General features: G+C 44.0%; 1 protein-coding gene across 15 annotated transcripts; it reads right to left on the minus strand.

Annotated features, from left to right (window-relative positions):
- Positions 1 to 3,848: 3,848 nt before the first annotated feature.
- Positions 3,849 to 115,066, minus strand: FGFR3 (fibroblast growth factor receptor 3). Of its 15 annotated transcripts, none has more exons than XM_085642572.1 (18): positions 114,929 to 115,066; positions 111,151 to 111,349; positions 78,612 to 78,875; positions 74,978 to 75,031; positions 62,346 to 62,515; positions 53,606 to 53,729; positions 53,078 to 53,268; positions 51,839 to 51,989; positions 48,658 to 48,845; positions 45,819 to 45,964; positions 42,754 to 42,875; positions 35,820 to 35,930; positions 34,404 to 34,594; positions 29,408 to 29,530; positions 16,134 to 16,204; positions 14,054 to 14,191; positions 8,944 to 9,049; positions 3,849 to 8,502 (listed from the first exon to the last, which is right to left on the minus strand). In XM_085642572.1, exons 1-18 carry the CDS (start codon positions 114,974 to 114,976, stop codon positions 8,341 to 8,343), a joined length of 2,559 nt encoding a protein of 852 aa, XP_085498698.1. In that variant the 5' UTR covers positions 114,977 to 115,066; the 3' UTR covers positions 3,849 to 8,340. The 15 variants fall into 15 exon arrangements, with proteins under 15 accessions (XP_085498698.1, XP_085498696.1, XP_085498695.1 ...); XM_085642570.1 differs by having other exon boundaries at positions 45,819 to 45,967; positions 114,929 to 115,065; XM_085642569.1 differs by having other exon boundaries at positions 45,819 to 45,963; positions 48,651 to 48,845; positions 114,929 to 115,065.
- Between the last annotated feature and the right edge of the window lie 29,113 nt (positions 115,067 to 144,179).

Genomic DNA, 144,179 nt, shown 5'->3' on the forward strand with positions numbered 1-144,179 from the left:
AAACTAGAGAATTTGTTTTTTAACTACAAAACGTCCTTGCTGTTGGCTACAACTCCAACTGTTCGGTTGCAATTAAGGAGTGGATTACATTTAACACTTAATTAATAGCTAAAGAGTATACACAAGAGTTGCAACTTGTGGATGAATCTTTGGAAATCATAAGTGGTATAGGGGTCTGTGAATGTTGAGATAAATGGTTTAAATTGGTAACCTTTTGTGAAAGATGATCTTCCTGGACTAATTTCTTCCACATACTTTTTACATATGGTTCCACCATAAAAATGTTCTATGTTAGAGATGCAGTAGGAGAATAACTAGTGTATTCCTGGTAGGCCAGGATTAGCAATGAGCCATACATTTCCCAATATCACCTAATTTCTTTGTTGGTTTGGTATCTCTGGATGACCTCTATCCCTGGCACATGTTCACACAGGATACTTTTTAAATCGCTGTACAGATCAACTTCTGAGAGTTTTATATGTGTTTATTGACAGCGTGTGCAAGCAAACTCCTAACCTATCTGTGATGTCTGCTACAGTGGTTACCTGTGGTTGAGGATCTCCAATGTTTCAGCTCATCATAAAATTGTGCTTCTTCCACCACTGCAGTCTGTACTGAAACTTGTGAATTAACACAACCAGATTCTGCTATGACTTGGTTACTCAAAGGAATATTGCATGAGGAACTAGTGCAGAAGGCCCTCCTACAAAACAGCTACAGGATATCCAACAATGAAAGACTGTTATGTTTGGTGACCTATATTTAGAAATGCCATTACTAATTCCAGTAAGAAATAAGATTTTGCTTTTTGTCAATTCAGGTTTCCTCAATAAGAAAACCCAAGTCTGTATCTGTTGTGGAAAGGGATTAGATTGTGGCATGTTGATGCTGAACCCTAGACTGAGAAGCAAGCATACTGTTTGCCTCATTTGGGATTGACATTTATCAAGTCTTCCCCTTGTACCAGCCAATCAACCAGAAATGTCATCTGTATGACTTAATAGCGCACGTCTCGTGCCACTAAAACAATTTGTGAAGGCCCTTCTGTCATCTATATCATCTATTTTGTCCCAAAGAGGTGTTCCTTGCTGAAAGGTACACTGATAAATTGTGCTTATACCCTGTGAGAAACTCTGACACTCTCACAGACATGTCAGCACAACAGATGGCTAATATTCATCACTGACTGCAGTGTCTGCTGTGTCTAATAAGGTATGATTTCTAGCTTCCGCAATAGCTTTGCCGTTCTGCACATTATCTTCCTTTTACTCTTAAGCCCCTCAAAGATATTGAAGTCTTAACCTTTCCCCCCAAATCTATTGTATCCACTGAGGATCCCTCCGAGTTACTTAACCTTTACAATATGGCTGAACTTGTGACTACTCTGCACCCCATAGTGTAAATAAATACAAATTAAAATACAAGGTGTAGGCTGTGTGCTACCATAAATCAGGGTTCATGCGGCCACAAATGTAAGGTTGGTCTACTAAGGGCAGTTTTCCATGTTAGCAGACACTTTTCTATTCTATTCTGTTAAGGAGCTTCAATTAGAAGGCAAAAACCAAAGGGAATAGCCATGTCTGAACTGGGGTGGCAGAGTGGGCTAAAGAACGGTGATGGATTAAACCCAGATCAGTTGACTGGGGGTGAGTGCTTGCAATGTTCAACACTACGTCCATCGTTTCCTTTGGTTTTTGCTTTATTCGCCATAAGTTGGCAGGGTATGCTCAGACGTGAGTCCCTTGCTCACTTTGCCACTGGATTCAAGCAAGCCTGGCAGAAGACAGCTGAAATGCCAGAAGCCGGTCCTAGGAAGCTTGTTTCAGGTCCAGGGAAGACATGGCTTGGCAGTTCGGGCTGGACTGTTCCCATGAGGCACAGGGACTGATTTGCATTTGGCCATGTCTGAACTGGGGTGGCAGAGTGGGCTAAAGAACGGTGATGGATTAAACCCAGATCAGTTGACTGGGGGTGAGTGCTTGCAATGTTCAACACTCCGTCCATCATTTCCTTTGGTTTTTGGTTTCAATTAGAAAGCCATCATCCTCCCGCAACTGCATAGTTGATCCCGGTTGGGGAAGGGTACGTGGAATTACTGCATGATATCCAGATATTTCATCAGTTCCATTTATTATCCTCCTCCACCTCACTAGATACTCCTGCATCTTATGTTACTCATCCGATATTCCTTTTCTATGTTGATTGATATTAATTTAACATGCAGTGGCCAAATAACTGAGTGGAAATGTATCTCTCGATTCTCTCAGAGAAGGAGGTAAGTAGATTTATGAACATTATTTCTCTCCCTGTGATCCAGAAATATGTGCATTTCTACAGAAGCAGCTTTATTAAATGTTAAATATTGGAATATTTGGAGTAGTTTCTGTTAACCAGCATTAAATTGATTTGGTAATTGGATTGGCATGATAGGACTAATTTTTGTCTTAATATAAATAATTCCTGGGTGGATCTCTGTTCGAAATGGGTTAGCTTTTACTTGTGACAAGGGCTGGATTAGCTTTGAGGGTAGTATCTCAATAAAGGTCTCTTTCACGTTGATGATCATGCTCCTTTCTAAGCTGATCCTCTTTAGAAGGTGGATTCTTATTTTGAGATTAATTTGATTCTGAGTCAACTGTTGGGTCAAGTTTGGGTTTCTTCAACCACTTCCGCCTCTTCTTTGAACTCTTCTTCTAAGGACAATTTGGTACAGTCCTTTAAATGTCATCATGGCCGAATAAGTAGAGTGCTGTTTTCTTAATAGTTTTTTACCTTTTCCAAATTTTTTACACCAAACTGCCTGGCAAGGCTGATAATTTGTCCCTTATTTTGAGCTGGACAATACTGTGATCAGTAAAATCGCCAGGAGAAATAAACTTAAAGTTACCCCAGGACGATTTCACAGGACAATTTTAAGTTCTTCATGATGATATGGAAGGATAAGACGAGGTCTCACTCTTAATGACTGAAAAAACTGTCTTTCCTCTTCTCAAACATGATTCGTAAGCAACAACATTCTGCAGGTTAAACCTAGAGGAAATTATATGGGAAAAACACTGCCCCAATGTGCACTTTGCGCCCGATTTGACATTTAAATATTATTACAAACACAGTTTGCACCTGATTTGACAGGGAATTCAGCCTGCATCTGTTAAGAGTTCTTTTGACTGTTTAACTAGCTGCAGATCACATGTAAATCATAACCGGTATAGGTCTTACATGGCGGTCAAAATATAAAAAGCAAATTCTAAACAATGACCGTCTGTGGATTCATTCTATGATCTCATTCTGTTTTATCGACGTCTGCGTCGTCACAACCACAAGGTTGGAATACTGCTTTCATATTGTCTGTGCTGAAATGAACAGTTGCATGCCATATACTACTGGAGCAGAAACAATGGTGGAAAAAGAATAACACAAATTGGAGTCCGTGTCCAGGTCACACACAGTGGCAACTCATTGCAGTATGTATGAATTTGAACCGTAAATCTGAAAACAACCCTTTGCGCTATTCTGTACCCAACAGCAGGTGACAGGTGTATGCATATCATGTGAATCTCCAATAGACACATCATACAAAGTGCAACCTCAAATGTTTTAAAATCCAGTCAGCATTCCATCTTAAAGAAGTGCCACACACGAACACTTAAAACAAACCTTAAAAGTCAAGGCCATACCAATGTTAAAAGAGCAGTCTACAAGGACAATTGTCACTAAAACATAATGTGCAAGACTGCTCAAAAATATAAATAAAAAGACCAACCTACACAAAAATGGATTTGGTGTTTTGCCCTTAAGCACGAGTAACACCACAGTTGGTCACGAAATAAAAAAGCAGTACAGTCCCACAACTTAACTGTTGCCTTTATTGTTTGGTAATAGTAAGTTTGCAACGTTATCAAAATCAAAACAGATTTGCTCAATGTTCATTTCACACTTGTTCAAAAAAACAAAAAGGCATCATATTAAACTGAATAATTTTCTCAACAACATCGCATCTATTGGATGCAAATTTGGAATGCAACATCCATAGTGGAAAGTGTAACAAAGTCAGAGGTTTTTTCCTTTGAAGATAACAGTTGAGGCTACAAAACTATATCTGCATGAAATAAGAATTGTTAAGTTGACAAGTCTACAACAGGTACATTGTGTAAAAACTCAATAAATTATATATATAGATTTATAATATCTAATAACATTTGAAATCATGCGCACATTTGTACAATTTTTTCAGCATTGAAAAAAATAATGCCTTAGGTACTTGGAATGTACACAATTAGCAGATGCTTGTAAGAAAATAATCTTTTTTAGCTTCCAAAAAAGAACACTAGAAATCTACAGTCTAAAATCTTTCACTGTAATAACCTTAAACTATAAATTACTTCTTTTATTTTAGAATAAGAGCTTTGTGGTGCTGTTAGGACATAAAAGACATAAACCGTAAATAAGTCACTGCAGAGTAAATTTGAACCAGTACAATAGATTAATTTTTACACACACATATAGGAGCACCATGATCATTCTAGTGATAAGGCTGTGGGACTAACGTATTTTTGCACACTAGTCTGTATCTCCAGGTGCTGTAATCTGAAGTGAAACTCAAATTTCTCACAATCAATTCTCACATGTGCCCAGCTGCATAACTTCTTAGAATGAATGACATGGATGCAAACATTTCATGTCCGATTTGTTGTGCTAATGAAAGCGATATACAGACATTCTGTGTGACCATCCTGCCACTGACCCGCTCCTGCTAGTAAACTTTGACTGTGCTAACAGCTCCCTCTATGCACGTTTAAGGCATGCCTTTCAATATATTTTTTTGGTGCAAAGACACATTTAAGGCAATTTTATGAATCATGTAGTATCTCCATGCTTTAGAACAAACCCGTCTTCATTGCGCCCACTGCAGTGTTATTTATTTTCTTATCCTGTCTGCAAATTATAGTTCAAGTGGCTATTGGGGTTTCATAATAAAAGCTATCAGTGTACCCCTCTCAACAACCATGTTTAGCTTGGTTGTGCACTTGATACACTGACCAAAGAAAGTACATTCATTACAAAACAGGAAATAGATGATACTAATGCAATGAGGCTTCATTGGTTTTCATGCACTTAATGTGCAACTTAAAACTGTAAATCAATCTGTTACTTTAACCACTGATTATGTATTGAAAAAAACCAAAAGATTCTACACTGCAATCCAATATAAATGTTCTGCAGAAAAAGTGTAACAGAATTGAATGAAAGCTGTAGTATAAGTGAAATTGCAATGAGATAGGACACAAACAAACTGCTGTTTCAGGACAGTTGAGAGCTGTGCTGAAGGACATCATACATTCATGTGCGGTGCAGTCACACTGAAAACATTCACCAAGCTTCCAGACACCTCTCTGTATCCATAGATCAAGATAGTGTTGTTCTTGGATAAGGAAGCTGCATACACTCATTAGTTAACCCACTTTTTAGGTCTATTTGCCTAAAATCACACTTTTCAGAAAGTACTTTTTCTCCAATATGAATTCTTCCAATTTTCTTTATAGTGAAAATAAGTTGGTTTTCTGCATTGCAATATTTGTAGTGCAAAGTGGAGGCTTGCGTAAATATATCCCTTGTTCTGAATGGCAAGAAGTAGAGCACTGGCAAAAGACTAGTCAAAAATCCTCAGTAAAATGTTAATCTCCTAATCATGGATCCTGTTGCAGGTTGGCAGAAAAGGTGAGTGTGGGGAAAGAACACATAATGTAAGTTAAGTATTTTGTTACTTTATCATATTTGGAGGTTGAAGCAAGTGGCCTAGGCCAGTTATAGAGAGGAAGTATTACACATACATACATCCTTCTACTTAACCAATATCAATGCGCATAACCTTTGAAAAAACACGTTTTGCAATGGAAACAAACATTTATTTAACGTCCAGGTGTGAAAGGGACCAACTCCTAACATGCTCTCAATACTTCTGTAAACACAAGCGGATTAATATAGATTAACTCTCAAATGTTAATAACTTAAAACTTACAGTCTGTAACATTAATATGCTGTCTAGCCTAATGCAACAAACATAAATGTTGAAGTCTATAAATAACTTTACAAATATACAATAGTACCAAAATACAATTTTTAAAACAAAACTGTGAATATAAAAAACATTTCTTTTAAATGTTCTCGATCTGTATTATCCTAGACTGCAATGCTAGACTCGTGAGACTGCCCTCTTTCGGAGAACTGCTTTTAAGACATCCTGTAATATTTTACATATTTTATTTACATACATTATGTACATGCTTTTTCTGGGATAAACCTTTCTTTAAAATAAATTAAAGACTTTTTGCCTGCAGGTACCCGTACTTTCGGTCTTCAAATTACTGTCACTTCTTTAGGAAGAATGCTGAGGCAATAGAAGGGTTTATTTGATTTTTCACCACTTTTGCTGCATATCAATTAAGGACAGAATGAACCAGATATCACCCCAAACAAGGACGTTCTTTTCATTTGAAAAGTGGAGCAAATTTGTTGTTTCTTTCTTTCACAGTAAGCAGCAATAGTAACTAAAACAAATTTGTTGTACTTTGTTTCAGTACAAAACGTTATGGAATATGTCAAGTTACTCCTACCAAACCAAACTGCAATAGACTTTTGCAGAAGAAGACAAAGTCTATATCATGGGTACATACTGATGGATGCGGTCATGGTGCTGGTAGAGGTGGGACCTGGGTCAGATGAGGATTTTTAGTGCCCGATACTTCAACAGGGTTTTGTTGGGAGGATTTTATGCCTACAACTCTGAAGATGAACATTTTTCAATGGAATGTGGTTGCTTGTAAGTTCCAATAGCTTCAATAAGAGTATGACGATGCACACACACACACCATTTATATATACACATACATACACATAAATAAACAAACAACGACACGCTACATGAGCCCTCTTTTGTAAAACACTTAGTTAAAGGTTTCAGGGGCACATATGGATGCCTTACGTAAGCGAGACGACAGGAGGTGCATGGGGGCAGGGATTATATTTGTTCCTAGATCTAGCCATTTACAAAAACTAAGACTAATGGGGCAGTCGGTTTCCAAAACCAGAAGAGCACCAATTCAGTAAGTCTTGACTTGCTCCCATTATGCTAACATTCACATTGTTTATTAGGAAGTTGCACTATGTTATTTTGCCAGATGGGTAACTTCGGTTATATGGTATCTGCTAACATTTATTCCCCCAAACTGAGGCAACCCTGCCATAAAAAGTTAGAGAAGATAGATAGCTGGGATTAGAAAATAATTCCTATGTACTGAACAGGACCCCTCTCACAACTGCAGGACTAAGCAGGTGTGGCCAGTGTTTCTACTTTCCTGCATAATACTGTTGGGTAACCAAACATATTGCTGTATCTTTCATAGACAAGCAAATCATATTGAAGTTACAGGCCTTTTAGCAGCACACTCTTCAGCTCAGCCTACCTGCTTTTACTGTGTACGGTGTAAAAGTTGGACTCATGGGTCAATGTCATCGGCACAGTATAGTATATTTAAAGAATTTGATTTTGTGATCACTGTTGCGATAGCAACACGTTAACCACTAACTGCAAAACGTTAACAACTAACTTGTAAAATTGGAGGTCTTGGGTTTACAGAGGCTACTGAGAAAACATACAAATATCCAAACAGAGTCACTGTTATTCCTTATGTGAACCCTTGAAAATGTTGACTTTAACATGCCTAATAATCCACTGCAATCTTTCTCTCTCAAAAGACAAAATGATAGGGGGTTCTGAAATTTTCAGGTCCATGTTTTCCATAGAAAGAAACCTAACAATAATTCAAGGCAACAAAAGAACGACAATGTGCCAAACTACCTCAACTGGAAAAAGCATTATAACATCCGTAGGCCACTCCCCTCTTGGCTTCTCCAAAAAGGTTAATGCACAGATTGCATAAAGTTAACAGGTTTACATTCTTCACTATAGTTTCTTTTTTCCTTTATAATGTCTTCTTCTTTAAACTTTGCTTCTCTTGGCGTTCTCAGGCACAGATTGGCAACTCTGGCACACTATATTACATTACTAGAGGTCAAACAGTCCATACCTCTAGATGGAACATTCTGCTTCCAAAAAAATATATATATATATTTATATCTTGGCAAGAGATTAGGTCCTTCAGGCCAAACAGTGCTTCATGACTTCTTGTACAGCATGTAAAAAAACTACGGCTCAAAGAAAGAAAAAAAGGTTTCTTTCTCTCATGGGCTCCGTCCAGCGAAACCGCGCTTCGCGATGGTCTGTCCATGCGCCTCAAAGCCTACATGCTTGGGTTGGTTTGGATCTTTGTCCCTTAACACTCATGTTCGGATCCCTCCATTGTATTGCTGGTGCTTGGGAAGGCAGGGCTCCTCGGGCAGGTCGTGTGCAAAGACTGAATCGTCTCCTGAAGAACAGCTGCTGTGGCTGTCTGGGCAGGCTGGCGAATACTGCTCAAAGGGCACCGAGAGGTCGAGGTACTCCTGTAGGAAGCAGCAAAGCAAGAGAGGTTATAGTAACAGTTTATCAAGGAAGCACAGCAGCAAGTGGCAAGGGGAGACTGCCATTTAAGTGGTTATCCCCCCATAACAGTTTTTGAATTTACCTGCAAACCATAGACCAAATGAACAGCTGAACATTTTGAGAGCAGAAAGCAATAGCGCATCAACAAATTAAGAGACCCTGATCAGATTCACTTAATGCCTACGGTATACTCATTCTACCGTTGGCGGCACCGAATGTCCTTCAAACCCAAGAAAATACCCCTCTAATGAACGAATGATACTAAGCAATAGCGCATCAACAAATTAAGAGACCCTGATCAGATTCACTTAATGCCTACGGTATACTCATTCTACCGTTGGCGGCACCGAATGTCCTTTAAACCCAAGAAAATACCCCTCTAATGAACGAATGATACTTACATCAGTGGAAGTCACCGTGAGGACCCGGTCCAAGTCTTCTACTAGCTGTTTGAAGGTTGGCCGCTGGGATGGCACTGCATGCCAACACTCCCGCATGATCATATACCTGAAACAAGGACATGCCTTTAAGCATCTGGGCAGTTGGTGTTAAAGGTCAGACCACGTGGTTAAACAGTTTTTAACAGAGTACCTGAAAATGTCACATTACCAAATAAAATTCCGATTTAAAAACAAGTGTAAAATTCTGGTTTACACTAGATGGTTGCTAGTCTTAGAATCTCTTCACTTTATACAACAAGTTAAGCACTCTCTCCTGGTCCATAAATAGAGCATCAATAACTTAAGTAATTGAACACTTGTTACTTACAGAGCTTAAAAATAAATGCCAAAACTGAGAATCACAGTTATTATACTGAACTGTGATTTTGACAGTGGTGTAGGTTAACTTCCGGCCGGTATATTTATTCTTCGCTACTTTTTACCTACATTTAAGTAGTCCTGCTGATACAGGTTCACTGGGCTGGACTATTGAAAGCATGTTTATAGGCAGTTTAAAGCAAAATAAAGGTGCAATTTACATGGAAATATCTGAGAAATTAAAGCGAGCGAGGAAACATACTACAACGTAACCGGTTTGCTGAGGTTGAAAACGTCATCTTAGCCCTAAATGGACAAAAGATTTTAAAACTTGCCATTTTATTCGCCTCACCTACAGTCTAAAGGATGAAATTGCTTAAATCGTGTGGCATAGTTCAAAATGGTGCACATCCGTCTAGACCATGAATACCTATACTGAGCTTTCTTCCCATTATACAGCCAGAAGGAATATACTTAAGGACAGACAGCACTGTATTCATTGTATAACATGTCATTTCAATTAAATATAGACCCTCTTAGTGTCTGATGTCCGACTACTTCAATCAAAGATGAGAAGTAAAAGCTAGGTGAGATGTGGGGGTGTTCGCCAAGACAGCCAGTAACCAGTTTTAACCAGTGCATCAGCTATCTACTTCAACTATGAAGTGCTTCGTGTCAGTACGTGGGAGGGAGCACTGAGAATGAAGAGCGGAGATGACAGAGAATATAGATGCTGCCAGCAGATTTCACCTTCAAGTAATGTACATATTTTCTGAATTTTTATCGGTTTCTATCAGAGATCAGCAGGCAGCGACCTTTTCTAGTTATGCAGAGCAGAGATGGGTGTTGGTCGATTACAAATGGGATCAGTTAAAGGAATACCATCTTGTCTTTTCTTGCCTAGTGGTAGGAATCAGCACAGTGATTTCAATCTTCCTCTACGATGGTGGGCTCTAAGTCGCAGCCACAAAATTGCACCATTAGCTAAGAAACAATGAACAACATAGCACTGAAGAGGTGCACAGCCAAGGAATACGTTCTCTAGAGCCGTTTATGATGCAATTTATCAATCGAGGCGGGTGGTCTTTCATTATTACTTGTGAAACATTCTGCTCCCTGTTCTTTATTTTATTCCTCCAAAGCCTGCTGAGGCAGCTTTGTAGGTGCTCACAGATGCACAAGCCAGCTCCGAAGACATTGACGTGGATAAGGCAGATGGACGAGTTGGAGAGGAAGGAAGCATCTTGGTCAGAGATGAAGGCCTCATTGGTGTGCAAGTCTTCGATGGGGGTCTCTCAGCCATTAAGATTATTAACGGTGTAGTCATCGAAGTACCTGGGCTTAGGTTCTGTCAACGAGATGGCTATGAGGCACTGTTAATGTGGGGATAACTGACGAGGAAACAAGGAGATTTAAAAAATACAGGAGATTCTGGCACCATTTTAACAAGAGCCTTTCTGAAGGAGGAGGCATGAACGTCAATGAGGATATCCGAATCAGATAAGTACCTTACACCCAATTACCATTTGTTTGAGACTTTTTGACAGAAAAGCTGGAAGAGCACGTCTTAAGGGTTATTGCACAGAACAGAGGAACCCTTGTTTATGGGACCCAAGTACCATTACACCGTTTAATAACAGCACGTTGTTGAATGCACTCCTAAACAGCAGAACTGCGATTTAAAAATACATATTGTTGAAGAAAAAAAAGGTATTATGGGGCTGCTATTAGAGTAATCTAAAATCTGTCAGCAGCATTCATCAGTAAAAGTACTTGAATCGTGAAAAAAGCTTTTATTGCTGCCTGCAATGCAGCAACAGGGTACGTTTCACATACACAAATGTTTTTAATACTGCTTGTGTTGCATTTTACCAGGATTCCCAGTTAGATGGCGTGGGGTAATCTGAAGCATGTAAATCTATGAAAGATCCAGTGCTGCAGAAAACGAACACATTGGGGCCTATTCACAAACTGCATTTTTATATGCGGAGATCTCCACCCCAAATGGGAAGTCTCCTCACATGTAGGTATACGTTTTAGTAGTAAATCTAGGAAAGGAGCAGGGGTGTGGCTCGAAAATAGAGATTACTTACAAATAAATGGGAGGGTTACCAGAGGAGTAAGAAGGGGTTTAACCCCTTCAGCGCGGCGCGGATTTCCGCGCCACGCTGAAGGTTCCGTGCGCGGGCGGGGCCATGACGGAACGGTTCCGTCATGCGCACAGCGCAACCGACGTGCATGACGGAACCGTTCCGTCATGCGCGTCGAACGGGTTAAGGAGAGTCAGAGAGGGCTCTAGGGAGGAACACCACCGACCCACAAAAAGAGTAAGCCCATTGCTATTGCCAAACTGTACTTCTATAGTTACTACAGCCAAAAAGGGGCACAAAACATTAATAAAGTACTCCAGCTCACAGATGAATTCTAGCATCACACTTGGTCAACCATTGGTATTGCAAACCCCGCCCATTGAAAATAATGGTATTAGGGTTTTAAAATAAAACACCATAAGAAATAATGTTAAATTAAATTATTTAAAATAGTTAAAAATATAAATAAATACAATTTAATGGTAACAATTTGTATAACTAGTGCATATGTTTAATTTAATTAGAAAATATTTTAATAACCTTTTTTCCATTTAAAAAAGTAATGTAACTATACATTTTATTAAAATATAATTCCTTTAAAGTTTATTACATGCAAAAAATATTTAAAATATTTTTATGATAAATATTAACGTAATTTAAATACAGAACTAAATAAAAAACACTACAGCACTATTAACTTAATTTGAATTAAATATTTAAGAAATGTAAACATAATAAATTGAAATTCTTCTTCCAAATTTAATTTAAAAAATAAGTTTCCATCTAGAGTAAAAAAAGTCTGAACTAATAATTATTAAGTAATGTATGTATACGAGTAATTTAATTACATTTTAAATGTAATGTTACATTAACTTTAAAAAGCAAAAAAGTTATTGAAGTATTTTATAATTAAATGAACTATGTACTATTTTTCATAAATTACCTTTAACATTAAATTATAGTTGCCTATATATTTTCAAATATTTTAAATACTTTTATTTATTTTAACATAGTTTTCCATGGAGTTTAATTTTGAGTTCCTACCGCCATTATTTTCTATGAGAGGATGTTGCATTACCAGCGTTTGCCCATGTTGATGCTAGATTTGCTTGTGGTTTTTTTTTTTAGTAAGTCACACTTGTAAGTAAGGCTTCACCCCTTTTTCAAGAAATGGAGACATGTAAGTCTACACTTTTGAGTAACTATTTTGGAGTTTTGGGAATAGTCAAAAGTAGTTAAGTTAAGAGTAAATTTACATGTGTAAATTACTCACAAGTGCAACTTACCTTTGTGATTAGTTCCAAATGTATTTCAAAGAATGTACTTTATTGCCTGTATTGTACAGAATATTTTTCTTGAGAGTCAAAGCACTTCTCACCAGGCTAAATCGAGTCATTTTGTACCACCCTGCTTCTCTCCCTCCCAATCTGAATTTTGTATGGTTCAACGGACAGGAGACAGGAAGGATTAGGGTGGTTTGCTTCGTGTAATCCAACACATTCCAAAATTAGAAGGGACAGTGAACCAAAAACGCACTCCTTTGAAGTTTCTTTGCTCTCTGTTAGAGGACGAAGAGACAGACATTTAAGAGAAAGGTGAATGGGGAGATGTACGAATGACTCAGCGTTGTTCAAAGCAGATGGCAGATTCAGAAGAGCAGCAGCAATGTGATTTTGTGTGTTGCGACAGACAATCAAGGCCCTCATGGTGTGGGTTCATGGGAGACAGAGGATTCTTACGTCCTACAACACTGCAGGCCGATGTGTAAAGTGAACACCAGGGGTACATCGGATCCTGCATGGTGGGGTCATGCGTCTTGGCAGATTCTGCAGCACCAGAGAACTCTGGTTCATATGCTTTAGTAGATTCTCTCGACATGCATTTATGTTGGTTCCTGAATCCTGGAGGAGGTGCATCTGTGAGGTTAGTTTCTTGGCTCTTGCAGTGCAGCAGGGTGAATGTACAATGCAAACCCAAGGGTGCGTGCAATCTGAGGTGTTACAGCACTCAAGGTTCAGGTGAACACATTTTCTTAAAACCAGCCGCTTATGTCACAGCATATTCTGTAGCCCTGCATTACTGCAGGTTCTGTTAATGGCAGGTTCTTAAGACGTGTGCTACGGTAGCTCCACATGAAAACAGATTCCAAAGTTATGCAGAAGAGCAGCAGTTTATGCAGCTATGTAGCCCAACAGGTACATGCAATGGCAGATTCTGCAGCCTGTGAAGGGAGTCTGACCGGCATCATTGCAGGTTTATGCAGTGGTTCATACTGAAGCCCTACAACACTGCGGGTTCATGCGACAGCAGAATAAGAAGCCCACCAGGCTCACCACATGGCGGATTCTAAAGCACTTGGCCTCATATAAGAACAGAAGGGGAATTCCTGTGGCACTGCGGGTTCAGGTACAAACCGATCCATACGACAACTGATCCTGAAGCCCTGGACTGCTTCAGCTTCAGGTGACAACAGATCCTGAAAGCCCTCAGTTTCACTGCATTCAAAGGAAACTACAGCAGCCAAGCAAGGTCTGCACTCTCCCATCGGATCCCTGTAAGAAGCAAACACCTGAAGGATGGGGGCATTTGTTTGTTTTTTCTTGCAAGGAGCAAAACGAAAAAAGGCTAGTACATCTGTAAAAGAAAAGCAGAATCCCACTCACAGCTCATGCGTGCAGTTTGCCGGTTTGTCCATTCGATGGCCTTCTTTCAGCAACTTGAAGAGTTCCTCCACCGGGATCCCAGGGTACGGCGAGCCTCCCAGCGTGAAGATCTCCCACAGAAGCACCCCAAAGGACCAGCTGGAAATCACAGAAAGACTGTTAGGGCTCCTCGCTCATTCTCCGCGTGCGGAGGCGGCCAGGCAGAACTAACACAAGCATCATTAGCATGACTAATTGCCCAGGCAGTTTCTGGTCAGTACTCAGATCCCCCCGAAGCCCCCATGCCCGCTCTCAGAGCAGCGAAGACACACAGCCTCAGCGAATAATTGAAATGAGCATTGAATCACACAGATGGCAGCGCCTCTACGGCCCCTTTCATGGACTTTGCTAATATTCAACCATGTCTACTGCACAGAAAAAAAGACAATTATTCATGGACAGTTTCAGCTCAAACAAGTTAAAAACTAGAGAACTAAGCTGGAGATGTATTAAAACTCTGTACCTGTGCAAAGCAACACAAATCACACAAAAGGCGTATTACACTGTAAAAGTTAATTTTTATCAGTGCAAAAACCCCTATAAGCTGCTTTGCGTCAAAGCCGTCATTTATTGTGCTGGTAGACACAGGCGCCGCTTTATGGGACATGCAACCTTGCACAATGGCACAATGGTGCAGAGTGCGCAGTCTAACATGAGAATTATACTGGACTTGCACTCTTCCAGTACTAACTTCTATGTCTAGACAAACTATGGATTAGGTGTGTGCTGTGTACTGAAGGATATATGCAATGCATGGGGTTTTTTGAGAAAGAATTTTTTTTCCTTTGCTACCACTTGCCTAAATGAGGTGTCAGTTTTTGACGCAAAGTCCAGAGTGGCTCTCTAACTAGGATAGCCACACTGCACCCGACTTCACAAATACAGGAGCGGGAGGAAGTCTGCTGCCAGGGCATTGACCAAAGCTATACATTAGGGGAGTAAAGGGTGAATGCGGGCACCATTCTGGGTGTGCTGTCATGGAAGATTGGTGTAGGTTACGCTAGAAGTATTTATCAACTAAAAGGTTTCTTGGGGACATGCAAATTACAGACATGGGCAGCAGGCGTCATGCTACTGGCGCTACCATGAGAAGTCTAAAAGACACTTGCTTCAAGAAAAGCCATATCTTTGGGAGGGTGGGGAAGTTTGGATGGTCTATCTATACAAGGGTGATTTTGTGTGCATAGGAAGTCCACTTTACGGAGGTTTCAAGACAGGCATGTGGACCCTACGCACGCCTTAGAGTGACATGGACAGCACCATGTTATAGCATAGGCTGGAAAGGTGATTTTGGTAGTCACCACCCTCTGGTAGACAGAGTATCCTTCATCATGGGCACAGAAGTGGAGATGCGTCAATCCTTTTCAAAGATGAACCTGGGTGCCACTTGTGATGGGTAATCATTGGCACCGTTTGCTGTGGAACTCCTCGCTGGAGAATGGCTTATTTTGTCAGTGGCAGTCATGACAAGTTGTGGCATGTCAGCTCAAAGGGAGTACTGATGAAACGCGGAAACCTGCACTCCCACTTCACTACCAGTGGAGGAAGAACGGGCATCTCTTGAAGTGGATCCAATGTACCTTAAAGCAGAGCTCTTTTCAGACCTGTACCCTTGCTCTCTGGCAAGCGCCTGCGTATGCCGAGCTGGCTGGTTGCTAGCTACCCTGCTCATAGCACCTCACAAGCATTCACTTGTGAAGTGATGACGAGCTGGACTGAGTTGAGGCCCCAGCGACGAAGACCACATAATGCCTTTCTTAAGCCCACGGATCCTTCACTTCCTCACTTCAAGTGCCAACATATAACTTTCTTGAGTCTGTGTAGCCAGCTACACACAGAATATTTCAGCAAACTTGTTTATGTGAACATTTAACAAATGATCTGTTAGCAATACCCTTTTTCGCGAGTTCGTAGCCTGATGCGGTCTTCATTGGCGCTCACAAAAGCAGAAACATGTTGCAGCAACGACTGTGCTGAACACGACAGTGTGTTTTGTTAATCACAGTTGAACATTTGCTTTGAGTACAGAGGTTATGCTTACACATCGCTTTGGTGAGTGTAGACCCGGTCGAACAAAGCCTCTGGAGCCATCCACTTCACAGGCAGTCGACCCTGTAATGAGGGAGACAAAGGGGACCTTCCCGTCAGCACATTCACTCAGCCGCAAAGGCACCACATCAATCCTACACCTAATCCAGTCTGAAATATGTCCATGGGCACCCCCGCTTCGGAGCCCTGGCTCAGCGTGCATGGCAGCGGCAGGTCTCAAATGTGGGGCTGCCCAGGCGGGGACAGGCATAAAACTCAAACAATATCTACAAACACAGTCCTCTTGCTCCTCCAAATCCTCCACCCGCCTGGACAGCAGTAACAACAGGAAGCAGCCTAATGGCTTTACAGAAACAACAAAACGATTTAACAAAACCTCAGCGATTCATTTCATTATCAAAATGTAAAATCACCACATTGAATAAAGATGACCCAGCAGTAAAATGTTCCATCTGGATGCCCCAAGCTTGTCAGTTCTTTAGCAGGCACACAAAAAATAGCAGATAATTTCTTACGGGACACATCAACAAAAAAAGCACTACAGTTGTAAGCTTGTCACCGTCCAGTGTCCTCTCCTTCCATCATGCAGAAAAAAATCTGTAATCAAATAATCTTACTCTGTCCCCACCAATAACGTTTTTCACTTCAGATTCGATGGAGAAATGTGGGGGCCATTGGCGATTTCTGCAGCTACATAATGAGGACCAGGCCAGGAGACAACCAGATGTAACCCCTTCCTTTCCTGAACCCATCTGTGGCCATGCCTCAAAGCTGTCAACCTCTGCTTTCCCTAGCCAATCAATGGTCAACCTTCCCAGGTGTTTAGCCCCGCTACTCATGGCAGATCTGCTTAGTCCTGCTGACCATAGCTGATCTGCGGCTAAGCGTCCTAGATGTCTAGCCCCTCTGCCCACAGCAGATCTGCGGCCATGCGTTCCAGGTGTTTAACCCCGCTACCCATGGCAGATCTGCGGCCATGCATCCCAGGTGTCTAGCCCTGCTCCCCATGGCAAATCTGCGGCTATGCGTTCTAGATATCTATCCCCGCTGCTCACAGCAGATCTGCGCCATGCGTCCCAGGTGTTTAGCCCGCTACCCATGGCAGATGTGAAGCCATGTGTCCCAGGTGACTAGCCTAGCTGCCCATGGTAGATCTGTGGCCATGCATCCAAGGTGTCTAGCCCCGCTGGCCAATCTGCTGCAATGCATTCCAGGTGTCTAGCCCTGCTTCCCTTGGCCAATCTGCTGCCATGCGTTCCAAGTGTCTAGCCCTGCCTCCAATGGCCAATCTGCTGCCAGGCGTTCCAGGTGTCTAGCCTTGCTTCCCATGGCCAATCTGCTGCCATGCGTTCCAGGTGTCTAGCCCTGTTTCCCTCGGCCAATCTGCTGCCATGCATTCCAAGTGTCTAGCCCTGCCTCCAATTGTGGAAATGTGGATTTTCCTGGTCAGTTATGTCCCCTATCTTGGACCCCAACGGTTCTATATACATGTTACAAGTACATGTATGTTCCCTCCAGTTCCAGTTTCTAAAGACGCAAACATATGTGTGTCTATCGTCGACATGTTCTCTGTCAGATCCGCCATCAATGGGCTGGATATTCGATTCCTAGGTATGAAAGGCCACCGACTTTATATGGCTAAGTTACTACATTTTTACAGTTCAGGCAAGTAGGCCCGATTCTGTCCTCAAAGCCTTTCCCTGCTCTCTGTCTCTGACAGCTTCAGCTTGAGCTCGCATCTGTATCCATGAACTTTGTCCTACTCCCTGTGCAGCTAACGGTGCCTGCCTCGGCCAGTTTTCGCCTGTCTGCCAAGAAGCTGTATTTCACCTTCGAATTATCTATTTTGCTCTTCAGCCGATGCATTCCTGTCTAGTGATTTAGGTAAACATTTCCTTTAGCTCACAAGCAAAGGACTCAGCCTTTCCGTCCTCCTGCAAGTGATTCATAGCCCTGCTGCCATGGAAAGTTTTCTGCCCCTCACATCTCATATAGACACTTAGACGCTTGTACACGCACACACAGTTAGTATAGAATAGATTCTGTCCGAGAGTCCTTCCTTGTGGATAACATAGTTCTCCAAACATAGGATGGTAGATATGATTTGGGATTAGGTTGACTTGACCCCTCAGACTTCTCGTTTCCACATGTAGAGCTAAATGTCAAGTCCCCTTCACCCCCTAGTTGCACGTCAATTACACGTCATGCTGCCGCGCGCGCATCTATGCCAAGTATTATCTTATAGATCCACCTATGTCTGATAATGCAAACCAATCATGTTTCTTTTATTCCTTATTACGCCTAGTTTCGATTACGTACCTGTTTTGTCACTTTTCTTATCAAATGTTACGCCTTCTACATTCGTTTCATTGTAATGCACTTATTATAAAAATGCATGTCTGTCAACAAAATATTGTACTTCACTTCCTGAACCCTCGTGGTGACGGAACCTGAAGGCCGCGACTCGAGTCGGCCATTTTGAATGGAATAAAGCCCATTTAGAAAATCTCTTATACCACGGATTCTGCCTCTTGTTATTTTGAGCTATTTTACTTTATTTTAAGATTCCGTATGAAATTCAGTCCGGTAATATTTATTTTATTTACCACATAATGGCGCCCGAACAGGGACACTTTCTCATCTCACGCGCCGGCGGTGCGTTGCAGGCCCGGTCTCCTGCCACAGCTGGACGGACCATAAACGCGTACCAGCAGGATTTCCTGTAAGCTCCCTCCGGTCAAGCGGGGGCGACTGAGGCTGCGATCAACCCAGACGAGGCGGTGAGAAGTGCGAAGTATCCCGACCAGAGCCAAGCTGAGAGAGCAAGATCCGAGGTATACAGAGGCCCACCAGGTTTTCCGAAATCCCGATGTCCAGAGGGTCCGCTGTCCGCAGTCATCGAGTCCTGTCCATTCTCTGAGGCCTTCCGTTTCAAGGAGCTACTCGGTGAGTACCATCGCCGGGGAGGCGTGTTGACGCGCACATAGGTTGTGCCGGTCAAAACGGATTTGGGTACACAAATCCGGTCTGCACTGTTTAGCAGTGTATATGTACTGTTTAGCAGTATATCAAGTATTCCGAAGTATTCAGTTATTGTCAAGAATTCAGCGTGGTGATTAGTTAGGCAGACTGTCATCATTGTCGACCATTATTAAATGTTTAATGTTTAATGTTTAAAGTATTCAGAAAATGTCTTGCATATTGTGGTATGAATGACTGTTCATTGTTCACTGTTCATTATTGTGTTTCTCGTATTAAGTAAGTTCAAGAGTAAGTATCAGATCAGTTGTCAATATGCCGCTCTTCTCGAAGTTAAGACAGATTACTACCAGAAAAGGGGTGCTTGAAGAAGCAGTTCCTATTCCTCCTAGAGACACTCCAGGACATTTCATGTACCATAAGCATGGCTTAGATGCCATATTGTTTCTTGATCTATGGGTAGATTATACCAAGGGATTACCGGAAAGTCAAAGGTGGCCCGCAGCGGGAACCTGGGATGCAGAGTGCATCATGAAAGTGGAGGAGGAGTTATGGAAAAGAAAGGTCAGACAGTCACAGAAAGACGCTGTCGAGTTATGGCGTAAAGAATCTCATAGACGAACAGAAAAAGCACGTAGACAAGAAGAGAGGAGTAAAGAAAGTTCAAATAAAGTTCAAGAAAATCTATTAATTGAGGAAGGTATCCGAGTGAAATCAGAACAAGTAAATAGACAAAGAAATGCTCTTATGAATGGTATGTATCCCCTACTAGCCGAAGGATTACCTAAGGCTGCTCCAGAGATACCAAAAGACTTGCCACCCCCATTATTTCCAATTAAGGTACATCCAAAGGGGCTTCCCAGAACCGCAGAAGATGTTTTTCTTTCCTCATATCTAGATGACGCAGCTCCCGAGTATGCTAACGCCGCACCACATAGACCATCTGGCAGAGGGGTTCAACGTCAGGATCAGGTATCTGTCCCCGTGCAACAGCAAGTTCCGACGCAAGCTTCGGCAAGCACATCTGTTTCCGCATCTGTCTCCGCAGTCGACTCTACAGAGGTATCGACACCCATAGTTGCTGTGTCACGTTCGACGAACCCTTTCACACCCGACGCCCCAGATGGGGCCACGGGAGGTGCTAGCAGTACTTTTACACCACCTAGAATAAATAAACTTGTCTTTCAAGAGTCAACACATTCACGTACACCAAAATTCGTAAATGAACGTACGCTTAAGGAACTCCTTGTAAATTGTAGATATGACCCCGTGGTCGGTAAAGAGGACGAAATGGTCCTGGCATCATTACGTATCAGGCGAGCCGCAGAGTATTTAGCAAGGTTACCAGGGATGATTACGCATCTAGATAACATATATCATTTTGTTCAAACAGGACGAGATCCAGGATGTATTAACAGAGCTATGGAATTCCAGAAAGTAGAGATACAGGGGGAACTGTTACGTTTCCTCATAAACTGTGTGATCAGAAATCAAGATCGTCCGGGGGTAGACCCGAATGCAATGCTTACTCTTACAAGATGGAGTCAGAATATATCAGAAGGGAGACACGATAAGCAAAATTGTATAATAGCCATGTGCCGAAAAATCCGTAAAGAAATAGAGCGTATTCATGAAGAAAGATTGGGAACAGACGAGTTTGAGCAAGATGAAGTGTCCGAATCAGGGAACTCTGCAAGACAGTCAGAGACCATAGCCTATGTAGGCAGAGGAAGATCCTGTGATAATGCTAGATGTTTTTCTGATCCCATACACTCAGTATGCTCAAATAACAGCAGAACGTATCCAACGCCTGTAATAAATCTGAAGTCTCCTGAACATTCGTTTCAAGCCGCAGATAAAATACTACGAGAACGAAGGGGTTATCACCTCCTCGATTCCATAGATGAGCAAGAATTAGCCAGATCAGCCGTTCACTGGATTGTTAGTCCTGAAAAATACGGTGATGAGACCGTAGCACACACGTTTCTCAACCTCAGTACAGATGAACAACGTTTAGCTGGAATCTATATGATTCAGCAACTCCTCATATTATATAAGAGCCAACATGCTGACCCTGGTCCTTTACCTGATATATTAACGGAACTACTCACGTACAGATGGAGAGGTTCTAGTAACAAGCTAATTAAAGAGATATTAGTGTCACGTAAGCAGTACGTCCTTTTTGTAAATCCAGATTCTCTCTCCCTGCCCCCCAGAGAAAGAGCACCGTACTACATGGATAGACAAAATCCTTTACGGGAAGTGCACCCAATAAAAGGCGAAGACAATGAGTTTCACCGTGTATTTGTTTACACACCCATATCAAAAATGGAATTATTAGAAATGAAGAAAGTAGTACCTAGTCATGACAAAGACCCAGCGGGTTTCCACCGAGAAATTAAAGACATGTTACTGATGGGAGAGTACACCTTTCCTGATATTATGACGATATTAAAGGTGCTTTTGCCTGCTGGCATTTATGAAAAACTGAAAGAAAAAGAGTGGGAAGTGGGAGACCAAAAGATAGACTGGACAGCATTAGCAGAGGAAGAAAGGGCCCGAACTGCAGGTTCAGGGCTCGGGGATAAAGTTAAACTGTTACCAGGTTTACTAGTACAGGTACTGCCACGTTTATTAACTACAAAAAAGGAAGATTGGGGTGCAATCACAGCCTGTAAACAAAAGCAAGATGAAGACACAAGCGATTATTATGCTCGATTTGAAAAATGTTTTGGTATAAATAGTGGTATAAAAGCAAGTAGTGACTCATATCCACATCTATTTGTGACAAAATTAGTGGAAAATGCATTGCCCCCAGTGAAGAATAGAATATTGAAATTCGAGAGTACCTGGCAAAGTAACACTCCGTCGCAAATGCTACAAATGTTACAGTATCATCACAATAGAATTAGGGATGAACAAGAACACGAGCATAGACGCATGAAGGATACAAAAATGAAAATGCTAGTTTCTCAGACAGTACCAGCAGATGGTCACAAAAAGGGTGTGACACATTCTGGTGAGTCTGCAGTTCCTGTAAAAGGAACCTGCAATTACTGTAAACAACTAGGCCATTATGTACACGATTGTCCAGTCCTGAAACGTAATATAGCTACAGGTATTGCAAAGGAGAGACCACGATTAGTTAGACAAGATCAGAATGAACAAGGAGCTATGCAGCATGGACAGTCCATGCCAGTTCAGCAACAGTCCATGCCAGCCTCACAGCAACCCATACAGTTTGTGCCAGCTGCACCACCGTTGCCTGCTACTGCCACACAAACCACAACACGACAAATGTATCAGACTGCACAGTATGAATACCCTGAGTATCAGCGTTACGCATGAACCAGCCTAGAGAGGGAAGTTGACTTACCGCTTATCGAGATTCCGGTAGATCAAGAAGGACCTTATGTACATAGTGAATTATTAGGTCAAGATAGAAAATTCTTACTCGATACAGGGGCAAGTCGAACAACCATAAAACGTAGTGAAGTTCCAGGGGCACCCCTCTCAGGCTCTCAAAATGTTTCCCTTGGTTTTTCGGGAAAACCTATTGTTAATGAAGTATCACAGCCTCTACCACTTACGATAGGACCTTTGACACGAACTACAGATTTATTGCTTACTAAATCATGCCCAGAAAATCTGTTAGGAATTAAAACTCTGAAAGCACTAGGAGCCATAATATGTTGTTCTCCGGAAGGAGTAAGGTTGTTTTTGCGTGATTTTAAAGGTCACTATGTGTCTAGAGACATGGATCCCCGACTACAGACTTTACCAGTACATCTATGGGCACAAGGCCCTACGGATGTTGGCTGCATGAACATTACACCCTATCGAGTCACACTGAAAGCAGGAGTGGTACTACCACGAATGCGACAATACAAGTTACCGCATGATGCTGTAGTGGCTTTGCTGAAAATCATTGATGAGCTGATTGCCCAGGGAGTAGTTGTAGAAACAGACTCCAATGTATGTAATTCGCCGATAATTCCGATTCTTAAACGAACTGATCCTACTGCCCCACCAGTATACCGATTGGTTATTGATTTGCGTGAACTAAACAAGTGCATTGTACCACAATTTCCTGTGGTCCCTGATATATCATCATTATTGACAGCAATTGATTCCGAAGCAACATTCTTTACTGTAATTGATCTCAAGAATGCCTTTTTCAGCGTCCCAATAGATCCGGAAAGCCAATACTTGTTCGGATTCAGTTTAAATGGGCGCAGTTTTAAATTCTCACGCGCTCCCCAAGGATTCACAGAAAGCCCCAGCATCTACAGCCAAGCACTGAAACGAGAACTTGACAGTATACACATGCCAGTCAATACTGCACTGCTTCAATATGTCGATGATCTGCTGATCACCGCGAGAAGCGAGCCAGAATGTGAAAAAGCTTCTCTGACAGTTTTACATTTTCTAGCCGACAAGGGGCACAAGGTGTCTCCTTCTAAGCTGCAATTCTGTGTCCAGCGAGTTATTTATCTTGGTCACTCGCTGTCCAAGGAGGGAAGGCAGCTTACACCAGATCGCATCCAGTTAATTGCTAACATGTCAATACCCCAGACACAGAAGGAGGTGCGGGCTTTCATAGGCCTCACTTCATATTGTAGGCAGTGGATCCCTCAGTACGCATTTCTAGCAAAACCACTCATTCAGTTAACCACGCAGGAGGCAGCCACATCGACTGTTCTCCCTTGGACTCAGGAACATACACAAGCTTTTGAAAGCCTAAAGAAAGCTTTATGTCAAGCACCTGTTTTAGCAACACCATGTTATAACAAACATTTTACACTCTTTGTTACAGAACGCGAAGGTACTGCCTTGTCAGTACTCACTCAGGATCAAGCAGGATCACGCAAGCCATGTGCTTATTTTTCCAGTACATTAGATCCCGTAGCTCAGGCTTTGCCTGCATGCCTGAAGTCAGTGGCAGCGACAGCTTTAGCAATCAGACAAAGCGATGCCATAGTATTAGGACACCCATTGACAGTACAAGTACCACATGCAGTAGAGATTCTTGTGAACCGAACACAAACACAACACTTGACCATAGCAAGACTTACCGGTTATGAACTGACATTGTTTCAACCACACATAGAGATCCGACGGTGTAATACATTGAATCCTGCTACACTATTACCTGTAATTGGAACAGACCCACTAGCTCATGATTGTGTTGAAATCATTGAAATAAAGACGAAACCTAGACAAGACTTGACAGACGTTCCATTGTTAGATCCAGACCTGACGTTGTATGTAGATGGATCGTGCATGAGAACAAATACAGGAGATTTAGTGGCCGCGTATGCAGTCACAACAGACACTGAAGTTATTGAGACACATTGTATAGATACTCTGTCAGCCCAAGCAGCAGAACTTATTGCTCTAACGCAAGCCTGTATTCAAGCCACAAATAAGAAAGTTAATGTATACACTGACTCACGTTATGCATTCGGAGTTGTACACGACTTCGGCGTGCTATGGCGAGAGAGAGGTTATTTAACGTCCCATGGTGCCCACATTCAGCACGGACCCCTCATTCATGCCTTGTTAGACGCAATACATCTACCCACTGCTATATCGATTATGAAATGTAAAGCACACACGAAGGTTACTGATACCATTTCTCAAGGAAATGATTTAGCTGACAGAACAGCTAAACAGACTGCTCAGAATCGCACATTAGACATGACAAAGCCAATAGTTCAGACACCAACACAGTGTATGACAATTAAGGATCCCGCACTTGACGTAATTGACATACAGACACATGCCACAGCAGAAGAAATAAAGAAGTGGACGGAACTAGGAGGGATCCAGACAGATCAAGGATGGATGACGAAGGAGAAATCTGTATGGTTTCTCCCTGATTCCATGGTTCAAGCCATTATAGCTACAGTTCACAGTCCAGCACATTTGGGAGAGAAGGCTATGCTAGACAGCATTCAGCACATTTGGTTCAACAAACATTTACGAGCAGCAGCTAAACAAAAGGTTCGTACCTGTATGATATGTTGTCAGTTTAATCCAGGAAAGAGTGTTCCCGTAGAGCAGGGTGGATTTCAGCCTCCTGACCATCCTTTTGAAGTTCTCCAGATGGATTATATTCAGATGGAACGTTGTCGAGGATTCAAATATGTTCTCGTAGTTGTCTGCGCTCTCTCCCGTTGGACAGAGGCGTATCCCGTATCAGATTACACTGCCCCGACTACTGCCAAGCAGCTAGTTCGAGAATTCTTCCCACGGTACGGTTTACCACGTGTTGTATATTCAGATAACGGCCAGCCTTTCTCATCCGAATTAATGAAACATGTCTCACTTTTGTTGGGATATCAGTGGAAATTCCACTGTGTCCGACACCCCGAGGCAGCAGGTCTCGTGGAACGACATAATCAACTTTTAAAAATCAGACTGTCTAAAATATGTCAGGAAAAGGGTGTGGACTGGATAGTAGCCTTACCAGTTGCGCTATTTTACATGAGGATGGTAGCACACTCTCGAACAGGGCTATCCCCGTATGAGGTGATCTTTGGTAGACCACCGAATATGTGGGGGACGCCTATACCCCGTAAAATAACTGATGTTGACTGTAATATGCTGACAGATTACCTGGCTTCCTTGATGTCTGCACTACAATCTTGTCGTTCACAGGTAATCGCAGCTTTTCCCGACAACACCGAGGTGAAACCTCATGATGTAATTCCTGGCGATTATGTCCTCGTCAGGAATTTTGATCGGAAAACCCAACTGGAGCCAAGGTGGAGACTTCCTAAGTTGGTCCTGCTGACGACCAGAACAGCTGTGAAGATCGAAGGAAGGAAAGGCTGGGTGCATACCAGCCATATCAAAAAATTTCATGGACTTCCTCCTGACACAAACAGTATTCCCCGTGTGTCTTCCCCCATTGACTCAAAGCTACCTTTGGCTGAGGCCAGTAGCACCGAACTCTATAAACAGAAACTCAGGTCCAGATCTAAACTGTCGGACGATTTGATTGTTTAAGTCCTCTCCAAGGTGAAGCGGTTGAATCTGTCCCGACATGTATCCCTTAGGTCTGAATCATGTAGAGTCCAGAATCATAATGAAACGACATGCTTATTGTAAATCACTGCGTAGCCACTGTATTGTGACTTTATTAATTTTGTTTTCCTTGAGTTTTTTAATAGTTACTGCAAGTATATTGTTGCATATGTATTATCCTGTTTCTAACCGTGCTTTCAATATAACTGATGAACATTCTTTTAGTGACTTACCCCCACATGAGTTGTCCTATAGACTTGCGCTGCGTAATAACACATTCATTAGTATGTTACATCATTCCCATCAGACTAGTAATGCCACCAATTGTTGGGTGTGTGGCCGACTCCCTCCCTATCAGAATAACAAAGGAGTTCTGCCTTTCTTTCCACATCCGTTCACACACAATGGCTCCTGTGGAGCATGGTTTAGTTTATTAAATTCCATAGACCCAGACACAGCAGTTTATCAACAACATTGGATATGGGGAAATCTGAATCTAGTTTTATTCAAAGTCTGTCACCCTAATAAGGAGGGTCACCCCAGTAGAACAGGAACTGATTTAGAAAATGAAGTGTATAAATTAGGTAATTTTACGCCTAATCTTATGATTTTGAATGTCAAATCCGAAGTTGAACTAATTCTGCCCACTATGTCAGTATTTCCAGTAAAGGGTGAATTATGTGTAAGAAAAGTTGGTTCCATACATATGGGCCATAGCCAATGCGTTACTACAGTAGAATATAGTGATCAAGGTAAATCTTCATTTAGAGCTTCTCGCCATTCTTACTTTATATGTGGTCAGACGGCATATATGCTTCTGCCTCTAGATTGGGATGGTACCTGTTACATCGCATTCCTTTTGCCACCTGTTTTCTTAGCTCCTCCTGATTATTATCGACATGTTCATTTAGTACACAAAAGAGAGCGGAGAGATCTCCCAGTTGTCGATTATACTGAGACGGCATGGGACAAGTATGTAGATTTCAATAAAGGTATCTTTCCCTATATAGGTACTATATCAAATAGTAAGCTGATACGCAGACTAACCAAGACTCTTGAAGCTGTAGTAAACGAGACTATAGCCGCCCTAGGCAATCTGACAGAGGAACAATCAGTGATGAGAATTGTTGTTCTCCAGAATCGTCTTGTCCTTGACGTCATCCTGGCCGATAGGGGCGGAGCTTGCAGGGTCATCGGATCCAGCTGCTGCATATTCATACCAGAAAATTCGCCATCTGTATATAAAGCTATAACACGCCTTCATAAGATTGTAAGCCAGATACACGAGAATCCAGGCACTTGGACGTGGTCCGGGTGGTTTTGGAGTGTGATATCAGCCTGGGGATGGAGAGTTCTATCCTTCCTAGGTATTGGCCTTCTTATGCTCTTCAGTTGTTGTTTATGCCTGCAATGTGGACCAGCGATTTGTGGTCTGTGTGCCACATCATGCATTCCATATCACAGTTCTCGTTCAAAATGCCGGAAGAAGAAGGAAGAAGAAATGATGCTCCATGAGCAAATCGATGGAATGATGAAGATTGATATCTCTTGAAGGGCCAGTAGGGGACAAGGAGGGAATGTGGAAATGTGGATTTTCCTGGTCAGTTATGTCCCCTATCTTGGACCCCAACGGTTCTATATACATGTTACAAGTACATGTATGTTCCCTCCAGTTCCAGTTTCTAAAGACGCAAACATATGTGTGTCTATCGTCGACATGTTCTCTGTCAGATCCGCCATCAATGGGCTGGATATTCGATTCCTAGGTATGAAAGGCCACCGACTTTATATGGCTAAGTTACTACATTTTTACAGTTCAGGCAAGTAGGCCCGATTCTGTCCTCAAAGCCTTTCCCTGCTCTCTGTCTCTGACAGCTTCAGCTTGAGCTCGCATCTGTATCCATGAACTTTGTCCTACTCCCTGTGCAGCTAACGGTGCCTGCCTCGGCCAGTTTTCGCCTGTCTGCCAAGAAGCTGTATTTCACCTTCGAATTATCTATTTTGCTCTTCAGCCGATGCATTCCTGTCTAGTGATTTAGGTAAACATTTCCTTTAGCTCACAAGCAAAGGACTCAGCCTTTCCGTCCTCCTGCAAGTGATTCATAGCCCTGCTGCCATGGAAAGTTTTCTGCCCCTCACATCTCATATAGACACTTAGACGCTTGTACACGCACACACAGTTAGTATAGAATAGATTCTGTCCGAGAGTCCTTCCTTGTGGATAACATAGTTCTCCAAACATAGGATGGTAGATATGATTTGGGATTAGGTTGACTTGACCCCTCAGACTTCTCGTTTCCACATGTAGAGCTAAATGTCAAGTCCCCTTCACCCCCTAGTTGCACGTCAATTACACGTCATGCTGCCGCGCGCGCATCTATGCCAAGTATTATCTTATAGATCCACCTATGTCTGATAATGCAAACCAATCATGTTTCTTTTATTCCTTATTACGCCTAGTTTCGATTACGTACCTGTTTTGTCACTTTTCTTATCAAATGTTACGCCTTCTACATTCGTTTCATTGTAATGCACTTATTATAAAAATGCATGTCTGTCAACAAAATATTGTACTTCACTTCCTGAACCCTCGTGGTGACGGAACCTGAAGGCCGCGACTCGAGTCGGCCATTTTGAATGGAATAAAGCCCATTTAGAAAATCTCTTATACCACGGATTCTGCCTCTTGTTATTTTGAGCTATTTTACTTTATTTTAAGATTCCGTATGAAATTCAGTCCGGTAATATTTATTTTATTTACCACAATCTGCTGCCAGGCGCAATCTGCTGCCAGGCGTTCCAGGTGTCTAGCCTTGCTTCCCATGGCCAATCTGCTGCCATGCGTTCCAGGTGTCTAGCCCTGTTTCCCTCGGCCAATCTGCTGCCATGCATTCCAAGTGTCTAGCCCTGCCTCCAATGGCCAATCTGCTGCCAGGCGTTCCAGGTATCTAGTCCTGCTTCCCATGGCCAACCTGCTGCCATGCGTTCCAGGTGTCTAGCCCTGCTTCCCTTGGCCAATCTGCTGCCATGCGTTCCAAGTGTCTAGCCCTGCCTCCAATGGCCAATCTGCTGCCAGGCGTTCCAGGTGTCTAGCCCTGCTTCCCATGGCCAATCTACTGCCATGCGTTCCAGGTGTCTAGCCCTGCCTCCAATGGCCAATCTGCTGCCATGCGTTCCAGGTGTCTAACCCCGCTGCCCATGGAATCTGTGGCCATTGGTTTCAGTCTCATCAGTAGCCATGCTTCCAATACTCACGTTCGTGGTTTTCTTGTAGTAGTCGATGTTGTGCACATCTCTCGCCAGGCCAAAATCAGCAATCTTCATAACGTTGTCATCCGTCACTAGCACGTTCCGGGCTGCCAGATCTCGGTGTATGCACTGCAAGTGACAAGGTAACTGGTGAACCTCAACCCTCAGAGTAGTGTTTTCCAAAAAGGGAAGCAAACAGAGTTCCAGAATATTGTGGTGTACTGGCAACAACGACATGCTCTCAGTTATCTGTGCAGCTTGAACAACAAAATAGCTGAGCAGTATGAGGGTCTGCAGCAAAGATGTGTGAATCACTGGTTAAAATGCCGGCACAACGGAATCAACTTTTCAATATTTACAAGGGAAGCACGATGATCCCTCATGGGTCAAGAAGAAAATACATAACATGGAAGTGGTTAAAGCTCTTCCAATTTGTGCTTACATGGTTAGTAGCCTATTTACAAACCTTATGACGTAAGAAATAACTCCCGACACTCCTCATGTATAATCTGTTTTATTCTGTACAAACCTTCCTAATGCAGGGCAGTCCTTTATTGAAATACACTGCATTTTCAAATGAAGATGGCCCGACCCACCATCCCCTGACCCTAGTCTGGGGGTTCTGATCATGCAGCTGGCTCCTCTTTGCTGCTCTCAAATTCAGATAAGATTATCTGCTAGTGTGCCCCTCGATATGTCTATGGTGTGGTCTTCATCCTTATTCATGGAGAGGCTGCCAACAACCTGACCACTTGAACGGAGAGGTTTAGGGGCCCCTCAGTATCCATCCTTGAAGCTTGCAACCATGTCTGGGTTACCCACTGTTTACATTTTATCAATATTTTAGCTGCAAAAGATCTGGGTGTATTTATCTAGAGATCCACGCAATCCTCCGCTCTGAAGGAGACATATGATGTTTTCTGTCAGTTATCTAAATCAGTGGTTCTTGATCTTTTGACCTTAGTGGAACCCCAACTAATGATCACTGGTACACGGGTACCCCAACTGAATCACTATTGGAATTTGGGGGCCCCCAATAAGTCCTTACTGTAAGTCAGGGAGCCCTGGTTAAGTAATTTTGGTGATTTTTACTGCCAAACAATACACAAACATACAGAAAATGACTCAGTGAGACCCCCACTGAGTCACTCAGGAGCCCTGGCTAAGCAATTTTGGTGATTTTTGCCACAAAACAATACACAAAAATACAGAAATAAGCGCTTTTAAAAAAACAAATTCACTAATTATTAAGTATTTTCTTTTATTCACAAATATAAAAATCTACATTTTAAAGGAGGTTGGTGCTTTTCTGAATTCAATTGAGGCCACTCATAGTCCGTACTATATTCTGTTTGATGCACTTGCACTGCTCCCATGAATGACATTTTTTTTGCTTCTTTATTTATAAACACTTCATAATCTGTGAATATTATTTAATTTTCTAAGCAGTCACGGTCCCCATGAGTAGGTGTCGCAAATCCCCAGAGGTCCCTGAACCTCAGGTCAAGGAAACGCTGAGCTGGATAAAGTAGCTGGCTGCTCGCTTTACACACGGAAGACTACCTCAAGCCTACCTCAGCAACCAGAACAGCCCCTTTCCCCTAGAGCTGGAGAAATGTTACTTTTTATGGTGAATGTGGAATCATGACCCTGCATTAGGATGTATGGGATCTGGAGCACACATTATTAAAACAGGGCATGAGCAACTGATGAGATTTTCTTTTCTGCAAATACTGAACGCACGGATGGCTGTCAGGGTCCAAGTACTACATCTTATTACACTGCATTTTTCATTATCAATAACTGAGACAAAAAAAACACAATAAAACTATATGAACATATTTAAAGAGTGTATGGTTCATACTATGAATTCATTTATTCTGCTCTGAGGGTTCTGTGGCCAAAGCATTTAACGCAATCCATTCACACAAAACACAATTCATACCCCCCCCCAGCAAATACATAGCAAACATCGCCATTATGACTCAAACAGATCCAATGAGCCTCCGGGCCTGTCGGCTTCTTCTAACAGGCAGACATGATTTGACGAAGCTTAACCTGGACGGTGTCAGCATCAGCGTTTGGAGCTACAGGCACAGCAGCAACACCTGATCTTGGGACAGTCACCCAAGACTAACAAAGCAGACAGGCCAGATGCTTGCTTCACTAGACCTATGATACCAAGGCATTTATTTGCACTTTTTTAAAATGTGTTTTTAGATCTCACCTAGCGGTCTGTTGTCATCAGACCTATTGGATCTAATTTACTTGGAGAGGCTCTTGGTCATCCTTTGCTCATGATTCTACGGATGGCCTATCTCAGTTCCCTCCTCCCGATTTTGTCCACATATGGGCACATTGAAGCTCACTGTGTTTAGACTGGACGCGCTTTTCCGTTCTATTGCGGACGCAGGGCCTTGCATTGTAATGCACAAGGGACAAGGGGCCACATGTATCAAAATTGGAAATTGCGATAACCTAATTGCGATTTTCCGAGAATTGCAATTAGGTAAACAATTTCCAATGTATGAAACTCCATGAGGTTCATACACCGATTCGTATTGGGTCGCAAACCGACCTATCTCATTAATATGAAGGAGGTAGATCGCAATTTGCGACCCCCTAGGAATCGCAAAAATCACAGGGATGGTGGCCTGCTGAGGAAAGCAGGCCATCATGTCTGCAATAGCTTTTAAATAAAGCAGTATGTTTTTTTGTACAGCAGCTCGTTTTCCTTAAAGGAAAATGGGATGCCTTACAAAAAGAAAAATGAAAAGTATTCCTTTCATCTTTTAATAACAGGCAGTGGTCCGTGGGACCACTGCTTGCTCCTAAAAAATGCTTTTACAAACATCCACAAAGGGAAAGGGGTCCATTGTGTACCCCTTCCCTTTTGCGGAAGGGTTACCACCTACTTGAAGTAGGTGGTACAATGCAAATGTTTTGCGACCGCATTTCGGTCACACAACATTCATACATACAGATGCGATTCAGTTTTCGGAAGGAACGCCCTTAACACGCCCCTTCCTAATACCGAATTGCAAAACCCAATTTGCGATTCGGTAACAGGTTACCGAATCACAATTCGGGTTTGATGCATGTGAAAAGCCCTATTTGCGTTGTGAATCGACCCGTTTGCAAACTCAATAAGGCTTCACGCATGTGGCCCTATATCCTCACTTGTTCTGTCTCTCTTGTTGCTCTCGCTGCTCCTGTCCTTAACACACTGCTGCTCCCAGCACCAGCTTGCCCCCCCAGTGCTCCATATGTTGCTAAAAGATCCGCAGGTGACCATCTCTGAATGCTTTTTAACCATTTCAAAAGATGGCTACCTCTGTGGGCATGCATGCAGAGGTGTCCTTCTACTTCCGCCATCTAGGAGTGCTTTCTGATGAAAACATTCTAAGGTGGCAACCTGTGCAATGATTTTTCAAAAAGCATATAGAGATAACTATCATGTGTGCAGACTTATGCACCTTCACTGTGCCCAACTTGGAATGGTTTTCTTATAAACAATAGCGAAACGAAAACAAGCATTGGCAAAGCCAAATCGTCTGCATTAAGTATCATAATCGAGACCCGCTGAACTTGCACAAATTGTTGGACGCTGGAAGAGTTTCATGTAGCGTTGTGGTCTACTTGTGAGCACCTGTACATATTTCACTTTCTTTTAATTTGACGCACTAGTCAGAATGAGTAAATAGACCTAATATTATCACATCTAAGCACACTGGTTTTGCTATAGTAGCTCACAAGCACTTTCATAGTGCATCATCCAGTCCATGATGCTATATTAAAGCTCATCCTCCTCAGTCATAAAGGTATATATGGAACAGCACCATAACAGTCCTCAATGAGCCCTATGTCACGAGAATGGCTTTCACCCTGCCTAGCTTTAACGGTCCTGAGGGCCTCGTTACAAGCCCTGTGCTAATCCTGATCGTTCCAGTACCATAAGGTATCAGCCCAATGGGGATTACACAATCAGCTGTAAATCTGCAGATCTGGGGGAGTGATATGTCTGGGTAAAACTCCAGTGTGAAAATGGGGGATAACTGGGGGAATCTGGTGGACATTCGGTTTTACTGGTAGTTCCTCACTTCTGAGAGTACCCCTAAGGTACAACTCAGAATCCTACTGTATTCTCCCCCCAAAACCGAAACAACTGGTATAGGGAAAGGGAACTCTAACGGCAATCTAGGGGGCAAGGGCAGAAATACCAGACCCTTCTAGATCCCACTTGTAAGGTCGCTAAAACGTGTAGTTTCACTATCCTGCTGAAAAGAGCGGGCCCGCAAGTTCTAGACTGCTTTGTGCCGTTGCTTGGAAAAAAACAAAAAAACAGGACTGCCTTAAAGTCACCTTCTCAACATTTAGTTGAAAGAGTTGCAGAATACAAATATACATTCTTAACAGGCTCTCTTAAAGATACAGCTTTCAGTAATCCAGGAACATGCTTTGAGCAAACTATGCAACTAGACAGCATCCACGAAACATGTCAAGGGTCATCTGTTCTAGTCCATCTCACCTCCCTCTATTCAGAATAACCAATCAGATATGTAGTTGTCAATTAACACCTATCCCCAAATTTGTATGAGTGCTATATATATAAACCTAAAACATATGATGTACTTAGGAAAGTAAAAAAACAAATCAATAAATACGAATCTTAAATACATGTTCTAACTAGGCTGTTTTTTTTTACATAGAGCTTACTTCCTTTCTACATGAAATACATAGGCAAGGCAGCTTTAAAAATAATTTCAAGTTAAAATAGCCCAAATTACCACAAAAACGCCCAGTCACATGCGCTGTTTTCATTGCAAAATGGATTAAACGTTTTTCAGTAAACTTTTCCATGTACATTTAGAGCTGATCATGGTCACTTTTTTTTTTTTTTATTACTCATAAACCACACTTGTCCTTCAACAAGTACAGAGTTACCACTGATTACATAGGTAAACTTCCTACCACCTGAGAGCAACACGTTCTACCGGCTCACCTTCTGAGAGGCCAGGTACTCCATGCCCCGAGCCACCTGGTAGGCGCAGGACACCAGGTCCTTGAATGTCAGCTGCTCCTCGGGAAGCTTGCAGGTGTCAAAGGAGTAATCCATGCCAGGAGGGCGCCGGGCCCTCAGATACTCCCTCAGGTTTCCTTTGGATGCATATTCCACCAGCACGTAGAGTGGGCCTACAGAGGGACATGCAACCACAGCACCAGGTTATGGAAGCTGGATCTCGCGAGAGTTAAAGGTGATTGACACTACAACGCATGCTCAGGGAGGTTCATGCTGACCCTCCTGCAGCTCAGTAGTGCTGCCTAGATACTTTCATTGTATTATACTAATGGGATCTCTTCACACACACCTCACATGATTAAGATAGAGGTTGGTAGTATTATTGGTGCCAAAAATACATACAATTAACAGGGCAAGGATTACGGATAAGAAAGGCATGAAAAAAGTATCCTGTGGAATAACTTAAAACCCTTTCATCATATACATTTTGTCATGTTTTTGGTAAAACCATTTCCTGTGAAAGCTGAGAGAGGTCTGGGAAGGTTTGCTGGGTTCAGGCAGTGGGCATCTATAGAAATATTGTGGTACAGAATTTACTGAGGCACGGGAGGGACCGGGCACAGGAGGGACTAGACGTACCATAGAGCTTTTCAGACCTGCACACACTGCAGAGAAGAACTCTAAACAGGAGTAGGAAACGTGCAAGAGGGTAGGCAAGGCACAATGGATTCTGAATGCGGTTGGGATGTCAGCTGGACTGTCGAATAGGAAGTAGGGACTTAGAAAGGTTCAGGAGATTGGTAGGGCTGGGTTCTGGCTGGAGGAGTACACTCTGAATGACACAACCGAGACTGTGGGCAGAGAGGAAAGTAATTTGAATGGGTGGCTGTGTAGGTACGACCGAAAAAGACACAGAGCCAAGAAGTTGGTAAGGATAAGTCTGACAGGTTTGTGGATGGTGCAGGAGGTAATCTGAATGTGGCCTGGAATTGGGCTGGAAAGGGAATATTGATGGATGAATGGTGAAAGAATGATCCAGCATGTGAAACATCATTCTCTTCTCTGGTGGTCAAATAAAGCAAAAGGTAAAGGGCCACCTGTTTAAATGACAAGTTTGCACGCATGAAACATACTTATTGCTACATACACTCGGGCTGTGAAAAAGGTTTAACGAAATTAAGCATTAAGTTTCATTTTAGGGACCAATATCCAAATTGGCTTTTCAATCTTTCAGGATTTTTGTGAACTTATTTTTCTGATAAAGTGTTCATTCATCAATTCACAGGGGTGTAGGGTGAAATTAGCAGTGTTGTTGTTTATTTTACATTTAATTAACTGTTTTTCAATTTTGTACTGAAATTCAAACAATTTAGAATAAATTATCCAACTGAAAAGTACCATCCTGCGTGCAGGCTCCCAGGAGATTAATTATGTTTTTGTGCTTCCCAATCATCTTCATCATTTCCATTTCAGAGACTAGGTCGGAGAGGTCTTTATCGGTGGCATCATCTGCAAGGCAAACAAAGATGGAAGCGTTAGAGAGAGGAGAAAGTGGCTAATCTGGCAAACGCATAGAACTGCAGATGGTGTACAATCTTGTTCCAGAACTTGCAGTGGTCTCTGTGATTCCACTGCAGAAACACGGCCGCCACTCCGCTGGGAGGCGACTGTGTGCATTTACCACTTTTTATGCAAAGTATTTTACTGATGAGCCTCTTCTAAACATCATTATTTTATAAGTTGTTCTAATACTACATCTGTGCTAAAAATTTGGCCCCACAGGAAGTACTAATAGGCTTTTGTTTGCAGTTTTACATAGCGAGAACTCGACCCGAAGGTATTGGAGCGCTTTGCATGAGCACCAGTTACATTACACAAGGGCACATTCATTTTTGTAGGCACTAGGAGGTTAAGTGATTTGCCCAGAATCACAGGATGTTGAGGCGACGCCAAGAGTCAAACCTAGTTCGCCAGTTCCAAAGTCGGCAGGTCTAGCAGCTACGCCAAATCCTCTCCCAAGGTTGTTGTTTCTTAGACTATCATTCCACTTACCACTGGAATATGGATTTGTGCACAAACAGGAGTTTGCACCCGAACCAGGATTCCAAGATGTGTGATAAGAAAAAGGGTACTTACCTGCAATTGTAGTTCTCCAGCGTTGGTATGTTTCACAGATTCAGAGGTATGAATCATTCCCTGATCTCGAAGTGAGAATCCCTCAGACACTTTAATATAGCAGTACAAGGTACTGCCTGCCTGACTAGGCCTAAACACGGTCCATTTATTAGCACAATCATCTCGTTGTACAAGGCCCAAACTTTAGCCAATACAGTGAGAGTGATCCTAGCCTCACCCCTCCTAGTTGTCCTAACACCTCCAAATTTCTTAGCACAAGAGTGGAGTATAAATACAAAGAAATGTTTGAGGTGTGCCTCTATCTGGTGAGGAGGGTTACTCTATGAAAGATACCAGTGCTGCCAAACTACAGTTATAGACAAAAAAAGTCTCCTCCAGCACTGGATCTTTCATAGATTCACAGGCCTGAAACAGGATAGCAAGCAGTATTAACACTATACCTGTTCGATTTGTTTGGGGAGCACTTATAATGCAAGACTGCCACCAGGTGAGCTTTCATGGAAGCATGCTTCAGTCCTGGATTAGTCAGTTCTAACGGGTAAGATCTAATGAGCGTGCACTTGAAAGGGGTGCAAACCTTTCGAAGAGCACCAAAGACAGAACCTTTTCCATTCAGCGGTATAGGTTTTATTACTCAATAAAGCTCTGGACTATGCTAAGATATTGCTTCTGTCCCCCAGGATATCTAAGTGCTGAAACTCAGGGAATTCAGAAGTAAAGCTATCACCCACAGTCTCCAAGACTGTGGGTTGTGATGGAGTACTTGACACCGCCAACTCGGCAGTATGTCTGTCTATACTTGGGCCTAGAGAAAAGGTTGGTACTTCTGCAAGAAATAGAAGGTGCATAAACACGTACTTTCTTGGCCAGACAATGAGTCTGCGGGGTTCTCTCTTCATTTTGGCAATTATTTTGGGTGGCAGGAAAACTGCTGAATAAGATTAGGCAAACATTTTGCACCATCATAGCAAAAGGGTATTACCCATAAATTTTGTTGCAGATGACTGCTTGCGTAGAAGCATTTCCTGTTGCAGTGCATGCCGAAGAGATCTATATTTGATTTTCCCCACACGTTGAAGACTTTGTTCAAGATGTTGTCCCTTTAACTCTCACTTGTGATAATTCTCCAGGGTTATGTATAGATAGCTTGTCTTGTGCTTCTGTATCTCCAGGAGAATTTCTGTTGCTCTGCGGGGGTGAATTGCCTAGTGCCATAGTTTCTAAGCCTCTAGTAACATGGAAGTGTGTTCATTCCTGTTGGTATATATAAGATATTGTAATGGCGTTAAACACTGTAATGGTGTTGTCTGTCTGTATCAACACCAAGGAATGTCTATGAGTGGCAGAAAGGACTATTGGGCATCCACTGATGCATTTGTTGTGATGACATAGTAATTGCTGTGAAAGAAACATGAGCACTGATCCCATACTCCTTGGTGATGTCCACCACGGGACTGTATTTTTCATTGCGTTTGTCAGAATTATAGTGTTGTCGAAGGATCCAGGTACCTGCGCCCACTGGCTGTCCAATTTTTCCTGAATGGGCTATATGAGAAGACGGCAGAAAGGAATTAGGACTATGCATGATGATATCATGCCTAGAAGGTACTTTAAAAAAAAAAATTTTGACTTCGGATTTCTTCAATATTTGGCTTGTCAAGGCATTGAGAGCATATTGTCTCTCTACTGTTGGATACACACTGCTTCTCCTTGTAGCTATGCTCCTAAGAATATTGTTTTTGGGATATTGATAAATACGATTTGCCCTCGTTTAGCTTGAGTCATAAAGTTTTGAATAGTTTGAAGCAAGGAGTAATAGAACGTCTTTTAGATGGTATGACATGCCTTTAACCATCAAATTGTATAGATATGGGCAGGCCTGGTGTCCTGAATGTCGTAGACAGGCCACTTTTGGGGTCAGGTATTTGGTAATTATTCTGGGAGAAGAGCGAAGGGCAAAAAGTAGTACACAAAACTGATGCGAACTTTACCTCCAATCTTAGAAATTTGCTGTATTTTTTCTAGAGGGGTATCTGTAAATAAGAATCTTTGAGATCTAACAATGCTCTGCATTAGTTTTTCATGAGTAACTGTAGAATCTCTTGAAAAGTTACTATTCTGAACGATTGTTTCCTTACAAACAGGTAGAGCTGTCTTAAATCTGGAATGGGCCTCCATTATTTTGATGTCTTCTTTCTTATGAGAAAGTAGCTTAAATAGAACTTAACGTTTTGATGATATCTCAGGACTAGTTCAATGGCTCCATTTTGTAGTTTGCTGCAAATCCAAATCTCTGCTTTCAACAAACTTAAGTGTTTGAGTTTGCCTCTGGTGGAGGTATTGTTGGTGGACCCTGGATAAATTCTAGCATAAGGCCATAATAGCAGACATTTAATGCCGACTTGTCTGTGGTTAGTTTTGCCCACTTGTAGAGCAGAGATTCTGTCCACTGCAGGGCCTGAAGTTTTGCGTGATTGGAGGATGGTAGACAGTGCCTTAGAGTGGTCAATGACGCCTAGCGTCCTGACCCTTTTGTTGACCTCCTCTACGCATTGGTGACACTCTGTTGGGCTAGGTGTGGGATTATGTATATGGTGTTTGTGGTTACTGATGAGAAGTATAGCATTGCAGATACTGTTGAGATTGGTATGATGGATATCGGTATGGCTGGTCTAGCCCACAGTATAGGTATTGTCTTCCTCTTACGTAAAGGATTGAGGCTGAATTGGATGCAGTGCCCCCAATTATCTGGCCGTTTCGGCATCGGCTTTATTATGTTGGAGTGCACGGTCAACATGCGTTCCAAATAGCAATTCTGCACAAAACAACATGACCATGATTTTATTTTGGACTTCTGGTCTAAATGAAGTGGCTTTTAACTAACCTTGCCGTCTGAGGCCCACCCGTTTGCAACTCCAATGGACATTGCTGCCATTGTTGAGAGCGCTTTGACTGAAACAGCCATGTTGTGCTCTTCCCTTGTGTGTTGTGCAGTACAAGGAATCAATTTTTGTGACTGACCTTGTGTTATGGATATTTGTGTATTTTTTATCGTGGGCTTAACATGCATAATTCATGTGATGCACATTTGGCTTATATTATGTTCTGCAGTGTGATAATCAAGCCTATGTCAATATATTTGAAATGTTTTTATTGCAATCTAACATTTGTTATTCATTTCCACGATTTTCTAGAAGATTGACAACTACGTATCTCTCTTTTGTGGATATATAAAGAACACTTTGCCACTTACTGTCAGTTGTTTTCACCAAGAGTTCTTAACAACGAGAATATGGCATACAAGTCTAGCACAGAAAGTGAAGGAGAGAGAGCGGATTTCACATCCGGTGAAACAGGAACAGGCAATACAGAATCCTATCTCTGGTTCTTATTGAAGATTTCCGAAATGGGAACACTTAGCCTTCGTACACTGATTTATCAGTGCAGCCGGCCTCGTGAGACGAGAACAGCAGACCTATTTCCTTGATCACAAAATGTGATTGTTAAAACATGTTTGCAGGTGTGTACCATCTTTGATACTGGTAATAGGTTTTATTTACTGCTTTGCTAGAATTCTAGAATTATAAAAGCAGTTAGAAGTAGCAGAAAGAGGTTAAGATTTTTATGTATTAATAACAGCAATCATGTTGGAGTGGTTTTTATTATTCACACTTCTGGTAACTGTTGCTGCAACCATGCTATCTGTCTTCCTTATGGTTACAATACATATTGTGTACACTGGACAATGATTTTAGTTTTTAAATAAATATTTCAAATGCATTCTTTGTGTTCTAGTGATTTTGAGTGTTATTTCTTAATAAAGAGGAATTGGGGTTCCCTGATTGTTCCTGTTGCATCTCATGTGATTGATTGTTACCTAGAACACTGCTCAGTGTATTGTGTAATGGTTGCAGTACAACAGTTTTTCTGATTTGGGTTTGCACAATGACCAAGTGCTTAGCGTTGGGGGGAGGTTCTAGAAAAGCAACCTCAACGTTTCTGGAAAAATCTACAAAACCTATCAAGTGAGCAGCCTGCAATATGACAGAGTCTGGCTTTGGGTGTCCTAGAAGACAAGCCGGTGCATTGTATGGAACCATATATTTTTTGTTGAGTCTAGAAACTATCGCCACAACTGTGGGGTCTGCATCAGCCTAAATACCTCTTCTCAGATGTGATCCAGCAGAAGAATAGCTCCTACTTGTGTTTTTGCTTTAAATTCATATAAAAAGCAGTCATTCTGTCCGACTGCCATAGGAAGATCAAATCTATGTGCAGCTCTTTCCATCAGGGTATGAAATTTGCTAATGTCATCTCGTGGTGTACCAGTCGCAAATGGTATTGCGGTATTCGCCTTCAGCAGAAGGTACATCCCCTCTTGATTTGATTTATTTGAGCTAGGTAATTCATCCTCCTCCATATCAGTGTACAGGTTATTATCAGACGTATCCACTCTAACAGGTGTTTGAGGCACATCCAAATATTGTTGGAATGATGAGCATGATGGTGATGACATATCTTTTCCCTGTGGAGGCACAGCCCTTGATCCTAAAGGTATTGGAGACTTCGGGTCAGGACGTGGCCGATGTGGTTAAGGAGCCACCTGTGGCTGTGACCCTGTTGGAAATCTGGTATAGTAATCGGCCATCATATGGAGAAGGTCTGTAATCAAATCCACTGGCACTCTCATCATTAGACACCGTTCATAATTATCACAGAAAGGTTCATACGAGTCATGATGTCTATAATGTGATTCTCTCTTTCGGTCTTCCCAAATGTGTGTTGGATAATTAGAAGGTAAGGGTTCTTTATAGAGTACATCTGCTCTTTCTTTGTCCTGACATTTGATTCTAATTTGTCCTGAACTACATCCGGATCGGAATCAATCCTCAGCTTCACTATGAAGCTGCTTAGATGATGGCAGGAACTGGATTTTGTAAGAGGGGTGTGCTTCGGGCACTGACTTCTGGGGCACTTAGTCAAAAACTTTAGGGAATATCTTTTTCTCAAAGGTGGTATCGATGGACCAGTCAATGGTGGCCTCGTCGTTGGTCACTTGCAAATGGTCTCATCAAATGGTTAGAGTTTGACAAATCAGCCAGGCTTGTGGGACTTGTCTATCATCAACAGCTTCAGTTGTCAGTTGATGGGCTTGTCAATGGATGAGCCTTCTACAGTGGTGTCAACAGACTCGTCTGTGATCTCCCTTTTTGCAGATGTGGTTCTAATAGGTGTTTTTTCCTCTTGGCTTGCAGCATCAACAATGGGATGTCGGCTGCAGTTGGAGGCAGTGTAGTAGACAAAGTGACTGTCAATGGCATAACTGACTGCTTTTTTTTGTAGGTGGTTGGAAGGAGGAGGAATGGACGTCGGAGAAGGTCTTTTTTGAGTTTCCTCAAGAGAAGTTGAGCGGTCAGCCTTTTTCTGTGCCTTTTTATTACGCTTTCCATGTGGCTTGACAGAAGTTAAGCTTTTATGGCGCTATCCTTGGTGTCAAATCTAGAATTGACGTAAACTCCTTTTTTGATGCTTTTTTTCTCTTTGGATCTAAAGCAGCTGGTCTTAGATTCATCCTCTGAATAGGGGTGTCACACAGCGTTGATCTTATGGAGCCATCTTAACAGACTTTCTTCTCTATTACTGAGAGTTTTTGCTGAAAACCTTCTTTACATTTTACAGTCATTGGGCTTATGGTTTGGACATAAGCAATACATGTACACTTTGAGTGGGTCTTCTCACCTTGGACTATTTATAATGAGGTGAATGTGTAATAAAACGGCCCTGTTTAGAACTTGTAGAACAGACAGTGATTTGTACTGATGTGTTAGTTGCAGAAAGACTATCACTCCGACGAAGGGGAATGATTAAAGCATGTTAATCTATGAAAGACCCAATGCTGCAGAAGTACAGCATCCTAAAGGGCCCTTCCCTAGCATTCCCCTTACCTACAGCAGATTTTCAAAAGGCAAAACTTGTGCAGCACATACCTGCACCTTAATGTGTTATCCCCCTTCTGAGGTGTTGAACTCAGATTTGGGGTAATACCACAAATTATTAGGATTTTCTCAACACCCGGGAGTACTGATGGCCTTATTTTTTAACTCAAAGAAACTTTAAATATCCCAAGGTAAACTGCCCGACTGACTGCCCCTTCCAATATTTCATTATTGCCAAATACCCTGAGGCAGCCACACACCTTTCAACATCTTAACAGCGACTGTGGAGGCCTTATTTGGCTTCTCCTTTTCAATGCCAACCGCATCCGCCATCACCACCTGGCCAAAGCATCCTTCCCCAAGAGGTTTGCCCAAAGTCAAGCTAAAGAAAAGCAGAAAAGAGGACAATAAACATTTTGGGGCGAAAAGCTTGCAGAACAGATATTACATTCTAGTTTGATATTAATATTTAGATGATATCAATGCAGCAGTTGATTATTGCTTTCAACAGTAGCTCCCTATCTTGCATATCCCAAAACAATGCAATGCCCCACTTAGGCCAATTTTAAAGACACACATTTTACAGTAAAATGAAGAGTGCGCAACCAGCGCAATCAAGAGTTAAAAGGGTTGTGCTGCATGCTGCACATAACTAATAACAGGATGGCCTAAATGGAAATAATGTACCAAGCTGAAGTGACTTCCTGAGAGACACTAAGAAATATACTAAAGAATGAAAGTAATATTAAAACTGGTAATGTTTCAAGTATTGATAAAATTATGCTTGACGCAAAATGTTCTTTTCATCAAAAGTCAGTACGGCAGCTGGGTTATTAGCCACCTTGAGTGTCACCCACAAGCTACAGTTAAGCTGTCACAGAACTGTGCCTAACAAGTTTACTCATTTGAGGTTAATCAAAATACAGACACCTCTTATTTCCAGATCTAACAGTAAATACTACAGAGCTATGATTATAATTAGGTCTGTCAGTATTAGATTTAAATGGACTGCCAAGCCAAGGCCTAACGAACTCACTGAGAGGCATACTTTCCATCTGGAAGGTGAACCCTGGCTGTTATACATAACCTGGAGGGAAAGAGTGTGTGGGGACAGCAGAAGTAATACTGCAATTTTACTCCCCATAAGGACTCTTCCATTAGTTTACTTGCACATGCCCAGTGATCCTGATCTAGGCTGCCCTCCTTGATCGGTCATACACACAGGGACTCTCCTGGGCTGTAGAATCTGCCTGCAACTGAGCCTGTTTATTGAGCTAGCAGGTGGCTGTTATTTATTCTAAGGGCCCTTAATCTGACATTATACTCCAGGAGGAATCAATCAATCAAACTGCATATGTGAAGCGCAACACTGTCACTCCTAGGTGTATCTGGGCACCATGTCTCCGTCGAAGAGACAGGTCTTGAGTCTCTTTCTGAAGTCTGCCAGTGACGGGGCTGTACGGCGATGGAGGGGAATGTCGTTCCAGGTTTTGGTAGCAATGTAGAAGGAGCGGCCTCCGTGGCGATGGATGCAGGGTGTGTGTGCGTGGGCGAGTGAAGAGTAGCGCAGGTGTCTGGTGGGTTTGTGGAAGTTCAGTCAATGGTTGAGCAAGAACGGTCCTAGGTCGTGGAGGGCTTTGTAGGTGTGCATGAGGATCTTGAACTGGCCTCTCTTCTGATGGGAAGCCAGTGGAGATCTCACAGGTGGGGTGTGATGTGGGTTCATTTTGGGAGGTCCAGGATAAGTCTGTCTATATGGTCTGGAGTCTTCTGAGGAGCTGGGTGGAGATGCAACCGTAGAGGACGTTGCCGTAGTTGAGGACGCTGGTCACGAGGGCCTGAGTGATGGTCTTTCTGGTATTGGTTGGGATCCATCTGAAGGTTCTGCAGAGCATGCGAAGTGCGTGGAAGCAGGAGAAGGTGACTGCGTTGACTTGTCGTTTCATGGTCAGTTGGTTGTCGAGGATGATGCGTGCATGGTCGGTCTGTGTGGGTCCGAGTTCTGCAGGCCACCAGCTGTGGTTCCATGCGGAGGTGTTCTTCCCGAACATTAGTACTTCAGTTTGTCGGAGTTGAGTTGGCTGTAGTTTTCTCTCATCCATTTGGCTACATTTGTCATGGCATTGCAGAAGTTGGTTTTGGCGTTGGAGGGGTCCTCGGTGAGCGAGAGGATCAGTTGGGTGTTGTCTGCATAGGAGATTATGTTGAGTCCGTGGGATCTGGCGACGTCTGCGAGGTGGGTCATGTAGATGCTGAACAGGGTGCGGCTGAGGGATGATCCTTGTGGTACACCGCATATGATGTCTTTGGGTGTGGAGGTGAAAGGAGGCAGTCGGATGCTCTGTGTGCAAGGAAGGAGACGATCCACTTGAAGGCGTCTTGCTGTATTCTTATGTTGTAGAGTCTGTTGATGAGGGTATTGTGGGAGACTGTGTTGAACGCCGCAGACAGGTCGAGGAGGCTCAGTTTCTTCATGGTCAAGGAGTGTTCTGATGTCATCTGTGGCGGCAATCAGTGCAGTCTCAGTTCTGTGGTTGTCACGGAATCCTGATTGCGAGGCGTCCAGTAGGTGGTTTTGTTCTAGGACTTTGGTGAGCTGCTGGCTTTCGTGAGTACTTTGGCCGGGTAGCGGAGCAGAGAGATCGGACGATGATTTTTCAGATCGTTGGGGGTCAGCGGAGGCTTTGTTTAGGAGAGGTCTGACGTCTGTGTGCTTTCATCTGTTTGGGACTGTTGCTGTAGAAATGGAGGTGTTGAAGATGGCGCTGAGTTGTGTGCTGACTGGGTTTGTTGCGGGGTTGTAGAGGTGGTGGGAGCAGAGGTCAGTGGGTGCCTCGGAGTGGATGGAAGACATGATGGCTGAGGTAGTCAGGGCGGTGACCAGAAAGTAATTGTTTGGCTGTTGTTCGCTTGTTAGTTGAGGTTGTTGGGATTGAGGGTTGGGGATTGAAATTGTCGTAGATGTAGGTGATCTTACTGTGGGGAAGTAGTCCAAGAGGGTGTCGAAGAGTTCTTGTGAGGGGGGGGATGCTGTTCTCTATGGCTGTCGGTGGGAGAATTCTTCGATTACTGAGGACTGGTGGAAGACTGTGTGAAGTGATCAGGATTCCAGTAGCAAGCAAAGCAGAGGAGACAAAATCAACAGTCCACAAAGACTTTTAAAACAATATTCTTGCACATTATTTGGTAAAAGCAGTGTCAACAATCAGTCTAAATACAAAAGATGTCTCAACCACATTCTCTACTTAATATTACCTTCAGTAAAAGCATGAACAATAAACAGAACAGTTTAACAATTCCAAACAAGAAAACATAGGTAACTGACCGTGAACGAGACAATTCCCACTTCGGATCAGCGGGTAGCTCCAGCTCGGACACGTTGGCCAACATCGGCCCATCGCTCGAGGACAGGCGGGTGATCCGCACCAGAGGGGTGTTGGAATTCATTGAAGAGTTGGACTCCAGTGAAACCTGCTTGAATTGAGCAAACACAAACTGTTATAGCCTACTATTGAAAGCAAGGTACATAATAAAATGAACACTGGTTAAGTCAATAGTTCTGGAGTTGGCTACCAACCTTTTCCCTTTGTCAACGCTTGCTTTGTTTTGTAATTTATTTGGTAAATTATAGGTGGAGAAGCCGTCGGGCCCTCACCAAAATAAAAAAAATTGGTTAAAAGCAACAATATCTTTTTGTCTCAAAAAGCACACACAGTAGACCCTGGCACTGAAGGGAACCAATGTGGATGTGTTTCTAGTGAAAGAGCAGATTGCCACCACTTACAGTGAAATTAGCCAATGGTTGAAGTGGGCTAACCCACTGCCCTATGCTGTAGAGAGTAGAAGATAAATGAGAAATGACAGAAAGACATACCGATAAAAGAAAGGGGCTGACGGAAAGCCATTATCATTAAGTCTAACATATGTGTGATTTTACTAAATATCAAACTTTCTTGGCCATCACCTGGCCTAAAAACTGTCATAGAAAACCACCCCAGAGAAGTTATCCAAAAAAGCCAGTTTACATGCCTAGGGCTGTATTCAATAAGCATGGCAAAGACCTTCTACTCTGCAGGGAAAGCGGAGTTGGATCCCGAATCAAGGGAGACCTGGAGGCACAGGAGAAGCGTCTAAAAGGGCTATGAACTACTCATTTACTTGCTGCATCTCCCAGTCTGACAGCATCTCAAGATGTTCTACTCCCAAGCTTTTGTTGTGTTGGGACATAAATGAAGTGGGCCTAGCAGCAACAGGAAACAGATTTAAGGGACGGTTAACTCTCATGGACATCTCTCTCAGAGGAGTGCACCACTGGCATGGATGTTTTATGGTTAGATTGAAGGAATAAGATAATATAAAAAGACTAAGTTGAGTGTGTGAATGGAGAAGATGGGCATTAAAGAGTAGTATGGGCCAAGACAAACATTTCTAGACACCACAAATATATTCTTGGTCTAAGAAATATATAATTATGTTTGCTATAACATTCACAGAATCAACATAAAAATAAATGTCAGCGTGGCATTGTATATTTGCCACCTTTACAAAGGATTTACAAGGATGTTTCTTGCTGGTCCAGTTCAAGGGACAAGTGAGGTCACAAAAGCCATCATACAACGCCACTGAATAGAATTTCTGGGTGCCAAATGATGGGCACAATTTAGATTGTTAAAAGAGTTTTGCAGCTCTCCGAGACAGATTTATTCCAGCTCAATGATCCAAACAGCTCTGAGTGGCACGATGTAGACTAAAACTGTAAATCAGTGCACAACTACTAAAGATCCATTCCACTTTATGTGCTACACAGACGGGCAGGGCCAACAATAGAGGAACATAAGTTCTATTAAAGAATACAAGTAAACAAAGCACATGTATGCCGCTCTCTTAAACAATTACTCCTCTATCTAACACGCAAACTTTCCAACCAGTGGGGGGGCTGCATTAAGGGCCTGCAGATAAGTTTGTGCCCTGGTTTGGTCTCACACTGCACACATGTAACTACTGTTGCTAACTTTTAACTATTTTAGAGTCATTCAGCAACTCTGTAAGTCGCATCGACGCCAAGTGAGACGCCGTTGTTAAACCCTCACCCCGGGTTATCAATGCAAGACTATAAGTGACTGAGTTCCAAAAAAAAACTGAAAAAAAAAAAACTGAAAGACAAATTGTGTTTGAAAGAATAACGTATGTACCTGACCTATAATTTAGAGAAATACATTTTGAAACAAACTATCTACTCTAGATACCAACTCTGCAGTAGGGGTGGACGATAAACTCCGCTCTGCCAACAGAGTTCGCAGAGTTTTTCCCATTCTCTGCTCCACTTGGAGCGCGAAGTTCCAGGAAAGCTCTGCCAACTACTGCATGGAGGAGGGTTTTTGTAGTGCGCGGCTCGCCAATGTTAAGTTGGTGAGCATCGAGCGCTAGAACATCTCACGGAGAGAGTTCTCAATGTGGGCGGTTGCAGCAGGTCATTACCATTGGTGCTGAGAAAGCTACCATTCGAGGAGAAAATCCACTTGAGGGGCAGAAAGAAGCAGTGCCCTCTGGCGTGCAGATTTTACAGCGCAGAACAAGCTCCCAGCATTAAAAATGAGTGCGAGCAGCGCGACGTGCCACATTTCGCTGAATCTCGCTGAGTTTTTATGTAACTCCACCAGTTCCACCGCTACTCTGCAGCAGTCCTTTATCAAGAGATCCATATAATTATGGCAGAAGAAACCAGCTGCACGTCTTTACAGGCAACAGCCACTTTCTTGGCTTCAATGGTGGCAAGAAAAATCTTTGAATAGTGAATGTCTGATTCCAAAGTCTAGTCAAGAGACTTGCTCCTGCAAAAAACTGATGAACAATCACAAATGTGTTTTGCCATGTAGGAGGTGAATTAAGTAGGATGTCTTCACAATTTAAGCATAATGTAGCTGAGGCATTAAAATAGAACCTAGAAGAAAATAATGACAATTGCAAAAATGCACTTCACTACAGAACTTGCTCTATGCCTAAACGTGTTCATGTGTAATTCTCCATTTCCTGAGCTAGTGTGTTGCATTACTATTCAAAGGATCTGGCTTAATCACGGAGTTAACAGAGAAAAGATCGGACAACGGCCACAGAAAGGGAGAAGACAGGCAGAGGGTAGGAACCTTGTATCTACTTTCTGTTACCTGTCTCTTGAGGGGGAACTTGGAGACTTTCTGCACAGTGGCGGTGTTCATGGTCTTGGAGGGCATCTTCATCTTGTACGTAAAGATTATGATCACTACCAGTATAACAACGGCAACGCAAACTGCGGCGACACAACCTGCAGCGAAAAGAATGCCGACAGAGGCATCGACATCTGGGACTGGCTCTGCTGTAGATTAAAGTCATTGAAAAAATAATAAGCTTCTTTCCTAACATTATCAGCACAACAATGAAACATAAAACAGTGTCTAAGCCAGAAGGGATTTTTGGTTTTTTGTCAGCATCATTAGACACTCCGTCTAATAACGTTAATAGGCTAAAAAAAAGTGAGATTTATTGAGGGCTGTTCTGAGATCTCGCCATATACTGGCAACAGAAGAACGCATTCTACACGTGTCAGCCATTCATAACGGCATGCAGAGGGTTCCGGACAGGTCAGACACACTCACATGTAGACCAGGAAAAGCTAGCACCCGACATGGTACTCCAGCGTCATACACACATATATAAATATGTTCCATACAATAGCACAATGGAAGAGATTTTGCTGCTGGATTCCATGATTTCATCCTTGATGACAATAAAGGAGAAATCAAAAGAAATCCATTTGTGAAAATGATTACAGTGGCAACGTATATCAATGAAATGTCACAACAGCATTTTGATATTAGACCGCGACACCAAAATATTAGTGCAGCCAAACGAAAAAGGTTGCTAAGCTGTTGTCAAATCCGTCACCTTGATTTACTAAACGGCAAGGCTTTTATAAAAAGAATGAATTCAAATGACGACTGCTTTTTTTGTTGTTTCGAAGGTTAGAGCTACAAAAGATTAGTGTTCGCAGTCCTAAGCAATCAAGAAGCAGCCAGTCGTGTAAAAAAGGCCACCTGGGACGGGAACAATTAAACGTTATTATTTTAGGCAGCACTCCAGCACTGTTGCTCTACTTATAAACACACAGTTGAGCACACCACACACATACAAATAAGGTTTGTGTACAAGTGACTGGAAACAATCCCGGACTAAAATAAACATTTAAAATAGGAATCAAACAACAATAAATGTATTTCTAAAAAATAAAACATGAATTCAGAAATGCCAGCCAGTGATGGTTTATTTAACATGTTTTTAGAATTTTTAATTTAGAGCCTTCCATTTCTGACACGATAGTGAAGACTTCAGGCTGTCGGAGAACTCATGGCACTGGACTATGGACTCAATGGCGAATTAAAGAAAAAAGAATGAAGATGGACTCCCAGTCATGAGAGAGCTGTGCAACTGTTGGGCAGAGATGGACTGGACATTGGGGAAAAAGAGGTACAGAGCGACGACCCAGCTTGAAAAGGCTGGGTCACAGTAAGCCACAAGCTAGTTGTGGTGTCAGGTTGGTGGTACCCAGGTCAATTACCACTAAGCCAGACTGGTAGGATGGCCCTTATAAAAGGGCAATCAACAAGTATAAGCAGGCACACGTGGAAGTTGCCTGAAATTGTGATTCTCCAATTACGTTCCCATCACCCCTCTGCTGTTGAGATGACAGCTTGCAGGCATCATTATGGTGGCACAACAGTTCAGTCGGATGAGCTTCTGTTGCGTAAATGTATGTCCTACTGTGCCAGAAGTTCCAACTGCATGCAGCCGAGTCAGCCTCTACTTAAGATCTTAATAAAAAGAGGACATGGAGCTGGGCAGGGCTCCAATTATTCCCATGCTAGAGTAACTTTGTTGGAAACTAGCGGCTTCTCACACAGCTTGTGTTGCAACTAATCGGCAGCATACACGCCTGAAAATGACTTCCAGGGTAGATTGGCCCGAGGCAAGCAGGGCACACAAAACCGTCAGCGTGGCATTTCTGAATTCCATTTCGAAGCACCCCTGAAGGGCGATAAAAGCAAAGGTGCCCGTATCAAAGAAATACCTGGTGGCAGCACCGTGAGCCAAGCAGAATGATGGGAATAGCCAATAGAGTTCCCAGCGAGACAAGTATACTCCCCCGCATCCTCAAAAGTTACATTTCGCAAGAACAGAATTTCTAGCTCCTTATCCGAGGTATTAACACCTGCCGTCTAGAAAAGAAAAACAAACACACATACAGAAAGGCGGAACGAGAACAAGCAAGATTCCCAGCAAAGACACCAAAGGCACATTAGCAAATCAAGAGCGACTGTGGCCCCAGCCACAGTGAATTTTTTATGTAGATATTTCTGCAACCTGCAAAGGAAAACAAGCTAAAGTACCCTTCACCAGACCTTTTACTCTGTCCCACTAGGGAAGCATGCACATGGAAGAGGCGCAATGGAAGACACTCCCACAATGCTATGACGGAACGGCAGGTAGAGGCCATGTGGAGAGAAAATTCTGGAAATGAAGGCTAAAGTGCAATTAAAATGAGAAAGAGCAGAAAGCTAAAAGGGGTTATATGAACCAAAAATAAAATTGGTATTTGCACAAGCTGTGCTAGTTACCAACTACAGGGATGGCACAGCAAATCGATTTTTTTAGCAGTGTCTTCTGAAAATGGTGGTCCCTAACTCCTGATTTAATTTAATAAATTGAAGTTTACTTTTTTTAAGATTAGAAATACAACCACCGCCAATAATCGATTTAGTCCGTAATCCAAGAAAGTGCAGTCGCCTTGAGATTACAATGTTTTCTCCATCCCCAGATAAACTGAGATGTCATCAGCTGTGCCACCGACTTGTTCATTTTTTAAAGGGCGGGTCTTACTGCCAGCTGCTTCTAATGTAGATTTGTGCATTACTTCCATGGCAACAATGCAATTTTATAACTGTTTGTGAAGAAAGTAGCACTGCTGAAAAATGTGATCAAATATGTGTAAAACAGGATGCAAATTAGTGTTCTGGGCGCTGAATGTTGCACCATTTATGTCAAATAAAAAGCTTATTTAAAAATCCATCTGAAGTTTAATTGAAAGCCTAGCATATTAAAGGAACTTGGAGTGTGTTTGCAGGCCCGATGACGTCACAGCGTAGCAGGATAGAAAGAGAAGAGAGAAGCAGAGGAGACCTTGTCACAGTCATACCATTGGGGGATGTCTTCCATTGCAAAGCACAGAGAGGAGAAGCACCCAGGGACAGCAGGACAGGTCCTCCGAGAGGTGGGGGGCTCGACAGGTGGACAGCCCTTGCAAGTGCGCTTTACCTGCTGTTGGTTTGTAAATGTTGAGCCAATAGGGGTTCTCAGCTGTGCCTACGAAATTTTTGGCTCTACACAGATATTCGCCTTCGTCTTTCTCGGTCACATTTAACAGTGTTAGCTTAACATCGGCTTCAGCGTTTTTACTGATTGAGGTCTGCGGGACAGAAACCTGAACTTCAGTACAGCCAAATAACACTTGCACCGCTCCCCACTCCTTGCATTCAACACACAGATTCGACCCAACTCGGGTTGATCCCACACATTGGTCTATGTCCCACCAGCAGCACCTGCGTCATCAAGTTCTGCCATTAACTACAGGGCCGGAGAGATGGAAAGGCTGTGCAGTTTTTAACGCCAACTCGGGGAATATCTTATCTGTCAACTGTGACTGGAGACAAGGCAGAAGCAGGGAACACCAGAGATTGCGGTGGACTTTCGTTTCCTACAGGAGGATGGGATTCAGCGTTCTGCTCCTGGACAAGCAGGCCAGGCAAGGGGTGTGCTGGGCGGTCATCCTGAGCCTCCATAGAAGCCCTGGGGGTATTACGCCACTAACAATTCAATTTAGAGTGCAAACCTCGCCTGGTGTAAAACAATTCGTTCTAGCGCGTTCTTACACACGTAGGCCTCAAGCTTTACTTAAATGTGCTACAAAACCATACTCCTCTGTTATTCTCTCTGGTATACTTCTGGAGTCCCCCAAATAGACTCTCTCAGAACCACACTTGCGCGAGGCACACTTCTGTGCTACAGTTGTAATTCTATGGGGAGAGCCACTCTCTCTGGGCGTACAGCGATTACTCTAGTAACTTCACACCTTCGTATATTAGCACAACTTTTCAGTGACTGACAATTGCTAAAACAAACAAGCCAACACTAAAAGGGAGGGTGAGAGGGTGTTCAGTGCAGTAATAGGTCATACTGTATATGCAAGTAACAGTCTCACTGCAGTCTGCTTGGAAGGAGTGTGTGGGAGGCTGGGGGTGGACTGTTTTGTGTGAGAGGGATGCTCACACAGGGGCTAGTATTTTTTTCCAACTCTTTTTTAATGCATATTGCATTCTTCTTCAGTTACATTTAAACACATCATGGTGGATGAAGGGGAGTGCAGCAGTGTCGCTTTCAGCGTCTTGACTTAAAGAGTTTTTTTGCCAGGGCCAATTATCTTCTCTATGGTTTACATTCCACCCCCCATCCCGAAACTCCCAAACTAACCAAAGACATCAGAGTAGATGGACTGACCTTAAGCACAGTGACATATGGGTTCCCATCAGGTCCAAACTTGCTGCCATTAACTTCCACGTGTTTCAGCCACTGGATATGCGGCTGGGCATCGCTGTATACCTTGCAATGGAACTCCACATCGCTCCCTACCACCACAGTCTTGTTGGAAGGCAATCCCGCTTGGAGGATGGGCCGGTGTGGAGACCGTTCTAAAACACAATAATTGGGCACGGTCTTCGAGTTGCTTTGACAGTCATCAGACAGCTATTTCAAATTCTGTGACCCAAGGTCACTACAGCATACAAAGCACAAACACATGGTACTGATGCTTTTTTTGTCTAAACTTAGGAGCGCACAACTTCTGGACACTTGACGCACACATGCCCCATCAAATCTGTCACTCTTGTGGTTAACCAGTGAACAGGTTTCCATGCCCTGGGGCTTCGGCACAATACAAATTACAAGTATAGCTGTGCTCTCAGGAGTTCTACAAGTTAATTATTTTGAAAAAGCAAACAATAAACAAACAAATTAATAAAAACTTACCAAGGACATCAAGCGTGTATGTGTGTCGGATGGTGCCGTACTTATTTGCCACCACACACGTGTAATTTCCCCGATCTGATGGGACTACACTCTCCATCACCAAACTCCACTGCTGGTGTCTTAGCTAAGGGGACCAGAAGTACAGACCCGTTAATAATACAACGAACACAGGAGCAACACAAATAATTAAAATCATGTCTACCACATTCTGATCTGAAAGGCATAGGCAATGCACGTACTAGCCACATTTAGCACGAATGCTCCGTTGGGGTTCCGTGATTTACTGCTCAATCGCCATCATCAGCTTTTAGCCATAAAGTCTACCTCTGAATTCTCAATCACAAAGAAACAATTGATGTGGGGCAGAAACATTTGCATAGGGGTGGAGGAAGGCCATGACAGTCCACAAAACGAAACCTTACAAGCAGGGCGCAAGCTGCAAGAACAGGGATCTATGGCACAAGGTGTTAGGGGTAGGGCAGAGGGTGAGAAATAGGGTCTTGTGACAAACCCACAGGTGAGGTTTAAGGATGGAGAAGCGAGACTTCAGCGAGCTTAGAAATGCTAAAGCATACAACAAGGGGGTTGAGGAACAGACCAAGTTATTGCTGCACTTACAGAGAACAGAGACCCAAGGTGGTCATAACATGGACTGAGGACTAGAAAGCCTAGCCGGAGGCGGCTTTAGCATTACAAAGGCCATGGTTTGAGAAGAACACTGAACTCTTTCTTGCAGCAGTTACGTTGCCTTGGCTTTGCACCCGAGTAGGAAATATCAGATCCACGCTCAGATAAAAATGTTCTGGGCGTGAGAACACCACAACACGCGATTAGCACTGCACAAAGGTTTGACAACTATGCATGACTTGGATTTGTTCGTTTTCTGTCATTCTTGGCTTTCTGCAAAGACTAGCACACACAGTCACATTCACAAACCCAGTGAGGGTGTGCGTCCAGAAAGCATGTGAGTAAAGACAGCGGTCTGGGAAGAGATAATCCTCACATTTTTCTTCTCTTTTCAGGGTCACTTAATGTACCCATGCTTACAATATTATAGATTCCAGCAAGGATTTGGACACCACCATGCTTTGTGAAATTTCATGTGATATGTCATAATGAATTCCACTGAATCGAGAGCAAAGGATAAGCAGCCATTAGCTGCACTTGAAGAGTTTAAGCTTTCTATGCCTTCGAAAAAAAAAAATATCCCACTCTCCACCTCTCCCCACTGCACTAATAGACGAACTTGTGAAGACTCTTTTTCACACCCTTCGCATAAAAAGAGGCAGTCAAAGAAGCAATGTGAAAACTAAACTTCTTCAGCCCTGCTCCTGTATTTGCTTTGGCATATTTACCACGTACTATGAAAGGGTACAAACTGGAAAGCAGAAGGTATCACTTTAGAAAATACTGTGAGCTCCTAAACCATACTGACCCAATTAGCCAGCCCGAAAAGCTGATCAATAAATGAAGAACGTTCACCATCAACCGTTTGTGATCAAGATAAGAAACTGGATGCAGAGCTGGACTCAGAGCACTCCTCAGCAAGCTCTGCGAATATAAATAATAAGCTTTTTATATTGTGCTTACAGCTGTGGGGTTACCCTTTTCTAATTGATTTTAAATGAGTCAGATAGAGGAACGGAGGCACAGGATCACAGAGTTATTTTCTTTCAATAATTTTAATGATTGTATTTTTGATAACATAACTGGGCTGTATCAACTGGCAGTTAGTGTGATTTGGCGAGGCTCGCCCTTTTTTGTGAAGACAGTTCAGTATTGGAATAAGAGTGTTTATATAAGCTAAAACCCTTTGGACATCAGCCATTGGAACTTATGTTCACAGCTGATAAATCTGCCACCAATCCATATCTTCCAAAGAGGGCTTTCCCATTCCTTTCAGGCACAACTGGGGGTCATAGGTCAGAAAGTGCCAGGAAGACTCGTGTTGACAGTCCAATAGAAGATCCGCAGATATGAGCATGCCCCGGTCCCTGTGTGGGTCTCCTGATCGGCAAAATGGCGGCAGAGCATGCACGTGTGTGCGTGTGAGAGACAGGCCTACCCACAGCAGAAACGGGTTATCCTTCACTCAGAAGTTATCCTTCAGTTGAAGGGCTTAGGGTGTGAAGTGCTTCACTCTGTCACCAGAATGTGCAACACTCCTCACACAGAATGTATCGTGAAACAAGGACTGCACTACACACGAAGTAGTGAATGCTTGTGAAGTGACGAAGCTGCATGATCAAAAAATTGCAGCACTAGGTCATGCTGACCGACCACTGTGATATGCAGCATTTAAAACTTTAATTCAATGTTACTGTACTAGAAAATCTCAATAAAATATATTTAAACATGAAAATAAATTAAACAAGCATTTGCAATGCAATAGGTCTCGCATTTGCGAGAGTTTGAGCTACTGGCATTGTAAATGAGAATGCCTTTTATTTATGTGTTGGTTTTCAAAACAGATAAATAAAAGGCATTGTCATTTATAATGCCAATAGCTTAAACTCTAGCAAATGCGAGACCTATTGCACTGCAAATGCTCGTTTTACCATGATGATTCCAACCAATTAATTTTTTGCAAAGCTCTAGAATTTTTACTATGCCCTAATCTAGAAGCAATCAGTTAACATTGTGTAAGGAAATTAATCTTCGTGAGACTTGTGCCTAGTTTTTCCGTTCAATGCGACTACTGTAATCCACTTAATACAGCTTTAAAATAGGTAGATTGACTACTTTTTGGCATTTATCTTTTCATTCCTGATACAGACATCCACACTAGGTCACTTAAGTGATGTCAAAGAGGATTAAGAGCACTGGGACGTCACTTTCTGTAAATACACTTTATGATGTCACATGCAAATGAGAGGTGCCTCACACTTCACTTTCGCGCGGTATGATTGGACTTTGTTTGTCCTTTGTTTATCTTCACTTTGCCCCTTACTCATAGTATTCTAGAATTGTTTACATCTGGACACTTGTACACCTGGGGCCCCAAAAATTCTAGGACCTGCCCTCTCTATTTGATGATAGTCTCATTGGTATTTTAGATACCCTACAGTTCACGACTATAGGGTTACATTTTATCATTTAAAATTATGATTTCAGCACTTCTAAGTTGGAAAACTGGAACACGACGTCTAACACAATAATACTTCGTCCTCCGAGGTTTGTAATTTTAGATTTGTTATGATAATTGTGAGCCTTAACGTCTTTGCATGTAAAGTGTCGTCACAGCTAACAAGCTGCAGGTGAGATCACTTGGAACCTGTGTGTAATGACGCTGAGCTCTCTACGACCCATCGGCCTGTTGTTTAGGAAGTTAAGGAAACGAGGTGGACTCAGTAAAACATGGTGCGTGTTTAGCTTGTAAATAAGACCAGAGAACGCCTCACTTCTTGATTTAGTACCGCTTAGCACCCGCACCCTATCCGCCAAGGAATCCTTTTAGGTATTTACCAGTGCAGCAGCGGCAGGTCCGGATGTTTCTCTCACGAGTGATCTCCCTCGTCCACGGTTACCGCTCGGCAGGTCCCCAACCGGCACCGTCGCCGCTGCCAGACACTCACTCTCACCGACTCGTTGCCTAGTGACCGCTTAACAACTATTACTTGCGATCAGACAGGGAATAATGGAGTGGAGCGCCATCTAGCGAGGAAAGGCTGAGGGAGTTTCAATAAACCAACAAGCAACACAAGCCCCTCGAGTTTTGAAACTGAAAGCGATAAACATGACACCTAATTAACCAAACCCGCGAGCAAAAGAGATGCCGTGCGCGTGCACAATCTCCAGTCCGGGCAGGCGTGGCAAACAGGAGACAGGGAGGGAACAAACATGCCTCCCTTTCAATGAAAAGCGAGCGTTTGTGTCGCATGCCAATTAAAAGCAGAGGCGGAGTTTCCACCCCGCTTCCAAAAGAAAAGCGACGACAATAGATCTCGCAAGCGAGCAGCACATGCGCTGCAACGCTAGGCGACACCTAATAAAAAGGGATTGCAGATTGCATGCTGATGTACCAGAAGGCACCACAAATGCCACAACCCGCTCAAGGTTTGCTGCACCATGAGCCATTCATGTTCAACAAAATGAACACAACAGTAGTGAGCTTTGCCTGTGAAAGAGGCTCACAACACGGGCGGGTTGTGACATTCACGCACAGCACTCTGCCATAAGTGTATATGCCTTCTGCACGAGCACGGAAATCTGTAGATCCCGGAGCCGCACGTATGTGCAAGCATGGCCGACAAAGGAGTCTTATGCAGCTGCTTCGGGGGGGTCTGTTTCCGTAAATACAGAACTGGGTGGGGGCAGTTATTTCACAGAGAGAGTCCATAATCACAAAGGGCACGACTACGGTCGATATGCATATCGGGAAAGATTGGGAAAAAGACATCTTAGCACAGGCACAGCCTTGAGGGCCTGCTCCCTAAAATATTTGCTTCCAACACTTTGAATGAGTCACGTTTGATTACAAGGCACTCATTCCTTAACGGAAGCAGAAGTCTTTGCTTGAAAGGGTAGACCATTTCACTGGGGGAAAACGAACATTTGATATTTCTAGACAAATATCCTGAAAAGCACATCCGTCAAACGTGATTTCAGCGAGCAGCAACAATAAAACTGCAGAAGCCAGATTCATATGTGTTTTGATGACCCCAGAAAGATACTGAACTCCTGGCAGGGAATGGTGAGCGGGTTGTATGCTATATCAATGTAGGGGTAATGTGCTTGCTACCAGCTGTTTGTGCTGATAGGTCAGACTACCTCTGGCCAAAAGTAAAAAGGTGCGGAGCAGAGTTCTGGCTCTTTCCGGCTGGAGGTGCACTCAATCACAGCAGGGTGGAGGCAGTTGAAATCTAACAACCAAGGTGAAAAACAGGTTTGTATCTTTCAGCTCCGCTCTGAAGATCTTTTGATGTGAAGCGTTGGCCAGATCCAGCATTTCATCGGAGTATACAAAACAAGGTAAATATTTTATTACTGGCCTTTCTTTCTATTCTAGTGGATATTCAAGTTGACAAGTTGCAGTGGTTTCTCAGGGATCCAGTTGTTTCATATGCGGTTTCTGTCCTCTAATGAACAGCCAGTCACAAATTCCAGTTCATTAGGGTTGCACCATGGAGTTCATTCGGTAAGTCTAGTTGTGCTGAACACTGTGTGTAGGTAAGTTGGTATTTTTCATTACCCGTGGAATTTCACTAGTATGTATATTCCAACTTTTGTTCACAAAGCCCATTGCTGTGTATTTCAATTCTGTGCTTTATTATTCACACATGTGCTGCCCTGATGCATTTCGGTTGTTTAAACAGCCTAGTTGTGAACAAGGCTGTTATAACAGCCGAAACGTGTCATGGAAAAATATGTGGGAATAATTATGCGGTAAATACAGCACAACTCTGGTGTCGGCGGCCTCCTGCCATAAAAAAGGGGAAAGAAATATAAAAACACACATACAAAAGTGCCTTCTCAAAATCATGTTGCAGGTGGTACCATTGGATACTGCTAAACTATAATTTACACCCAAGTGTAAATTCAATGAGTAGGCCTGTTTCATTGATAAAAGTGTGCTTGCTTGCAAAATACCAAGAAGATTTTGGTTTTGAGTTCCTAGACATCTAGAAGCTGTGCGGACTGAGGGCAGCTATTCATGCACACCCGTTTCTGCCCTCTCAGTACATGTGCCACCTCAAATCAACTCACTTGTTGCGGTGTTGAACCTTTCTCAAAGCTTTCCCGTTCTGCCTAGGCCGGGTGCAAAGCATTTCTTGAGACTGGAACATACTGAATCCCTGCCTACCCTTGAGACTCATCTCATGTATTCCAATAATCCAGAAGAGATTATAGGTTGTGTGAACGCTGAAAACGGCGAAGGCGCAACACCAGGCCTTAATTATATTCGCATCTGTGTCTCCCGGGAATGCAAAGCTCTGATCCCTCTTAAGCACAAAGAAGGGTAAAAAAAAAAAAAACCTTCGTAATGTCTGTCACCTTGGTACCAACCAAGGAAAGTGGCAGGCATCATCTGACCAGAGGTCAGTAATTAGCAAGTAAAGAATGTTAATGACTTGGCTGCCTTTTCAGAAGGGTGGCTTTCACCATTGAACATGGAGTGAGGACACAAGTCCCTTTCTTTTTAATGATAATTGGTTGTGCTGCGGTGAGCACCTTCTGCTGGGCCCCCCAAGACAATCTGCCTCTTCTCGACACTGCAGCTCTGAAAAGGCGTTAGGTTTGTGTTTCTTTACAGGGGCCACACAGCTGAGAGCTCCAATCTAGGCTATGAGAAACTGGCGGTCTAAACACATCACCCTAACATGCAAGTACTCAGTTGTCTACGAGACACAAGAAACTTCATTTAAAATGTGGCTGTGGTTATGTTTATTGGGAAAAAAAGAGGAATGTCATCTTTTATCCCTAAAAATCTCATGGCTCGGAAGTTTAAGAGAAAATTAAATGACCAATTGCACTTTTTTGTCAGCAAATATAGTCCTTATGTCCGCCCACTATACAATGCACAGTATGCTTTATGTTAGGTTTACCAATCCCTGCTGCATCAATCACCTGGGTACCTTGTTATGTATTACCCTGGTTATAAAGGTTACTCTACTCCATTTCCATAGTGTGGGTAGGTACCCCCTTGACCACAAAAGAGGTAGATATTGCTTACAGTGCTATTGAAAATGCTCGCATTCAATAAATACATACAATTTATGCTGGCTGTCTAAATTCATATAAGAACACCGAAACCATGTTTGAGGAAGAAGGATGTTTCTTTTAGTTTCCCTTTTTTGTGTTTTGCCCCTAATGGCACACAGTCTTTTTCAAGGTGTGGATCAAGATGATGTTGGTTTGGAGGTTGGTTTTATTTGGTCTCAATTCTTATTCTCTAGTCAAGATCTAGGTTTGAGGAATTGATAAGTGACCTTTTAAGACGAGACAAACATTTCTGGTATAGCAGTCCCTGAGGTCCTTTGAATGCTCTGCATTCCAAGGACCACAACACCGGAAAGGTTTGCTTCATCTGGCCTAGTCCAACCCCAACCACTCAATATTTACACCTACTTATTCTACTACTGAAGCCTATTTATATTTTGCTTACTGGCAGTCACCAGTAGGTAGTTATGGTTAGGATCTAGTTTCCATAGACAATGAGTTTTTTGTCTTGCTAATAACTTTGGAGTACTAGTTTTGAAAATTCTGTGAAGATTTGTCAAACGGCGCCAATCACTTTAGCAGCTGTCTGGAAAGTTTTGGGGTAATTTGTCAAGCGGGAGCTGAGAAAAAAAAACAAGCCTTACATGTTTGGGTTCCTTTACTGCACAAAATGCAGTGGTATAGAAACACATTATCTCACTGGGAACAGTGAACTATGAGAAATATTGCACAGTTCCCTGACCAACATGGAATTCATCATCATAATGACAAACCGCAAAACACTCAGTAGAGCTTTACTCGTCACGGCTACTAGGATTATATGGCATGGAGGACCACAATTTCACGAACAGACAAAGCTCATGTTTGGGTGCTTTTATTGCACGATATGCAGTGGTTGAAAATCCAATTTCACAGAGAACTATGGAGAATAGTTTAATAGTGCTAGTGGTTAGTTATTCTTTGAAAAGTTTTTTGCCCAGGTAACTGCCTTAAAATAAACATGTTATGTTCAAAATATACATAATGACTAATATGTGAGATAATGATCCTATGTTGACTTATCGGGTTTCCTTCAGTGGTTTATGTCATTAGAATTCCTCAGTGCAATTATATATGTGTGTGTGTGTGTGTGTGTGTGTGTGTGTGGTGTGTTTGTATGTGTGTGTAACAGTCACGTCTGATAGTTCCTCCAAACACCAGACACCAACGCACAGAGTCCTTGTTAACTTCTTTTTAAAGGAACGATCGGACTTCCACACAGTATTTCTCCAACTTGGTTTGTCCGGGCAATAGCGTTGTCCTTGCCCATCCTGCTACATAGCAAGTACTAACTCGAACCGTGTAGTACTCCCAGTACGCAAGACCACATTGGCAACATTTCCTACTACTTCAACCTTTGCCAAGACTAAAGCCTGGAATTAAAATATCATAAAGACCAAACAAATGAAAACAATATCTTTTTAACTAAGATCAGTATATATACGTCCATCCATACGTTCTTGAACCTATTCAACCACCTATCCTTCTACCCATCATGAATGTAGCCACTACTCATCCAGTTAGACACCAAATGCATCTCCTTATAAATCCATCTATTCACTAATCTAAAAAAAAGCCTATTCCTCCTCCCAATACTTGTGTACTCTAACCACCCACAGATCATATCTACCAAGTCAAACACTCATCTCTACTATTTCTCATTTGCACCATTAATCTATACACTTTTACACTTTCCCTGGCCTTCCCTCGTACACTCACCTAATCAAAGTTTTGCCAACACAAAGTTGCAAGTACATCTAGAAACGACACCTGAAATTACAACTGCTGGCAAAGAGAGTCCTTCATTTTGGATAATTAAGAGAAATCAACTTCAGATACAACAAGTTGTTAGATCACACGAAAAGAAGAAACCAATTTGAGTGAGCAAAACATCTTCAAAAGGTCTCTCATCAGCCTTAAGTCACTTATACAACTACATATAAAATATACACAAACGTGTTAGAGGCAACTACGCTGCTGGTTAATCAGCAACAAAGGGCAGCTGAGATGGTGGAAAAGTTGTCATGTAAGTGAATCTTACCTTTATGCCCCCAATCCGATGCTCGCCTTTAAACTCCTTGCCGTTTTTCAGCCAAGAGATGGATGGCATTGGCTTTCCTACAGCTGGGCATCGGAAGCGTACCGTATTGGCTGCAGGCACTGCAAGCAGTTTCTTCTCCATCCATTCTAGGCGCGTGAATAGTGGAACACCTAAAGATAACCATGTTTTCAGTATTGATATGGATCAGGCATTTAGTCATGTTCCGAGTAATAAAGATTGGCTTTTTTTTTAGCTTTAACTAGAAACATTGTATGTTTGTATTGGTACGGTGTGTGGATGTAAACATATATAATGCAAATTAGCTGAGGAGCACTAGGACATCATTTAAGTGTACGTCGATTGTCATTTTCCATATATGCATGAGATTTTACATTAGGTCACAGATTTCCAATGTGGTTAAGCGATTTTCCCAGCGTCAAAATAGTGGCACAAGTGCCAGAGGCAGGTCTCCATCCCAGGTCTCCACCTTTGAAAGTTAGCAGCTCAGCCACTCCACCCCATCAATGCAGGTACAAGCCCGCGGCTCTCAAAAGTGAACACGATAGGAAGCAGGATAATTCAGAAAAGGAAACGACGAGTTTGAGTTGACTAAAGCCAGGCTGCATCTATTGATGAAGATACTGGACAGTCCACCCAGGCAACTGCATCAATACCTTGCCATGGAGCTATATATGCATAGGCGCCTACGAAGCTCCACAGAATAGGATGTCAGAGCAGGGGTTTCTATGGACGAACACACACAGATTTATAATTATTCACCCTTAATAATAATTATAAAACAGTATATTCACAGGAAGGGTGAAGGAGAACAAAAACCTGCAACTGCTAGTGCACACAAATGCAGACAAGACACACGTGCACCCACCCTAGCAGCAGGCACTTCATCATCTGCACTGCTTAAAGTGCAAGGAAGCAATGAAAACAAGTGTCCTACCGGAGGGACCATTCAAAACAGAACTTAATTTAAAAAAACATGTATTTTTATATCAGCCTGTAAAATAACTGGAGGAAAGCGGCCATGGGAAAGGTTATAGGTGCGCCACCAGTAGTGGAAGGTTACTGCCAGTGGGCCTTTGCTCTCTTCATACCTGCTCTGGCTTCCAAAACATTGCAAGCCGAGCAGCGAGCTGCGCAGATGCTTCCTGGAGTGCTTGCAGGATTGACTTGCTGCAGTTCAACAAAGCTTAATTGCAAGGAGATAGTCAAGAACCCTAATGGGACCCTTTTCTCATATATGGGTTCAGTGCCATTAACAAACGAACACTGGCTCCTGTGCACAGCATGCAATGTTTTTGCATCTGCTCTATCACTGACGTCTAACTGTACTGTCATAGAAAGGTGCGCTTTCCAAGGCCTGAACAACCGGGGGCTTGCTATGCGACGCTCCGCCCCGAGAGGGGGGGCGTGAGTAGAATTACCAACGGCACGTGATCGTAGAAAGAATCACCTGGAGGGCAGCACCGGCGGGCATCGCTCCCGCGCTGCCCGGCTCATCAGGCGGGCAGGCGACCCAGATGGTTGCCTGCCCTTGGATCGCCCGTAAGATAACCCACCCATTACATATCTTGGAATTATGTAATAAACCTGCAGCAATTGTTACCCACCTACAACTGTTTCGTGTGTTTCATTGGGTAACCTAATTTGGGGGAGGGGGGACAGCGGGGTGCCCCTGGGGGTACTAAGGGATATAGCAGATTCAGCTCATACTGCCCACATTTCAAGAAAACCGCATTTAAAAGCATGTGGCCTAAAAAGGTGTGCCTGTTTGTCGAGGAAGTGGAAGTCTTAGGGGGTCCTGACTGGAGTAGAAGAAGCAGAGATGGAAATAAACACAGCAGTTGTAGAGCACGTGATCGCTCCCAAGGAGGTATCTGGGGTATATATTCACATTCATCCTGCGTGGAGGACGGGGAGAGATTAGCGCCCTGGGGCCCACAGATTAGGCGCCCGAGACGGAGAAAGCGGCCCGTCAATCCTCGCCCAGCACGAGGGCACAGCTCGGAGGCGGCCGGGCCGCCGAGGCAGACAGAGGCTCCTGGCACCGGGCGCTGCGCGCTTTCAAAGGCTCCACAGAAAGGCTCTCAGCGCCCCACGGGGCTGCTGCCAGCTCAGGCTCCGGGCACAACAAACACCGCGGCTGGAGGGCGACGCTGAGAACTTTACTGTGCACGCATTTCAACTCCGTGCGCATCTCGCCCGCTTCGGTAACACTCCAAGAACAGCCACGAAGCCATGAATTACCAGCCGGCTTCAATTAAAGAAATTAATTTGGGGTGGAACTTTAACGCGATAAATGGCACAGATCTAGCAGTGCTTGGCGCACGAACAACCACTACATCGTATGGACTCAGTTTACGGAGATTTTCCGAAGTAATAATCGTGCACACGGCAGGGTGGCCAGGGCTCCCACACACAGTAAGCATTACAGTCACGGTTTTCACGATACTTCACCCCACTTAAAAAACAAAAAAAAACAAGTGTGTGTGTTTTAGTTACAGACCTGATTGGAAACGGTAACTAAAAGTAAAACATTTAAAAAAGCGGCCACAGCATTTTGAAAGTGCACACATGCGTAGTCGCACATGCCTATGACGTGGGAGCAGCGTAAACGTGTTTTTAAAATGTATTTAGCAATGCTGCATAGTATCGAGGATGGTGTGCAGGGTGGCTGAAAACCATTAGCAAAGCCAATAGGTCAAACAGTTGGGAATTACCGGCTTTACAAATAACATGTTTAGAGAGGGTCGATATATCTACTAAGAGGCAGATTTTCATGTGTTCCAGTGCTGGATTAAATAACTGCCCCTAGCAGAACGCAATTTAGCTAGCACATGTGATACTGTGTGCAAAACTGCCATTTAATTCCCCTCACTGCCTCAATTTCTGTTTTCTATGTTGGTGACCGCTGTCACTTAAGTCACGGCGATGGAACATTATATTCCCATTTCTAGGTTTGTACAAAGTCCCGTTTTTTTGTTTTTTAAATTCCGGTCACCCTAGCACACAGGCCTGGTATCAGAAAGGACTATCCGGCAGGCAGAGCTGACATACCTACTTACATATTAGCTACATAATTGTATTTTTGCAGACAGACCAGAGGAACTACATGTCTGGGATTGTGCTTAAGCAAGCGTCTGCGATGCAGTGTGCTGGGAGGTGCGAGTCGGAGTGGGTGTGAGAAAACTGTGGGTGTGCCCTAGGGCCTTCTGTGGCAATGCTCGAGTTATCTGTGTGCATGTTTGTGCTACCGTGTGCGTACACCAGTGTGCGCCCACAGTACTGGTTTGTGTTTAGAGTTGCTTTTTGTTTTATTCTGTATTGAAATGTGTGTGGGGGGAGGGAGTTCGGGGGGTTGATAGGTGAAGAAATACAGCTGACATGTTATTAAACTGAAAAAACCAATTCTCATTCTTCAATCTCTGGACCCAGTCAAGTCCTTTCCACTCTAAGACTCCTCCATACACCCTCTTTGATGGCTGTTGTACAAACACGTGTGAAGGACAAAACAAAACTCTGTATTGCTTAATATCGGTCTGGTTCTCAGAAAAAAAAAATCGTGTCCTAAACACTGGAACACGTTACTGACAATTCACTGTTTTATAACCATGTCGATTTAGACACCACTAGCAGCGTCCCCCTTTCAAATCATTGAGACCACTAATAAAAACATGCTTAAGACAGTGTTCTACTGCGCCCTAAACCCACTTCTAAGCTGAAAGTCATGACATGAATGGAACCCACTGGGAGGAATGTGGTGTCAGAATGTTCATCTTCGCAGAGTTAATCTTACACGGCAGATGTTAATGGTGTGGAATCTACCCGTTCTTTCAGCCTCCTCTAGGGGGCAGTGTTTGATAGCGGCTTTTTTCAAGAGATCTGAACCTTTACCCACAACAGCACTGTGGAACGAAGGCCAAACATAACAAACGAGAAAATGTGTCCCTTATCCGCAAATCCAGCTTGGAAAAAACAGTAATAACTAAACGCTAACCTACAGCCCTCGTCCCAGTCTTTACTAATGAGTTGATCCCACCTCCATGAGACGGGAAACAAGACATTCTGAAAACAAAGCAAGTCCACTCATGGAGTGAAACAAGTAGGCTTACCTTCTCACCATCCTCCTGTTTTTTTTTTATCTCATTCTGAGATTAGGACTTTAGGATTTAAAACGCAGATCCTGTTTAGGTTTGGGCTAGATTGTGTATTTTTCTTTGCCCAATTCCTCTCTCTTTGCTGGTCATGGAGTTACGAGGACTTTTAAGGGCCCTTGCAAAGCTTGGACCTTTAGCTACTAATATGGCAACGTTTCTCTCCAAACTGGGCTGGGGAGGATTACTTTCATTGTATGACTAAAGGGGTTGAAAAAACTCCTACGTGGAAGAGTACAGAATGTTCCGCTCTCTTGGAGGATATGGAAACGCAAATTGAGTTTCTTTCTGATATATCATTTCATAATGTCAGAGCTTCTGCTCCAGCTAATGAAGTATCAGCAGGGGCTAGACTTAACCTATTCCTCAGAGATTTGTACACAGATCCAACCCAAAAATCATCTTCTTTAAATATGCCTTTAAGGGCACACATCTATTTTTGTCAACAACTAGAAATTCAAGTAAACTTCATGGCAGAGACAAGTTGAAAAAAAAAAAAAAAGAGTACAATTTTTCAACTAGCGATGCAAGAACTTCACGTCATGAGGAAAATAATCCCTGCTCCATCCCAGGAAGTGGTGAGAAGGATATTCCAGGAGACATCAAGAGTCCAATAATTCAAGGGGGTACATGATGGTGATAAATCACAAACAGCTGAATGAGTGGGTGGAGGGGGTTCACTTCAAAATGGAAACCTTGCACAGAGGAATGCGTTTAATACCAGTGGGGGACTTTATGTGTGATGCATCTCTCAGATCTAGTGACCATAAAGTCTCATCAGAAGTAGCGGAGATTGTGTGTTCTGAGGGAAAACATTTGGGTACTTCAGTTTGCCCTCAGCTCTGCTCCCAGGGTGTTCACAACGGTGGTGGCCCCTCTGATAGCGCAGCTACGCCTTCATGAGTGGTGTCTGTTCCTTTACTTGGACTGGTTTATCCATGCTCCTACATGGGCAATAGAAGAGGAGGGCCTAAAGGTGGTATGCAATTGTTTAAAGCCCAATGCGTTTTGTTCAGCCTGTGATTCAATGCGAAAGAACTTACCAGCTTTGAGAGTTACAAGGCTCGAGGGGGACAACTAAACGTTAATGTCATTTCCAAGGGGGAAAAAATGTAAAAACAAATGTGACAAAATCATCTCGTGTGCAGTAGAACATTACTTCATGCCAAGAGTTTAAGTGGAGAAATCAAACACGTCAGACTGCACAGTGTTTCTCTCGCCTCCCTTGGATAACGAAAAAGAACAACTGCCTGGACCTAGAAGGGACGTTTTTCCTAGGGCCCACAACAAAAACTGCACATATTTTACATTCAGCGTTCGCTCTGTAACTGGTCAACGCAGGTACACGTTTTACATGCATCTCAATCTGTGTACACACAAGGGCAGGGGTCATTGCATTTGTTGGTTTATTTTTTTCAGTTTAACTTTCCACCCTTTTTTGCCTTCATGAAGAAAGTGAACGGATGCACTTTTGGCCAAGCCCTACTCATTTGATGGTTATCTGCAGTAAATGTGAACACTCCTTGAAAGAATTGTGCAGCGGTATATTTAATGAGGAACTTTAGAAAACACGGCGCGTCTCCTTTTGGCTAATCAAGTCTTGGATATAGCTTTGGTTAAATGCATGGGACGCTGGAGTTCAATCAGTAAGGTAGAAACCCGTCTGATGTTTTCTGGTGAAATAAATTCTACGATACAATACACAACTCTAAAACACACAATGGCAGGGCCATCCCTTACAGCCAGCCGGAGGCCATCAGCAGGCCGCCGGCCCAGTCACAGGCTTTGTTTTGCTTGGACAATTGAGGTCATTTAGACCATGGGTGCTGCTGTGCTGCAGACACAAGCGGTACAAAAGGGGGTGGGGATGGACAGAGCATCAGAACCAATCAAACAGTCACACCCAGTCAACAGATCTGGGTTTGATCCATCACTGTTCTTTAGCGCACTCTGCCACCCCAGTTCAGACATGGCCATATGCAAATCAGTCTGACCCTGTGCCTCATGGGAACAGTCCAGCCCGAACTGCCAAGCCATGCCTTCCCTGGACCGGAAACAAGCTTCCTAGGACCGGTTTCTGGCATTTCAGCCGTCTTCAGCCAGGCTTGCTTGAATCCAGTGGCAAAGTGAGCAAGGGACTCACGTCTGAGCATACCCTGCCAACAGATGGCAAACTAAGCGGTACAAAAGGGGGTGGTGATGGACAGAGCATCAGAACCAATCAAACACTCACACCCAGTCAACAGATCTGGGTTTGATCCATCACCGTTCTTAAGCGCACTCTGCCACCCCAGTTCAGACATGGCCATATGCAAATCAGTCTGACTCTGTGCCTCATGGGAACAGTCCAGCCCGAACTGCTGCAGACACAAAGCACAGATGCCCATTTAAATGCAGTCTCTTTGAAGGGCACTCCGGACTAGCCAGCAGGGGCTTCACAGTAACACAAGAAACATAGAAAATGCATCATTCTGGTTCTGTTTTAGAGCCAGTAATAACAGAACAGCAAATAGCTGAGATGCCGGGAGGGCTGGCAGCCATTTGAATTGGCCGCGTCCATCAAGGCAGTGTTTTTGATCTGAAGGTATAGTCTCTTGGGAGTCTCACCTCTGATCTCAATGTGAAAGGGTCCAATTCTTCTCAGTTTTCTTTGTGGAAGGCCACTAGGCGGCAGTGCTAGGACACACTGACAGATCTTGCTGCAACATTAGCCCACTTCAGAAGAAAGATGTAGTCTCCAGGCTGGATATCAAAAGACATCCTGCAGGGGATTCCTCGGCTGCAGAAATGCCAGCATCGTTGGAGGTATCCAGCGTAAATTTTATGCCACTTTTTTCTGCCAAACCTCAGCACAAAATAGGTGACTGAGATTCACCTTCTCAAGACGTGATCTCAAATACAAATGAACCCTTTATCAACCTGAATTGGCAACATGTCCGACTTGTGAATGACCTGGCAAGCCAGACTTAAAAATCCACGCACATTAATGACTGCCCTCCTGCCATCTGTGTTGCTGCCAGAGCAAATTGCTATAAATTATCTAGCTATCTAAGACACTTTAATACCATTACAATACCATCTGTGTGCTCCTGAAAGTTAAAGCACAGGCAGCTGGACAAATAAACAAAAAGATCACTGCTGTGTGGAGGGCAAGCACATTTTTTGTGAAAGCACACAACTCCTACCCGACCAAAGTATGTACTCCTGGCACCCAACATGTGGGGGTAGCCAAAGTCCCTCTTCTAGTAACACATAATTGTCTGGCGACAGCTTCGCAGTCCAGGCAGACCATAAAAACAGCAAAGTCTGGAACAAAATCCACCACTATTTTAAATATACAGAAACCTGCCAAATCTGACTTGGGCTAATTTGCGATGTGATTACCTTGTACAGTATAAATGCAATCAGAATACAATGCAATGCGTCCAGGCAGGTGGTAGATGGGCCAATCGCATTTTTGGGACATAAAGGAAGCTCTCCCAAACTCTCAAAGTTTACTAGCCACTGGCCGCATCCTTTGGCCAACCCTGCCACATCCTGATGACGCTCATTTGGCTTCCAGCGCTCCAATCACAGATGCTCTGAGGAATCCTAATTAGATAGAGAGCAGAGAAAGCCAGAAGAGCCACCATGTTTTCTGTTCACCTTGCCAAGACCAGCATGAAGTGACGTGAGGGAATTCACTCTCTCGCCTGCTTGTCGAGCCTAAAAGTAGCACTCATGCTACACTCTGTAGGGTGGGGGGAGGGTCAAGTGCTGCCACAATATCTAGAAGCAGAGATTACTCAAATGCAAGTGAATCCATCAAAGATTCAAAGTAGAAGACCACTGACTGCCAATGACTGAACAAGAAGCGTGTAAGTCACAAAAGTATCAGGGCCATTGTAACGGAAGCCCCGGACAGGATTTTAGAGACGCAAACAGACCATAAAGATAACAGAAGCAAATGCTGGCGGAAGTATCAATGATGCAATTTAAGGATCATCTGAACACCAGCAATTTTTATGTACAACTGTATACGAACAAGCTGTTGATATCTAGCAGTCTTTCAGTTAAGTAGAGGCGGTAATGTTCTAAGACTTAAGACATCAGCCATAAGGAAAAATGGCATCTCTAAATCTTAACAGCTTTAAAAATGTAAACCTACATGTTCCCAATAATATTATGTGTAGCAATTTTTAATACAAAAGGGCTAAATTTGAATTTCGTTGTAAGTCTGCACGATTCTCGGAGGTAGCAGAACAAAAGTAGATTTGATAGATTCACCAGCCAAGGATTTAGCAATTTTTGTCAAAAGTGGTAGATGAAATTCACCGAGGTGTCCCACGATGGGGTGGGTGCAACAAAATAGAAATGGTCTCAACATGGGGGTTTGTATGGCAATGGGGGCCGTAGGGGTGAAAGTCACTCCTTTGTTTAAGGATGCCAGACAGTAAAAAAGTGGCTTCTGGGGAAAGTCGCTTGATCGGACGGGTGCTGGGCTGGCCAGAAGGGTTTGTGGACAAGCCCAGACAACCTTTAAAAGGTTGGGGCCAAGAGTCAGGCAGCCTCTTTTGCTGCTGACTAAGAACAAATGTCTCCTCTCTGCAGGCCCTTCACTCCTGGTGTTTTTCTGGCTGGAAGCTGCTGGTGAACTTGGATTTGTCCCGCCCACTCTGACCATTGACTTTAGGTTCAGAGCAGGTGTTCAATTACTGTTTCACTGTTTGCTTGTTCTTAGCATAATGTTTTTGGTGGCTCATTGCTTGGTCTTCTTGGTTGTATATTTGGGCAGGGTGGGCTCATTGTTGGCAGTGGGACTTCTGGTCACCTTGACAACTCACATAAAATATGTTCATACAAGTGGCTATTTGGACATTAAGGCAGTGGTTTGGAGCCGTAATTGATTTCAAATGGCTGGGGTGGGCACTTCCACAGCTGCTTCTAGTCCTCTCTGTGGATAGGTGCTCCATTCTTGGGGCCCTTGGGGTGAAGAGAGATGTGGTCAGACCCAGGGGACCTTGTTATGGCACAGTTGACCAGACTTCTCTCTGTTGACTGCCATTGGGTCATCCAGGTGATGACTCTGGCATGGTAATTGGTAGGTTTGCATCTGAGCAGGCTTTGCTCCTGCTTTTGGGGGAAGAGGAGAATTCTGGTGGACCTTCACAATCACAAATCAGGCCCAGGTTTTATTTATTTTTTAGGTGCAGGGAGGATCTGGGGAGAAGTCTGACGATGGGCTCACAAAACTGAATGGGGATAGAGGAAGGACAGAAATGTTGTGCTGACTCTATATGGGACATTAATAATTGCATGTGTATGTAACAATTTATGTACTTTTTTTTTTTTACAAAAGCTTTTTTATGAATTTTGAATGTGTTTTCCCTTTAAATCTGTTTAATAACAAATGTGTATCACAATAGTGGGGAGAGAGGTAACAAAGCTCACTAATCCTTCCTCACTAGCCCAGTATATTATATACACAAATGGTATAGTGAGCTCCGAGAACTGGTAGGTATAGTACTATTCTAATTGAATAAAGATCCCTCTGTGAGGGGAACAAAATAACCCTTACCCACAACTTGCTGCATGCTTCAACATTGGGCTTTTCCAACAATCGAGATTCATTCTTGTGTTTGGATGGGCTCTACCACATTGTGGGAGCTCAGGATATAGGACATGGAGACCCCAGTCTGGACCACACACCCTCATACCCAAACGGGGTCAATGACAAGTCACCAGTTCGCTGTGGGTAAATGGGCCATGTTTATTACAGTACAAGCCAAACATCCTTTATCGGAATCTCTATTGCTTTCCCCACCCTCATTGCTGCTCTAAGTATGAGATGAAGGCCCCCCTGCTGTTGAGAAGCAATCTTTGAGGTAACTCTTTCACCCAATCTTTAAATAGAAGAGTGATGGGTGGGTAAGTCGACCTGTCCAAGTGCAAAAGAAACTGCCTCTGCGATGGCCACTGCAGAAAAGGAGGGGGCTAGAGTCCGCCTGGCCTAACTAGGCCCCGGCGGGGGTGGACGTGGCGAGCAAACCGCGCAAGTCACTTACACTTCCTATCTCAAGCCATGCGACTTGTGACAGGAAGTCCCCCAACCTGACTCAGTAGGAGCGACAGAGACTTGTATGCAGGAGGTTGCGCAGTCCTTGGGGACCTGGGTTGCTACACCATGCCCCTCTAAGGTGTGGAACTCTGTTCAGTGAAATGGCAGATCTGCATTTCACGTAATTTCGCCCAAATTACACACAATGTAGCTAAAGCAAATTATACAAATTTCACACGCACAGAGATTAGGAGAAGCAAGGGATGAAACAGCCGCCTCCCTTACCATGTTTCTATCACCTGAATATTATGAAAGAGCAATAGGGCTGACATACTCTCATCACCATCGGTTAGCAGATAAGAGCAACAATAGTTGACTGCCGCGTTGTTAAAAGTGGGGTTTTCTCTAAATGTAGACCTTAGTCGCAAATACTTTTCTTGGTAACATTCTTTGACCATTCTTAAGACAAGACATGGATGTAAGAAAAGATTCATTAATACCAGATGCAGTCCCGTTTCACCAGTACTTAAAGCACACCTCTGAGCCATTTCTGGCATTCCTCTGTCAAACGTGCAGTGTGCTCGCTTCACCACCCACCTCTCTATTTCAGGATACTAAATCAATTTAAGATGCCCCATTACGGGAAGGCAACCATTCACCTCCTGCGAGATACAAGCTCTCCATACATTACGTTCCACACACTTTCTACAAGGAATCAGTGCTGGTCCAACAGTAAAATACAGTTATTCCCACAGCTAGTCCAATAAAAATAATTTCAAAGTTAACCACCAATTAAAAAAATGAAACTGTAATTAGCAAAGCAAAAAAAAATGACTTCTGTTTCAGTAAATCATAAACAGCTTGTTTCACAATATATCCAACAAAAGCTCACACTCAGCTCTCAACAAGTCTGTGACAGGCAAACTATTCTGTTCCGATATCCAATCAAATACACCCATAGTGTAATTTTCCAAACAGGGCATAAATATAGTGTATTCTGGCTCACTTGGCACTACAAGAAGCAGAAAAAGAAGGCAAAGCAGAAGCAGATATTACGAGGATAGCACAGGAATAGTATGCAATAAGGCAGATAGCAGAAAGAGGAGAAATGAAATGTGGCGCTGGCCGGGCGGTTGGGGTGGGAGGGGTTACAGACAGACCTTGGAAAGAACAGAAATTAGATAGAATAGTATGCAATAAGGCAAATAGCAGAAAGAGGAGAAATGAATAGTGGCGCTGGCCAAGCGGTGGGGGTGGGGCGGGGTTACAGAAAGACCTTGGAAAGAACAGAAATTAGACAGGACAGGTATGGGCCAAGCAACAGAGGAAGACAAGAGAAAATATAACAAGATCATGAAAGATGAAAGCAGTCTGGAATGGGCTGGACCAGATAGGAAAAGAAAGAGAAATGGGATAAAATTGGGCAGGATCGTAGCAGGCAAGAATGAGCTGGACTGGGAAGAGAAGAAATGGAAGGTAGACCAAAATAAATAGAGGGAGCTGATTAAGAAGAGGGCAGAGATGTCAGATGCCCTCAGAAAACATGCAAGGATCGGCTTGACTAGAGAGCAAAGAGAACGAGAAGTTAGAAGCCATCAGAAAACATGTAAGGATATGCTTGACCAGAGAGCAAACATAAAGAGAAAAAGAAGTAGATCAGGGAGTTAGGAAGAGCAGAGAGTGAGCAAGCATGACCCAGATGTGAAAAAGAACGGAACCAAGGGAAGGATCAGAGCATACAGAGTGGGAAACAAAGGACCAGACCATAGAGAAAGAGAAAATAGTAAATAAGGGGATAACAAAAGAGAGAGAAGATCCAGAGAAAATAGACAAAAATAAGAGAAAAGGGACTGAGAGGTGCCGTCATTTTAAAAAGCATGTAATAAGCCTGAAGCAGACCTGCCAACTTACACGGTGCCACCGCGTGTCACACTTTTTTGGCTCTCTTCACACGGTGAGGAGCCAAAATCACACGGTGGCTTGGAAAATGAGCTGAAAACCAATATAAACTGTGGATTTTTAGCTCGTTTCCGGAGGCAGTAACCGGCCGATGCTCTTTAAGAGGTGTGAAAACACCCCAAGTCATTGGTGATAGCCTCAATGACCCTTTGTTTTAATTTTTTGCGGAAGGGATTGGGTGCTTGGTGCGGGGCAGAGTGCCTCTAGGTAGGTTTTAGCATAAGGCACCACCCCCTCCTCACACAGTGGCATCAATTTGTAAGTTGGCAGGTACTCTAAAGAAGAAGTGCATGAAGAACAAACAGCGATCCTAAAGCCGGGCGAGGCATGAGGACATCAGTGATGTCAACAAATGTTGGAGTTGGACAGATAAGAAACAGCATATTGGCGCTACACAAGCATTTCTACTCCCTTAGACTTCAGAAACAGACATCACACAGATTAGCAGTTCATGGCTGGGCACTTACTTCCACTTTCAGATTCCTCATCATCATCTTCGTCATCACCGGATGACGGAGAATCTGGAGGAGGAAACAACACAAGGTTTTTAAACGGAAAACCTTGATGCATTTCACTGCATACTTCTCCATTTAAGAAAATGACAGGTGAAATAAAGAAAGGTTACATTCTGCGGCTTCACCTGCAAATCTTTAAGAGCCCCAAACCATTTCAAGAGCTAGGATGATCCAAACATATTTTAAGTCTGCGTTCAAAAGGATCACCCTTAAACATGAGCCACAGCTTTGTCCTAAGGGCTTACACTGAAGGATGCTGTACAAGATGAGGCAGTGCAAATTATCAGAGGATCATCCTCATTCTCCAGTTAAAGGGAAAACTCGAACCAAACTCACACTCTAAATTAAGTGTCACTCCAAGAGACTATCAGGCAATTCAGACATATGTTAAAGATGCTCAAGAATCAGAGACACACTGTGGTCTATTTGGGACTCGTCAGTGTAATGTCACTGCCAGGTTTGTTATTACGGGTCTCCACCCTTTGTTAAACAAGAATAAAAACTTGGCATGCAGATTGTTCCTGCGTTTGGGGATATAAGAAACTATACTTCCCACTCAATGGGGAAAGAGAAGTAAATCAGGGAGTTAGGAAGAGCAGAGATTGATCAAGCATGACCCAGATGTGGAAAAGGGAATAAATGGAAGGATCAGAGCACAGAGTGGGAAAGAATGTACCAGACCGGAGAAAAAGAGAGCAGATGCAGGGAAAATAGAGAAAAGAACAAGAGAAAAAAAAATAAGGGGTGAGAGGCGCTGTTGTTTAAAAAAGCATGAAAAATGCTCATAGAAATGGTGCACAGATAAACAGGGATCCTAGATCCGGGTGAGGCATGAGGACATCAGTGATATGAACAGGTGCTGCAGATACCTGCATTTGGTGATATAAAAACCCCACTTCCCACTCTATGGGGAATGCCACTGCTGCTAGACAAACTGCAAAAACCATGGTCTCTTTCCACTTGGAGAAGGAAAGTAAAAGAGAGACTGGTAAGGAGAAGTATGAACAGAAGAAAATATGGGATCAAGGAGATATTTGGACGTGGTAACAGTAGTCAACGAGATATCTGAGAAGGGCTAGCGAAATAGTGAAAAGAGCATTTCAAGAAGTAGGAACAGAGCATAGAGAGATAGGCACCCAACCTTCCAAGTGTACTTTAAAAAAAGTGCTCAGGGTCTAGCAGCCTGCATACTACTTGAGCACAATGCTGGTTTCGACCACAGGTTAAGAGCCACACTGAGTTAAGTTACAGCGCTGCAGAGTATAACTCATCACATACAGGAGAACAATGCTCCCACTTTCAGTGCATGTGTGCCAGAAATACTGAGTAATGGGGCAAAAAGTTCCGATTTGTGAATGTAGCTCAGTCTCGTGCCCGTCTGCAAACAAGGAGCTTCGGTTCAAGGGGAACTACTGCTGCTCCCCAATACCTCAGAGACCATGGTCCCTTTCTGTTCAGTTAGCTGGTTGGCCAAAGGATGTTAAATTAAGCTCGGTGCGGCTCAGCATTGATACTTTTAAAGAATATTCACAGGCTTCAGCCTAGCCTCCTTGTTTCAAGATTGAAGCAAGAAGCGTCACAAGAAAGGGGCCTGTCGTGACAGAGACAGCTATACACTGTTGAATACATGAGCAGACTAGCCAGGCTTGTTTCTCTGCTTAAAACGGTCAGGTGTTGCTATGCAGAGGTTTCATACGGCAGCAGACACACCAGTCTTACTTGCATCACTACGATGCGACTCGTGCATCCTTGTAACACAGCTAGGGCCCTTGGAAGCCTTCTGTTCTTAACGTCATCTAATCTCTGTTTACTATGGATTCATTTGAAATGAGCCCCCTTAGACACAAATCGATTCCAGATTCAAACAAAAGTGTCGATCTTAATTTACTACTCCCGTTCCAGCAATGAACTCCATTAAAAAGCAGAGTCGACCGAATTACTCAAAAATTCTGATCTTCGAAAGGTGCCAGATGCAGCAAGAACAGGCCAGTGCCACCACTCTCGATGTGGCATTTCCATTTTCTGTGCCAGGCGCTTCTTACTTTTAGTCTTGATACTTATGTCTAGATATTGTGGAGCAAACTACTGTTTATCTAAAATTCATAACATGCCCATGTGCGAAGTGAAAGATTCTTTGTGCTTCAGCTGGACGGTTGGATCTGTTCAATACTGCACGAGGATGTAATAATGAGGCAAATACAAAAAAGGTGATAAAACAGATGATAAAAGAGGGAAAATGAAAGAGGGAGAAATAGAGGAAGAGACGAAGAAAGAGGAAGAGAGACACTTACACATAGACGGGCAAATCACTGGAGAATCAATCATCACATGTAAGATTTTGATCTAAATTCTGTTCTACCTTGTAAACGTTTAACTTTAATTTCCAACACGCCCATGTCAAAAGCATGTCACCAAGCAGCGGGATGAAAGAGGAGGCTGTGGCGATACCTGAATCTCAAGCCTATGGCTTACACAAAAGTCTTTACACGGTGTGCATGAACAATCTGAGCTATCTTGCCCTCCTGCAGCCAAGCTAAAAAATAGACAAGTCTCCACTGGACAACTGTTTGGACGGGTGTCTCTAGGGCTGTTCTAAAGAACTATTATTAGGAAATATTGAAACGAAGACGGACAGGGTGTTAAATGCTGAGCTGATGGGTAACAGTTCCTAGTTTTCACCGCCTCCCAGCCACTCAGCAGAACGGCTCCATCCATGCGCCCAGCTGCCCATCTACTCAATATTGGCCCTTGACCCCAAAAGCATTTAAATAAATGGTACAGACAGCCAAATATGTTTAGAAACGGGCAGGACTATTTAAGCTATCCATTAGCCACAATTTACAACATAAAGTGCAAGATGGTGAAAGGACGAACATGTCTTTAAAGGGATGAAGTGCTTCAGTGGTGGTTTGATTCGGCTGACCTTGAAATGTCTGCGTTTACTGCATCGACGCAGAAAAGTGTTAATACTGTAGCAAAGAGGAGGGGCCACTCGGACCCAGACGTGTTTTGCTTGAGCGTCCTGATGGACGAAGCGCCCCGGGGGAGGGCGGTCATTTTGTTATCACTGTTGTTGAAGAACCTCACTTTGTTTTAGTTGATAATGAATTTGACAAATTAAAAAAGGTATCAGCCAAGGGACAACAAACTGTTTTTGTAGAGCCCTCTCCAGCTGGGTTTAATAATGAGGTTCACTTAGAGCTAATTGCGTTGTAATGACCAGTCAACAAGAGAGCCATTCGGCCCCTATTGTGCAAACAGCGGTTTGCGGCGACACCGCTCAAACACGCCCAATGCTATGGAATGTGTATGTGAAAATGACTGTTTGCACATTTGCTTTAGCTCTGGTGTGAGCAACGCCAGGGGCAGCCATTCACCCAGAATGCAACAGGAAACCTCTGCAGGGAGATCCGGCCGCGCGCGCGGCTCTGCAATAAAGTGGGGGTTCGGGGTTACAGCTGGCGATACCCTAAAGAGGCCTCGAGGCCTTCAGACACACCACTTTTACCGAGTCAATGGGGCTCTTCGTCTTCTGCCCCTCCTCCTGCCAAGCTCCTCTCAATGCCCCCTCCCGGGGCCCACTCACCGGTCACCCTGACGGTCACGTTCCGGAGCACCTCGCTGGACTGCCAGGCCTTGCAGCTGTACACTCCCGAGTCGTCGTAGGACACGTTGATGATCTTGAGCAGTTTCTGGCCGGTGTGGGTCCGGTTGGTGGGCACGACTGAGATCCCGTCTTTGAACCACAGCACGGACAGCGATGAGCCCGGGCTGGTGCAGGCCAGCTCGATGGTGTCCCCCGTGCCGAACAGGAGCTCTTCCACCAGGGCGCCGTCGCCGGGGAGGTAGTCTGCGGGGAGAAGGGAGGGCGCGTTAGCAGGGCAGCAGCGACACACAGCACATGCAGCACAACTTGCAGGACATTACTAAACATGGGTGCATCGGACACCCTTACTACTGACGGGTCGTAATTCCTAATCGACCTGTGAGGGGCAAATGTCCGAGTTTGCCCTGCTGTGCTTGAACCGTGAACTGCAGAAGCTCACAAGTTACAAGACACACAGCAGGCAGCCCAAACGGACACACGAATTTAGTTCCAAATTCTTCGACATTTTCAACGAGCATTGGACCTTAAAAGCGAGTGCACTCTCACCTAGTGCCGCAAGTGTTATTAAAACCATTTGTCATGTTCCAAGGGCAGCCTCGAGGCAGACAGCAGAGCAGCGCCCCGCCGGGCCTCGGGGCGAGCCGTGAAGAAGGCGCTAGTGTTCACAGACCTCGCAAGGGCTTCTCGGCCCATCCACACACGTTAGTACACATATACACGCGGCTGCCCGCTGGATCTCTGCACACATACTCACGCTGGCAGCAGCAGCCTTTTATGAACTCTATGCACGACTTTCAGCTTGGGGGGGGGGGGGGGAAGGGGGTGCAGTCAATCTGTCCAACCGAACTATTCCCGGAGGGGGGTATTCACAGGAACAATCTAAAAACATACTTCGTAGCCGCCGGACTCTGCTAGGGACCTCTGCTCAACAGACTGCTTCCAACATTTCGAGGCTGTCGGGACGGCTGCACTTTCAGTGCCCGGCCATCAATAAGCTCTTGTGTTCGCAACTTGCGCATTGCGTTTCTGACTGTGTCATAAATACACATCTAAAGTAAAGCTTGGTGAGAGCACGGAGCTCACAAGTCCCTGGCCACACCGAAGTGCAGAGCACACGGTAAGCACCAGGAACTTCCGGAGGAAGCGCCGCTCTATCCCGTGGAGTGTCCTGTTCTCGTAAAGGGGCCCGGTGTGCATTTAGTAAGTGAACAAACCACGCACGAGCGAACACCCCCTCCCGTCCCCAGCACGCGCTCAAACACCACTGAGAGGATCCACATAGCCTGTGGTCACACATTCGCCTCAGATGCGAGCTTTATGGGGTATTTTTAGCCGTGGTTCGTAGCCTATTCAGAGAGGTGGTCGCTGCGCTAGTGTACATTTCAGTCTGAAAACAAGCATCTTAGGCGATCTCACAGAAGTCACTAAGACTGCCAGGGTGTCTACTATTGTGTACACAGGCATGGCGCGGCCAGAAGCTGGTGCCACCACATGCCAAGGCCACCAGAACCTGCCGCGCCAGAAGCTGGAACCACCACATGCCAAGGCCACCAGAACTTGCAGCGCCAGAAACTGGTGCCACCACATGCCAAGGCCACCAGAACTTGCAGCGCCAGAAGCTGGAGCCACCACATGCCAAGGCCACCAGAACTTGCAGTGTCAGAAGTTGGTGCCACCACATGCCAAGGCCACTAGAACCTGCCGCGCCAGAAGCTGGAACCACCACATGCCAAGGCCACCAGAACTTGCCGCGCCAGAAGCTGGAGCCACCACATGCCAAGGCCACCAAAACCTGCCGCGCCAGAAGTAGGTGCCACCACATGCCAAGTCCACTAGAACCTGCCGCGCCAGAAGCTGGAGCGACCACATGCCAAGGCCACCAGAACCCGCCGAACCAGAAGCTAGTGCCACCACATGCCAAGGCCACCAGAACCTGCCGCACCAGAAGTTGGTACCACCACATGCCAAGGCCACCAGTACCTGCCGCGCCAGAAGCTGGTGCCACCACATGCCAAGGCCACCAGAACCTACCGCGCGCCTCTTGCTAGCTCCCTAGTGGGCGCAAAGGTTAACAATCAGCAAGGGGCCTGTGCAATGGCTGCCATTCACTCGAGCCTCTGCGCAGATGAGGCGAGGCGCTGTGAAGTCTGATATAGTAGCCTCGTCTGACTCCGAAGAACACACAAGCCGTCGAACCGGTCCGAGGGTGACGCTTATGCTGGCACACAGACAGCACTGGAGCTCGACAACCCACTCTCCAACCCTGCCCATGCAGGCGCAGCGACGGCGCAGGAATTGCTGGTACATGTCCAGGACATTTTAATTGGCACATAAACCAACTCTTTCCACATCTAATTAGAAATGCAGCGGGGAATATCATATAAGCTTATGTGTAAAAAAAGCAGAAAACTTCGCATTTACTGAAAATGTTGGTGGTGTGGTTCGAGAGAAAGTAGCAAATAATGCAGACCTGAGAGCTCTTAGCTCTGTGCCAGTCTTTTTGATGATCACAGCGGATTTCTGTTAAAATGAGGGCATCCCAAGGCCTGAATGCTGCATGTATTGTTTATATTGCTATCGAAGTCTCCCTTCCTTTAACATGGTGCAGAGGCCCTCTGATATCGGTCTACCTCGCCCGAGTCGCCACCGTTTGGCTACAGAGCCCAGTGGCAGCAGTCTGTTTACAGAACTCTGGGGCCCACTTGGAGAGCCTCCTATGTTACCCTGGCAGATAAACCTCAGAAGTATGGGATATTATGCCCTCAGTGCCGTGACAGCGCAGCGGATGGCTCAGTTGTAAACAGATGCTTGGTACAGTCATTACTATTGTTCCCATCATTTTTCCTAGAAGTATTGTTTGCACATTTTCCTTGTATGCTCATCAACTATTACTAGGATTCTCAAATTGTTGACATTTTGCTGCCTGAATTTTATGATTGTCACCTTTGTGCGAGCACACCTTTTACACATGCCCATGCAGAAGTGTCTTGTCATTGATTTGGTCGAGTTGGAGGGGAGCATGGTGCAAGCTGGGGGCCCCCAGTCACTATTAGCCGAAGCAGTCCTAGAGCAGGCAGTACAAACAGCCCCCACCCCAACTCTTTATTAACAGCCTTTTTTCCTCATGTATTCCTCCACTCAAGGAATGTTTAGAGACAATGCCCTCTGCTAAAGCATACCCTCTCAATGCACTGGTGTGTCCAAACCCTTGTCACCTCCCTTGAAGACTGCATTACCTCTGCAGTGTTCTCCTGGTTTAATAATAAAATATAGAGCTAACTCCTCAGAATGGTACTGTCCCAATCATACACATGGAGAATGTTGCTAATTGTGCAGTTCCCCCCTGAAGTTCCTGGTATTTGTTAATAATCCTTCGAAATGGATACCAGGTTGGTGGCCTTTGACAATGGGGTAATTTCCTTCTCCCGTCCTTACGCTCTCGTTTGCGCCTTAGGTACACAAGGTAACCTCTACATGTGTTGGAATGTGTAAGATCAATCATTGTGAATTACTTTGTTGTTCATTTAGTGCACCTCGGAGATAGTTCTCCATATTTTCTGATGCATTGTTCCCACTTGGGAAACTGTCAACATGTTTCCACCCAATAATCTTTTTAAAGGGGCTTATCAGAACAATAGTTGACAAAAATAAGAATTCCCTGTAAAGAACAGTTACAATAATTTGCATGAGATCGTTACCATACTGCAAAGGGGTCGCAAGAAATTAGCACCCACTCTGCCATGCAAATGAATGTACAATGATTGCCCAGTAACTGTTCTAACACTGGAGCAACTGTTCTATAAACAAGGAACATCAAATAACTTGTGCTTTGGCAAATAGACTGACCACCTTGAATGATTTAATTATATTTGTGTACCATTTCATGAACATTATTAATACCACTATTAATGAACTGTACCATGACAGATATCACAAAAGGGAGGTGGCTAACGTTCACACTGCACCTTTGCAGGTTACACAGAGATTCCCTCCATCTGACCTGAATTTAGATTACAATAATTCAGTGCTAAGGAGTGAGTCGTATGGTGCCTCTTACATTTCGAGGTCCTTGAATTCATTGAATGTTCTAAAGCTAGAACTGATAATAGAAGACACGTGACTGTGGCTCAGAGTAACTGATTGACTATAACAGACTTTGGAGGTATTGTGTTTTTGATTAATATTAAGATTGGTCTACATTTCTGAGTCTTTAAACACACCAAGCACCCATCCTTTATAGTTCTGCATCTGAGAACTGCGGGACGCTCTTTGCAGGCGAAGAGGAACAAGAAGCAGCTCACAGGGACGGGGCACAGTTACCTGCGAGGAGTATCTACACTATCGGCTCTCGCGGCAGACGGTGCTGCAGCCTTGTTTCACCTTCGTTTAAGCGACTGCTTCGACTCTGGAAACACACAAGTTCACAAAAGCACTTGCACACACTCTGAAACAGCTGTTACACAAACAATGGTGTAACATTCTCTTTCTGGTCTTTCTTCTCTCTCCTCTACCTATTCTTTCTCTCTGGATTCTAGAACTCTTTCCCTCCGTTCTTTCCTGCCTGTCTTCGTATCCAGCAACAGCCGCTCTCCTGCGGGTCCGCTCATTAAGGATTTAAAATAAAGAAGAATACAAGAAACGAGGATTGAACCTGGTTTATTTACCCACTACAAATGGTTAGAAGAGGGAGCTGCCGTCATGAACAAACTGCTTTCCACCACTGGCTGTGGCCACATCCACTGCAATTGGCCCAAGCTGTCCATACACTGCAAGCCATTTACGCCTCTATTAAAAGGCTTCCTGACACTTTACAAAAACAGGAGGTTGCTGGATGCTCTGCTAAGGTAAATTTCTTTCAATGGCAAGTTTTATGCCTTTCCTAGCTATAGACCCGTGAACCCTTGTGTGACACCATCCCCCGCCCTCCAAGGATATCAACTGCACTGTGGGTGCACGAGGGCTTGATCCCTGCTATACCTTCAGGCTAACCACTGTCTCTGTAAGTTCCATTTAGACTCACTGTATGCACATTTATGTGACTATACTAAAAACCGTGGCCTGAATACGGCCTCTTAGATCTACACTGGAAACCCGTAGTCTAGCACAGGAATACAAGCAAATTTCCCATGCACCACGCCGGTTGTAGCAACCCTGGTTAGCACACAAATCAATCAAGACAGGGCAGCCTTGGGTAATGTGGCCCTTGAACTAACCAATCTTACCGATCTGTCAGCATTAAAAGTACGAGAAGACCGAATAACACTGCAGCCCTGGTGTACACTGGGGACCACAGAGAAGCACTTCTGTAGGTCTAAGAATCCTAACCAATCCTACATCAAACGGGGCTCAATTAAACTTTTGTCATCGCTGCTTTCAAAGAAAGATTGATTTAGATCCGGTTCGGAGTAGGATTAAAAACATGAGACATGGACCCCTTCACAGTGTACAGAACTAGCAGCGCTGGCTGCTGAAGAAAGCCACGGCAGTTTCTTCCTTTTCACATCAAAGCACCGTCTGGGGAAATTCTGGTGCGTAGGAAGGAGTCTCGGAGCAAGCTATTCTTTGAAATGAAGACACAAGACAGCGAGGGACCAGCAATCGCGAAGGAGTGGGCTTCATGAAAAAAACCCACTGCTAACGGCAAAGAAATTACCCAGTGGGGTCTAAAAAGCATCAGCAAAGCACTTCAGAACTAGAAACTAAACTTGATCATCTGATGTGAAAGCTGGAAGAACTCACAGTTTTAAGTTCACATCTCTGTACTTCGCAAACTAAAAGGTTTATTTAGATCTTCCACAAGCGCTTAAAATGAGGTGTTAGTTCCATACCCTAACCCACAGGTCACTTCCTGCATTAAAAAGGCAGTCTTCGGAGAAAGCCTTGGAGAGAAGGCTTCTTTTCGGTTACAATAAACATTCTGCCACCCCCTTCTTTTGATAACACATAATAGAACTAATTATGAGAAGCGAGATGGCTTTCGGTATTGTACGATTCTCATACACAAATCCATCCTTTGCTTTACTTGGGGGCAGTTCTTTAAGCACAGAGCTGTTTGTACAGCACTACATACTTGGATGGGCTTCTGGGAAGGAAAGCCAGATGCCACTTTGATGGAGGTTAATAAATCAGTCCAGTCTGCAGGAGAAAATTGTTGACTCTGTGCTGTGCAAACTCTAATTTACATCAGCATGAGAGGTTTCACAGATTAAATGGCATTCAAGGCGCGATATTAACTTTTCACACTGCCTGCAGCCATCCTTTCAACAGTGCTCTCCAGTAACCAGCCTTATGCTCACCCATAACACATGTTATCAACCACAAAATGTATGCATCTCTTAGAAACCGAAGCCTTCCCCCAGCTCAAAGCAGCGTTTCATTCCCGAGTAAGGGGGCCAGGGAGATGAAAAAATAGCCCCCTATGAGGAGGGTGCAACGTTAGGCCCAGGGGTCCAGTGTATCCTACGCTTCCTCTGCTCAAGAAACTTTTTGGGCCCGAGGCAGGGGATGATAAGGTGGAGGTACTTCTTGCTTTCACCTCCAAAACATAAATTGGTGGTGACCTTCCCACCCCGCATCACTACCGGCCCAGGCATCACGGGAGCGTAGAAGTATTAAGGGCTAACCCACTTTGTGCTCCCCCTCTTAAGCTCCCACTATTCCCGGAGCAGACCTTTGGAGGAGGTCTGTTCGTGGGGTCTGCCTTGCATGACTTTGCTTGCCTTATACCCCCATGCAACCGTGTGTGTGGCAACATAGGAGGCAGCAGCATCAACTATTTTAAGGAGAGTTGCCCTTTTCACCATTACCACTGAGGGCAGTATTGAGGTTGCAAACAGTCCTTTTCATTGTGCAAAGACATGGGAGGAGTAGAGCCACAGTTCATTCAGCACTGTAGGACATGGGGCTGTACTCTTGGGATGGGGTAGTCCCCTATGACCTTGTGGTTGGGAGGAGCAGGACCATGGCAGGTGTCCGGTTGTCCAGAGGTCAGGGACTGTCCCCCAGAGACGCAGGTGGTTGCAGCTGGTTGGCCCGGGTAAAACGAAAAGGAATGCTAGACCTGAGCGATGCGTTATCATCATGCAAAGTATTGGTGATGAGTGTATATATTGTGGCTCCTTTTAGGAAGATTGTAGTTGTTAGGGAGGCACCAGTGTCAACGTTTTGAAAGGATTGCCAATTTTGAAGTTTGTATGGATGTGATTTTGGCAACTGTTCTCTTGGTGTGATGCAAATAAACGAAGCGCGAGTATCCAAAAATGTAGGCGCTGCTAAAGTCAATGATTCGGTTCAGTTAGAGGGGGCGAGATTCAGATTGGGAACCTCCTGGGCCTATGACAGGAACTACGAAAGCACTGCAGAATACGTCATACGTATATCACCACACTGTGTGCATACAGTGCATCAATTAGATGAAACATTTGCTTAGAAGCTCAAATACCTACAATATTCTGCACTCAAAGAGCCCCACTCGATATACAGCACAAAATACTCACCTGCCTCACACTGTACTCTACTTACACAAACTAGGCGAAACCGCCACCCCCCTCCGTCAACACAACTACAGGCAGGCCCTCTGCATCATGCACTGACCGGGGTGGCCAAAGCGGCATATAAATAAACAATCCAATTGAAAACAGGTGGCAGCCGTTCTTCAAATGCCCGTCCCAGGAGTCTTATGCAGCACATGCATGAACAGCTCCCTCAAGATGAGGACAGGAGTCATGTGGTAAAGACATCGATGAAAGCGCCATGGTGTGAGTCCATCCTGTGGACTCAAGGACGAGTCCCGTGCTTAGAAAGAGGAGGTGAACACGGGTAAGACAGGAAAGTAATTCTGCAAAAAACAAAAAAGGGCACGCAATGAGAGCAGGTGGAGTGACATCGGCAACTACTGACATGGCTTCCCGCTGTGAAACACGGACCTACAAGTACATGTACATCTATGACGTCTGATGAGGCCCATCTACTCGACGTCCATGTTCCTAGTTTTCGAGGTTCATCATTTATTCCTACTTCTCACGATGTAAAAATGAGCTTCGAGTAAGACAAAAGGCCTCGCCAGGATACCCACCGCCGCAGCATCACACGTGTGCCAGCCTTTCCCTCCCACCACCAGCAGAAGCTCGGCCTGGGCTCTGAATGCAGTGCTCTTGGGGTCCATCTCGGGGCCCGGAAGTCGCCTCATACCCTGCGATAACCGGCACGCGAAACCAGAGATGCGAACTCGGCGCCCTGGCCTGAAAAGCCCTCGCTTCCTTACCCTCCAGTTCACAGCCCATCTCAGCGCCGTGCGCCCGCAGCGTGCCTCGCATAATCTTCATTTAATGCCGGCAGCTGGCTCTAAGAAGCCCGGAACAATGTGCCTAATCCCAAGCATCCTGGAAGACCTCGGCTACCAAAATGTAGCAAGGAAGAAAAGAACAATCTTAGCACCAGGCAGAGAAATGAAATGGGAGCGGGTGCGGCAGAGACGGCACAATGAGCGACATTTCCCCCAAACCGTTAATTAAAAGCGGAAGCAGCAGCACTCCTTGGCCAGTGTTTGCACCGGGCAGGCTTCGGCCTATTCACCCCGGCGCCCAACTGGTGCCCACATGCAGGGGGCCAAGACTGTCATTCCGCCGGCGAGCGGCCTACTCCACTGCCCAGTAAGGACAACCGGCCCGGCTCCTGCAGGCACCCGGGACAACCGACCCCAACTCCAACTCCTGCAGGCACCTCAGGACAGCCAACGCAGCTCCTGCAGGCACCCAGGACAACCGACCCGGCTCCTGCAGGCACCAGGGACAACCGACCCGGCTCCTGCAGGCACCAGGGACAACCGACCCGGCTCCTGCAGGCACCCGGGACAACCGGCCCCAGCTCCTGCAGGCACCTCAGGACAGCCAACCCAGCTCCTGCAGGCACCCAGGACAACCGACCCAGCTCCTGCAGGCACCCGGGACAACCGGCCCCAGCTCCTGCAGGCACCTCAGGACAGCCAACCCAGCTCCTGCAGGCACCTAGGACAACCGACCCGGCTCCTGCAGGCACCCGGGACAACCGGCCCCAGCTCCTGCAGGCACCTCAGGACAGCCAACCCAGCTCCTGCAGGCACCCAGGACAACCGACTCGGCTCCTGCAGGCACCCGGGACAACCGACCCAGCTACTGCAGGCACCCGGGACAACCGGCCCCAGCTACTGCAGGCACCCGGGACAACCGGCCCCAGCTCCTGCAGGCACCTCAGGACAGCCAACCCAGCTCCTGCAGGCACCCAGGACAACCGACCCGGCTCCTGCAGGCACCAGGGACAACCGACCCGGCTCCAGCAGGCACCCGGGACAACCGACCCGGCTCCAGCAGGCACCCGCGACAACCGACCTCAGTTCCTGCAGGCACATCAGGACAGCCAACCCAGCTCCTGCAAGCACCCAGGACAACCGACCCAGCTCCTGCAGGCACCCGGGACAACCGGCCCCAGCTACTGCAGGCACCTCAGGACAGCCAACCCAGCTCCTGCAGGCACCCAGGACAACCGACCCGGCTCCTGCAGGCACCAGGGACAACCGACCCGGCTCCTGCAGGCACCCAGGACAACCGACCCGGCTCCAGCAGGCACCCGGGACAACCAACCTCAGCTCCTGCAGGCACATCAGGACAGCCAACCCAGCTCCTGCAGGCACCCAGGACAACCGACCCAGCTCCTGCAGGCACCCGGGACAACCGGCCCCAGCTCCTGCAGGCACCTCAGGACAGCCAACCCAGCTCCTGCAGGCACCCAGGACAACCGACCCGGCTCCTGCAGGCACCAGGGACAATCGACCCAGCTCCTGCAGGCACCCGGGACAACCGGCCCCAGCTCCTGCAGGCACCTCAGGACAGCCAACCCAGCTCCTGCAGGCACCCAGGACAACCGACCCAGCTCCTGCAGGCACCCGGGACAACCGACCCAGCTCCTGCAGGCACCTCAGGACAGCCAACCCAGCTCCTGCAGGCACCCAGGACAACCGACCCGGCTCCTGCAGGCACCAGGGACAACCGAACCGGCTCCTTCAGGCACCAGGGACAACCGACCCGGCTCCTGCAGGCACCCGGGACAACCGACCCGGCTCCAGCAGGCACCCGGGACAACCGACCTCAGCTCCTGCAGGCACATCAGGACAGCCAACCCAGCTCCTGCAGGCACCCAGGACAACCGACCCGGCTCCTGCAGGCACCCGGGACAACCGTCCCGACTCCTGCAGGCACCCGGGACAACCGACCCCAACTCCAACTCCTGCAGGCACCCCAGGACAGCCAACCCAGCTCCTGCAGGCACTAGGGACAACCGACCCCAGCTCCTGCAGGCACCCGGGACAACCGACCCCAGCTACTGCAGGCACCAGGGACAACCGACCCCAACTCCTGCAGGCACCTCAGGACAGCCACACCAGCTCCTGCAGGCACCCAGGACAACCGACCCGGCTCCTGCAGGCACCCGGGACAACCGACCCTAACTCCAACTCCTGCAGGCACCTCAGGACAGCCAACCCAGCTCCTGCAGGCACCAGGGACAACCGACCCCAGCTCCTGCAGGCACCCGGGACAACCGACCCCAGCTCCTGCAGGCACCCGGGACAACCGACCCCAACTCCTGCACTCATCTCAGGACAACCAACCCAGCTCCTGCAGGCACCCGGGACAACCGACCCGGCTCCTGCAGGCACCCGCGACAACCGACCTGGCTCCTGCAGGCACCCGGGACCACCGGCCAGCTGCTGAAGGGCACCCGGGGCAACCGACCCCAGCTCCTGCAGGCACCCGGGACAACTTACCCCAGCTCCTGCAGGCACCCGGGACTACCGACCCGGCTCCTGCAGGCACCCGGGACAACCGACCCGGCTCCTGCAGGCACCTCAGGACAGCCAACCCAGCTCCTGCAGGCACCCGGGACAACCGGCCAGCTCCTGCAGGCACCCGGGACAACCGACCCCAGCTCCTGCAGGCACCCGGGACAACCGACCCCAGCTCCTGCAGGCACCTCAGGACAACCGACCTCAGCTCCTCTAGGCACCCGGGACAACCGACCCCAGCTCCTGCAGGCACCTGGGAAAACCGGCCAGGCACCTCAGGACAGCCAACCCATCTCCTGCAGGCACCTCGGGACAACCGAGCACAGCTCCTGCAGGCACTTCTCCTACAGTCACCTCAGAACAACCAACCCCCTCCCTGGAGGGACCTCAGGACAACCAGCGAAGCTCCAGCAGGCACAACTCCTACATGCACCAAGGCAGAATTTATTAGGGCGTCCCATATTTAGGGCCTATTTGACCTGATAAAGAACAGGTGTTCTGTTCACTCAGAAAGTGAATGAGCAATAAAGATGCCTTTACAGCTAGTTTCTATCTTGTCACATGTGCTCTGTTAACAGACAGAGGTCAGAAGTCAGTGTACATTTTCTTACAATTACTTCTCTTTCTCTGACTGCAGAGTTCCAATGGCTGATGTGCTGTACAAAGTGTGAAATGAAAGGCTCTAGAGGGTCAGTTTCTTCTAACACACATTTAAATAGCTAATAAGTGAACTGTTTTTCAAAATATATTTCAGTAGTTATGAAAGCTTACATTTTTAAATTCTTTGTGATGAAAAAATATTTTAATAGGATGAAAACAAATAGGTCCACTTTACTTGGTGATGTATTGTAATTGCATTTATATAGCGCTTACTACCCCTGTGAGGCGTCAAAGCGCTTTTTCAGCGAGTAGCACGCTACTCAGGAACCCATAAAGGATTAGTGTTCAATTAGTATAGTGAAATATGAAAGTGATTTAAGTGGTGGATAGGTTAGTCAATTATTTGGATTCAGGATAGCAGAAGGATAGAAGAGGGAAAAAAGGTTTGTATTTATACAGCGCTTGTTACCCCTCATGGGGTGTTGATGCGGTTTTTGTGCAAATAAGGAACACGTTTGCCGAAACCCAATTTTCATAGATTATTGTTTTTACACGAAATAGTTTTGTCAGTGAACTTGCACGTTAGTGGAAACGATTTTGACCATTTCAATGGGAAGTTTCCTGTCTGTAAATGACACATCATGCTTTAGTGATATAGGGCCATATGTACAAATAATGTTTTGAGGTTACAAACGGCCCAATTCACAGAATCAGGTCATTTGCGACATCAAAAAAGGTTTTTAATATGTACAAAAAACAAATTTCGATTTGGTGACCTGTTATCGAATTGAAATTTTGGTATGCAAATCGGTATTTGGAAGAGGCGTGTCTAGGGTGTCGATTCCTAATACCGATTTGCCGTGGCATGTATAAATGTTTTGCGATCAAATTACTGTCGCAAAACATTAATTTTTTACCGACACCCCAAGGCTGGTGGTAACCATTCGCAAACTGGAAGGGGTCTCCATGGTAACGCTTCCATGAATGTTAATACAATTATATTTTAAGAGCAGGCAGTGGTCCCAATGACCACTGTCCACTCTAAAAAATGAAACTTAAAAAGTTTCATTTTTTCTATTTACACACATCCTGTTTTCCTTTCACAAAACCAGGCTGCAATAATAATTAAATAAAAAGCTTTATTAAAAACCAATGACAGACATGGTGGTCTGCTGACCCCAGAAGGCACCATCCCTATGAAGACTGCAATTCCTAATGGGTCGCAAACTGCGACCCACCTCATTAATAGTTATGAGATAGGTCTATTGCGACCCCATTAGGAATCGCTGTTTCCAACTTCTAGATTTTTGTACATTAGGACTTGCGATTTTCTAATTGCAATTCACAAAGAATTGCAATTAGGAAATCACAATCCCTAAATTCTCTTCATGTGGCCCCATATTTACTAAAAGGGAGTTTTTAAACATGAACCACTCCTGCCCTGATGGCAATGCTATTAGTGGACTAAGGGGCAAGTCAGGGATCATGTGTATCCTATATAATTGGGTTAGATTATTATTATACATGGAGCAAACTTTTAGTCTATTTATTCAAACAAAAGAGGCTTTTTCGTACAGCAGAAATTCTGAACCCCCATATTTGAAGGTGCTCCCAAATGTTACTTATAATGAAGAAAAAGGCAGCTCTGTAAAATAAATGATTTACCTAGGATCACACTATTTGAGACCAGTTTACTGGTCAAATGCATACAGTTAGGTCGAGTAGATTATTCAAGTTACTGGTCCTGCATGCAGGTCTAGTAACATTTTAATGATTTTTCAAGGCCTGTAAGCTAGATACTGTATTTTGATACCTATGGATTTGAAAACAGGTAAAAAGAACCAAAAGATCCAATACCCTAACTTTGGTAAAACTTAATTATTATGCAGAAACTGATTCAAGAGTTGCATTTATGATTTTTCAGAAACTCATTTTAATCTTTGTTTGCAACAATCGGGTGTTCGTAACACTCTGGTGTACTATTGATTTGGAGACATGTTTCCCTCACAGTAGAATGTGTTGCCTAAAGTTTTCTCAAGGCTGTGATCATGTGAGAATGTAAGTAGTATTATTTTATGGTCCGTGGGTATTATTTAATCCAAAAAGGGCATTAAAAGGAATACCGTCTGGTTTTACTCTCCAGACAAAAATCAGTTTTGAAAAATGCATTTAATCACTGCATAAAATAATCAAATAAATGATGAAACAGTGCAGTTACTTTCCTGGCACGCGCCCCACGGCATGCCGTAAACAATTAACACCCCATCCCTGCCTCCATGAAGCTGTCCACTTTAAATAAAATAAAGCCACGTCCTGGCGCAAGAGAGCCCATGGGTTGTTATTAAGAGGCGAAAGGAGCCCAGGCCTCAACCGTCCCGCGTTATCACTGGCAGCAACAGCTTCAGCTTAGTGCAACCTTATCTGGCAGAGTGGGTTCAAACCACGAAAGATAAATGAAAGTAACAATCGCGTCCAGTGGCTTGGGTCTCTTCATGGGCAAGTCCCCACCCAGCCACCTCCTTCACTGAGACAACAAGTCCGTGCTATCGGGGCGTAGCAGACCTTGGCAGGGCATAGATGGCAAGCACTTCACAGCGCAGGGCTCCTGCAAACCGTCACACTATGCCCAGCTCCCCCCAGTAACAGAGTGGTGAATCAGAGAGGCCTGTAACAGGGCCTTGGCAGAGCATTGTGACAACAAGCTGCCTTTTGAGCCTTAACACTGAAGCAAGACAGAGGCCTGCCACACCTGAGCCTCACACAGAAAAGCAAGGCAGAGGCCAGCCACAACTAGGCCTCACACAGGAAAGCAAGGCAGAGGTCTGCCACACCCGGGCCCCACAAAGGAAAGCAAAGAAGAGGTCTGCCACACCTGAGCCTCACGCAGTAAAGAAAGGCAGAGGCCTGCCACAACTAGGCCTCACACAATAAAGCAAAGCAGAGGCCTGCCCACCTGAGCCTCACACAGGAAAGCAAGGCAGAGATCTGCCACAACTAGGCCTCACATAAGAAAGCAAAGCAGAGGCCTGCCACACCTGAGCCTCACACAGGAAAGCAAGGCAGAGATCTGCCACACCGGGGCCCCACACAAGAAAGCAAAGCAGAGGTCTGCCACACCTGAGCCTCACACAGGAAAGCAAGGCAGAGACCTGCAACACCTGGGCCCCACACAAGAAAGCAAAGCAGAGGTTTGCCACACCTGAACCTCACACAGGAAAGCAAGGAAGAGGCCTGCCACACCGGGCCTCACACAGGAAAGCAAGGCAGAGGCCTGACACGATTAGGCCTCACGCAGGAAAGCAAGGCAGAGGGACTCACTGAGAACAGTTGTGGACAATGGCGGACACGGTGACCGCACTCCCTGCTGTGTTAACTTCATAATTTTATCAACACTATGTCCAGATGAGTGTGCACATGCAACTCCAGTACCCGCCGTCGTTGGGTGCCAGATGCTAGGCAGAGGGAGAACAAACCAAAAGATTGGAGTGGTGCACTACTTCGAAGCAAAATTTGTCTTCAACAAGTCATTTAGTCTTGTTATATTGCCTCAGTAAATCCTTTATTTTTCATAAGCATCCAACAGTAAAAGATACCAGCCAACGCATTTCGTTCATATACAATGAACTTCTTCAGGGCATAGAATGATGTACGATGATTGGGGGAAAGGGTCCTAAGTTCCCCCTCGTGTTCTGTGAGAGCTATGCGCGAGCTCTATCCACAGCGTGAAGCCATGAAAAATGTAGCATCAGACATGCACAAATTAATGTGTCTGCGTGGGCCTCCTTGATAAGGGCCAGCACTCGATGGATCTGAACAACTGGAAGCTGCCGTCGACTTCTGGGACTCACCAAGGAGAGCAAGGCAAAGGCCTGCTGCACCTTGCCATCAGACAAAAAAGGAAGGCAGAGGTCTGCCACACCTAAGCCTCACACAGGAAAGCAAGGCAGAGGCCTGCCATACCTGGGCCTCGCGCATGAAAGCAAGGCAGAGGTCTGCCACATCTGGGTCTCTCACAGGAAAGCAAGGCAGAGACCTGCCTCACCTGGGCCTCACACAGGAAAGCGCGGCAGAGGACTGCCGCATCTAGGCCCCACACAAGAGAGCAAAGCAGAGGCCTGCCACACCTGGGTCTCACACAGGAAAGCAAGGCAGAGGCCTGCAGCACTTGGGCCTCACACAGGAAAGAAAGGCAGCAGCCTTCCACACCGTGGCCTCACACAGGAAAGCAAGGCAGAAGCCTGTCACACCGTGGCCTCACACAGGAAAGCAAGGTAGAGGAAAGCAAGGCAGAGGCCTGCCGCACCTTGGCCTCACACAGGAAAGCATGGATGCCTCACAACGGAAAGCAAGGCAGAGGCCTGCCGCACTTGGGCCTCACACAGGAAAGCAAGGCAGCGGCCTTCCACACCGTGGCCTCACACAGGAAAGCAAGGCAGAGGCCTGTCACACCGTGGGCTCACATAGGAAAGCAAGGTAGAGGCCTGCCACACCGTGGCCTCACACAGGAAAGCAAGGCAGAGGCCTGCCGCACCTTGGCCTCACACAGGAAAGCATGGATGCCTCACAACGGAAAGCATGGCAGAGGCCTGCCGCACCTGGACCTCACGCAGTAAAGCAAGGCAGTGGCCTGCCATACCTAAAGCAGTGGCTTTCCGCACATGAGCCTCACACAGGAACAGCAAGGCAGAGGCCTGTCACAACGTGGCCTCACAACGGAAAGCAAGGCAGAGGCCTGCCACACGGTGGCCTCACACAGGAAAGCAAGGCATAGGCTTACCAAACTTGGGCCTCATACAGGAAAGCAAGGCAGAGGCCTGCCACACCGTGGCCTTACACAGGAAAGCAAGGCAGAGGTCTGCCGCACCTTGGCCTCACACAGGAAAGCATGGAGGCCTCACACAGGAAAGCATGGCAGAAGCCTGCCGCACCTGGATCTCACACAGTAAAGCATGGCAGAAGCCTGCCATACCTAAGGCAGTGGCTTTCCGCACATGGGTCTCACACAGTAAAGCAAGGCAGAGGCCTGTTGTACCTCGGCTTCACACTAAGGTAAGATATTTCATACTGTAAAGCAAAGCAGGCACCAGTTAAGCCTGAACCATAGACTATTGTAGGAGCAACATCACCCAATATAACAAAGTAAAGGCCTGCTGCACCTGGGCTTCTGACTCCGCAAGTCAGGGCCATAGTAAGCTCACAACATGAAGTAATAAGAAACACGCCAGCTGTTCAAGGGTCCTAATAGTCTATAGAAATAGCAGTCAGCTAGGACAAGGCCTGCCTCGAACAAAGCATAGTAAGGCAGGGGCCTGTTGACCCATCCAGTAGAGCTGGCATAAGTAATGTATCTCCCAGAGGACCTGATACAGGCCTCTTTTCAGAATATTCACTGATGACATAAAAAGTTCAATGTAAAATCAGAACACAGAAACTTTTATAGAGCTATAGAGGACTCTTGTACATGGATTCTGCTCTGTATAGAACAGGCTTTATTGCAGTCACGTTTTACAGTCTATAGAGAAAGAAGCCCACAGTACCGGGCCATAACAGCTTGTTAAAGTCTAAATAGGCTTCAACACATTTAACACTATATATACATTTAAAGAAGTGTTCTGTTATGTTGTGGTCACTTGTAAAGCGCTAGTTCACCAATCATTTCTTGGAACTAAGGTACTACAAGAGTATTCAGTGAAACCTGTGTTCAAGTTTCACTTTTTAAAAGCAAGTGCTTAGGCTGTCACAGTAGATCAACTTTACAGGACACAATATGATGCAGGTCCAACTGATGAAATCAAAGCACTCTCCCTAATGACAGAGACAAGGATCAGTCCGGAAATCAAATGGCTTAAAGGTGTGGTGAACTGCAGCCGGCTGAGTTGCTGTAAAATGACTACCTCACTTGTCTTGCATGAAATTAACCACAACAACTCAGCAGATTTGGTTGGATCAGGCAATTACAACGAGGTTCTTCTAAAGGTTACTGGTGAATACTACAAAAAGATGTAAAAGAAAAATAAATTGGCCTAAAAAAGTATACATTACTATAGTAGTCCCTGGCACTGAAGGGAACTTCTTTGTCTGCAGATGTGTTCCTTGTGAAGAGACAGGATGTGCTCACTCATAGTGAAATCAGCCAATGGCTGGAGTTGGTAGACCCACTTTCCCATATGGGATGCTGAAGCGGGCTGAAGAAAAATGTGAACTACCCAACAGCCCAATGGATGAAGAGGGCTATGAGCTGTTGTTTCTACTCCCGCCATTTAAGAGCAAATCTATATTCCCTAATCGGGAGAGCCCAGGCAGAGAGTTAGGTTTCCTGGCACAATGCCGGACATCAGACCCTGGGGAATTGAGGAGGGGGGTGGGCATTATATGGGAGGAGGAGTATTATATGGCTTGGGAAGGCGGCGCTATGCCCTCCTCCCCAAATTAATAATCTATTGGGTCACAGGGAAAAGATACAGCTCGGGTGGGGGTCTCACACCTCCTCCCTAATAACATAAATATCGGCCTCCAGACAATGGGGTCACAGAGGTTATTATATGGCATGGGGAGGGGGCACCACGTCCCTCCCTAATTATATATCAGGCCACGGGGATGGCCCCTCTCCTAAAAAGAATGATGCACCGACCCCTTAGGCCTGGCCCATCCAGGGGGATTTTAATTGAAAAAGGCGGCACTGCACTATTTATTATTTTTTCTACAGCACTACTACAGCTTGCCAATCCTAATTAGAATGATGCACCAACCCTGGTGCCCTGGACCACTATTCTTTGACCCGGCTTGACAGATCACCACATAATTTTCCTGGAACGAGCTACGGTAGATTATCTAGTTTTGTGACTATTTGTCAAACGGCGCCAAAGCTATTAAAATCAAAAAGATCTATTTCCAATGGAATCCTAGTCCTTACTATAACCACACTGACACTTTGTAATATATACGTTTAGGAAAATGAAAAGGTGTTAGCTAACACCAGACCTAAAAATGGCTTTGTATGAATGACACAGGAGAGCCAGTCTAGGGTGAGCACCAAGACAGCGCTGATGCACACTTCGAGGCGTGCAATGTTACAGCAGGCAGATACGCTAGTATGCTTCACTGAATGTCACTGGCTGTTTCATCCATCTACTCAACAAAGTAGCCCTTTGAGACTTTACGTGTGTTAAAAGTGGTCACATTATTCAAACCGGAGACAAAAACACAACACTGCACTAAACAGGGATAAACACATTTGACAACACCAATTCAGCATGGACTCAACAAGGAAAACACATGCATAATGCACTGAACAACAAAACCATCTATACAATGTTTCACTGCCATGGCCTCATCTGCTAATCGCAAGTGATAGTTTGCCTACATTTCCCCTGAAATAATGGTTCATCCTCGCACTTATTTCAGCTTTGCTACATTAACAGGCTCATTCTGCAGAAAGTATTTTGAAGTACTCATAGACGCAGTAGGATCCTGCTGTGTTTAGGAAGGACCCGCTCCAATGTCCACATCCAGCGATAAAATGCAGCAGGGCTGATCTGGGACTTGTTGAGCAGCACAGATTTTAAGACGCCATGGAGGTGAGACCCAATTTGGCAGGGGCAGCCTTCCCAGAAAGCAGTGGAGGGCCCGCAGCTTCCCCGATAAGACCCCATTAATCATACAGATAGTGCCTGCCTGGCGGATGTATCCTTCACTGCATACGTGGCTTCTCAGCACACACGCTTTTAAGACATTTGCTGGTGATTGCGGCTTATCCATTTATGAGAGAGCTAATGGGCCGTGCTGCTCCATGTGAACTCGCCTCTTCGTCCCCAAACCGAGGTCTACAGAGTCCTTGGTGCTCCCTTTAAGACAACTGGGTGCAATGCCCAGTATATAATGTATTACGCTTAACCTACACATATGGTCTTGTGGTTTGTTTCCTATAAAGCAGAAAACCCTTGGTGTCCAGAGAACCCCATCTGGGCCAATTCGAAGGTCTCAATGCCTTCATCTCAAATTAACGGTATGAAGGGAAAGCTGATGAACAGACTAAACCCCAATATTATACACCACATTATACACTGGAAGTTTTCATCCATGTAAAAATGTATAATTTAGTCCACATCTCTGACCAGCCGTCCCCTTCTTTGCTGTCGCAGCAGGGGCTTCATGATATTTGTGTTGAGACAGAATAGGAACAGGAGGCAGAAAGCTCCAACTAAGAGGGCACCATGAAACCATGATCGTCAGCAAATAGACACAGGACCGTATACTTTTAGTAGTGCGCTCGCATCATTTTTAACAGAGCTCTGATGTTTTAGAACCTACGCCAGAACTGCTCCAGTCCAGCAGTCCGTGATCCTTTTCAAAGCAAGTAAATATAGCAGATTTAACATTTTCCATTCCAAAAACCAAAATATTAATTTTTCATGAGCAGCAGTTTGGGTATGCTATGAATGAAACACAGAATGTACGCGTTATAGCTGTGCAGCAGGCACTCACGTTCGGCAGTTGTGCCCAACTGATTTGCAACGACCTGCATCAGTGAGAGATCCCAAAAGTTCTGGAGCTTCCATCATCAGTGAGCTGTGCCCCATATGTTCTGCAGGTACTGCATCAATGAGCGGTGCCCACAAGTTTTACAGCACCTGCAACAGTGAGCTGTGCCCTACCTGCATCAGTGAGGGGTGCCCAAAGGTTTTGCAGGTACTGCATCAATGAGCGGTGCCCCATATGTTCTGCAGGTACTGCATCAATGAGCGGTGCCCACAAGTTTTACAGCACCTGCAACAGTGCGATGTGCCCTAACTGCTTCAGTGAGAGATGCCCAAATGTTCTGCAGCTTCCAGCAGCAGTGAGCGGTGCCCCATATGTTCTGCAGGTACTGCATCAATGAGAGGTGCCCACAAGTTTTACAGTACCTGCAACAGTGCGATGTGTCCTACCTGCATCAGTGAGAGATGCCCAAAAGTTCTGGAGCTTCCATCATCAGTGAGCGGTGCCCCATATGTTCTGCAGGTACGGCATCAATGAGCGATGCCCACAAGTTTTACAGTACCTGCAACAGTGCGATGTGTCCTACCTGCATCAGTGAGAGATGCCCAAAAGTTCTGGAGCTTCCATCATCAGTGAGTGGTGCCCCATATGTTCTGCCGGTACGGCATCAATGAGCGATGCCCACAAGTTTTACAGTACCTGCAACAGTGTGATGTGTCCTACCTGCATCAGTGAGAGATGCCCAAAAGTTCTGGAGCTTCCATCATCAGTGAGTGGTGCCCCATATGTTCTGCCGGTACGGCATCAATGAGCGATGCCCACAAGTTTTACAGTACCTGCAACAGTGTGATGTGTCCTACCTGCATCAGTGAGAGATGCCCAAAAGTTCTGGAGCTTCCATCATCAGTGAGTGGTGCCCCATATGTTCTGCCGGTACTGCATCAATGAGCGATGCCCACAAGTTTTACAGCACCTGCAACAGTGTGATGTGCCCTACCTGCATCAGTGAGAGACGCCCAAAGGTTCTGCAGGTACTGCATCAATGAGAGGTGCCCACAAGTTTTACAGCACCTGAAACAGTGTGATGTGCCCTACCTGCAGCAGTGAGTGGTGCCCACGTTTTGCAGATATCTGCATTGTTAAGCAATTCACTTGTGCCTCCCATTTTTTGCAGATACCTGCAGTAGTGAAATGTACCCCACAGGTGATTCAATTTAGGGTGCATCAACAAAGCAGCAAGGTGGAGCATGGAGCCTCAATCACTTCGGGGGGGAGGGGGGGGAGGGGAGAGAGAAAACAGAAGGTACTCAGTGCTTTAAGAAGAGTATGATTTCTATCACTTCCATGTCATTCTCAATAGCAACCTGTGAATCCTGAAGCAGAGCAGTAGTAAACCAATCAGGAGGCAGCTCTCTCTCAAATAGATTTAGAATCCACTCTAAAGTCTATGTTAAGTTGTTCAGCACTTCGACCAGCTGACAAAGGCACTCTTAAGATTCATTAAAAGCACACTTTTAGTTGTACGACTGTCCTATGACATCACGTACCACATGACGTCTACAACACAGAAGTGGGCTAAGTCTGAGGGTACTCAATCAGCTCCGACCACACCCCAAGTGTACATCTTTCAGAAAGAGACCTGGGACCCCAAAACAGCAACCATAAAAGTGTACCAGACCACTTCTAACTGGCTCAGACAAGGACAAAAGATAGAGGGTGATAAGCTACCACTGATCAACTTAACTTGTGAATAAAGACTATTCGGCTATGAGCACAATATATTACAAGGCACTTACAAAATGTGATGGAGAAAGAATCTCCGACAATGCCCTGTCAAGCCAACCTTTTCTTTTGAGACACAAAAAATTTGCTCAGACCATCCACAGACAAGGTCTTCTGCTACAATGTACTGTCAAATGGTACTCTTTCCTACTGCTTTCCAATTAAAGTGACAGTAGACGGTTAAATTGCAGAGTCAGTGTGTGTGGTACATCACTAGCTTACAGAGACGGCTTAATACAAATCTGAAGTTTACGTATGCCTACACATTCAATGCAGAGATCGGAATGCGGCACCCAGATTTCCAGAAGGCAGGTGAATACATATATTCAGATGGCCACGCCTTGTAACAACCCCCCCCCACACAGGCTGAGCATACACAATGCTGATCCAAAAGTCTGAAAACTTCTCTCAAGTGCACATTCAACAAGATGTTAACGAGACGCAAGAAATGTAGGTAAACCAAGCTATTAACAACAAAAATGTCAGTTTAGGGCCGTGGCCCTTTGAAGCACCTCCTAATAGCCCTTCAAGCAATGGAAACAGCCATCTTTCTAAATATCACATATGTGTATGCACAAGCACCCTATGTCTAATTAAACATAAGCAGAACGGCTATAATGTCACACTTACCATTCCTCCAATGACAAACGGTGATGGAAGGAATGCTTTTAATAAGTCTAACCATTTGAAATCGCATGGGAATCCTAATTTTAATTAAGCAGAACGGCAAGAATGCCACACATAGCACAAAAGCAGAAATGAGTTTATGAAGGGTCTATTGCCAAGCGAGGTAAAGATTGTTTTTTAAAAGACAATTGCTCAACCGAACCAGTTCACAGCCAGACCACCGCCCTCTCCCAGGACTCCTCATTGAGACCCAAACACGAGGTTTTACATCCAGTCTTTTAAATGCAGGCTGCAAGTTGATGAAGAGGAGAGGAATATATTTGGCCATTTTTCTTGGGCCAGGTAAGGCTCACATGCCAGCCAGTAAAGCGCCACTATGTGCCATGGAATTGCAGATACAGAGTGATCAGAGCATACAGCATCTATGACTTATTTACGTGTGGAGCTCTGGTTCCAGTACCAGTTCCGAAGACCTGCTTTCTTTTAATGAACAAACTACTGAGAGAGCAATACCCACCGCACCAGTGTTCAACCAGCTTGAAACGCACAGCTTTGTGACAGGGTTGCCTGGGCGCCTGCAAGGTTGTAAGTTAAGTACAGAACCATTTAAAAAGCGCTGGACAGTTGTGCAACAAGTATGGCTGAAGATTTTGAAAGGCAAGATGCTATTTGCATTCTTCGTTTCTTCCATAAAAAATAGAGTTAACTTGCATTTCCCTATGCTCAACCACACTAGTGGGAGGTAGTTTCCCTTTTCCAGTGGGATAAAAATGTATTCTACAGGCACAGAATCTTCAAAGCTCGGGCATGATTTACCTATGTCGGAAGAAACGTTCTAAGCATTAGATTAAGTAATGGGGTTCCTCCATTTTATGTCTATGAAAACATCCATTTACGCATAAGACTATGGCTGTGCAGTTCTGCAACAGTGATATGCGCCCTGAAGACTAGATCTTCGAGCTGTGCGTTCGCCGTGTACTGATATTGTAGCAGAGATAGCGGCTCTCAAGTTTCATGCTTAAACATCTTTGTGCGCATTGCTTGAAGTAGGCGAGCTAGACCATCCGGGCAGCTCTTGGTGTCAAAGGGCTGGCGCGCAGTTGCTTCCATGCATACTTGAGAATATTTCAGACTGTCACCTCTGTTTTAAAGCCGCTATTTTGGTTTTACTGGGGGCTTTTTTAGAATGACATTCACCTCCTTCTGCAGAGGGTCTCAACTGAAATGTCTCACAACCGCGAGCTCTATTTTTAGGGCCGACGAGGGCAGAGTTCACATATACTTCATGTTTTGTTTTGTTTTACAGAGGAGTGCAGTTCACTAACAACGCCACAAGGTGGAGGCGGAGAGCAGGCCTAGTTAGTGGTTTGATGCAAATACTGGAGCCGCAGACTTTCTGAACATTTTGTCTGGAGGACAGCATACTACTACACGGCAGCCAAGCTTTACAAAATTACACAGGCCGGTCTTATATTCACAGTGATAGCATGTGTTTGTTTGACAAACAGGAAATGGGCTGTTTTCAATACACCATATTTCAAGAACCTGCAGTTTAACTCAATTGGGGCGCGTTACGGCGAATGAAGACAGGTCTCTCGTTTCTGCTCTCCTGGGAGGCTGCTGTTCTTCACTACGGTTCTGCACAAGGAAATGGTGTACACGTCTACATGCAATCAACACGCGCGTGCTGTCGCTGAGAGTCCCCGCTCTTTTACAAGAGGTCCGCGTTACTTCGAGTCGTAGCAGCTCCGAGCAACAAACGAGTGCCTTGATTCCTCCCCTTCAGTCAGGCTGCTGCTCCCCACGCCCTGCTGATTTATGATTCAGAGGAACGAGCGGGCCCGGACCTGCACGCTGCACTTGGCGCCCTCCCTCGCGCTGCCACTGCAGGGTGCGCAACACATCCATGTGTGGACACACACACTGGGTGCAAAGCATGCCGCTTAATCCGTCAAGGTCTGACGACTGCAGCCACTGTGCATCAGCACGATACAGCACCGTGTGACACGCAGCGGGGCCCAGGGAGGCCAGGCATGGAAGTTTATGGTATAGGATGAAGGTCCGACAGCTGCAGTCACTGTGTATCAGCACCATGCACCACAACACAGCACTATGTGATACAGTGGGGCCCAGGGAGGCGAGGCATGGAAGTTTATGGTATAGGATGATGGTCCGACAGCTGCAGTCACTGTGTATCAGCACCATGCACCACAACACAGCACTATGTGATACAGTGGGGCCCAGGGAGGCGAGGCATGGAAGTTTATGGTATAGGATGATGGTCCGACAGCTGCAGTCACTGTGTATCAGCAACATACACCACAACACAGCACTATGTGATACAGTGGGGCCCAGGGAGGCGAGGCATGGAAGTTTATGGTATAGGATGAAGGTCCGACAGCTGCAGTCACTGTGTATCAGCAACATACACCACAACACAGCACTATGTGATACAGTGGGGCCCAGGGAGGCGAGGCATGGAAGTTTATGGTATAGGATGAAGGTCCGACAGCTGCAGTCACTGTGTATCAGCAACATACACCACAACACAGCACTATGTGATACAGTGGGGCCCAGGGAGGCGAGGCATGGAAGTTTATGGTATAGGATGATGGTCCGACAGCTGCAGTCACTGTGTATCAGCAACATACACCACAACACAGCACTATGTGATACAGTGGGGCCCAGGGAGGCGAGGCATGGAAGTTTATGGTATAGGATGAAGGTCCGACAGCTGCAGTCACTGTGTATCAGCAACATACACCACAACACAGCACTATGTGATACAGTGGGGCCCAGGGAGGCGAGGCATGGAAGTTTATGGTATAGGATGATGGTCCGACAGCTGCAGTCACTGTGTATCAGCACCATGCACCACAACACAGCACTATGTGATACAGTGGGGCCCGGCGAGGCATGGAAGTTTATGGTATAGGATGATGGTCCGACAGTTGCAGTCACTGTGTATCAGCACGATACAAAACATCACTGTGGTTCTCAGTGGGGCCCAGGGAGGAGAGGCATGGACGTTTATGGTATAGGATGATGGCCTGACAGCTGTAGTCACTGTGTATCAGCACCATGCACCACAACACAGCACTGTGACACACAGGGGGCCCAGGGGAAGGGGGATGGAAGTTTGTGGTTTCCCTGCTGCAGTCCTCCCAGCCAGCGAACAATTACAGCTAGAAGCCTTTTACCAACAGACCCCCATACAGGAAGCATCACACCCACTAGGTGTTGAGTACACACACATACGTGACGTGGGGATTTGGGAACGACCCTGTTTTTCGGGCAGAAACCAGTCTGACGCTATATTGAGACTGGTCGTTCTTAATACTGCACATGCAACACAACGACATGTCTTTAAAATTACATTTTGATAGGTGATACCAACTTACTGAAGGGCACTCATTTTGCATACCCCCTCAATGATGCAATAACCCCCCCAGAAATTGAACACACGACATGTACACTGCACACGTTATCTGCAGCAGAACTCAACCAAGCTATCTTAACTTCTATAAAGAGCTACTGTGAACAAAGCAACTTAATTTCCTTGCCAATATTTACTTAAGCTTCCACTCAGGGATGTAGGAGACAGTTAGGAACACTTTCACTTTCCTCCCAACTGCTGCAAAATCGGCGCTGTGGAGGGGAAAAAAGCGACTTTTGCAGCCCCCTAAAGTATGCCACCACCAAACAAAAGCTAAACTATTTTACTACATAGATTGCCTATCATGGCATTTCAGATATCTGCCAATGTTTTGGCATCATCCTTGTATACTTCTAACGCAGAGTTTTACCAGATTATGTAGGGCCTACATTTAAAAAGGAGAAGTCTGTCAACATTAAGAGCACCTGAAAGATGGAGGCATCTCTGAACAGAACTCTTTTGCCATAAACATTCATTTGCTAATTCTGACAGTTCCCTTAATATTCAAGCGACGCCACTGAATACTAAGAGGACAACATGAGCCAAGCTTGGTGGAGAATTGAAAGGCCGCTGGAGATTAGCCATCCATCAGTAGAGTGAATAAATTACAATATTCGTGCCCAACAGGCAAACATTCACTGGTGCGCCTTCCACCCATCCCCGCCACCGAGGGAAGTGACATTCCCAAATTGTGTGCTGGGATATCTTCATCAGAATACTAATGCTGGTCGGAAGGCCTATTCTCTTGCTGCTGAATGGAGTGACCGCATGCTTGGAGCAGAAAAAGTGTTCGCTGACCCCCTTAATCATCTCTGCCATAGCCTGTGAATGACACACACACATTCACAGGCCCGGCCTGCGCCTTCCCACTTTCATTCATAAAAAAACTTGACATTGTTCCCCCCCCTCAGGCACAGCCGAGGAGGGGACCACATCGTGGAGGAGGCCTACAGTGTACTTCAGCCTTGGCTCCCATTCAAGCAGCAGCCGCACCATCTGCCTCCTTCCTGCCAGCAGCATGGAGCGCAAACTCCCCGCGGAGACATGGAAACCTGCAGCCCCTCCAATGGGTCACATTCATATTAGCAAACACACACATACCTCCAGAAAGGCTCCCCTCAAAGTGTGTTTTATGCAGCCTGGCCCAGGCACAAAGCCTGAGCTGTTGCAGGCTTCACGAGCCCCGTGTGGAGCATTAGATCACAGGGGAAAAAGCCTTCCAAGGCCTTTTCTGGAAAATGAGGCCTTCCACTGTACGCACGAGCTGGCGAACAACCACCCTCGGTAATGAGAACATGCCTTTGTACAAGCCAACGTCGAGCCCGGAGTGGGATCACTTGGTCTTCGGCCTTAGCAGATTATGGTTCCTCTCCTGCATGTGGCTACCCAACGACAGGGTGGCACTGCAGTACGTTTGCCAACAAAGTTCAAACAAGCAATATAGTTATAGAGGCTCTGCAGCGCCACAGATACAGGCAATGATCAAGCCAAATTAACCCAGTTGGCACAAACCACATTGGCTACATCTAATTAACAAAAACTCAAATTATTATAATGCCTTCTACAAATTAAAACTCACAAACTAAAAACTCCAGTCTGTGATGAAATCCTCAAAAGCAGGGCACAAGAGTACCAAATGCAGCTAGTGATGTGTGTTCATCATAAAGGTAGAATGCCTACCATATGAATTTAAATAACATAATGACAAAGCTATCAATAAACAACATGCTCAAGGGCTGGGCCACCCCCATCTGTAGCTGGGAATATGCGGGCGGAGGGCTTATGTGATAACACATATGTGCTAAGCAGGTAGGTCTCATGAGGGCTGGTGGGATGTGAGCGAGGGTGGCATACCATGGCGCTACCTTCTCCTATGCCATGTTACAGTCTGTCACATAAATCCCCTTACAAGTACCATGCCATGAGTGAGGGACTATGAAGTTGATGTCACCAACATTTCACCATCGTACTGCAGTGAAGACCTATCCCCGGGTCTTTTAAAATATTACTTCCCTAGTTTTGCTGCACTAACAAACTTACGTGGAAAGACTTACAAAGATAGTGTCTGGAGGACCCACGCGACCTGTAATGACCAACCTGAACCGCAAGCCTTTAAAACTCAATTTTCTGGCATATATTTAGTGCCAACAGCACCACGCCCATTCAACCCAACCTCCTATTTTTGTTAAGTACGAATATTTCTTTGAAAATATAGACCATGGAAATGAACACTATAATAATGCAAATGTTTGTAAAGCACACAACAATCAATAATAGCTGTCAAAGAAACCGAACAACCACCTTTACATTTGCACTGTCCCTGTCTTGGGCTTTTAGGCACACGCTGCTATACTTCTGCCTCAGCCTCACAAAAACAATCAAAGGATGGGAGCGCTCCCAGAACATCACGGAAGTGTGGAGTGTGTACACTGCATTTAGAAGAACATTGTGTCTGCAAACATGACAATTGTAAATGCAAGACAGTACTTCCTTTAAATTAGCACTGTGCCAGGTTCAAGAAGTATGATGTGCAGAGAATGCAGGAGCTGCAGACCATGGCAGGACCAAGGCACGAAACCTCAGCACAAACCCACCGTATACCCCACGACGTGAAGAATGCATGATCTGTAGAGCATGGCTGGACCAGGGCAAGAAACCTCAGCACAAACCCCCATCATGAGCACAGAATATGCGATGTCACGAGCAATAAAGCTGAGCCGGTTAAAATGCCAGCTGCAGAGGTCTAATTGCAAACTCAAGGCGTCAGGGTTGAATTCCCACAATGCAGACTCAACATTTCATCCTTTAGAAGTCATGCAAAATGACCACTAAGTTAACGAACAGCTCCACCTATTATTTTGGGAGTTTTAATTAATCGATGGACATTTGAAGTTAGATATTATGGTATTAAATATTAGATATGCAAACTAGGATAGATCTGCCAATGAACAGTGAGAACAGAGATCTAATAGTGCACTTTCTTCTCGAACCTCAGCATCATCACAGCCAGGCGACCTTCCAGGTAGGATTTGGGCTAATGTCAGATGTAGAGTCTGATGCATGGAAAAAGCCAAATTGGGCTGGTGCTCAGGCTCACCGCCATTGTCACAAATAACATAATTTTGTGGCCCCTTGACAAGTCTCTTAGACATTAGAAGGTTTTGACTGGTTCTAGTAGCCTTAAAAATACAAAGCCTTCCATTATGGGGAATCGAAAAGTAAACAGACGGAGTAGCACATGAGGCCTAAGGGGCGATCCCCAGAATAAACAAGGAAGTATTCCAAAGGTTACATGCTTGTGCTGAAGAGACATCCAACTCATTTCTTGGACACGGAGTCCAGCTTGCGTTTAAATCTGCATTACGAAGAATGGTGCATCGATCACCAACTGGTTCTGCCTAAAGCATTAGCACTGTATTAAATGGGCTCTGGTGTCAGGGGAGTCACTAACTGGAAAGAATAACAAACCCAGCCAAGAATAAACCAAAGGGCAGCCATTCTGTCTCTTTAAGACAGCTTCGACACTGACACATTACAGCACAAAATCAAGCAATGACATGTGTTAAGAAAACTGATAGCAAACAAACACGATCGAGGACGGTGATCAATAAAATCTCAGGACTCATTTCGAGTACACAGTTGGATCTCCACTCGCTCCTCGGCGCGTCAGTACAGTATTAAGTTGCCCCTTTGTAACTGACTCCATTTATGAGAGTAGTGGTCAATGAAGTCCCCGCTCTAGTTGTCAAGGCTGTCACTGCCATGACAACTCTGTGCAATGTCACTGAAACACACTGAACACAACAGCACTTATAAACTGCAAGCAATGAAACATTATCAATCCACAAGACGATTAAGAGGTGACAAATAACCCGAGTTATGTAAGGTGACCGAGGCAGGTTTATGAGATAGGCACTTAATGTATGGCGGCACTTAATGTATGGCGAAGGTGTAACACTGGTGATATTTTAGTCCACATAAATGCACTTTCTATTGTATTGTGGCATCTCACAACCAAGGATAGTTGCCATGCCAAAAGAAACCTAATCACAGAGGCCTCTACTTCACTGCAACAAACACAAATATAGCTGCTAAGCCGCCAGACACTATTCATGCATCATGACATCACGGAACCAAAAGCAGTCTCTCTACTAAAAGAAACACTGACGCATTGTGACCTCGCACAATCATGGACGGGTGCGCACCAAAGGAACCTCTACTGCATTATGGGCAGCGCTGTACCATAGAAACTTTTAATGCAATGCGACATCCGACAACCATGTGCAACTACTGTAGCAAATTAGCCTGTATTGCACCATGCCGTCACACAATCATGGGCAACAGTGCTATCAAAGGAACCTCTAATGTATGATGTCATCACACAATCAAGGACAGTTGCGCACCAAAGGACCTTCTACTGCATTATGGGCAGATGTCTACCACAAGAACATCTAATGCATGGTGACATCACAGTCATGATTCCTCTGTATCAAACCTAAAAAAGCAGCATGACTATGATTGAAGTGCCCCCGCAGATAGCACAGATATTACCTGAGTTTATACTAGAGAACATTGACAGTTGAGCTGATCTACCATTGCATCAGATATATAATGGAGTGACTACTGTGAAACGCCTGGGTGAGAGGGCTGGGGGAATAGTTGGGGATAGTTTAAATAAGATACACAAGAATTGTAGAATTGCAATAAGGAAGTAAGTAATTGGTGTGACAGGGGGCAGACTGTGGCTACCCTTGTAGTAGGTCACTGAAATCGAGTTATTAGACTACGCTGCTGATTGACCTGATATTGCTGAGCTTGTCATTTAGTGTCTTGGGAAAGATTAGATAAATTAATGTGGGGCTGTACTGATGTGCTGTGATTTTGACTGCAGAAAACTCAATAAAATGGGTTTACAAAATGGTGACATCACAGTAATGTGCAACTACTGTACCAAATGAACCAGTAATGCATGATGTCATCAAACAAGCATGGGCAGCAGCCCTATTAATGTATTACGACACCATACAATCATGGACATCTGCCTTACAAAAGCAACCATGAATGCACTGTGACATTCCATAATCGGGCAGCTGCCCTACCAAGGGGACATCACACAATCATGAGTAACTACTGTGCCACAGGAGCTTATAATACATTGTTATCACATAATCAAGAAAATCTGATGCGCTCTAATGAGCGCCCATTACATTATATACCTCACAAACACAGACAGTTCTTGCGTTAAAGAGACCTTGAAGTACAGTGGCACACAGCAGCTTTACCAAGGAGCTCCTACTACATTATGCCATGATACAATCAAACACAACTGCTTCATTGATAGCGGCTTCTAATGCATTTTGGTCGTGCGCACTGAAATTCAGCCATTGTACTATAAGGACCACTGCTGAACTGTGATGTCACATCACACAACCACAGACTTCTACTATATGAAGCAGACCCTAATGACCTGTGACGTCACATTACCACTTAGAGCGTTGGTGCAGTACGACATCCAACAATCAAGGACAAAAGGTGCACCATGTTATGTTCATTTGGAAAGTGCACTCTCAGTCTCTCACCCACGATGGGATCCTGGCACTGCGCATGTGTGTGCGCGTCTAGCACTGCCTATGGTAGCTTGGTTACTTGAAAAGCCAGGACTACAGCTTCTTGTGAAAGATAAGAGAGGCTGAGGCTCTGATATGTAGCGGGAGAGTGTTCAATGCTTTCAGGAGTGATGTTCGAGAAGGCCCGGCCTCAGGTCATCCAGCATTTCATAATGGCAAATACTGGTAAACAACACTTGCATTCTTTTTTTCCCCATGGTATACCCTCATGTGAAGTGACCTGGAAATGTCAACATGGGTAATTCCTGGAATAACCCCCAAAAAATGTGATTTTTGTGAGAAAAATACCATGATCCCATCCTGTGCTCATGAAACGCTTGGAAGCATATTAGTGTATACTTGTGAAACATGCTCGCCCTCACACTAAACCGGTACAGAAAGGTTCAAAATAATCGACATCACTCTGTGCCAATATGATTCGCATGCTGGAAATCCTACTGAAATAAATGAGGGCACTCCTTTCGGTAGCCCACAAGACAGTGCCCTTTCTGGGGCAAGCAGGTATTACGGCGCTGACAAAGGTGCACCCAGACCTGGCAAGACTTGGAATACAATACCTATGCACTGAATGCCAATATACTGAGACCACGGCATACAAAACAGGACAGGCACTGCACTGTGAGGAACGGTAAAGCACGCACAAGTGCTGCATCACATAAGAGCCTGTGCCCGGGGGACCTTTAAGTCTTGGCAATAAACACCCATTAACGTACGTCAGTTTTAAATTCGATTGTCAGCTCCACTGTTCGCACCGGTGTTTAACACACACCTTCTTAGCCTGAAGCCCCTTTGTTGCACCAGGCCTGGACCTGTACATGTACGAGTAGTGAATACTTTTGTAATCCCATGAACAGTACAGTATCAAAGATAGCAAAAAGTGGTCATATCCGTGCCCCCAATTAATAAACACAGACACCTGGCCATTGTATTGCAGCATTTTACTGTGCGTATTACCCTACTCATCGAATGTGCAAGCGCGTAGCATCTAATAATTATTAAGTCATGCACACAGATTCACATAATTTGGCATATGAACTAACTAACACATGGGTGTTTTATACTAACAGTACGTCACGGATACATTGCTACGATGGAGTCAGTAGATGGCGGGAGAGAGGGTCTCCCAGCGCCGCTCCGCCGAGCTCTTCTTACCTGCAGACGTACGGCCGTCGGTGAGGGGCAGCCTGGCCGCCGGAGCTCCGCCCGCCAGAGTCACCAGACACAAGCCGCAGAGCCAGGCGAGCATCCCCGCGCCGAGCCTGCGAGGCCGGGCTCCGTCCTCAGACATGCTGTGCCCCCCGCATGCTGCTCCCGATGCCAGCTCCGACCCACGGGCACTGCTGCTCAGCCACTGCAAGGGAAAGAGGGGAGAGTCAGACACTGAGGGGCTGAGCATCGAAGCCCACATGGCCCACCCGAGCGGCATGCCGATGGATGGGCGGATAAGGCGTGCGGCCGGCGACACTTTTGCAGGCCTTTCCCCTCGGGGAGGGGGGTCCCCACACAAGTAGAGTGAACTCTCCGTGTCACATTAAACAGCGGCTTCCAGGATTCACGACAGGGCGACACCTCCATCCACACGGGCAAGCCAAGCCCGAGGACGCAAACTCTACCCAAGGACAAGCCCGGGGCCTCCGTCTGTAGTCGCTCATCTCTAGTGCACTGTTCACGACTTTCACCAGGTGAACGCTACACAGAATACCCATGCTTAGTCTGTCACACAGTACGTTACGTTTCAATCAATATGTCATACACGGTGGTTTCTCCCCTTTCGCCCCACTTGCACGAACCGCACTGACCGCTGACAGTTATCGCCATGCTTTTAAACCACTATACCGAACTTGCAGAACACATCAGCGCTTCTACGGGCCAGCTTGTTAATACACCGGCAACTTTAAGCATACTTTCCCCGCCAAAGTCACATGCACGGCGCCCTTGCAGTGATTTCCAAAGACACAGAATCCATTACAACCTAGGTGCACCACCACGTTGCATGAACTACCTGCTTTAAACAGGCATGTCACCAGCTACGGTGCACGAACTGCTATCCGTAACCATGTGTCAGACAGCACATTACATGCACTGACAGCTTATAAAATGTGACACTAGCTACGGTGCATGAACTGCCTGCTTTAAACAGGCATCACCCACTACGGTGCATGAACCGACTACTTTAAAAAGGTATGTCACCCGCTACGGTGCATGAACTGCCTGCTTTAAACAGGCATCACCCACTACGGTGCATGAACCGACTACTTTAAAAAGGTATGTCACCCGCTACGGTGCATGAACTGCCTGCTTTAAACAGGCATGTCATCCTCCACGTTACCTAAACTGCCAGCTTTTTCACCAGCTACGGTGCATGAACTGCCTGCTTTAAACAGGCATGTCACCCACTACGGTGCATGAACCGACTACTTTAAAAAGGTATGTCACCCGCTACGGTGCATGAACTGCCTGCTTTAAACAGGCATGTCATCCTCCACGTTACCTAAACTGCCAGCTTTTTCACCAGCTACGGTGCATGAACTGCCTGCTTTAAACAGGCATGTCACCCACTACGGTGCATGAACAGACTACTTTAAAACGGTATGTCACCCGCAACGGTGCACGAACTGCCTGCTTTAAACAGGCATGCCATCGACTACGTTACATGAACTGCCAGCTTTTAACATGTCACCAGCTACGGTGCATGAACTGCCAGCTTTTACCATGCACGTCACCCACCTGGTTGCATGAACTGCCAGCTTTTGTCGTGCCTTTTATCCAATGCTGCATACACTGCCTGCTTTTACCAGGGCTTTTATACTCTGTTGCACGAATTGCAACCATGTACCATTCATTGAGTACTTGCTCCGCCACCATGTACCTTCCCTTAAACCCACAACGTTATGTGCACTGGCAGTTATTAGCACACATTTTAATCTAAAAGGCCACATGAAATACCAGCATCGCCTTTCTTTACCCACATTGTTACCTATGCAACACTGGCAGTCCTACCTTGCCTGTAACTCAATATGCTACACCCACAAAACTCCCAACATTTACCGAGGCATGCGGCTTCACATGCACGGAGCACTATCTGACGCCCTGCAAAAGATTACGCTGGCAGATATTGCACGTGCACTTCGCACACAGTGAATACAGAACGCCTAACTTAGTCCACTACATTGCATGAGACAACACTAGAATCCTTTCACGAATACAGCCCGTGAGGACCACTGGTAACTTGAATTTGGGAGGGAGGGGGACAAGCCAAACTGGGACAATGTTTGTGTGTGTAAAAGGCAGCTTTATTGAAACAGGTGCATATCACAATGTCCAACCTAGGCAACTGCCTTACAAACTAAAATCTCACTATACATAAAATACCTTATCCCCCGTTTCCCCATGCCCCTACGATCGCCACATCAAATCCCCCACCCTACCGATAACATAACAACATTACATAATAACCACATTACGCAGTATTGCATTTACATATCTTGCCCTCCAATGAAACCCAAACCCCTACCTGTCTTTCGGCAACTTTCCCTGCTCACAAACTTCCAACACTTAACTAAAAACTTCTGCCAATCTTGGCCAACTTTCTACAACCCCACCTGCACCTGTTCCAAGCGACAATTATACAAAAATTCTCAAACCCCTTATGCACCTGTCCCCACAAAACATGGCCTAAAAACAAAATAGCTGAAACCCCCAAATTGACACCTCAAAAAAGCCAAATTAAAGGGTGGGAGGGAAGGACAAAAAATCGCGAAAGTACCTCAAACGCTCCCAGCCACCAGGTCACCAAACCTAAAATGGTGGCTGGGAGCGAGACAGATCCCCAATTAATACCTATTGGGCTACAAAATTAATTGGACTGCAATTGGCCTATTCCCAATGTAGCCCAATGCACAAAATGGCTGATACCCTCCCAATCTTTGGAGTGGGGGGGGCCTCACGGGGTTCGGCTGCCCCACAAACCCTCCTTCACACATCACTTCGCCCACTACACTGCATGACCCGACTCTTGCATCCTTTCCCGCACCGTACTGAACACAGCCCATGCAAACCACCGGTAGCTTGGATTTCACCCATTATATTACATCTATCGACCTTTCCCCCAAAACAGTACCCCACATACACCGATTCACGCATTTCACTCGCTGGAGGGTGTACACCGTCCCATTACACATCTCACCCAGTAGCACCGGCATAGTTGCACCCAGTAAAACGCATGAACAGAGCACCTGCACGGTGCTTGCATAAGGCGCGCCGGCCATCGAGTTACACAAAATATATTCATACTATGGGGCAAGCAGAGATCAGACTTTCCACAACACCACAGGACTGCGCTACTTTCCTGAGGTCTTTCATCCAGTACCCAGCAGAAACCAAATGAACTGCCAACTGAAAATGCAAACTTAACGGGAGAGCCCCGTAAGTGCGTCATTTTCTGCAACCATGGGTTGTTCTCGATGCGGAGGAACGGCCGGGTGAGAAGCTATGCACCCATGTAACACACAGTGCACACTGAACCCGACCTGTCGCCCGGTGCAGAGCAGGCGCCGTGTGCCCCCGAGTCTCGCAGGTGGTGGGAGGGCTGTGGGGTTGCACCGTAACTCGAGTTCCGCTCCAGAGACAGTGGGGGCAGCTCGCACGGGTCTCTCCGCATATACCATCACATCACACCGGCGTAACTACCGTGCACGAACCGCGGCACGTGCACCTCCAGTTCCTCTAAATTGTGCCACATCCGGAGAGGTGCACGGATCAACAATCCATTCCAATGCACGAGCTTGCAGCCAGGGGTGCTCCTGCACGCAGACAACGGCCCCCACGAGATCTGCAAGAGTCCCGGCAGAACGCGGAGGATCCCAAAGTCCAAGCTGTACATGTGAACCATCCCGGTTAATGCGCGTGGATAGTCCAGCTAGGTAGGTACCTGTGCGTGCTGCGCATCCTGCTGCTGCTCTCGCTGCAGGCGGCTCATGGAAGGCGCTCTCTGCCCGACCTCCGCGCGCTGCCTCGCTCCTCACGTCCCTTACCAGTGTGTTGCGCTCAGAATCCGACCCGGGACTCAGAAAGGCACCGAGGACTCCGCCCACTACCCACATGCTCCGCCTACCTTCCCTCTGCCCACAAGCCCCGCCCATCTACGCATAGTTTTCGGAGCTCAGCGAATCATTACCTTCCACACGCCCCCTTCGGAGCAAGCCGCACGCATTCTCCCGCGAGCCACGCCCGGTACACTCCAGGAAGCCCCTCCTTAGATACTCTCCCACCCCGGGATCAGGAAAGCCGAACAGGCCCCGCCCTCGAAAGATGAATCAACTGACAGGAACGTAGTTCCAATTCCACAGGTTCCCACCTACTGTTTCTTCAGCATCTACACCAACACACGCCTTCTCCCATACGCCCCGCCCACTCTCATAACCGCTCTCGAAGAATTACGCCCCTTTCAGTGTATTGTAATTGCATTTATATTGCGCTTATTACTCCTGACGAGTCACGAGACGATGAGGTATGACACGCCTGGTAACCACTTGGCCACTTCACAGTCACAGACCACCCTGCTCCAGTCCCTGCTTTGACACCTACGGAACTAGTAAATAAACACTATAGCTTTACTGAACCTCTGGACAGCGACACCACGGAACTCTTTTCATACTTGCTAGACCCGATTCAGGCATTAATCTCCCTATTTTAGAAGCAAAATTGTCTTTATGTTGGCTGATTTCTACCTGAAATTACCGCTCCCTCAACAGAAGTCCCTGGGGAAAGTACATTCTTCCGATTTTGTTTTTAATGTATTTCCCACTTCTAAAATCTTGGCATGTATGCTAGTGGCGAAAGTATAATTCCGTTACTTCGGGGCGTGGCGCCAGCCTGTTGGTCCCGCCCACGACCCGCCTCCTTTTGCCGGCGGGAGCTGCGTGTGAAGTTACGTCCCGCAAAACAACCAATCGCAAGTGCACTCTAGGTGTTGACAAAAGGCGGTTACTACGCAAGGGGCGGGCGCTAATTTGTGGTAAAATGCGCCACACACACACTGACGGGCTCAGTGTTCACGCAGATGTGGGCTGCGTGCCTTGCTTCAAAATACGTTGCATGCTCGTCGGAATGAAGCCCTGTGTTTGGGGACCTTCACTTTTTGTTTCTACATTTGGTTCCTTAGTAACTTTTAGGTTTTGCATTTGTTTTATTTTTTATTTCTGAATATTAAATACGACGACTTTCGTTCCGAAAAGTTATTTGCATTTGATTTTGTGGTCTACTGTTAAACGAAAGCATAAAAATCGGTTCTCTCCGAACCATACTTTTCCTATAATTAATTATTGCAGATGTCAGGTGTAAAATTGTGTAAGGAAATATAATTTTATAGAATGCACACGTTCCAAGGGTTTATGAGCATATAAATGTATGGACTTATGCCTCGTAAGTAGACGGCTTTTATAATACACCTATAGCCGACATAAACTTAAGGAAAAATCTACCAATTTTCAAATTTCGGGTTTGAACCAAACTGCCAGTTTAGTATTAAAAACGTATTTTGTGCATGATTCCTTAACCGCTGGATGTTTTTTTACTAAATACAATATGCTCACGGTAGCTGCATATCCATTCAACATGTTACATGTTCCTGTCCCTCAAAAGAATGTGAAACATGAATTGTGCCCCTCCCTTTTAACCAAATTCTTTTTGAGAAAATTCAGTTTAGATTCTCGCTTTATAATATACATAAGTAGAAACAATACTAAATTATTGTTTGAAATTTTGTTTAGTGTGTATATTCGTACATGCTCTTAAATGCTAATCATTTATATGTAATTCTCGAAGAACATATACATACAAAATGTGGAAGCAAAGAAAACATATACATTCTTATGCAACTTGTCAAGATTTATTTCTCTTCAAAATACTTTTTATTTCCAACCAATGAAATTAATTTAAATATTTCTGTGAACATGTTAATGTATGTCTCCATTTTTGGATACCAAAGCTATATTACTGGTTTGTTTGGTGTCCAGGATTTGTTTGCTTCTAGACCAAACACTTGTGTATTAGATATTTTGCTCAAAATAGCCAACTTGTCTTCTGATATCACACACAATAGCTCTCGAATATTGACAATGTTTTTTGGAAAAACGAATCTGTAACAAATTTGGAAAACGAGAGGCTCATTGTTCATGTTGTTTAAAATGTTAACTTTTCAAAGATCAATAATGTTTTCAGAACATCCACAGTGATTGGAATGCCCATTTCTACACTATATTGCAGCAACAGTCCCAAGTACAAGCAATACACATCATCATCTAAAAATCGTGTCACTTTTAAAATATTGTTTCAACCAATGTTTCAAGTATATTCGACATTCCCGGACTCATTCACCCTGTTTGGTGCTTTTTAGGATGATACAGTTGACACACTGATGTGGCAATTACAATCCACATGTTATTGCGGAGCAGTGGTTTGCTAAAGAGATTGCTTTTTAAGAGATTACATTTACAACCTGCATGTTTTTCTGTGCTCCGGTGTTATATAGGACTGAATCTCTGTAAAAATGTGCATTTATTATTTCATTCATTCATTAAACTTTATTTCGGCTATTACGGCCATAAAAGTACATACATATACACAACCACTTAAAATTAATATCGAGAAAGAATACAATATCGTAAGAACAACTTATTATAAAATAGTACAAGCATAGATAGCAGTAATAATCACTCATTGGGAAACAGGGGAATACAATGATAATCATCACTATGGGAAATATAATCAGTGCAACCCAATCATTAAAAATATAAAATAAACTGAAAAAGTTAAAAGGAAATTCACAGCCTATGTTTTTATATAAAACCTAAGTCACAATAGCAGCCAATTAAAATCAGGTCTTAATAGATCTCATATCAGTTGTTTGGTAAAGTATCTACGCTTACAGGCTAGGTTTTTACCCAAACTAGGGTCACAATAGTTGTCAAGTGGGAGCGGGTATTACTAATTATCACATCGATTTTTCAATAGATACCTTCGCTTACACCACATTGCAAAAAGAAACTTAGAAATTGCAACAACAAAAACCGGGTTAGTATCAGATTTTAAAACCCTGTAGTAGTCCTTATAATTTCTAATACCTAGGTTCCTACACAGTTTAATAACCCACTTTAACCTTGCCCACTTATATGCCAAGCAGAAAAACAACACATGAATTACAGTTTCCTCCTCTACTAGGCACCTCGGGCAAAGGTGGGTGGTAGCACCTGTCCATTTGTTGGTAAGTGCATGGAGCGGCAGCGTCCCATATCTAAATTGCAAAAACTGTTTTTTTGCTGTTGGCGGTTGAATAAAATCCAACACCTGCTCCCATTTGTATTGCTGTTTTATGTCCAGGAACCCATAGGTTAAACTAGAAGAGTTAGCGGTCTGTAAAATGTGCGACAATTTATACTCCTTCAGTACAAAAACCAATGATTTTTCTGAAATGGCTGAGCATGACTCCTCCGGTGCGGACCATAGGTCCTCCCTTCCTATCGCACGGAATGAGTCTCTGATAAAGGAGAACCACGGGATACTACCCGCCCCCAGAGTGCACATTACAGTCTTTAATTCCTCTCTATAATGTCCTAGCACTGGCATACTCCACAGCCGTCGCCAATAAAGCAGTGGGCGTGAAGCAATTAGGTCTGCAATGGGTAGAATGCCCAAATCCATCCTTAGTGGCGTTAAAGGAGTACTTTTGGGCAAACACAAGATTTGTCTCATAAAATTATTTTCTGTTAAAATGAGGACATTAACTAATCTATGTCCCCAAAGTTCGGCCCCATACATAGTTGCCCCCCTAGCTTGAACCTTATAGATTTCTACAGGCGGGCTTATAACCTTTAGGGCGCAACTCTTATAAACCTTTAAAATCCCCCCCGACTGCCTGAATTAGCTTTAAATTAGCTTTATTCATTTGGGGTCCCCACCCCATTTTGTCATTTAGTGTGAGGCCCAAATAATCGAAGATAGGAACCCTTTCTAAAGGTCCATCATCCAGTCTTGGGTGCGGACAGTTTATGGAGTCAGCGTGGAAGACCATGTATTTTGTTTTCTTAATATTAACTACCAAATTCCTCCTTTTACAGAACCGACTAAATTCCTCTAATACACGCTGCATCCCCATAGGTGATTTCGAGAGGAGCAGGGTGTCGTCCCCAAACATTAGGGCAGGGAATTTGCGGTTGGCTAGTTTTGGGGAGTTAATTATTTCCACATTTTCTCCTCTCACTGTGATAAAAAGGCTGTTGTCCCAATGTATGTCAACAGGTGTTTAATATGTGGGTGTCTTCTCAAAATCTATCTCTGTTTGGAGTTCTAAAATGGTATCAAAGAATGTAAGTATCCATATGTTCATAGTGCAAATAGGCCTGTTCAGAGTTTGGTCAGAGAGTTTGGAAAAATGCCAGTTAATGTCTCAAGCTCACTTTGTTGGTGTCAGCCTTATAACAGCATTAGAAATGCTACTATCAATGTGGGTCTATGAATATTACAAAGTATTCGCAAAACTAACCAACAAAAAGAACTAATATCACGCTGACCTACAGTGACCAGCCTTTTACTATATTGGAACCTGTGGTTTTACATGTCATCCTATAACAAATCAATCCATTTGAGTCTAAATCCATTCCGAATAAATGAAAACATTACTAAATATTGATTTTATACACAAGACGAATATCTGCATGCTCACAGCAAAGAAAAAAAACTCGAGAGTTTGTGCGGAGAATTTGGAAATGTGCAATATACTATTTAAGGGGCGGGGTGGGGGGGGGGCACTAGTTTCCAGCCTGAAAGCAGGATTGGAAATATCAGTGTCCATGGAGCTCAAGGAATAATAAAACTGCACCGGAAACTGACCAAATATAAAATTACAGTTATAAAGCTGACCAAAAGTGTAGTGCAGACATCCTGTAACTGATGTGTGCCTTTGCCTGTTGTTTTACTGTAAGCTGGTCCAGTCCCTCATTACAAATACTGACTATTAGTTCATTTAAATTGCATTTAATTTCACATAAATCAAAGCATTGCTAAATATACTTGAACAAAAGCAACTTTAAGCTAGTTTATGCGACACAAAGGAGCAGGCTAAATAAACTGCTGCTCATGCTCCGCTTCACATCAGTACTTAAATGGCAAACAACTAGATATACAACTCTAAGAAATGATTGAAATGAAAGAAACAAACAGTCTGTATCTGGGGACTACACATCACTCCAATGCTGCTAACCGCTATTCTAGCGAACCCACCACTTTACTACACACCAAATCGAACAAAAGTAGATATAGATCTAAAAAAATTAACTGAAGTGAAAAAAAACCTATAGATATAGGTGCTCCAACTCACTCTACGTGTGCCTTGGACATCCTGCCCCTGGCCCAGCGATAGAAAGGAAGTGACACCTCTGCCATTGATAAGATGGAGGTAATGGACGACCATCTACCACCAGAAAGGCCACTCAGGCACCCACTGGGCCGCTGGAAGCATTGAACAACGCAGAAACCGCCCAAATCGGCCACCCAGGCTGTTAAAAAAAGCAGCCCGTAGCTGCAATTCGGATACCGACCCGTCGGGCATTGCCCGAGTGCCCCCGTTACCAATCCGACGCTGACAGTAAGGTACCAGGCGAAAATGCACATCTTTAGCAAGGTGGGCTGATATGGTGTGATTCATGGGTGTCAGGCTGTCACAGATTCGTAGTAGTTCAGACTATTCATGGTATAGCTTAAAACCACCACCTATTCTGTTAATGACTAGTATGAAAAACATTTAAAAGTACTTTCTAGTCAGAGTAGAAGCATAACTTTGGAATTTTTGCCTTGATGTCTGGATTTGAGGTTTCTAGATCCTTTTTGCCCAGTGCAAGCCCAGACTCTTCTCAAAGTGGGCTGGTGCTGATGAAGTAAGCTTCAAAATTACTCTAAATCTTCCCAAGAGAAGGCTTTTTAAACTCTGGTCTTTCTACTATATGTAATGTCCTTGGACTCTGCTACTACCTGATTATCTTCAGGTTGTAAGATATAACGCGAGCGGTCCCACTGCAGCTTCCAGCTCCTTTCACCATATTCACCATATTCTTGTTCCATGGCTAGCCTATGCCTTCAAAAATGTCACGCTTTGAGCCTGGTTTAGGAAATTTGTAAACCTCTGCTAAAAAAAAAAATAGATGGTTTTTAGGTATTTGACAACCAGTCGCTAACATTTTGCGTTATTTTAGTTTGTACATCACCATAACTATAATTTATTTTGAGGTTAATGTTGGTTCACTGACAGAATATCAACCCCCAAAATATTGCAATACAAAACCATCGCAAACAAAATATAAATGACAAAAATATCGTCATTATATCTTTATAATGGTAAGTACAAAAATACTGAAAAAAATCCATGTAATTAATACCATTGTAGTAAATATCTTTTTAAAACATATCTAAAATAAATTAATACATCTTAAATAATAACAGTAATTTTAAAATATAAAATACATTTAACATATATTTTAGAAAATGTAACAAATTAACTCAATATTAAAAAAGTTAAACACACATATATAATTAATAAATATATTTACATATATCTACATAAAACAATTTGTAAACTATTAATTTTAATTTATATTCTAATTTCAAAATTGTTAAATAATGTAATATTATTAAAAATATATATTTACATGTACTAATATAATTACATTTTTAAAAACAAACCATTCTAATTAAATAAAAAAACGAAACTACTTAAAAAAATATTCCGCACATTAAAAACATCAATAATTAAAAATATTACTATTTTAAATAAACAAAAAGACAAAAATATATATTATAACAAAAAAATATATATTATACATTTTAATACATATAGTATTCCCTCTGCAATTTATTTAAAACTACGCAGACTATAATAATAAATATATAAAAAAAACTCACAATTCCCAATTCACGCAACGCAAAAATGAAAAAACCTGCTATAATTTACAAATCTCTCTCCAATAAATACAATAGTAGTAAAAATATTTAATTAGAGGTAGGTTTTATTTACTATAACCTTTTGAGCCACTACAACAACATTTGGGAAAGTGTTGGATTTTGGAGGAGTAAAATATAATATTCCCACTCCACTAAGTACAACAGTAGGGAAAGTGTTGGATAGCGAAGGTGTAACATTTACTATTCCCACTCCAGCCACTACAACAGTAGGGAAAGTGTTGGATTGCAGAGTGGTTACATTTACTATTCCCACTCCAGCAAGTAAAACAGTAGGGAAAGTGTTGGTTTGCAGAGGGGTTACATTTACTATTCCCACTCCAGTATGTGCAACAGTAAGGAAAGTGTTTGATTGCAGAGCAGAAAAAATTACGAGGAGTAAAATTTACCATTCCCACTCCAGCAAGTGCAACAGAAGGGAAAGTGTTGTATTGCGGAGGGGTTACATTTACTATTCCCACTCCAGTCAGTATAACAGCAGGGAAAGTGTTGGATAACCTAGAGGTAACATTTATTATCCCCACTCCAGCAAGTACAACCGTAGGGAAACTGTTGGATTGCGGAGCAGTAAAATGTACCATTCCCACACCAATAAGTGCAACAATAGGCAAATTGTTGGATAGCAGAGGGTAAAATTTACTATTCCCACTCCAGCAAGTACAACAGTAGGGAAAGTGTTTGATTGCTGAGGAATCAAATTTACTATTCCAACTCCAATAAGTACAACAGTAGGGAAAGTGTTGGATAATGGAAGGGTAACATTTACTATTCCCACTACAGTCAGTACAGCAGTAGGGAAAGTGTTGGCGAGTGGAGTGGTTAAATATACTGTCCCCACTCCAGCAAGTACAACTGTAGGGAAAGTGTTGGATTGCAGAGGAATAAAATGTACTATTCCCACTCCAAAAAGTACAACAGTAGGGAAAGTGTTAGGTAGCGGAGGGGTAACATTTACTATTCCCACTCTAGTCAGAACTACGGTAGGGAAAGTGTTTGGAGAGTGGAGGGGTTAAATGCACTATTCCCACTCCAGTCAGTACAACATTAGCGAAAGTGTTGGATTGCGAAGGAGTAAAATCTACTATTTCCGCTCCAATTAGTACAACAAAAAAAGTAGCAAAACATCTTAAACAAAACTAAGTTACTTCAAAAACAAATTAAAATACAAAATATATAAATATATTGAAAAAGATACAAATTGATTTAATTTGAAAAATTACTAAAAAAAACATATTACAATGTTAAATACATAACACAAATACCTACAAATATTATAAAAAATAAAATTCAAAATAAATTTTTATACATTCAAAATATTTTATAAGAAAAGTATGATTATTGCATACATTTATTTGATTTACTTACCACCTTAAAACGTCACATAACTCTCAACCTTTTCACACTATTTACACTATTAATATAAATAAAATATAAATATTTAGTGACAAACCAATTATCATTAATAAAAAATATCTATATTTTGATAATCAATATTTTTGCTTTTAGAAAACAAAGAGAAGATTAGCAGCTACAGCACAATATGCAGGTTCGCACATAGGACATAGTGAAGGTGTTGGTAGTAAAGTTATACAGTGAGCACAGCGGTCAAGTGCTTTACATAGATTATTAATTAATTAATTAATTATAATTAATGTACTTCCCACAATATACCACCACAAAACACACTCATAAAATTGATCAACAATGATTTACACAATTAACATAATTAATGATCACATTTTGAATTAATAATTTTAATAAAAAATATTAATTAGTTTAAGTTCATAGAAAGTGAAAACATGCTACATATATAAACAAATGGTGATCATTAAACAGCCACAATAGGTCTACTTAAGTCTCCTTTTCACTTTGTGATAGTATTTTGTCAGTTTAATATTAGTTTCCCATTTGAGTTTGGTAAAGTCCAGCTCCAAATCTAGATGGCGTCGCCAGTATGGCAGAATTTCACTACAAATCGATTACTATTTATATACATATTCATATGGAAACATAGCATTACAGATTTCTTAAAATCTGTAATAATCAACAGTTTCATTTAAAGATACTCAGTGGTTGGGGGCAAACCTGTTCATGTCCTTTATATGCTACTTAATCACTGTTGGCATCTGGTTGATAATATCCATAAAAATTCATCAACAATATATTATGTTTTTCATTTTACATCATTTTTCCGGGATTGTAATTTAATTGTAATCATCACCTAAGTGGGCTAATATGGATGACAGTTCAGTTTTGATTAGTTAGACCCAAGTGGGCGAACCTAAAGTCACATAGGTTCTTTTTGAAGTGTCCATTCCTATGTCCTTGTACGGTCAATCAAAGACCGCGGAGAAAATTGTGACAAAAAAAAACCAAACAGTCTGAATGACGGAATTGTTCAAAATAATTCACATCTGTGTATTTGGGATGTTTCCTGGTTATTACCCTTAAGTGTTCTAAAATTATTTTCTTTTTGGGGAAGATGGTACTACCCAGTATCTTTTATTGCAAGGGCGGGTAATAATTAAGGCTCCCTGTTTTCCGTTTTTACTGATTTTTACAGATAAATACAGACAGAAAACAAGTATTTTCTTGTCAGTATTTATTTTTAAATGTGAATAAAAACGGAAATTGGGTTGCTTTTTGAGTAATTCTAAATACTGTCTGCCATGACTGCCAGGCCATATATATATATATATATATTCAGTGAAAAAACCATGGGTTTCACACACGTTATAGTTAGGAATTAGCATTTAAAAAACCTTGCAAATTCAGTGAAAAAACCATAGGTTTCACACACGTTATAGTTAGCTGGACATTTCACTCGTAAAAAACCAATGAAATTCCCCCGTTATAGTTAGTTAAGCTAACTATAACTCGCGCACCCGCAATCCACTGCTGATGACGTCACATATAACATCACTCATGACATGGTCACTGACATCACTCATGACATCACTGATGACATCTCAAATGACATCACTGATGACATCACCGATGACATCATCCAGTGAATGTGTGTTTTTCTGAAAATGAAATATGTTTTATATATGTATATCTCAAGGTCGACGGAAGAATAAATGGGTATATAAGTGTCTAAATGGATGATTTGTTTTTGAAAAATTGATTGTTTAACTGACTGATTAAGTGTATCATAGTGAATACATGGCTTAGTGAGTAATGTTTAAATATGTAAATATCTGTATCAGTCTCTCACTTTGTGTATAAGTGGCTGCATGGGTTGGTGAATGGCTACATGGGTGTCTATATAGGTTATTAGTTGTTTTTTTGAGTATCAGTCTGAGTGTCTGCATGGTTCGGTGGGGGTATTACGTAGTGCATAGGTGCATGAATGAGTGACTCACTGTTTGTATGTGTTGAAGACAGCATGTGTGCAGGACTGTATGGGTGGATGAGTGTGTGTATGGGTGTGTTAGTGAGTGAATGACTGTCTCAATAGTGTCTTTATGAGTAACTACATATGTTTTCAACTAGTATATGTGACTATTGGGTTATATAAGTGAGCATATGTGAGAGTGAGAGATTGGAAGACTTCCTGTATCAGTAAGTATGTGTTTCTATAAGTGATTGTTTAAAAGACCAAGTATGTGTAAGTTTCCGTAGAAGTAAGTGTGGTGGTGTGTGTATAACTGTATATGAAGGTAAATCGATGTTTGATTCTTTATTACCATGAGTCACTATGTGTGTGAGTAACTCTATGGATGAGTGGCATTGTGTAACAGGATGTACAGGTGTATGAGTACATATGAGTGAGTACATATATGAGTGACTGTCTAGGACTGTTGGTAAATGAGTAGATGTGTATGTGGTTCTTAGAATTACAGAAGAGTTTGTTGAAACTGGTATTGGAATTTCCATTAATTTTTTATTTTGTAGTCTCTATTTTTGAATGTGTGTATCAAAGGTTATATTAGGGTGAGAGGAGGTCTGCCACTTTTTCACAAGGATGATGTCATCAGTGATGTCATCAGTGATGTCATTTGAGATGTCATCAGTGATGTCATGAGTGATGTCAGTGACCATGTCATGAGTGATGTTATATGTGACGTCATCAGCAGTGGATTGCGGGTGCGCGAGTTATAGTTAGCTTAACTAACTATAACGGGGAAATTTCATTGGTTTTTTACGAGTGAAATGTCCAGCTAACTATAACGTGTGTGAAACCTATGGTTTTTTCACTGAATTTGCAAGGTTTTTTAAATGCTAATTCCTAACTATAACGTGTGTGAAACCCATGGTTTTTTCACTGAATTTGCAAGGTTTTTTAAATGCTAATTCCTAACTATAACGTGTGTGAAACCCATGGTTTTTTCAGTGAATTTGTATGGTTTTTTAAATGCTAATTCCTAACTATAACATGTGTGAAACCCATGGTTTTTTCAGTGAATTTGTATGGTTTTTAAATGCTAATTCTTAATTCTTAACGTGTGTGATTTTTTTTTTTTTTTTTTTGCAAGGTTTTTTACTTCTTTTTATTTTTACTTTATATTCTCTTTATACTCTATGTTTAAATTTTAATAATTCTGCAATATATAATTTTTTCACCTTTTTTTTTTACCAAACAGGTAAGATATATTAGTATAACATAGTGATTCTTTTTTTCCAATTTTTTTTTTTTCCGTGCGCGTACGGTAAGCTTACGGTAAGCGTACGTTTTGCGTAATGTACGTAATATTTCTACTCTTTTTGCGTATGGTTACGCAATTTACGTAGACGTGCGTGCTGCGTACGCTGCGCGTAAGCGCATACATTACACGCGCACGTTACGCGGAAGTGTTGGGGCGTGCCTGTTATGCGCATGCGCGCGTGCGCGCGTGCGCGTGTCTTTTATACGCGCATGCGTACTTTTACCGTAAGCGCTCCGTAAGCGCTCCGTAAGCGTAACATACGCGCACGGTGGGTCATGTGATCAAGAAACAACACTTTTGATTGGTTTAAAGTACTTTCAGTTTTAGAACTCTCCTACACCACACCCATTCCCCTAATTTCTGCTTGTGATCCCTTAGGAGAAGGAGCTGAGTTGTCTTTGGGATACGATGGCAGACCAGCACTCCTCTTCTGAGAGTGAGGCTAGCAGCACCACCATCAGGCAGAGAAGGAGGAAACAAAAGAGCTCTTTTATATGGGAGTATTTTACGTTTCCTGAGGGCCAGAAAAAAGTAAATGCTGCTTTAGTGACTTGCAAGCTTTGCCAGCGTGTACTTTCTAGAGGTAATCCTAACAAGAAGTATTCCTTCGGGAATCACACTATGTTAAGACACCTTGAGGATGTACACCCTAGGACAAATGCTCGACATACTGGAGGAAACCCTTCAGTAAGTCGACCGAGCACATCCACAGCAGCTCAGCCGAGTCCATCTTCGGCAGCTCAGCTGAGCCCTTCATCTGTGGGGGGAGATTCACCTTTTTCTGGTCCTCTGGAAACTAACCATCGATTTGCGAGGGTTACAATGCGGTGCTCAAATTGCCATGGTCTAATTGTTCGTGGGGAGACCAGTGTTCCCCTAATTAACAACAGAATAGACCAGCACATTTGTCCTACCAGCTAATATTCCCATTCTTTCTTTCCTCTGTCCCTGCATGAACACAACGGCTCTTTTAAGAGCCAACCTTACCTTTCAACTTTTTAAAAAATTTTCTTAAAAACTTTTTTTTTTTTTTTTTACCGTACGCGTTTTTTTTAAAAACACTAAAAAACAATTACCACATTACAAGGTCCTTGAGGGATTAATAATGACTACACTCCAGCAAAGGCAACCAGCCTTAGTGATGTTGAATGTATTTGCATTACTCACTGCAACCTCAAACACCACTCGGTTGTGAATACTATGCATGATTCTACAGGATAAGCAGCTGGGTGTGTGCTAAGAGTCTGCTTCTGCAGAAAAATAGCTGCCCCTTTCCTACTAATGCAAATCTAAAATTACCAGAGTAATACGCAATAAATCTCTGACAACAATTCCTCTTTGCACACAGAGTCATCTTCTGATTCTATGCAGAGAACAGTATTCCTCATTTATACCAGTACACCTTAATTTATGGTGAAAACATAGTCCATCATATTTTACATGTTCCTTACATTTAAATTTCTCCCAAAACACAAAATGAAAAACACAACTTCAACAAAAGGAATTCCAATTCTATTATTCATTTCTAAATTTACCACATACATCCCCTCTCAAACTCATAACTCACCTTTAAAATTAGTTAGTTGTGAAAGAAATGTGGCACTCAAACAGCAGATTATCAGAGCCAGGATCTCTGTTCTGTACACCTCTCTCCTCTCAGCAGAACCAGATAATGGCAATGTTTCCCTCTCTTTTTCCACACATATACATGTTAATTTCAAATCTCAGTGCTTCCCCCTTTTTTTCAAATGTAATCACACATTTCTATTGGTTGAAAACCAACCCTTTTCCAAAAGTACCCTTCCCCCAACTAGACTTCTGCCTGCTACCATAGCAACAGCTCATGGAACACTGCTGTGTGGAGTCAGGTCAGAAGTTCACCACACAATGTTTCATTTCCAAAGAGCAAGAGTGCTTGACTTTTCTAACCTAACAGCAAATCCATAGTAATGTTCTAGTTAGTTCTGAAAGAAATGTGGCACTCAAACAGCAGATTATCAGAGCCAGGATCTCTGTTCTGTACACCTCTCTCCTCTCAGCAGAACCAGATAATGGCAATGTTTCCCTCTATTTTTCCACACATATACATGTTAATTTCAAATCTCAGTGCTTCCCCCTTTTTTTCAAATGTAATCACACATTTCTATTAGTTGAAAACCAACCCTTTTCCAAAAGTACCCTTCCCCCAACTTGACTTCTGCCTGCTACCATAGCAACAGCTCATGGAACACTGCTGTGTGGAGTCAGGTCAGAAGTTCACCACCCAATGTTTCATTTCCAAAGAGCAAGAGTGCTTGACTTTTCTAACCTAACAGCAAATCCATAGTAATGTTCTTTGGTAACACATTTTTCTGTACCAATACAAAACATGCTTCTATAAATTTACACATACAGCCTAGTTTTTAGTGTAGAATGGTATGAAACAGCCAATGAGTTCTTTTTATTTAAAAAAAATATGTATGCCTCCATTTCCAAACTGTCTTTCATTTCTTTTTTCCCATTCTACTGAAATACACCTCCTGAGTGCATCCAGATCTCCTTGGAAGATGTTCACAGTGTGGATTGTAGGGCACAGCTATGTCTTCTGGAGTGAAAAGTATGCAGAGAAAACAGGTATGGTGACAGACCTTGCTTTGCCAAATGTAGACATTAAATGGATTGGTCAGAGAGGGTTAAAGTGGCACCAATTGATGCCATTGGTGAAATCCTTCATGCAAATCCAACACCCTGACCTCATAATTGTGCACTGTGGTGGCAATGACCTAGGCACTTTGACTGGGGTAGATCTGGAAATGCTTATGAAGGAGACCTTTGCACAACTGTTTTCACTTTTCCCTAAAACTGCCTTTACGTATTCTAACATATGCCAAAGGCAAAAATGGAACTGGTCCAATCAATTTTGTCCACAGATTGACAAAGCAAGAAAGCACGTCAACAAATCTGTTTCTGCTTTCCTCCGAGACTATGGTATGGGTTCCATTTACCACAACAACTTGCGTTACAACATGCAAGACATTTATAGAGGAGATGGTGTACACTTCACTGATGAAGGGAACAGAGTCTTCCTCTTGAACCTTAGACTCTGCATCGGTACTTAGTTGTAGGTACCACTAAAAAATCACTTCATAAACACAACGGCTCTTTTTAGAGCCCCCTAATATCTAAACACTTAAATCTGAATTTTATTTCTTTTTTTCTTTTTTTTTTCTGCCGTACGCGTACGGTAAGCTTACCGTACGCGTACTCCGCGATTTTTTTTTAAAATTAATAAATGTATTTTTCGTACTTTTGTGTCCTTCTTTGACCCCCTTTCAAATGTTAGGGGGTCTGTAACTCTCTTCCTTGCCCCCTTTTCACGTTATCTCCCTTTTTTTTCTGTGTGAAACACACGAAATGGCGGCCGACACTTCCTGATTTCGTCCGATTCGAATGTTTACAGTCATGTGACAACCAATCAGATTTGAGCTCGCGCACGGCACCGTACGCGTACGGTAAGCTTACGGTAAGCGCACGGAGCGCGCTTACAGATATATATATTGATTTAAATGCTATTTTCTCAGGACCTACTGAACAGATTTACACCAGACCTGCAAAAGGCACATCCCTGACCTGAGGACTACCTCTCTGCCAAATTTCTAGTAATTCTGTTCAGCCGTTCGGGCTGTAGCTTGGACTAAAGGTCCTATGGAAAAATGCATGGGGAAAATGCGTTTTGGGACCCCCCCTTTTTCTCAGCCCCTGCTTGACGAATACCCCCGAGACTTTCAGGGAAGGAGTGGAGCAGAGCGCCCCACCTATTTTGAAAATTTCGCGAGGACTCGTCAATCGGCGCCAAAGTTATTCCAAATAGAATGTTGCGGATTTCCTATGGAAACACGATCCTAACTATAATTATCTACTGGCGACCGCCAGTAGATAATATATATATATATATATATATATATATATATATATATATATATATATATATATATATATATATATATATATATATATATATATATATATATTTTTTTTTTAAAAGTTTTTTTTTAACACAGAGGTCACTACCGCCATACCACTTGCCCTGGGTGCTGTCGTCGCGGTGGTGAGCCGCAATATATTTTTCCACAAGCGGCGCAATAAAAGCCACAAAAGGACGCACTTGCAATTCAATTCCTCATGTTTTCTTTATTGTGCGGACCCCCCCGCACGACAGAGGCGTTTCGGTGTACAACACCTTTCTCAATGTCGGTGTCCTCAATCCAGGAAATGACTTAAGTACAAACCCATTGGTGCATGTGATTCTGAGATAAATAGGAATGGAAATAAAAAACAGTATTGACGGCCCAAACTCATGGCGGACATCTTGGAACGTGCAAAAATAATAATCAGTGATAATGATGAAAAACGTAAACAGTTACATTGTATAGGGGATAGAAATGCACATTAATCGTGTTCTTTCTTGAAGAGAAATATACAGCTATTTCAATAAAAAGTGCATAAAAATTTCAATTCTCAAGAGAATCTCACAAACCCATCATAATTGTAGAAAACATCTATATATATATATATATATATATATATACCTACCTGTTTGTTGGATCTTATTATGGATTGTTCCAGGATTTTGGCTTTCATATATATATATATATATATATGAGCACATTTTTGGATGCCTAGCTCCAACTGCCGCTGCTCCTGAACGAAGGGCGCGTCGTCCATTCGGATGAACCAGGCAAAATCCGTTAATATCTCCAATAGTTCAAATCACCCCAGTGAAAAGATGACGACGCCATGTCTTGCTCGATAACACAATTTTAATCGTCAGCTGCTGGGCGAGTTTCGCCTGTCCTGCAGGCTTGTTCACCAACAGTCAACAATAAAGTTCATCCTCTAAGAAATCTACAAATGTGTATGGAGACCAGCAGGTCTGAATATGGAGGAGGATCTCCATACACATTTGTAGATTTCTTAGAGGATGCTAGCTTCTTCCCTTTATTGTTTTAACCATTTTGCTTTTATTTTTGCATGCTTTTGCATGACATGAATATCATGTAAAATAAAATGTTTTTTCACATAGGGTGGAACACATTAGAAGGGACATACAAATTATCTGTTTGTTAATTATCTACCCTGATTGCTAAGCCCACTTGGGCTTCACATCAAATGTTATCTATAATCTTTTTGAGATTTGCGGAACAAAGTTTATAACTTTGAGTATTTACGCATGGTTGGAGGCATCAATTACTCACTCCTCGTTTTCTCTTGTTGTGTTCACTTGAAAACAAGAATAGCCAAATAATATAAACGAGTTAAGTATGATTTATAACATGTTGAATTTGCAATGTTATTGAAGTTGCAGTATTTCAGACGGCTATATAATGCATTTAGGAGTTTAATTTTGTTGAGACTACGAGTCTGTCTTCGAATACACTATTGTGGTAGTTTTAGTCATGTGACATGTCCCTTCTGTGTTCAAAATGGTGATGAACTTTATTGTTGACTGTTGGTGAACAAGCCTGCAGGACAGGCGAAAAGCGTCCAGCAGCTGACGATTAAAATTGTGTTATCGAGCAAGACATGGCGTCGTCATCTTTTCACTGGGGTGATTTGAACTATTGGAGATATATATATATATATATATATATATATATATATATATATATATATATATATTCAGCTCAACGGGGTATGTCCAATGATTAAGCCGCACACGAATCAAGGTCTGCTCTCCCCAAAGCACTTTTAAAGGTACAGACAGTGAAGCATTTCAGACAATGTAGACACCCGACAGCAGCCCGATGCGTTTTGGGGATTTCCCCTTCTTCAAAAGGCTTTCAGCAGTCAGAAAGAGCATGGCGGTCTTTATCTCCGTTGTTCTGCCATATCGCACTCCATGATTGGACGCTATGAATTAGACTGTGCAGTGCATCATGGGCGAAGAAGTCCGCTGGTTCTCTCGCTCAAATAATGTCCAATTTTAAAAGCTCTCCATGAGCCCTGACCTGCTCACTGTCCTAATCCAGGACTCTTGCCCCACGATAAGCTCCAACTCCTTATGGCTCCGTGGCCCCCTTCATATGGGGTGGTGCAGGCTTCGCGGCAGGACAGCCGCGTATACATTCAGCTCAACGGGGTATGTCCAATGATTAAGCCGCACATATATATATATATATATATATATATATATATATATATATAGAGAGAGAGAGAGAGATGTTTTCTACAATAAACAAATGGTCTGCTTGATAGTCTTTCAGGAATTTTTTGTGTTTTGGGAGTAGGTACACAGTGGTTATATTTGTTCAGTTACACATATTTTGCATACTGTAAAATGCCCTACTCTCTACATGTATTCAACATGTCTGTATACTTATTCATCAATATTCCAGGTTACTCCTAGTCAATTTTACTGTAACACTGCCACCTTTGACAAATAGTTTTACAATCAGTTCTCGACCTCTACTCAGACTCCTCAAGACCTCATATTGGGACCAAGTCATGTTCCTTTTCATTTTATCAAAGTTCCTCCCCCTAAGATGTTTCAAATAAATTAGTCATCAATTTATGGAATATGTCAATACTTTCTGATGGTACGTTTGGGGCTGTGTGGGATCTCAGTCTCAACCCATTTTGACTACTAGCACTATTCTTAAATCCCATTTCTTTTAGATCACTCACCACAGATCTTGTCTCATATTCCTCTGGTAGATAATAAGGGCCTTATTATGATGCAGTCCAGAAAGGCTCCGACCATTGGTCTAGATTTAATTTCTGACCACCGTATTACAATGCTGGCGGTCGGAAATGTAACCAGCCGGTCCTTACAGCTGGCTTCGGACAGGCCCAAGGAGCCCGTCAACCAGTGGTAGTCAGGTCCATAATCCCAAAGGGCAGCTTTTCCGCCCTTGGGATAACAATACTCGGTCTCCGGCAGGCTTTCCTGTCGGAGAGCAATTATGGGGACCCCTGGCAGGCCCCCCTTGCCTCTGTGGCCTGGGGTTGGGGGCTGAGGTAGCACCTAGGGCTCTCTGTTCATCCCTTCACCGTGTGGCAGACTCCCTGAAGAACCTGCTACATGGTGCAGGGATGAGCACAGACTCCCAAAGAATGGGAGCTTGTGTTACGGCCGGTTTACAGCCGTAACAGAAGCTCCCATTGAGGAATGGCAGTATGCGACCTAACAGTATTCGGTCACATTGTGATTAGGCGGTCGGGACCTCCAACCTGAGGGCGGTCGGTGCCCAACATCGTAATCACCCCCTTAGTATCTAGTGTACCACTCATTTCTTTAAAATCACAGGCATCTCATAACCCTTAAACCTACTATCCAAACATCATTTCTATTCCTGGTTGATAATTTCTTGCGCCGGTTTACTGCTATATATTTTAAAATTTCAATCTGCATACGAATTGGAAGAGCTCTATTCTTGAGTCAACATAAATGAAATTGTTACTGGGTCAACAGGATAATACTAAGCATACTTCTTCTTCATCCTGACTGGTCAGTTCTCTGTTGGAGAAATGTATTACTCTTATATTATCTATTGCCTGAAACTATTGATTACATTTTATATCCTTGTTTCGCCTCCATTATTTCCTCTCCCTCTTCCACTTTAGCCAATTCAAATCCTGTTGATTTTGTCTCCTTGGTAATCATTTGTGTTATTCCCAAACATATTTTATTAAATCCTTTATAAAAATCCTTAACATCCATTTGGCGCATTCATTGGAATTCATAGACCATTTATCCAACATTCTGGGACTAGGATGGATCATGGTGGGTACACATGTGTGCGGTGTCCCCTTGGGATTCTGCCAACAGCCAGATATTTCTGAAGCGTGGTTGCTTCTCACCATTTATTGAGTTTCCTTTTATGTACTTTCTCCAGTCAGTTTAATTTATGATTTAGGGTTGTTTTTAGGTTGGTGTTCTTCCCCTGCAAAGCATTGTCAAGGTCTTCCATCTCAAATGCTTGGAATCATGTTACTACATCCGTAATCCTTCTACTGGTTTTATCCGCAGCCTATTTCAGTATTATTGTAGTTTCAAATTCAATGTCAAAAGTAACAATGCCGTCTTTTATCCAGCTTGCAAAAGATAATTGCTGTCAGTCCTGTACCCCTGTGTTCAAGTAATCAAGCTCCTATACGTAACCAGTCTAAAAATATCTGAACATTAGCCCGTGAATCAACATTTGCATTTTTTGTAAAAATGCCCCTGTAATGCAAATGGTCCAGAATTGAACCACATGCTGTGTATCTCTCACTGATATTTGTGAGCGACATCCCATACAAGGGCTAAAAACCTGTTGTTTTTAGGGGTGACATTCCCTTGCACACTGTGAAATTTAGAATACATTTCTGAGATGTCTCTGAGAGATGAGAAAAAGAGATTTGGATCTGCATCTGATGGCGTGGAAAGGAAGGAACTGATATCAGTGCGCAGGAGTGGTGCCTATAAAAGCCCTGTACATCATTTCTGGATCCGAACAATGTCAGTTCCGAGCCACTACTAAAAACTTTCCGGATCCAGTCTGACGCCTGGGGTATATTAAGAGATTAGGAATCTCTAGCTAGAAGTCTCTTTCAGAAGCTCTGTTATAAACTACTATATTTTAGTAAACGAAATTTTTAATGATGATATTGTCAAACATAAAAAATATATACTTACGTCTGATATTGTGTCCCATGATATTTTGGCAATCAGAATATTTTGAATACAATATTATTGTCCAATTATGTTTTGGAATAGATATTCAGGTACAATACAGCACCTTATGCATCCAGAGTTACCAGAATCCTACCATAGCTGATTAGGCAGATCTCGCAAAAAGCTGAGTTTTGAAAACTCAGTGGGAGATCTTAAGGAAAGGGACAGTTGTGAGAGGGAATTTCAGAGTTGATTCTACAGTCAACTTGACTGGCATGAGCTGGTCAAGCAGGAAATGATGGTCGACGGTGTCAAATAGTGTTGACAGAATTAACAATATCAGGGCAGGATCCACCACATTTCTAAGCATGTCCACAGCAGCCAGTTTTCAGTGTTCAGTTAACACTTTAAATTGGGGACTAAAGTGGGCACTGTAAATCTGAAAAATCAACATCATCATCAGTGATGGACAAAAGATGGCAGCGTGTTAACACCTAGGCGCTCTGCGTGGCAAAGCTGGGAGCGACAGTATTTGGTAAAGATTCTGCGGGATGGAAATTAAAGGCCCTACTGTACTATACTGCACTATATATACTGTGCTATACTGTACTATAAAATACTGTACTATAAAGGTCATTCTGTCTTGCGATAGCATGTATTCTGCAGTATAGGGCGTGCTCCATGATGCGGGTTGCCTCTTCTTTCTGTGTCATTGGTGTCTGATATGATACTACTGCGTATCTCGTTAAGTGATTTAAGTGATGAATTTACATTATTGTATACATAACTGAACTGAGTTCCCCATGTATTACAGCAGTTCGTATCCTCTAAGCGGTTCATCCGTAAAGGAGGCACTCCCAAAACTAACTTGGAAGATTTCACTGAACCTTTTTTAAATACACATTTTATTGGCTACCCTACAGTTAGTGCAACTCTCCAGAAATTACTCTCTTTTATTTAGCTTTTGTCTCAACCTTTCTTTTTGGAATTCTCCTTCAATTATCTCTTTACTTTTTGTAGATAGTTTGAAGAATAAAACGACTGTTTTGACCCAGAATAATGTATTCACATGCTGCCCCCATTTCGTTTTCTCAGCACCCGCCTTAATTAGCAGATTATTCTTAAAATAACATTGGTTTAAGGCCAGCAAAATTACAATCTTTAACACCAAGGCTGTTGGTCGTGGACGAGTTGTTATGATGACTTGACCGGCTTATCTTCTTCCCGGGAGGACGTGTCGCAAGCTTTAATACTGGGCCATGGGTCGGGAGTGAAGAAAGACAAATATTTGTGCTGCCTTATTATCAGAATTAAAAGAAAATACAAATTGAAGCAGAAGTCAGCGGCGCATTGTTTCATCTTGAACGGTTGTGGCGCCATGTGTGCCCCTGGGACGCTGGTGCGCTGCAGCTGGTTAGTTCCCATTCTGTTTCTGGCGATTGTCTACATGCATGTGCGGAAGACTTCGACTGGTTGTATCTAGGGCAGATGTGGACACTTTCACCTCAGCTCGCGAGGGTGTGCTCACCAGGCTTGCTGAATTATTCCATTTCCTGGAGCAGACTCTTTGCTGGGACTCATCCTCTTCTCTAATAGCTGCGTAGCTATCATCTTACCTCAGATTCCTGCCTCTCGTTAAGCTCTCGGGGCTGTTGCCTGTGATCCCTTTTGAGGGGCCTGAATCTGTGGGTTCGTGGGGGTATGGGGGAGTTGCTGCTTGGGTTGTGGTAAGATGGATGAATTCAAGCTTCTTTTCCCATCTGCAGTACTCTCCAAAACAAGTGTTTGATTCTGGGCTGGGCCTCTCTGTCCTTTCATCTGTCTTTCCTTGGTGGGCCTCTCTGTCCTTTCATCTGTCTCTCCCTGGTACATGTGCATCTTTGCCTTGGTGGGGGCGCCGGCTGCTGTTTAGGTCTTGCCTGACCCAGCGCATGAGCTGGTCTGGCGAGACTTATTGAGAGGGCTCCAAAAAGTGCTACCAGGCCAGCCTAGAGCTACAGTGCATGTGCGCGGGCGCGCGCGCCGTGCTTTACCGCAATTACTTTCACTTTCGCGGCCGCACTGATGTTTGATCGCGATCACTTTTACTTTTGCGGCCGCAGGGCCGCTTGGCATAGCCAATAGGTCTCGCTTTTGGGACCTTATAAGTATTTAGTTATGCAACTGTTGCATGGCTAAACACTTATAAGGTCCCAAAGGCAAGACCTATTGGCTGTGCCAATGCTTGTTTTGGATTGGGGCAGGCCAGCTGTGTCCCTCTGCTATGGCTCCGTTCACAAAGTGAAGGTTTCCACTGGTATGCTTCAGGGCGGTTTTTCAGCACGGAGTGCCTGGTAGCCTAGTTATTTTCTTCTCTGTCTCTCATTCTGACATATTCAGGCTCTTTCTGTACACGTGTCTGGCCCTTCCCCCTGGTCTATATGCTATGTCCCCCTCCCACCACTTCACTTCCGTTTGGCTTGCCTGCCACCGTGTTTGTTAGTGGGTGTGGAGGCGCTGGGGCTCTGCTGTGTTTGGACCTTCCTGATGCTAGCTGTCCTTGGTTTAACCTGTCTGCTTCATCTGTTGATGCTTCTCCGTTCATGTGTGGGGTCGATGGCGATTGTACCTGGCCAGCTCCTTCTGATGGTCTCACTGGGGGCCCGTGGCTGATAGACTGGCCCTGGTCCAGGTAGGTATCAATCTGCAGTGTGCTGCCTTGTAGCCTTTGTGAGTTTGCCTGCCATAGCTGACTTTACTCGCTTAGAGGTGGGTGTCTCCTTGTGCTGAGGCTTGTCTTCGGAGCGGTGCACCATCCCGTAGCCTGCTTGGTGCTCATTGAGGGCTAGTACTGCAACACTGTCCATTTGGCTGAACTACACCTATTTGCAGATGCTCCTATTTAAATAGGGCTCTCCTGATTTTTGACTGACAACTTTTGTGTTGCTTTCTTCTGTCCCTCCCCTCCATCTCAGGGGTTCACTCTTGGCTTTGTGTGTAATGTGGCTAGGATGACAATCTTACTCCACATCATTACGGACATTGTCTCCGGTTCTGAGCTTTTCACCAACAAATCATTGTTTTGGGTGTGTGGGTCTACTTAGTTCAGTGGAAGCAAAACAAGACTACAACACCAAGAATGTATTCGCTGATCACATGAAACTTCAGGACTGGAAACGGTATCCGGAATGACCTGGAAGGAGGTGGTCACCCTAACTGTGGGTGACTCCCATTCTGACGGTTCAGTTATGTCACTGTGGTGGTCTTTTCTCCCTCCTGCACATTCCCAGGGGCAGACTGAGGTCTATTTAGGACCCCATTTCTGGGCTAAGCTCCTTAGAAAAGGGACGGGCCGCCCAGACCCCTTTCAAGAGCCTAAATAGACTTTGGGGACCAAATCCCCCAGGGACTCACTCAACTTATAGGGGAGGGGGCTCACTGCTGTCACAACATCAACAACAAATTGGTGGCAGATGTGAGATGTGTTGGCGTTGCAGATCCTCCATGGGACCATATATATAAGCATATATATTATCTACTGGCGGTCGCCAGTAGATAGTTATAGTTAGGACCGAGTTTCCATAGGAAATCTGAAAATTCTATTTTGAATAACTTTGGCGCCGGTTGACGAATCCTCGCGAAATTTTCAAAACTAATGGGGCGCTCCATTCAGCTCCTACCCAGAAAGTCTCGGGGGGATTTGTCAAGCGGGGGCCGAGAAAAAAGGAGGGTCCCAAAATGCATTTTCCCCATGCATTTTTCCATAGGACCTTTAGTCGAACGGCTGAACAGAATTACTTGAAATTTGGTAGAGAGGTAGTCCTCAGGTCAGGGAAGTGCCTTTTGCAGGTCTGGTGTCAATCTGTTCAGTAGTTCCTGAGAAAATAGCATTTAAAAGCATATAAATATCTATAAGCGCGCACCGTGCGCGCACCGTGCGAGCACCCTAACGTGCGCGAGCATAATTCTGATTGGTGGTTACATTTTAGTCAACGTTCGAATCGGTCGAAATCAGGAAGTGTCGGCCGCCATTTTGTTTGTTTTCAGTGCGAGAGTGAAAAAGGAAGGTGGCGAACATGAAAAGGGGGCAGGGTAGAGAGTTCCTGACCCCCTAGCCTTTGTCAGCGGGTCCCTGAAAGACCCCGAAGGCAGAACATTTTTTTTTAAAAAAAATCGCGGGGGTGCGCGCACCGTGCGCGCACGGTGAAAAACCAAAAAACCAAAAAAAATAAAAATACATTTTTAATACGTAGTTTATTGTAAAATAAATATATAAAAAAATAATAATACATAAATAAATTAGCATTTAAAAAACCGTACAAATTCACTGAAAAAACCATAGGTTTCACACACGTTATAGTTAGGAATTAGCATTTAAAAAACCTTGCAAATTCACTTAAAAAACCATAGGTTTCACACATGTTATAGTTAGGTGGATATTTCACTCGTAAAAAACCAATGAAATTCCCCCGTTATAGTTAGTTCAGATAACTATAACTCGCGCGACCGCCACTCTATCACAAGGATGATGTCATCAGTGATGTCATGAGTGATGCCACTGACCATGTCATGAGTGATGTAATATGTGACGTCATGAGCAGTGGATTGCGGGCGCGCGAGTTATAGTTATCTGAACTAACTATAACGGGGGAATTTCATTGGTTTTTTACGAGTGAAATATCCACCTAACTATAACATGTGTGAAACCTATGGTTTTTTAAGTGAATATATATATATATATATATATATATATATATATATATATATATATATGAGCATTAATTGCTTAAAACCTACTGAACTGTATACACCAAATCACAAAAACACCCTTTCTGGACTAAGGTCTAGCTTTCTGCCAAATTTGGTTTCGATCTATAAAGCGGTTTAGGCTGTAGCTTTGTCTAAAGCTTTTGGAATAATGAATGGGAAAAAAGCGTTTTGAGACCCCCCTTTTTTCAAGCCATGCTTGACGGATCCTCCCCAAAACGTTCCAGTTAGGAGCTGAGGTGGAAAACTGTTTTTTTTTTTTTAAATTGAGTGAAGATTCATTAATTGGCGCCAAAAATATTAGCAAACCAAAAACTACTTTTCATATGGAAACATTAGACTAACTACAACTATCTAGTGCCGACCAGGGAGAGATTAACCCTCATATTGTAAGAACTGTGACATGAAAGACCAGGACTTGGAGTAAAGAAGATTAACTGTGAGTAATTTGCTTTATTATAGGTTTCTGTGTTCTACACCCAAATATTATTTGCTTCGGTAACTGAGCAATTGAAAGAAAAAGATAGCGAAGTGCCCTCTCACTGGTGTTTCTGTTCTTCTAGTCAGCACTGGGTAAACCTTTGTATATTTCACAACAGTATTTTCTAACACACAGGACGTGGTATTGCACCCCCATATCATATCATGTACACTGTGAAGCACCTCCTCTTCCTCGCCGACTTTGTAAGGGGTTTGAGGATGAACAGATCAATGCAAATAATTGTAAATTCGTAATTTTTTCAGCAAATTGCAAAGGAAACAGAGAGCGAGCAATGCTGCTTACTGCTTAGTAATCCCTGCGTGTTACTATGACCAGGCTTAAAAGCTAAGAGAGTCTGTAAGATCCTGCGCGGGACATTGCATGGTCTGTATGGAATTTACTGTGCTGTATGTAATCCACATATTTCCCCACAGGCCTTAGAAAGTGGACAAATACACGAATGAAAAAGAAGATGGCATGATGCATTCAACCACTAGTAGTAGTGTTAGAATGACATATTAATGTCAACTGAGAATGAAGCTCCAAATATAAGCACCGTTGTTGGACTATTCAGAGAAAGATTTTCCTCAAATATATATGGTTTCTGCAGCCTCACCCATTATTAATTTCCTGGGACACGTCTGTGTGAAAGTGAATGTTATGATTGGCCCACCGCCGCTGTGGAATTAAGATATCTGCCCTCCCCATATTCTCAATGGTGTATATATGTTTTCTTCAGTACACTTATACCAGAACAGACGGACACACCCAAGACATGCCATATATGCCTTAAATGGGTGTCATAGTGCATCAACAGTACAAAATACCACACCACCCTTCAGAACACATTAGATGGAGCTAACGTTGTACAAACAGCACAAACATGCTATGTGGTGCGGCACCACTGTGCTCACTAAGACCTACTACACAGCACCCTACAACATTACACATTAAGGCCAAACACCAACCATAGCGACAACATGTAATGAACTGCCTATAAGGGCATCAAACTGCCATGATCATCTGCTTAGTAAACATACATTTGCTGGACAATGAGCTTCTATACCAAGAGGAAATACCTCAGCAACTTGGTACAATCCCCGGGTCTCAACCACCCAAAACACCTATTAATAGAGATACACACGCTCCTGACTTCACACATCCACAAAACTGAATGAGACCCAGGTGTGTGATGGAAAACTTTGGAAAGTCATGCCCCACACTACTGAAAGCTGCTGTGGTGCCACAATAAGGAGACTGCACAATGCACGCGATAAGTGACAATCACTATAACAACCGTCTGGAAGATGACAGACTTCAGGTTCAGTGAACCTTTTGAAAACATTTGGTGTGCAGCTAAAACACGCAAACCCGCCAGTGAGAACATTTTTTTTTCCCTTTTACTTGTTACTAACACTGACAAAAAAGTACAGCATGCAACGGCTTTGTTTAAAAAAACAGGACGATTCAATGATCTCTTTAAAAACCTGGTTTCTGTTACATCAAAGAATGTCAGTTCTGTTTACAGTCACGTCTTCTGCCTAGTGTCCTAACTTGTGTTGTTTCAGCAAAAGGGTCAGAGAACAGGGACGTGCAGGGGGTGGCAGTCCGTTCAATACTGGCCATTTGCTTTAAGTTAACATGAGGGCCAGTCGGAGTTGAATAGTGTGTGCCCTTCCAAGATATCAGGCGCGGGTATGGTGCCACTATCTAAACAGACAGCAGACGCTGATATTGTATTTAGTAATTGATTAATGTTTTGCCACTTTGGTAAACAGCGTGAAATCAGTGAAGAGAAGCCTAGCAGTTAAAGGAATTAGCCCTAAAGACCGAGAGTACAGTTTGTTTTTGCAAAATAAAACAAAAGTAGCGGAGAAAAGCTATAGATGGCTTTACAGATGTACTTATTTAATAGCTGAAAAATGTTGAAGAAATTTTAATGTTTTCCTAACAAAATCAGTTAAATATAGATTTTTTCATATGATCTTATTATTTTGATGTTATAGGTTCTGAGAATACAACACATTGTTTGATACTGTCATAAAATGTTACAGATGTGTGGACTATAAAACATACAGTTGGAGAAAATGCACGAGGATCTTCTATGTAGCAGCGATGATTTCAAAACAATATTGACAAATATCAGACTTACCTATTTATAGTTTTAGTGGCAGCTAATTTCAAAGATATGTGAGGAGCCAGCACGTTCTATATCTTAACAGAATACATGCAGACCATTGGCTTGAAACCAATGTAAAGTACAATTTTGAGGCCTATGTGCTGATTTCTTTGACATTTTGCGTTTCAAATACAGCCAATGTTCAAAAACAGAAAACAAACAATGAACTGAGAAAGGAACAACCCCTTAGCAATTTTGTGCATATCCCCCTCACTCATCTGCTTCTAACTTAAGTTATAAGATAGTTGACCTGCTTTGGACAAAGTTATATCACTTATTCACCTTTTGAAAAAAAAACTTGTGTGTCCAGGGAATTCTGACTTGCTCCAATGGCTGTGATTAATAGTAATATTCGAAGGTTCCAAATAATGCCCTTATAAGGACCATAGGATGAAGACATGAATACAAAAGCACACTATATGACTTTTGCTAAAATCTTTCTCTTTGGTAATGAACCTGAAGACTTGGATTATGAATGACGATGAGGAGATTTCTAAAGCAGTCTAGTTTCAAATGATAATGGGGCTGACTCTCAAATCTTTTTTCTGTGGTTAGGGAAAATCTTTGTGAATCGCACCCTAAGAACCTATTTTTTCCCAATTTTTTTTCTTCTAAACATCTTTCATGGTTATTCTATGAGACTGTAGTCCAATAACCCCGAGGATAGGCCATAAATACTCCTACAGGAAGGGGCAAGAGAAGTTTTCTGTGAATACGAGATACACTTCCCTATTCCCATACTGTCACATTAAGGAGTATCCTCAACCCTAAAGATACCGCTGAAATCCTGGTGCTCAGGACTAGAAAAATGCCCCAGATTCTAATTATAGGGATCTCATTGGCTTTTCCTATAACTTATCCATCAAACGGGGTGGTGGGCTGGTCAAAATCTGCAGGTAGATAGAGTATGCACCAGAAACATCGTTACCACAGTAAGTAATTGTGTATTATCCCCAGGTCCCTCCGGTCCTCGTCCCATTCCTTACAAAGTGGAGATTACTATCTCCGCGACAGAAAAAAAGAACAGGAGCATGCTGGGATACCTAACCCACTCCCTCCCGCTGGGAGTACATAAGCAGTACTAGCCCAGCATGCAGCCTGTTCTTTTTTTCTGTCTTCCGACAGAATGGGACGTGCTGTTACTTACCTATGTGTTTCTTCCTTGGATGTCTCGTGGGCTGCTGGGCTGTCCTCGACGTCCTGTTTCCGCGTCTCCTGGCCTGCCGGGCTTGCTGGGAGTCGCGTTGATTGGCGCCCGGCCCTTTGCAGCTGGGGCGCCGGACCTCCGGATTCTTCCGGGTTACAGCGCGCGTCTTCCTACGGCTTGGCCTGGCTGGAAGACGCGCTGATGTGGCTATTCTGGGGGTCCAGGGGCTACGCCGGGCGGTGCTCCTGGTCCCCCTGCCTGGTTTGATGAGGTGCTGCTCGCCTTCCTTCCTCCCGGTAGCCCCTGCTGATGTTGGTGCATGGGCGGACCTTGAT

The sequence above is a fragment of the Triturus cristatus genome, chromosome 2_2 (genome assembly GCF_964204655.1).
Source record: "Triturus cristatus chromosome 2_2, aTriCri1.1, whole genome shotgun sequence".
NCBI lineage: Eukaryota > Metazoa > Chordata > Amphibia > Caudata > Salamandridae > Triturus > Triturus cristatus.

Bases quoted from the DNA above. Each gene is read 5' to 3' on its own strand.
- FGFR3 (XM_085642561.1), bottom strand. From the start codon at position 114,665: ATGGTATATGCGGAGAGACCCGTGCGAGCTGCCCCCACTGTCTCTGGA. The intron at 42,876-45,818 runs GTCAGTTACCTA...GCTTTTCTTTAG, and splicing joins TGGGAATTGTCTCGTTCACG to CTTGACTTTGGGCAAACCTC. The intron at 35,931-42,753 runs GTGTGTGGCTGC...TTTGCCTTGCAG, and splicing joins CGCTGTTAAGATGTTGAAAG to ATGATGCCACCGATAAAGAC.